The sequence below is a fragment of the Spermophilus citellus genome, assembly GCF_964194105.1.
Source record: "Spermophilus citellus genome assembly, chromosome: 17".
NCBI classification, from domain to species: Eukaryota; Metazoa; Chordata; class Mammalia; order Rodentia; family Sciuridae; genus Spermophilus; species Spermophilus citellus.
This window is the reverse complement of record NC_138199.1, coordinates 74,124,826-74,265,625: the sequence shown is the minus strand read 5'-3', so window position 1 is coordinate 74,265,625 and position 140,800 is coordinate 74,124,826. Positions and strand designations below refer to the sequence as shown.

At 56.6% G+C, this 140,800-nt stretch overlaps 2 protein-coding genes across 4 annotated transcripts; both read right to left on the bottom strand.

Annotated features, from left to right (window-relative positions):
- Nucleotides 1-4,883: 4,883 nt before the first annotated feature.
- LOC308636297 (F-box/WD repeat-containing protein 11-like) lies at nt 4,884-8,029 on the bottom strand. Its single transcript, XM_081271718.1, has one exon. The coding sequence runs from the start codon at nt 7,915-7,917 to the stop codon at nt 6,775-6,777; it is 1,143 nt and encodes a 380-aa protein (XP_081127844.1). The 5' UTR covers nt 7,918-8,029; the 3' UTR covers nt 4,884-6,774.
- A 35,773-nt stretch (nt 8,030-43,802) lies between these two features.
- On the bottom strand, nt 43,803-101,417 carry MGAT5B (alpha-1,6-mannosylglycoprotein 6-beta-N-acetylglucosaminyltransferase B). Of its 3 annotated transcripts, none has more exons than XM_081270317.1 (17): nt 100,814-101,417; nt 97,048-97,160; nt 88,993-89,140; nt 75,865-75,980; nt 75,258-75,331; nt 74,212-74,382; nt 73,395-73,559; nt 72,628-72,797; nt 60,190-60,321; nt 58,462-58,595; nt 54,297-54,427; nt 50,278-50,433; nt 49,434-49,580; nt 49,232-49,348; nt 46,177-46,251; nt 45,603-45,859; nt 43,803-45,279 (listed from the first exon to the last, which is right to left on the bottom strand). In XM_081270317.1, the coding sequence occupies exons 1-17, from the start codon at nt 100,879-100,881 to the stop codon at nt 45,081-45,083; spliced, it is 2,373 nt and encodes a 790-aa protein (XP_081126443.1). In that variant the 5' UTR covers nt 100,882-101,417; the 3' UTR covers nt 43,803-45,080. The 3 variants fall into 3 exon arrangements, with proteins under 3 accessions (XP_081126443.1, XP_081126444.1, XP_081126445.1); XM_081270318.1 differs by having other exon boundaries at nt 54,312-54,427; XM_081270319.1 differs by lacking the exons at nt 97,048-97,160; nt 100,814-101,417 and adding an exon at nt 90,225-90,742.
- Nucleotides 101,418-140,800: the final 39,383 nt, after the last annotated feature.

Sequence of the window (140,800 nt, the reverse complement as noted above, 5' to 3'; positions counted from 1 at the left end):
AAGGCTATTCCCCATTCCCTGTGACTAACATGACCAGAGCACTGACCTATGGTCCAAAGGGTGTAGTGGGGAGTGTGGCCTTCAAGATGTGTCCTTCGAGATGGGGACAGATTCTTCTTCACTTGCTCCATTCGGTGACCGGGGTTGGGGTGCGGGATCAGGCCATGGTGAACCAGGATGAGAGCAGCCCTCCAGGTGGTAAATGAACACGGACGGAGTGGACATCTTGGACAGCCCATGGGACACAAGTGTCAGCCCTGGGCCATCTCCAGAGACGCACGTGTGTGGAGAAAATGCACCATTTTGTTTAAATCACTATCAATTCACACTGATACCAATTAAATGCAGCCAAATATTTATCCTAAGTGACCGTAGTTGTTTATTGTGTCAGCTGGAAAGCCGGTAAAATACTGAATCAGATGATGGAGTTAGCTAATGGTCTTGTTCTTGACTCCCAAGGAAATGAAACCCATGTTGTATCATTAGGTAGTATGCTTTTTTGGGTAGGATTTAGATGTACGTTTCTTATTGGTTTAAGAAAATTCCTGTCTACTCTTGTTTGCTGCAAGAAAAACAATTTTAGTCATGGGTGGCTTCTGCATTTTATTAAACACCTCTTTCATCTATTAAGGTGGTCCTCAGGGCTTTCTGCCTTCATGTTTTAATGTGGTGAAATACATCAGTAGATATTTTAGTGATAAGGGTCTTTATTCTTGATTTGTCTTTGTATTCATTTAGATGGATTTCTATACAGGTTGTGGGACCTGGTCTGTAAATTTGACTTAGATACGCACATCTGTGCTCATTCTGCAGGAACTGTTTTTGCCTGCTTTGGACATCAAAGCAGGAGTAGGGGGCCTCCCCCTGTCCACTCCAGGAGACTTCTATGGAACAATTTTGGTCTGATGACGGTGACTTTTTCCTTGACATTTAAGACTTTCAATACTGTCTGACTTGGGGATTTTTTTCTCCCTTTATTTTTTTTCTTTTTTTCTCTTTTTTTGCAAGTAGATTTGTGACTACTGATTTAATGTTCTTAAAGTTGATAGGTTTTCTATTTTTTTTTTTTTGAAAGTTGGATAGTGTGTATTTTTACACATTTGTTTATTTCACCTGCCATGACCTATTTTTTACATCACGTTGCTCACGGGATCTTTACATTTTTCTCAGGGATCCTGCTGTGAATTTGTGCCTTCCTGAGAACATTCATGTGTTTTTACCTTCTTCATGATCTTTATTTCCAAGAGTCTATCGACTTGGCCTTCTCATTTGTCTTCACATTTGTTGGCTCTTTCCTTTGTGTATTTTCTGACCTTGAATTTCTGTCCTTGTCTTTATCATTTCTTTCCTTCCATTTCTCTGGGATTATTTTCTCATTTCTTATATTGAATTCTTACTTTATTAATGTCCACGGTGGCTTGCCAACTAACAAGTGTTTTAAATCATTCTGTTACTGCATTAGATACATCCCATGTTGGGATATATATTTTCGTTGCCTTTGAGTTCTAAATATTTGATATTTTTTTATGATTCATCTTTTGAATTACTTAGAAGTATGTTTTGAACCTCCAAAAATTTGGATTTTATATTTTATTATTTAGTGTCAGAGAGGAAGTGGTCTATATGATACCAGTTCTCTGATAGTCACTGAAACTTCCTTTGTAACCTAAAACCTGATTAAGTTTTAAGTGTCTGATGTCTGTTTGAAAACAGTACTTAGCTCCAGGGTATGTTTAGATCAAATTTGCTCATTGTGTGGTTCAAATCCTCTATGCTCTCACTAATTTAAGCTATGGCTTTCTCACGGAGATGTGTTAAAATTTTTCACCATTATGGTGGGATTTTACTTTCTCCATTGGTTTTCTTTTCTGCAGGCAAGAAAAAATAGATGTGCAGAGACTCAAGACTAGTGTATTTTCTAGAAAAATTCTTTCATAAAGGCTTGTTTTTGTCCCAGTGACTCCTTTGTCTAGTATTAACATTTCTATACCAGCTTTTTTTGGTATACATATTTTCCCAACCCTTATTTTCAAGCTTTATGTGTTGTTGGATTTAACTGTATCTTAACATTTTTGAATAGATGGACTTCTTCATCCAGTTAGTCTCTGTCAACTGACAGGCAAGTTTAACACATTTACTGTTATTGTAATTACCAATACACTTGGATCTAACAGTTGTAGTTGGACTTCTACCTATTATTTTACTGCTGAGACTTTAATTTCTTCCTCCCATCTTTCATGTTATTTCTGGTTAGTATTTTATTTTTAATCTTCCTGATTCATCATCATTATCATTATTAATATTAATATTATTTATATACTGCTAAGTAGTTTGACTGTCATAAAAATCTCTCCAGAAGTAATTTCTACTCCACTGAAGGAAACCTCTAAATAGTTTTCCTAGTGAGGATCCATGAAGGATAGCAAACTCTGTCTCTGAAAATATCTCCATTACAACCCTCACTTCTGGGTGATAGTTTAGCTAGGTATGTAATAGTACTTCAACAGATACGTTCCCTCAATACTTTCAGGATATATAGCATTGTCTTCCGGCATCCATTGGTGATGCTGAGAATTCTGTTAATCAGACAGTCATTTCTTTTCAGGTGGTTAGTCTCATTTCTTTGGTTGTTTTTAAGATCTGTGTCTTTGATGTTCTCTTGTTTCTCTACAGAATGTCAGATGTGTATTTATTTTTTAATCATCCTGTTTTCATTCTGATGACTCATTTCTTCACTTATGGAAAACCCTTGTTAAAACATGTTGAATTTCTTCTCCCTTGTTGTCTTTATTCTGTTCTAAATTGTAAAATGTGTCTTCAGCCTACTCATCCTACCTTCCAGATTTCTTTGCTATACATTTATATTTTCATGTTTTTTATTCTTTGTATCTCTGTGCTGCGTTTTGGATGATTCCTGCCGTTTCTCTAATTCTTTGGTGTTTTAGTTTCTGCTATTTATCTCAAAGTTAATCTACAATTCCAATAGAGATTTTTCACTTCTAAATCTCGTTGATAGTTTTTCAGGTCTGTTTTCCCTTGTTTCAGAATATCCTATTCTTACTTTATGGCTCCAATTCCTTCTTTAACTTCCACATAATTTTATGTAAACTTTAAAGTAAGTAAAGATGTTTTATTAATTTCAGTTTTAGGGAGCTGGCATCTTTGGTGATGTCTAGTGTCTCTCATGGTGGTTTATGTAGATGTTGTGTAACATTTTTGTTTGGAGCCTATACTCAGTGTTTGCCCTGGGTCCTGGGAGGGTCCAGCGCGTTCCTTTTCCTCTAGTCAGGTTTCATATTTGCTTCTGCCAACACTCAGGTGTACACATGGTCTGGATCGGTCCTTAGGGTCCTTCATGACTTGGGCTTCTCAGCCTCTCAAGCAGTGAGAAGTCACACTCTGCCTCTACTTTTTACATATCCCTGGGGTTTTCACTTCTGAAATGTAGTTCCTTTTTCCCTCCCTCCCTCCCTTCCTTCCTCTCTCTCTTTCTTTCTTTCCAAGTCCCTTTCTAGTCCCCTCTGTTCCACCTTCAGGGTAGCCCTTCACAGTTCCGGGTTAAGCTGGGACTCTTCTGGTCACTCACCTTGAATGAGCCCCAGATGTCCCCATCTGTCCCCTTTGGAGCCTCAGCCCCCACCTTGAAAGCTGAGGTCATCAGGTATCAGTCAGATATCTACCTCTGCCCTCCCACCGGACCCTTGACCCTGTTTCCCATCCTGAGGACCCCACCCCCTTTCTTTCTAGTGTGAATCTTTATTCTAGAAGCTGTTTGGTGGTGATGGCCTCTTTGTTCTTTTTTTTTTTTTTTTGACTGCAGAATACTCATACTCAATTTATTGACATTACTTAGCAATTTATTGGACAGAGGTCAAACTCTTTGTTTTTTATTAAGCACATTCCACAGTACAAAGCTGTCATGAATAATATCTGTACAATTTGTTTCAATAGCTGTTCAGACACAAATTTATTTCCAACAGATAATTGGCAAACATAATTAATTACAAGTTAGAATTAGACTATCCCAGTGCTTTAAAACATTAATATAGGGCTGAGGATGTGGCTCAAGCTGTAGCGCGCTCACCTGGCATGCAGTGCGGCCCAGGTTCGACCCTCAGCACCACATACAAACAAAGATGTTGTGTCCGCCGAGAACTAAAAAATAAATATTAAAAATTCTCTCTCTCTCTCTCTCTCTCTCTCTCTCCCCCTCTCTCACTCTCTCTTTAAAAATAAATAAATAAATAAAACATTAATATAGCAGTAATTTACAGTTGCTCAATTATGTTAGAAAATAAAGTCCAGAGTACGGCTGGGGTTACTGCAGTAACCCCAGAGCCAGGACTCCTTGGGTGCCAAAGTCCCCTGCTATAAGTTAGTAGGCACAGTTCAAAGGTTGTGTGCATATTCAAAGGCCATGATTTCCCAAGGAATGAGAGGGACTTCTATATTAAACATGCAAAAACAAAAACAAAAAAATATCCATTCATTCAGAAAATGTGCCTCCCCCTCCCGGGCTTCCCCAGCCAGTCAGACCGCACGGCTGGGAGGCGAGAGGGGCCCAGGGTGAACCTGCCCTCACTGCCAAGCTCACGGCACCCACCTCATGAAGGGAGGGTTCTTTTTCACACTTTCAGACTCAACTTCTCAAAAACAAATTAATTTAGTAAAATGTGGGAAGGATATATTAAAAATATAAAAAAGGAAAAAGCGGAACTAAAAGCAAATCCAACCTGATAAGCGAATCACAGACACATTGATCCCACACCGCTCTCCACGCAAGGCCAGAGCCCAGGGCCCTCCCTCGGGAGGAGGTGTGCTTCCCGGGAAGAGGCTGCACTCACAGAAGTGGCTTATTGGTCCTTTCACGTGGTATAGACATTCCTTGATCTTTGGAAATAAATGGCAAGGGGCAAATCAAGACCTACTATCGAGGAGGGAAGAGGGTACCGGGACGCCAATGTCCACTCCCTGTGCTCAGAGTGACAGTGCCGTTCTCTCAGTGGGCTCAGGGCCCTCACAGGCCTCAGGCTGCGTGTCGCTCTGGGGTGCCCTGCCCTCAAGGGGGGCCTCTGGACCAGCCTGCCTGCTCTGCAGGCTGCAGCGTGCCACAGGCCCTCGACTCCCTGGCGGGGCCAGGTGGCGTGAACTCTGGAGCCAGGAGACCCAGTCCACGGAGCATCTTGTTCTTTCCTTCTCAGGGTCGCTATCGCACAGAAGGACGGTGCTGACAGTGAAGCCAAATGAACACTATGGGACGTGACCACGAGGACTCAGGAGCACTCATAAGGAAAAGAACAACGATGACGACAAGTTGTAAGGTACCTCTCTATTGCATATACTGCACAACAAATAAAACATCTGTGTTCAACTTTAGAAGTTACATTTTAAAACAAGTTCCCATTAAAAACACACACCCCCCACACACCAGGACAGTGTCGGATGAGAACGGCGCATGAATACTGCAGGAAGGTCCGGGCACCCTCACAACCCTGGCCTCGGGCTCCCAAGCCAGCTGTACGCAGCGGGCACCCTGCTTAGTGTCCCGGTGCAGGGCCAGCTCCAGCGACCTCGAGGTGAAATTGTTATATACATCATATCTACATGCGGATACGGCATCTTAAATTAGGAGGCAAGCACATGGACGAAGGCGTCACTCTACCAGATATCAGGAGATGCTGGGGACAGAACAGTTAATCAAAGAAAAGAGCTATATTACCTGTGGCGAGATAATATAACTGGCTTAGCAGTTCTTTAAATTAAAAGAAACTGGTACAGAAAGGAAGTATAATCCAAAACACATGACCAAAACAATCCAGAGAGATTTTTCCGTTGTCCAACATTGTCCCTAATACAAGTCAGAATTCATGACTTGGCCAGTCACAAGGAGAACGCTAACTTCTGAAAAGGAAAGCCCTGGACCTCCTGGGTAGGTGTTTGGCACCCAAAACTTCACTGAAGAATGTTGTTTCTTAATATCAGACCAAAGTGCAAAGCATATAAATTAGAGCCAAGTCTTCTCTTGACGGTCGATTTACTTCTGGAAAACAGACTGCATGTTCCTCTTCTATGAACAATTTACATTTGAAGCAGTAGGTTTTTTTTCACTCGTGGGGGTAGGGAATGGGCTTCTGTTCTACTGGAAGTTGGTGAAGTGAAGGACTCCTTCTCAAAGCAGAGCCGGAACCAGAGGTGGGAAATGTCGGACTTGGAGAATGAGGCTGCTTTGCATCTACCCAGCGTCTAGAACCACTTCCAGCCTCGTGCCACTGTGAACGAACTCCCTTAGGCATCTGGTAGCCATGTAGCCAGTAGTTCAAGACTAGGAAACCCTGAAATGAGTAAAGGTGCAGACTGTTATCTGGAGATGTATGTGTAGGTTCTGGAGGGAGAATGGGTCTCATTCTGGGCACTGGGAGGCACGTTTAAGAAATCCCAAATCAAAATAGTGTCATCATGGGAGCTACTGATGATTTGAAACTCATCAAACTGTAGCCGAAACACACGTCCAGAATGTTCCACCAATGTGCGCAGACACAAGGTGCTTGCCGGGGCTCGAGGGTCAAGAGCAGCTTGCAAGTCCCAAACTTTAATTTTCCCATCGTAGGCGCCACTGTCAATCCTCTTGTTATCGAACCGAATACATCGCACCAGTTCTTCGTGCCCCTCCAGGACTCTCAAACAGGCGCCACATTCGATATCCCACAGCCTAATGGTGTTATCTGATGATCCACTGACAACCAGCCGATCCCTGTACTGCAGACAGGCGATGCCTCACTTGTGCCCATTCAGAGTCCGGACGAACTCACAGGTGCTCCAGACTTTGATGGTCCTGTCACCGGAGGCAGACACGATGTACTTATCATCAAAGTCTACCACATTAACTGCAGCACGGTGGCCAACCAAGACACAGCGTAAAGTGATATCGGTGGCAGAAGCCATGTCCCACACAGCAATAGAGCGGTCCTTGGAACACGTCACCATCAGACCGTTGCTGAAGCGTAAGTGCTGTACGGCTTCATTGTGATGGATCAATGTGTTAAGAACTTCCCCTGTGTTCACGTCCCAGACTCTCACTGTGGAATCCGAAGAGCCACTTACAATGACACGCTCGTCATACTGGAGACAGAGGACAGAGCCTGTGTGTCCTGTTAACACTTTCAAACATTCCAGGCTGGTTTTATCCCAAATCTTAATAGAATTATCTCGTAGGCCACTGATGATTTTCTCATCATCGTACTGTAAACAGTAGACACCTTTACTGTTTTCAGAGCAGCACTGAATCCTCTGCAAGTTGTGTCGTCCACACCGCCAGTTGGATTCTATAGTCTCTATATCCTGGATAATCTTTGGGTATAATGATCTGTAGAATGAATTAGGAGGGCCATCTGTGGGTCTGTTTTTAAACAGGTACTGATCCCACCCTCTTCTTTCTGAAAGTCCCTTCCACAGAGGGTCCGTGCGTACCATTCGCTCAATCAGCTTCTTCCAGAGCATTCCTTCTGAGATCACTCGCTGCCATTCTTTACAGACCAGCTCTGCTGCACACAGAGACCTGGCATCCAGGTAGGAAAGAATGTTTTCTGCTATGTGATCTAAGCCTTGCTCTGGCAACGCAGTAATGAAGTCCCGCTGCAACATGGGCTTCAGGTAGGAGTTAATATGTCCATGCTGATAGTGACACATTCGTGAAATCAGATGCTCCACGAACTCCACTTGATCCGACTCAGACCACTGGTCAAAATACTTAATACACAAGTCCTTTTCCTTTTGATAGTTTCCTTCCGATGGCCTCTTTCTGGAGACAATCTGCCAAAGAGTATTTTTCTTTGGGGACTCATCTTCATTTTGATCTTCCATAACTGAAGTGTTCATGAGCTCGATGGTCTTGTCCTCAATCACCGAGTCGGGCTCCATGGCGGCCCCAGCGGCCCCGCCTCGCTCTCCCCGCGCAGCAGCTAACGGTCAGGGCGGAGGAGGCGGCGGCGGAGGCAGCGATCGCACCCACTCTAGCTGCCAGCCCGCCCGGGCCACCCGGCCTCTTTGTTCTTGAAGAGAGGAGATCCCAGGTCCCCTTGTCTGCCACCCTACTGGGACCCTTTCCCCTTCCATCCACCTGGGCTCCCCTGTTTAACACAAAGGGCCCTTGTGGAGCGAGGCCAGGGAAGGGCCAGGGCAGGGGAGAGGCAGGCTGATAGTGATGGAGGGAAACGTGGTTGGGTGGCATTAGGGACCGTCTCTACAGGATGGGCCTGGGGGGATCTGCTCTGGGGTCACAGAAAACCTACTTAAATTGGCAACTAATTTCAGAGTGATTTAAGAGGCACCTTCAAAGAGCCGTCACCCCGTGGCCAACTAACTTCTCTCTCTGCAGCACGATTTCCTGGGAATCCAAACTGTGGTTGCTGTAGGCCAGGGGAGCCACCTGCCTCCAGCAGGGTCCAGCCTGCAGACGGCCTGGGCCCCAGGAGAGGGCACCCACAGCTCTGTGGGTCAGGATGAGGAGGACGCTCGCTCGGCGGGGAGGAGCTTCACAGAAGGCACCCGTCTCTAGTCAGATGAAGCCTGCCCCCTTCCCAGCTCCAGCCGACCAGAGGAGACCCAAGAGTCAGCTGTCACAGCTGTCACGGCTCCAGAATCTCTGCTGAGTAATGGCTCAGGACTTCAACTCAGAGACTGGGGGCTGTTCCGACCATATTTCATGTGAGAGATGTGCAGTCCTCATCCCGAGGAAGAAATACGGTTGTTAAAGAGGCGGCTAATGGCCTTATCTGATGGCAAATAAGGGAGGCTCATTAAGCTGACCAAGCAGGCAGCCCCCGAAGAGTAATGCAAAATTAGCCGCAGGGGGAAGAGGAAAGAAGGAAATGAGACCAAGGTGGGGTGTGGGAGCTGACAAATCGGAGGTTCTGAAACATCGAAGGGAGGGAACTAGGAGGTCTCCCCCACGGCACACCCCCCCAGGAACATGTGGACACCACAGCACGCGCTTCTGCAAGGGATCCCCCAAGTGTGCATCTGAGCAGCCCCCGGAGATAAGCAACTCCTGTTGCTCCATTCCCACCCTATGCCGCCCCCAAAGCTCAGAAAGCCACTCTGCAACACCCGCCTAATGGAGCCAACCTCTGGTGACCACAAACTTGAGAAGAGTCTTACCTCAGCAGGGAAAAATGGGAAGCCCCCGCCCTGGGAAATCGGCATGTAACGTAGGCAGACCTGCTGTCCCCTGGTGCCTCCTTGTTGGTCTCTAGCCAGTCCCAAGCCAAGACAGGGCTGGCAGCGACTGCAGACCAGAGCTGGGGAAGCAGGGATGGGTCACTCATGCTTGGGTCGGGCAGAGGGACAGGGTCAGGAGTCACGGCTGCTTCCCAAGTCATAAAGTCGAACGGTCTTTGCTTCGACCTAAGGATCACCAACCTATAGCTCCAAATTGTTATAGCTTCTTAAAATTGTTACTGATGGCGTACTTGGAAAAAAATCAGAGTACGCTGGTGGAGAGCCAAACCATTCAAGAATGTTAGAAAGCAGGTCTCTACGGCCTTGACACTGCTCAGCTCTGCGCCTCCTGTCACTAAGTTGACCTGGTCACTGTCCCCGCCTGCCTTACACACCGCGAGGTGCGCAGCCAGCCCCTTGTGGTGGGGCCTCACATTCAGCACCACACAGCGCAGGCTGCATGTGCAGGTGACCCCCAAGTCCCTGTGGCTCTCTGAACAAGGCTTATTTTTAGTTCATGCTGAATGGCCATTGTGGTCAGCCACGGCCCAGCCATGTGACAACGGAAAGTGTGGCCTGGCGACCCCTTGCTTCCCGCTGCTGGCCTCCAGAACCGCAGAGCGTGCATGTCCCTTGTCTTCAGCCACCCGAGTGTGGTACTCCGTCACGGCAGTCAGTCCTAGGAAACTGATACAGATTCTCCTTCCCTCCGGGACCCCAACCGACGGAGCAGCCTCTCCCTAGACCTGCAGGGCTCTTCCTGGCGGGGAAGACAGAGTATGAGCTGGCTTTGAGAGCTTCCCCAGGGAGGTGGCCCACACCACGCCGCTCGCCTTTCACTGAGCACCCCTGAGCTCAAAAACCAGGGAGACCCCATCCTCTATCACGGAGGACAGTGGATTTCTAGAAAGGGCTAGATAGCAAATATTTCAGATTTTGTGGGCTGCCTGTTCGGTCGCAGCTGCTCAACTCTCCCATTTTAATGAGAAAACAGCCATAGCTAATATGTAAATGGCATGTGTTCTAATAAAACTTTATTTGCAAAGCCATTCAGCAGACACACTCTGCAGCCCCCTGTGCTGCTGACAGGTGTGGTGGGCTCTGCTCCTTACCTCCTCTCCTAGTTACCTGTGGCTCACAGCAGATCACACCAGAGCTTAGTGGTCAAGACAATGGCCATACTCAGCATGGCCTCTGGCAGCCCTGGGCCGACTCTGCTCAGCCAGGAGGCTCTGAGGCTGCTGTGGGACGTGGCTGGGGGCACCTGAAGTCACTCAAGCCTGCTGCACACTGGCTTATGCCGAGATCACACATGCACACAGGGGGTGGGGCTGGGGCTCCGCAGTTCCCCATCCTGGTGCAGCCTGTCCACGCAGTGTCTGCTGTGCAGACCCTCACAGAACTGCTTATTTGTTGGCTCGTGGCTCCGCAGGTGAACGAACAGAGAAATGAATGGAGAGGGAGTGAGCGGGAGTCTTATGTGATCACAGTAGTCCCTCCTTAACCCGGGGACGTGTTCCCACACATCCTGCAGATGCCTAAAACTCGAGAGAGTACCGCTCTGTCATGGTTTGTATCTTTAATATCCCCCCAAAAGCTCATGGACCAGGCGATGCAGGGATGTTCAGAGGAGATGACCGGCCCACGAGGGTGCCAACCCCCTCCGGGGAGTGATCCATCTGATAGATTACCAATGTGAACTGCAGCAGGGGGACATGGCTGGAGGAAGCAGGTCTCTGGGGAGCACCCGTGGGCTCTGTCTCTGTCTCCTCCCTGGGTGCCCTGGGTTGGGCAGCTTTTCTCCACTGTACCCTTCTGCCATGATGTTCTGCCCCATCTGAGGCCCAAAGCAATGGAGCTGGCTGGCCACGGACTGAATCTCTGAAATGTGAGCCCCAAGTGAACTTTTCCTCCTCTAAGTTGTTTTTGTCAGGTGTTTTGGTCACAGCGATGAACAGCTGACCAACGCAGCCTTAGATTCACTGTTCTTTCCTAGCGTCCATACCCGTAACAAAGTTTATTAATCAGTCACAGTAAGAGAGTAACAGCAAAACTAGCAGTAGTAGATACAGAATGATCACAACTACGACATGAATTATTTAAAACTCATGAATTTCCTACTTCTGGAATTCTCCATTTAATAATTTGGAAGCACCCCTGACCACAGATGACCGAAACCGTGGAAAGAGAACCCACAGAGAAAGGGGGGACTGCTGCATTTCAGTTCTGTGAAAATTAATTAAAATTAAATGAAATTTAAAATTCAGTTGCTTAGTTTCTTGAGCCACATTTTGAGTGCTCAGTGGTGACATTCGGCATATGGCCACCATCTTGGAGAGAGAAAGGGGAGAGCGAAAGGGAGAGTGGGAGAGAAGGGGGGAGAGAGAGAGAGAGACAGAGAGAGGGAGAGAGTACCCCAGGAAGCCTGGAAGTCACATGTGGTCGTTTCTGTTGGTCGACAGTCACGACCCATTCAGGTTCAGGGGAGGGAAACAGAAGGCACCCTACTGGGAGGGCAAGATTCCGGATGGGAATGTGGAACCAGAAACATTACTGTGGCCACTGTTGGAAACTGGCCATAAAAGGCTGCCCCTCCTTTCATCTCCTGGCCCTGTGCTGCACCCTACACCCTCATTCCCACATTCCTCCCCCTGGAACGGATCTTCGGCTGGAAAATGTCCCCGTAGCCAGGGCCCCGTTGCTGGGCCTGGGGCTCAGGCCCAGTTTTGTTCTGACTCTTTGAGTTCTCCTTCCCCGCGGCAGGTGCCGCAGGTGTGGCTGGCACGGTGAGGGCCCGTCTGCTGTCCCCATCCTCATATGGAGACCTGGGCACCCTGTCCTCAGGGCTCTGATCATGGAAGCTCTCCTGCCTCTGGCTCCCAGCACACATGCCCAGGCACTGTCCCAAGTGCCCAGCCTGTCTGTGCGGGACTGTGGGGTCATCAGGCTGTACGTGCCAATGCAGAGTCCTGCTGGCTCAGCTGACTGCTCAGCTTTGGCTCCTGCTGCCAAGACATTGGAATCCAGGCCCTGGGCGTCACTGCAGCGGCAGGAGGCTGCAGTAAGCCTGCTCTGGGCCAACTCCTGGTTCTTGCCTCTCCAGAAACTGCAGTTTCCTTACCTGTAAGTGAAGCAGCAGAACCTACCACACAGTGTTAGGAAGGTCACACAAGGTCGAGAACATGGGGACTGATCGCCCTGCTTCGGCCAGATCCACACTCATGGGCAGCCAGAGGCCCCTCCTAACCCTGGGCCAGATCAGGCCCTCCAGGGGATTCTTCTTCACTTGAGGTCTTCACCAAGGTCCCTCGGGGTTTTTGAAACTGGCAAAACCTGCTCACATCCTGCCCTGCACCTGCCTCACCTCGCCCCAACTCTCTTCCCGCTCCTTGGCTCCAGCCGCTCTGGGCTCTGCTGGGTCCTAAGACAAGGGAACCCCCTCCCCTAGACCTCTGCACCTCTGTCCCCCCGCCTGGCGCCTCCTCCCAAAACAGTGCAGGCACACCCTCACCGACTTCAGATCGTGGCTCGGATGTCGGCCCTGATTACCCTGGTCACCACAGAGCCCTCCCCCAGCACTCCAGTGCCCCCTCTGGCTTGGTTTTTATTCCCAACCCTCATGCCACCTTTTTGAATATTATGATCTACTCACTGTATTTATTGTCCCTGAATATCAGCTTCCCAGTGGCAGCGACTTTTTAAAAATCTATTTGGGTCACTGCTCTGGGCCAAGAATAGGGTCAGCACATCTGAGGCATTGGGTCCATGTTTGTCGAAGGAGGGGACGGACCTGCACAGGGCGCCTGCCGCCCAGGGAACACTTCGGTGTCCTTGCGATGCGGTGGGCCCCTGGGTTCCCAGTGCCCTCATACCCAGCCAAGCTGGGGCACGCTTCAGGAGAGGGCTACGTCTTAGGTGCCCTGGGGACTAAAGAGCAGACACGGGGGGAGGATGCTGGTGCAGGGGGCAAGTGGCCCGAACGGACCTCTGGGGGGAAGGGAAGGCAGTGTGGGACCCCCTCCTGGTCACCTGGGTTGGTCCTCACGTGGGTTGGGCTGTGTGGGTCTGTGCCACAGAGGATGGCATGAAAGCCAGAGGGTGAACCTGGTGTGCCTCATGGGAGTGGGGAAGCACCCCTCCACCCACCCATGCCACCTTGCAGAGCAGGGCCTATCTGAGCACCACTGTATACCCTTCTGTATGGACCCACCCCACCTCTGAGAACCGATGCTGATCTTTGGTGGATGTGGTGTGTGGCCCAGTGGTCACCCCAGGAAGACCCAGAATGACCCTCCTTTTCCTCTGCCCTGGGAGAGGAGGTACGGCGGGGAGGCTGCCCCCTCCAGAGCCCTGCTCTCGACCCATTCTCCCATGGTTAGGTCTGGACTTACAGGAAGTGCTGCTGGGATCTGTATTGTCCTTAAAGAAGGGGGCAGTATAACTCCATGTCTCAAAACCTAGCCAGGTTAAGGGAACCCTGAGGGCAGGACTGGGCGGGAAAGTCCGGGGACACACATCCTGCAGGGCTTTCTCTTGTGCACAAGGAACCCCGGGAGTCAGGGGCATCTGCAGGAAGCTACTGTCTTGCCAGGCTCCTGGGGATGCGGGTCAGACAAGCGGACTGTGTAAGCTGATGCTGATGACGTCACGGCTTCTGCAGCCTGACATAAAACCCTCCCCGAGGGGGGAGAACTGCGGCACAGGGGGAGCAAATGTGTCACTCAGCCAGCGGCCACCACTGGACCAGACAGTGCGGCCATCTGTAGGCACTTTCTCTGGCCTTTCGGCGACCCACCCCCAGTACCCTGGCACAACTGGGCTGTGGACGTGCGGGATCACTGGTCCAGAGCGATAGGCTTCGTTTTCTGCACTGTTAGGAGTGGAACCCAGGTCTTGGGCACGCCAGGCCAGCACTCCACCTCGGAGCTGCTCCCTCAGCCCAGCTCCACGTTTAAAACTACACATTATGTAAGAGTCGGTGCAAAACTGCCACCTGGCCTGGGCGGGCAGCCACCCCCACTTCCCTGCCGGTAAAGCGGAGGGCATGGCGGCCTCTGCTGTGAGTTCCCGGCGCTGCACAGTCGGAGGGCACAGTTGCTGCCAGACCGCCCCTGCTTTAGACCCCCCCCCCACTGGAAGAGACCACCAAGAGACCGGCTCATGCAACAGCAAAAGGGGATTTATTGAGGATCCAATCCAGCGCACTGGGGCTCCAGGCTCACTCAAGAAGGGAGAGCGGCCAAGAGCCCCGAGCAGGGGTTGAGCAGTGCTTAAGTACACATTTTGGGGAGGGCGGGGGCTTTGCATACATCAGAGCAAATCATCATGAGGCGCGGGAAAATTGAACAACAACTCTCAAACACCATTAGTCCATTCATTGGCGGGAACAGGTCAGGCGGGGGTGGTAGGTCACTCCTAAAGAGGGGGATACATTCAAACTGATTGGCTTGGGCCCTGAATGCCTACGTGCCAAACTGCACAGGGTCCAGGTTATTTAATAACTAAATGGTCAGGGGGAATATCTACTGGGCAGTCCCGGGAATTGTCCTAACAGCTACAGGAATTTCAGGTTTTGGGTGTAGCTTAGAAACTTTACAATACCTGGTCCTTTACATTTTAACTCAGGCTTTGCAGCTTAGAAACTTTACCCTTTCACCACAAGTTTGAGGATCCAGCACTGTAGTGACCTCAGCTGGCTTTGGACTTGGGGTCCTTACATTTGAACCACACTCACATTTGATAATCCTCCCGAATAACTCAAGGACTCCAAAGGCTGTGCTCCAGTCACAGACACACGTCAGAGCTAGCCACAGGGTGAGTTCTGGGGGACCCAAACAGGGGACTTCTGGTCATCCTGGCCCCATGGAACCCGGGTGCCATTGCTTCCTCCTGGCCATGATGTGTGACAACACCCAGACCACTGCCACCCAGGGAAGGCTGCCCAGGCCTTGTGTCCAGAGTTTCTGCTGGGCTCCATCACAGGCTGCAGGGCATCTGACCTTGAGTGTCCAGGTCCTCTTCCATCAGAACTGACATGGTGTGCACCACAGTCCCATCGTAAACCGCACCGTTGGGCTGTCCAGGGACAAACCTCCTACACAAAGCAGGATATTGCAAAGACCAGGGGACCATGTCCCAGTGGCCAAGGGCAGGCCAGCTCCTCTTGGCTCAGGTGAATTCTCTATCCACATTGGCTCACAATGCAGTTCCGACCCAGTGACCCCACCGTAAAGCGAAGAGATCAGGAGTCAAAGTGCATTTAGTCCACCTGACCTACGGCGCTCCCCAGCTCTGCAGCACAGCACCCTGGGGTCTGGCCACCTCCCTCACGATCACATGGCTGAGTGGGGGTCGAGGTTGCTGTCAAGGTACAGCCTCATGAGAGTGTCAAACGGAGACTGTTAGCTCCAGAAGAGAGCAACCTTCAAATTCCCAAGGAGGGTTTCTACAGAACACTTCTGTCTTTCCTATCATTGTAAAGTTGAAGAATTATACTTGAAGTGTCTTCCACCGAGGACCATCTGTGCGGCACCTGATTCCCAGGACTGTGAGGTTCCCGGAGCTGTCCCCGTGAAGCGTTGGTCACAGTGCCCCACGGGGAGCATAATAAGTGCAGGCTGCCTTTACACCCCACCTTCATGTTGGAGAGGGTGCAGAAAGGCTCTTGGAACAGGGCCCCTCCTGCCTCGGGCTGGCGCAGGCCAGGGGCGTCATGCACGCCCCTCCCCCAGCACTCCCTGGGAGGAAGGAGGGCCTGACCTGGCTTCCCCACTACCCCCACCCCAAAACGTTAAAATGGAGGTGGGCAGGGGCACAAGGCAAGGGAAGGGCCAACGGAAGACACAGCACACCGTCACCCTGCTGGGAGCCCCAGGAGCCTGAGGGTGGAAGGGGACCTGGATCTTTCCAACCCCCCAAGCAGTGCCAAGAATTCTCACGACCCTAAGAGAACCCTGCACAGAATGGACTCCTGGTCTGTCCTGGAAGAGCCTGAGCAAATGTGTGTGGGGTCTGTCTCCCCCAGAGATGTCTCCCCCGGGGGGAATGGGCTGTGGCTGTTTGAGTGGTAGGTCAGGCCAGGACGTGGTGGGCAGCCTGCAGGCCCAGGCTTATCTGTCGTGTGCAGAGGTGGAGGGTTCCTCGGGAACCAGAGGGAACCCACAAGGGGCCACCTGGGAACCTGTCCAAGGGCCCAGGAGGGAGAGCCATGCCCAGGAGGATGCTGGGGGGCTCCTGCTGATGTCCAGCCAGACACAGAGCAGTGAGATCTCTGAGGTCTGAGGAGCGTCCCTGGGGACTGACCTTGGAGAAGCCCAGGGGAGCTGGGAGAGGAAGCCACCCAGACAGGCGAGAACCGTCCCTCTAGGCACCCCCACCCCCCCGTCCTGCCATGATTGGAGCAGGTCACCCACCCGCTCCCCCTGGACCACAGCAGCTGATCTGGGGAGGGAGAGGAACCCCCAGGGGCACTTGGAGGATGAGACTGAATATTATGAGTTTATGGGTAGGAACATCATATCCCTTCTCTCCTCAACCCTCATACATTCTCAGTGGGGACAGCCCCTGTGGCTAGGGACAGAGTAACAAAGGAAACAGAAGTTCATCAACCTGTATGTTTCCTGTGAACGCGGAGACGCCAGGAATCACAGTCCAGAGGTGGCTTCGGGTTCCGGCTTCTGCAGCATCTTCGACAAAGAGCTCTGGGTTTTCAGAGTTGGACAGAGGACAAGGACTTTGAGTCCCTCAGGGACGACTTGGGGAAGGCAGATTCCTGGGGGACAGAGGCTGGTGAGCGTGGCTTGAGCGCAGCGGGCCCAGCCTTCTCCTGGTGCAGCTTGAGGGGAGGGTGGGAGCATCTTGGTGGCCAGCCTTGGGCTCCCTGGTGGAGGGCAGGGCTTCTTCTGTCTTTGCAGATTTGTGTCCTGCCTTTAGGCCAACAGAGGGGGGCGGAGGAATTGCCTTCGGCTCAGCAAACCTTGTGCCAGAAGATGCCTATTTCAGGGTGGCACCTTCTGGCCTCCCTCAGACTGACTGACTGTGACCTAGAACAGGCTCCGTGCTCTTACCAGGAGGAGCCAGAAGCCAGGGCACTTGCCAGTGTCCTCACCCAGGGCTGAGGGAAGATGAACCTCCTCCCTCCACAGAGTGAAGAGGGGGGCTGGGGGGCCCAGTGTGCGAAGGCCTGGCCCAGGGCTGGGGAGGGGCACCTCCTGGGTGCTTTCAGTGTGTCCCCAAGAGCTTCGTGCATGGAACGCTTTGTGCCAGGATGGCGGTGTTGGGAGGCAAGGAGGAGCCTTTGAGAGGTGGGGCCTAAATGGAGGTCCTCAGGTCATCGAGGGTGCCACCTGGAAGGGTGCAGGGCTTTCTCCTGAGAGGGCTGTCATGACACCTGAGTCCAGACACACCCAGCCCCCGGCTGGCAGTCAGGAGATGCGATCCTTTCTCCCCCTGTGCACCTGCTATTGTACCTGCCACGGCGCCCCCATCAAAGCTGGCACCGTGCTGTCTGGACCTTCAGCCTCCAAAACCACGAGCTAAGTAAACCTCCTTTCTCTGTCAGGTTAGCCTGCCTCAGGTGTTCCATTGCAGTCACACAGAACTGACCAATGCAGCACCCAAGTGCTGATGGCTCTTTGAGGTGAGGATGGGATTATGATGGGCTTTGCCTGTTTCCTTTTATTTTTCTTTGTTTTCTGATTTTTTTCTACTGTAGATTCAAGTTACTTACATAATTGGAAAAAGTGCTTTTCTTTTTTTGGCATAAAAAGGGATGCATATAGAATAAGGAGCTTTCCTCTGCACCCCGGTTCGGGAATCTTGTTTTAGGTCGGGCAGAGCTGCTCTGCCATCCTCCTGCTTGGGGAAAGCCTCTCCATGAGCCCCTCAGGGCAGCCTCCAGTTTGGGGGCTCCTGGGTTTTCTGCTTTTGAGCTGATCTTGTCCCCCTGAATTCCGCCCAGAGATGGGGGTCGAGGAAGGGCCATTTGAGGTGGGAAGTCTGAGACGGTGGAGAATAGGAGACAGATGAACCTCGTTGTCGTTGGGATTTCTGGAAGCCCTGGGTTAACTGCAGTGTCCAGAGCTGTGTGGGGGATGGACGGCGCCCCTCGGCCAAGCGGGGTTGCCTCTGGAACACTCCTTAGTTAACAGCCGCCCTTTCTGCAGTGTCTTCGGGGTCTCTCCTCGGGCCTGTTCAGAGGTGCCGGGGCTTCCGGCAATTTCCTTCCTCGCTCTGCTTGTCTGGAGAGGAGTTCACTGGGAAGTGCGTCCACTGAATTCCATTTCCTGATGGCAGAAGCGCTGGGGGCGGTTGCCATGGCGACCAGGGGTGGGTCACACTATTAATTTGTACAGGAACAATGAGGGATGTCGTGACCCTCCTCAGGAAGCCTGAGGTTGGAATGACCATTGTCTCTCCCACTCCTCCCTGTGGTCATCTCCGAGTGGAGGACAGAGGACCCGAGCGGCCAGTGTGGGCTCGGAACAGGAAGGCTGCCGAGCTGGCGGGGGTCTTGGCAGTGCTCCCTGCTCCGGTTTCTTTCCAAACGCATTTCCAGGATGCACCCCTTCCCAGCTCTCCTGGGGGACGCACGGGCGGGGGGCTGCACATTTACACAACCTCCGACTCCCAGGAGCCTGCTCCCCACGGCACGGGCTGGGAGGGGCGCCAGGGGCCCGGGCACCCAGCTCCTGCCTTCCCAGGAGGAGGCAGGAAGGAGGTGGGGCAGAGCCCAGGAAGAGCCTCCCCCTGGGGTTGCTGCGAGAGCCAAGGGGAGCCTGGGAGACCCCTGCCCCCACCCCCCACCAGCCCCACCCCCAGCCTCCTGTAGACCTGCACGGGGCCCATCCTGGGTTCCACTCAGACTCCACAGCTGTCCCCCTGCAAAGCCAAGCCCACGAGACCACCCAAGGGGAAGGGGCACCACGTGGCTGGGGGGGGGCGCGGAGGCGGCAGGCAGGGGGTTCTGACTGGTTGTCTGTCTTTTTTTGGCTCTTTCCCAGGCCCACCGGAGCCGTGCATTCAGTCCATTCTCTTGTGGAGAAGTTGATCTTCAGCTAGAAAAACAGAAATAAAAGCAGCCGCTGGCAGGGCTCCATTTCACAGCAGCGTGTGGGCTGAGTACCGTGTGCTCGCTCCCAGGTGCAGGGACCAGGCTCGGAGGGGAATTAACCGCCCAGTGACGCAGCCAAGAAGTGGTAGAGCAGGGACCCAGACCCCTGTGTAGCCCACTGTGTCAACCTGCCTGATGCCCCCTGCTGGGTCCCTCGGGGGGGGGGGGGGTCTGGACGTCCCCCTTAACCGTGGCGTCTGTGGGACTTTGCTTTCTGATGCCCAGAATGGAAGGAGTTAGAATCCCAGGTATCACTGACGGTGTGATCTTGAACCTATTACTTCACTGTTCTGAGGGGTTTCTGAAATAGAGGTCAGGGTGGGCTGTTAGCTCATATGGTACCTGTGGGCAGATTTGAAGGAGGTGTCCTCTGTGGGAAGGCGCAGCATGTGCGTGGGCTCCCAGCCGGGTAAAGAGAGCCCAGGCTGAACATTATACCACTCACCATGTTGGCTTGGCTCTTGTTCAGCAAAAACCTGCACAACAGCCCTTGGCAGCCTTTGGAGGGGCTCGTGGTCTTGGATGCCACTGAAAGCATAAACTTTAAAATCAAGTCAAGGCCCACTCCTTGGCATATACCCAAAGACTTAAAATCAACAAACTACAGGGACACAGCCACATCAATGTTTATAGCAACTCAATTCACAGTGGCTAAGCTGTGGAACCAACAAATGAATGGATAAGGAACATGTGGTACATATACACAATGGAATATTACTCAGCCATAAAGAATGAAATTATGTTATTTGCCTATAAATAGATAGAACTGGAGACTATCATGCTAAGTGAAATAAAGTGATCCCAAAAAACCAAAGGCTGAATATTCTGATATGCGGATGCTAACACACAATGTGTGTGGCGAGGGCTGAGAATAGAAGTTCATTGGATCAGACAACAGGGAAGGAAGGGAAGGGAGGGGGGATGGATATAGAATGAAGGGGACGTCCCTTTCCCATGTTCAGGTATAAACACGACCCGTGAAACTCCACGTCATGTTCAACCACAGAGCGGGAGGTTCTACTCCATGTACGTAGGATATCTCAGAACTCATTCTACTGTCACGAGTAACTGTGAAGGGTCTGGATCCTGACTTGGTCATATGTACCAAACGCCTGTGCTTAAGGGGCACCCAGGAAAGGGTGCTGAGAACAGAGACCGGTCCCAGCAGGGGCAGCTTGGGGAGCTGGAGTTTCCTACGTTTCCTGTCTGTGTAGAGCCCGCGTCTGGGCAGGTGGAGAGCGGCCAGAGGAGACCTGGGGAAGGTGCGGAGCTCCGCTGACAGGTTCCCTTCCCAGCCTCAGTGCTGCCCTGACCCGCCATTCATGGCCAGCCCGCCCGCCTCTGCTGGTCCCCGGGCAGCAGGGTGGCCACAGACTGGCAAGCCCTCGGCTTCCTGCTTCATGGTATCTCGCTCACCCTGTGCCAGGTCTCAGGCCTGGGCTCAGTCGTCCAGCACGACCTGGACACGTGGCCATCCCGTCCTGGATGCTGGTCACAGGGTGAGGCTGGGGGAATAAAAGACGCCCAGGACCCGTGAAAACGTTGCCTTCCGTGGCAAGAGGACTGGGCGGAGGGCATGTCCTCCAGGCCTGTCCGGCATTATTCAGGTGTCCAAATCTAACCCCCAGGCTCCTAGACAGCGGGAGGGAGGTGGAAAAGTCAGCGACGTTCTGTTCCTGTCCACAGCCCTGTGCCGGGGGTGACTGACCCTGACAGGGAGGCAGCTTTGCATCTGGGTTCCCCCAGCAGCTGGTTCTCATCCGCATCCTCTGCCATATTAAACCGCAGCTTTAACCCCAGCACTTTCCTGACCTCGTGAGTCCTTCTGGTAAGTGACAGAAACTTAGTGGGTAGCTCCGAATTGGTAGCTAGTGGATCCGAAGGAAAGGAGGTCCAGCAACCCCCCACCTTGTGGCTGGTGTCTTAAGGAGAGCAGTCCTGTGTCCTCCGTCTGTGGGGCCCAGGGACAGTGTCCCTCTGTCTGTGTCAATGCAGGGGAAGAGCTGGTAGGAGCAAGATGGTGCAGGGGGCAGAGATTGGGCTGGACAGGGGAACTGAAGCTGAGAAAGAGCACCCCAAGGGTCTGCTGGCCTGGGGTGAGCTGGGGCCCCTGGACAGAGGTCCCTTCCATCAAGGAGCCTGTGTTTGCCCTGGACCTGAGGGCTCAGGGGGTCTCCAAGCCCTAACAGCTTTCCCTTGGTCAGTCAGAGTCCCTGACTGCCCTCCTGCCTGGATTACAGACAGACAGCACAGGCTTCCCAGCACAGAGAAAAGTGAAGAGTGGATTTACCGAAAAAGGAAAGAAGGCAAAGGGCTGATTTGCATTATAAGGAGTTTTTTTGGTGCCACACCTAAAGTCTCCTTTTTTAAATAGCAAGCGCCCCAGGGGCATTGGAAACAGAATTCAGCTTAGGAAATCCTGACGTACTCTCAGGTTTAGAGGGGCCTCAGCTGCACTGGGTGCTGATGCCCAAGACAATATTTCAGGGGTAGAGGTGGGAGGTGTTTGCACCTGCCCATCCACAGCCATCCTGAGGCGGCTCTTCCTGGGTTTTCTAAAACCCTGAACTTTCAGCTGGTAAACTGGCATATTAGTGGAGATATATGAGGTTTTACTCTTTTCCATAAAGCAGAGTTGTTCAATGTGGAGCAGAACTGGACTCGATGTTTGTGGCTCCTTAGGCGAGGCACAGAGACGGCGAGACGGTGGTAGCTATTGTGACCATGGGAGGAGCCGCTGGGAGGAGCCGCTGGGAGGAGCCGGGATGCTGAGCCCAGGTGGGTGGAGCTGGGATGAGGCGGCCACCCTGGGCAGGTCTGGCTCTTGTCATCTTTTTCACCTAAATGCCCTCTTGAGTTGATAGAGTCTGTGTCTGTATTTGGGGTTCATAAAATATAACGATTTTTTTGTCCAGTTATGAGTTTTGGCCCCTGCTTTTCCCAAGATGGGCTTGGCTTTACTGCTGCTGTAGCAGGAATCAAATGGTCACTCTAAAATTGGGGATACAAGTGCCACCGTCTCCCCCAAACACCCCTGAGGGCTGGGACACAGCCCTCAGCTGCTGGTCACTGCAGCCACCTCCCTTCCACGCAGCAGGCAGCGGCTGGCCTTTCTCCCTGGCTCCTGCAGCGCCCCTTTAACAAGAACCGCTGATGCACAGGCACAGGTGGACAGTCACTGTCCAAGGAGGCCCGGGCCCCAGCCACTATGGGTAAGATGGACAGACGTGGTCGAGGGCAGCGGGGTCCCTCCTGGCTTGCTCTAGCCTCCTGGCAGATGTGGGTGGGAGTCCGTCTCAGCCTTTCGAGACTTGGCCCTGCAGGGCTGGGTGTGAGCGTGGACATGACGTGGGGTGGACAACAGGGGCTGTGGCTATTCCAGACGGCACCTGAGGCTGGGGTGCCTGGGGTGTGCCCATGCGCCCACCCCTGCTGTGCCTCAACGCCTCGCAGACACACTGGCTTCCCTGCCCACGGGGGTGTGTGGAGCATGCCACACAATGTTCTGAGGTGACGGTGGCACCCGCCCACTGTGCGCTCTCGGGCAGTCCCTGTGTGTGCCACAGCCTGCGCCCACATCGCAGAGCAGCCTGCACCCACCTGTTCCTCCTGCAGGCCCCATGGGGTGGGGTAGGTGGCAGGGGCCTGAAGTCCTGGTTCCTGGGCAGGGGTGGGCCTGGCCTCAAGGCTCTGCCCCCTGTGTAGCAGCAGGGACAGGTCTGCCCCCTAGCCCAGAGGGGCGGTAAGGGACTCATGGGGGAGGGGGCAGGTGACACTTCCCCCAGAGATGCAGAGATTCTCAGCACCACATACAAATAAGTTAAAAAATTCATCAACAACTAATAAAAACATTTTTTTTAAAAAAGAAAGAAACTGATGATTCACTATTAGGCTAGCAAACCGGGCACAGTGCCTTAAACCTCTACTCCCAGTGACTTGGGAGGCTGAGGCAGGAGGATTGCAAGTTCAAAGCCAGCCTCAGCAACTTAGTGAGACCCTGTCTCAACATAAAAGATACAAACTCAGTGGTAGAATCCCCTGGGTTTAGACCCCAGGACCACTACCTAGCCCCTTAGCCCCTTCGCTTAAACGGAGAGCACCCGTCCAGCAGATCAACACCCAAGATCTGCCTTCTCGGAAACTGCCTGTAGCCCCTCCTGGCTGCCGTGTGAGACCCAGCCAGCCCGTCCAGCAGGGTCCTGGGCACACGGGGGGAGCATAAAGCTGGGTCAGGGGGCTCTCCTCTTTGATCATTAACTATTTAATGATTTTTTGTGGTGCTGGGGACGCTCTCCTCTTGGACAGAGAGTTAACCCCGTGGTAGGACCTCAGGAGAATGGGTCCTGAGATGGCAGGTAGACAAAGCGGCTCCAGGGGCAGAGCAGAAGGACAGATAACAGGCCACTCAGCCTGGACGACCACATCGAGGCTGGACGAGTAGGAGGCCGAGGAACGTCGTAGCTCTTTGCTCAGCTTCTTGAGCTGTTCCACACCCAGGACCTGCTGCCCGAGGAGCTGGTCTCCATAGCAGGGGCACACGGTGTCCATCCCGGTCTTTCCCCTGCCCTGTCCCCTACCTAGCAGATGGGGCCCATGGGGGCAGATACTTATTTTCCTGGCCCCTGGATGTACATTTAGACTATTTAGAGAAACTGGACATGGACTTGAACTTGGAGCAGCACCCACTTTCTCTTCATGGGGGCCTATGGCAGAAACTTCAAGTTCAAGGTCTCATAGCAGTCGTTGGCAGAACCTGCCCGGGATTGGCCTTTGCCTCCCTGCGGGTGGCTGTCCCCCTCTGTTTTAGTGTCCCCTGGAATGGAGACCAACTTCTCAAGGGGCAGAGATACTGGCATAAATGGGTTGACCAGATGTTTAAGTGGAAGTTCATGCCAGTGCCTCCAAGATACTAGAAAGCAGAGTGAAAGGAGAAGTTTGTGAGCTTGGAAAGCGTTGCCCACGTCCTCTGATTTCATGCCACCAGGTCCTCGTGTGACAAGACCCACATGTGGACGGAGTCTGTAAAGTTCCCTTCCCCTGCCCAGGCAGCTCCTGCCACATGTGTGGAGCCTAAACTCACACTCGCTGCACGGTCCAAGGAATCCTTCGCTGACAAACGTGTTTAATAAGATCCCGGGTGAAGTTACACGCAGGGATGCAATGGGGGAGACCCACCGTGGGGAAATCCACAGTGAATAAAATGACCCCCCAAAACCCAAGCCTGCTGCTTCAACAAGTCATATCTGAGCAGGGGGTGTAGACGAAAGGAGATCGAAGAGCGCAGATCAGCCAGCCATCGCGTGTGAACCTTACAAATAAGGTTCCTGATTTTAAAAATACTTAGAAAACGTTACCCCAAAGAGAAGACCTCAGAAGCAAAGTTTCTCTCTGATCTTTCCCTGCCCACCTATTCTGCACCTCTCATTTTTTAAGGCAAGTCCTAGAGACCAGAACACCTTTTCCCAAGGCCATCTTTGTCTGCTTCAAGAGGACCCAAAATATCATTGTAACAATTATTAACATTTTAGTTGTGATCATGATATTGTGTATAAAAGAATCTTTCTCTTTTAGTAACACATGCTAAAATATCTATTGATAAAATGAAAATATTTAAATGGTGATTCTGGTTGGTGACATTCACAGGTTCGGGGAAAAAAGCAAACAGTATGTTAAAACCCACAGAACACACAGGGAAAGATACTATAAAAAGTGTCAAAAGAAAAAACAAACTGGAGGATTAGGTCCCAAAAGACTTTAGGTGTTAGAATTATCAGATATCCCAAAAGAAATAAGAACATTGAAAAATAATAATTGGGAGGAATAAAAAAAAAAACCCACTGAATGGCTTAGATAGAAGATTAAATAAGTTGAAGAGAGAATTAGTGAACTGGAAAATAGATTCTAGGAAATTATCTGTAGTATAAAGGTCAAAGAGATGGAAGATGAGAGAAAGACATAGAGACACTGAGGATAAAATAAAAGGCAGACCTCTAACTACTGGCATTCCAAAACGAGGAAGCAGATTCAGTAGACAATGGAGAGAGGTAATATTTGAAGACAATTTTCCAGAATTATTGAAAACCATGAATCGGGTAGTTACAGAATTATAAATTCCAAAATGGATAAAGAAGAAGAAATCAGTGCCTAGAAACACTGTGATGGAGGATAGAACACAAAAGACCAAGGGAAGTTCTTAGAGGGAGTCAAGAGAAAGGACTGTGGATGGCAGCTGTCTCCTGAAAAGCATCCCCAGAAGCCAGACCGTGGAATGGTCTTTCTGAAGTGCCAAGAGAATATAACTAGGTGCCGTTTAGGAAGCAGCAATGGCAGGAGCACAGGAGGGACCTGTCTAATATTTGACTCTTCTCCTCCTTGGGGCAATGCAGGCTTGGCTCTTCAGCCCAGTGGAATAAGCACAGAGCATACGTCATGGGTAGAGGGAATTTTCATCCCCAGCCTTTGGCCTCTTGGTCAGTGTCCAGGGCTGCTATGGACAGAATTGTGTTTCAACCACATTCTTACCTAGAAACCCCAATGCTCCCACCAGTGGCTGTGTCTGGAAACTGGGTCTGGAGGACGTGGTTAAGGATAAAGGAGCACAGAAGGATGGGACCCAGATCCAATAGCACTGAGCCTCTAAGAGAGGGGGAAGGTAATTCTCCCTCTCTCCCTGCCCCTCTCCTGCCACGTGAGGTCCCTCACCATGAACCCCACCATGCCCACTCCCTGATCTTGGACACCGTCTCCAGAATTGCCGTCTGTACTATTTGCTTGTTGCTGTTGTTTTCCGTGCTGTTTTGGGGGTGCCGAGGATCGGACTCGGGGCCTTGTGCTCACCAGGCAAGCGCCTGCCAACTGAGCCGCGCCCCGCCCCAGCCCCAGCACTGTGAGCAGATACGTCCCACCAGGTCTGCACGGTACCTACTGCAGCCCCAGGAGACTGACAGGAGGACGTTGATGGACCCACTTGCTGGCAGACACTGGACGAAGACCACACTGTCCACAAGGCCCTCTGGTCCTCTCCCTGCGGCCTCCGGGCCACAAGACGGGTCAGCTGAACCCAGGCCTCTCGGGGCATCCGTCTTGCTCCTCCCTTCCATAAACCATGCCAAGGTGAGACACTGCAGGTTTCCCGACCAGGAGCCAGCCAGAGGGCGGTAAGACCCAAGACCTGTGCTTTTGTCTGGTTTGGTTTCTATTCCAAAGATAACACACACCCGTGATAAAAACCCAAAGGAAGACAGCTGTAATGACAGCCACGGTCTCCCGGCTCCTCCTTCCTTCCTCCTCGTCTTAACCCCCCACCCCGGGAGGTGTCCCATTTTACAACTTCTGATTTTTGACTTTCTCGTAGTTACCTTGGAAACTCTGGATCATGGCCTATATTGCTAGTTCTTGATTTCTCAATATGAGCCCAAAGCCATCGGCTTCCCATCGTGAAGCCCGAGAGTGAAGCTGGTTCCTGCTCTCCACCGTGCCCTCCCCCCTCCACGTTTGTTGTTATTTTGGTTCTGCTGGGTTCCTTTTAACTCGGAGGTATGAGAACCTTTATTTCATGTTGCATCAAATTCTGACAGTGACTCTTTGTGACGAGGCTATGTGCCCACTCACCCCTTTACCCAACACATTTTCCACTCGGACACTGTCAGAATTCCTCACGTTTATAATCTGCTCCTGAACTTCAACCCGTCCTCTGGTTTATCCACAGCTTGATTCTAAAACTTAAAAAGAATAAGTGACATTTATATTTTTACGCCCTTGCAAATATTTTTTTCCATAGGGCCAAGTAATGTGCTCAGAATATACACTTTGGGTTCACTGTCCAACAACCAGGGATCAATCATGGGTGACGATTTATAACATCAAGGGCAAACGCATTCTCTTTCCTTACTTGGAACCAATTGTTAGGCCACGATGCAAGAAAAGACCACTGACTCCAATTAAAATCAAATTAAAGCAAGCTTATTATTTCGACCGGCCGGGCTGCCTTGCCCCTCAAAATCGTGGGAGCCAAGGACAGCCCCGAGGCTTCTTTGTGGCCCAGTTTTATAGCCCAAAAAGTTACACAAAGGGGGGTTACAGATAACAACACTCTGAAGAGCATAACACAAGTTTACATTTTTGCTGGCCCCAGCATCAGAATTTATGGAGATCTTAGAGACTCAGAGAGGGTCGTTATCCGGCCAGGGAAGGCCAGAATTTATGAGGTGTCACTAAGGTTTAGGAAAGGGTTGTTATATGGTCAGGGAAAACCGGACCTGGGTGAGTTCAGGGCACGGGCAGGCATTTCAATCAGCTTTACAACATCAACTAATGGCCAGGCCATACAGACATCCTGATATTTTTACAGAAAACAGAAATGAATCCTTCATAACTTGTGACAAGCTGGCTTCTGATCTAAAGAGATAACTAGGCGAGGTATATCACCAATAGCTTCAAATCATGCCACATGTAATCTCTTTGGAGTTTGGGTGATAATTTTCTTATGTAATTGCTTGTTTTTCATGGATTGTCTTTTTTAAAATGTTTATTTTTTAGTTTATTTGGTGCTGAGGATTGAACCCAGTGCTAATGAATGCTAGATGAGCACTCTACCACTGAGCCACACCCTAGCCTCTGGATTGTCTTTTTTTTTTTTAATTATGTCCTTAAATTATATCTCCATCATATCATAAATTCTAAAGGATACCTGTTCCCCCTGGAATCCTCCCTCATACCGGTTAGTCTCTAGGCTCAGGATGCCAACCATCCTAGTTTTCCCAGGAAGGAACAAGACTTTCAGTTCTAAAAATGATGATCCCAGGTCAGCTGGTGAGTTGGTCCAGCTGTCCCCGGCCTGAGATCACCTGGGCTACTGGTGCTTCTTTTGACTCTCCTCTAGGTTGGGTTCAGTTTCCTGGATCTTTCTCTCTCACGTGTTCCCTGATTTCTTTGAGAACATCGTCTAGCGAATTTAAAAGAAAAACTGAGTTTGTATACACACGTCAAATCATCCCGTTGCATAAAACTCTTGTCAATAAAGCTAGGGGGGGAAATCAGAGTGGTGTGTTGCAGACAGACTTTGTCCTCGCGTGTTTGAAACACCGTGGCTCTGCCCTTGGACGTCCTGATGCATAGTTTAGCTGGGTATAGAATTCAAGGCGAAGCAGGACTCCTCCTGACAACACCCAGGCGGCTGCTCTCTCCCCTGGCGCCCAGTGGGGTAGGCTGCTCTGCTGTCTGCTCAGACCTGCTTCTCTTTTCTCCCATCTTCCTCCCTGTTCCTCTGACTCTTCATTTTGAGATCATTCATTTTCCAGTCCTTCTCCGGAACTTTTGATTTTAGCAAGCCTCTCTGTTAATCTCAAGTGCTCTCTGGTTGTTTTTGGATTTGTTTTTCCCAATAAAACTGAGTTGTATTTTGCTGGACTATCTTGTCCCATCTCTCTAAATATACTCACCAAAGCATTCAGACGCTACCTTTGCCCCATGAACCACTCCTGCTTCCTCTGGGCCGGCATCTTTGTGTCTTCCAGATGCTTACTCTTATTGCTAATGAGCCCACCCCCAACCTGGGATCCTTTAAGACTCATTCATGTGCAGGAGTGAAGGGCTGGGTGATGGGTGGTGTTTCCTCTGCCCTTGTGTAAACCGCCTCCCAATCTGCTCCTGTGTCAGTGGGGGTGGGCAGGCTTCCTGGCAGAGAGAGATACCAGGGCCCCGCCCACCCCTTGACGCTGGGCGGGGCTTTGCTCTGGGGCATCGCTGTCTTCCCAGGTGCCAGGCTGGGCTTTCTGACTGTTGTTCCTCAGCAAGGAGCCGTTGATGGGGTGGCCATGGTGGGAAGGGGAGCTGCTACGGATGCAGTTGTTAGATGAGCAGACCTGGCACAACTCCCTGCCCTGGGCAACTGGGCTCTTGGGCTCTGCAGTATCTGCTGTCCCTATGCCAGAGGCTCTGGGGCTTCTGGCTGGCTGGTCTCAGTCCCCCTCCCTGCAATCCCATCACAGCCTCTCCCTGGCTTGTGTAACCCAGCACACCCCCACCCACGGCCTCCCTTCCAGCATGGGTGAAGCCTCACCTCCCTAGCCCCATTTTTGTGTTGTGTGTTCCTTTTATGCTTGACCATTTAGGTTGTGGTGGGAACTTGGAAGACACTTGGTCTGCTTTCTGCCTCTGTAACAGGACACCACACACCGGGTGGATTACAAACTAGAGAAGTTTATTTAGCTCGTGGTTCTGGAGGCTGAAAAGCCCAAGGGAGAGGGGCTGCTTCCAGTTAGAGCCTCTTGCTGCATCACAACATGGTGGAAGGCACCCCATCGCGATGAGGGGAGGGTGGGAGCCGCGATGAGGGGAGGGTGGGAGCCGAATTTATCCTTCAATCAGGAGCCCACTCCCATGATAATCAACCTCCTCTTGTGACAACAGCGATAATCCTATCACTGCCTACAGGTCCCACTTCTCAACAGTTAGGATGACCACTGGACTCCAGTGTGAGTCTTGGGGGATGTTCAGAGCGTAGCCCACTCCGGGGCCCATCGCTGAGCGTGGAAACTTCACCCAAGAGGGAAGGGAGGCGTGGCAGGAACTAGGAACGCCCCTAACACAAATCAAAGAGACGTCCATGGCCCTGGCGACAGGCCAGCCTCTGAGACTCACAGCTTCACTGCATTTGTTTCTTGGTGGAATTACCCCCACTTTAAAATTCAGACGTGTCCCAACATTCAGGAACTTGCTCCAAATCACAGAGCTAGTGAAAAGTAACTGTGAAGGCCCAGGCAAGACCCTGCGACCTCCCAGAGGCCCTGCAGAACTGCCCTCTGCCCAGTGCTATAGCCCAGCCTTCAAGATCAGCAAGGTCCACACAAGCAGCAGGGAGCAGTTCCCTCAGGCCCCTGCCTGACTTCCTGGACTGACTTCCCAAAAATTGCAAACCCCAGGCATCCTCTAGGACCCTGCTGCCCCAGGGGGGCTGACCAGGACCTTCTGATGAGCCTGGGGCCGCTGCAGGGCTGTGACCTGCTCTTTTCTCTCCTCCATATTGTTAATGGACCTAAATTAGGGCCTCCTCCTGCTCTGACCACTGTGGGAGGAAGAAGCTGAGACCGGGCACCTGGGCCTGAGACAGAGCTGCTCCCTCCTGTTCCCTCACCTGGGCGGCAGGTAGCTCCACTGACAAGATCCCTCATTTTCCAAAAGTCCTTTCTAGTGGGAATTATCATCCCCAAATTATCATCACCAAAAAAACTGAGGCTCAGAAGTTAAGGAACCTGTTGGGAGCACACAGCCGCTCACGACGCGCGCCCTGTGCACAGTGACGAGCTCCCACCTCCAGCACAGCCGGGCGCCAAAGCTGAGCTCAGGCGCCAAAGCTGAGCTCAGGCGCAAGCAGCGTCACCTAGGAAAGCAGCCGCAGTTGACAGAATGTTCACCAGCTCTTCGTCCCTGTGACCAAAGCGCCCCAGAAGAACAGCTGAGACAGGGACAGTTTATATGGGCCACCGTTTCAGAGTTCAGTCCATGGTCAGCCAACTCCACCGCACTGGGCCTGAGAGGACGGGGAACGTGATGGCGGGAAGGTGTGGTGGAGGACACTGCCCAGCCCGAGGCAGCCAGGAGGCAGAGAGTGAGAGGAGCCAGGCGCGAAATACAGTCCAAGGGCACAGCCCCAGAGATCTGCTTCCTCCAGCCTCGCCCCACCTGCCCTCAAATTAACCACCCGTCCACTGGTGCCCGCAGCCACCCCGCCACCTAACCATGCCCGGCTTCTGAGCCTTGCTGTATGGGGGACCGTGCTTTCAAAACAGGAGATCTTCCAGGGACATTAAGGGCACAAACCATAGCAGCCAGGATTCTGGATTCATTTCTGTCACCTGCCTGGCCCCAGGGCACTGCCTGACCCCGTGCTGTGGTCCCCAGCCTCTCAGGTGGCTCCCGTGTGGCAGGCAGGGCTTGATTCAGCCTCTAACCACGTCCTCAGCTGACTGCAGAGCAGGCCCCGCGCCTGGGAGGAGCCGGAGCCCAAGGAAGGGAACGGGCAGGTGGGAAGGACAGGAGAGGGGTCATCACCCAGATGAGAGAAAACTTTTGCAAAAGCATCTAGCTCCACATCCCCCTCCCCTTCCCAGAGGAAGTTTGTGCCAGAGGCCCGAGGAGGGGCCACAGGAACAGTGGGTTTCCTGGACAGAAAGAGGACACAGAGGCCCTGGAACCAGAGAGGGACCCTGCGCAGACCAGACGCCCAGCACACGGAGCTTACTCAATGACCCTACGCCCCAGGATGGAGGGCTCGTGGGCTCCACTCTGTGGCTGAAGAGGGGCGTCTTGCTTCCAGAAAGTTCCTCCCCGGGAGGCCCGGAGTGTGGCTCGGTGATAGAGCACTTTCCTTGCCGGCCTGAGGCAGCAGTGCCCCCCCAAATAAAAAACAAATCCCCGTTCTCACCACCAAGGGGTGTCCTTGGGCTTTGAAGATAAATCCTACCCTGGGGACCTCTGTGGCTAGGACCCCTCTCCACCTGCCCACCCAGGAGGAGGAGGGCTGGGGGCTGCAGCGCGGAGGCCCCCCCCCCCCGCACCGTTCCTCAGGAATAAAACACGGGACCTTGGCTCTGCAGCTAATCAAAGCCTCCTGGGTGGAAAGAGTGCAAATGAGGGCCTCAGTCAAATCATTTCCCTTGCAAATGAAGCTGCAGCGGAGCTCGCTCTCCTCACGCCTCATCAACACGGCAGGGGGCCGAGCGGCTGTGGGCTCGCCCAGGCCGGGGCCTCAGTTTGGCACATTTCAATTAGCTTGACGGGTGTCTGGGATCCGCTGCGGGGCACCTCTGATCCCTGATTCCCCAGCCCTCCCAGGCCCAGGGGTGAGGCTCCCGGCCCCAGTGGTAATTAGTAGATCCTCCAGGCCCAGCTGGAGAGGTCAGCCCTGCAGGTGGGCGGTGACCTGCCTTCCGCCTCTCAGAAGTCAAGGGACCCACCTTGGAGCCAGTGGACTTAGGGAGGCCGGCGCCCGGGGAGTCCAGGTAAACACACAGCTGGTCTTAAGGAAGAGAGTCCTGGGTGGAGGCTCCTTGGCCTGCAGAGGTCAGCCCCCATGAGCCAGGAAATGAGGAAAAACTCACCTTCTCCTCGGGATGCCGAGGGTCTTATAGATAATGGTATCTACCTCGCGGGGCCATGGGAAGGAGGGAGGGGGTGATCCGGGTATGAACTCACCGTGGTGCCTGGCACTTAAAACTGCTTGATCAAAGCTCACCTCCATGTTCATGAATATCCTGTCAGTGCCTGCCCAGGAGAGACATCAGCAGCAACTTGGACAGTTCTCTCTGGGCTTTCCCAGCCGTCAGTAATGGACCTATTCTCTGAGGTCAGCGTAGGGGCTGACTGACAAAATAGCACTCTGGTCCTCTTAGGGGCAGATTCCTGCACCCAAACCCTGCCTGCCACACCTAGCTGGGTGGCTCTGGGAAAGCTGCTTCACCTCTCTGTGCTTCACGTGGTTCCTCTGAAGAGTGAGGAAGGCTCCCTTCCCATCACAAGGATTGAGAGGTTGCCTAAGGGTAACTTTTATAAAGGTCAAATCCTGGCTCAGCGAAATGTCTAGGAGCAGGTGTCAAGGTGTGTTTAGCCCCTGACTCTGGAGGGGACCAGCCAGGTGTATTGGGAGAGCGTAAGTAGGTGGGGGGTCAGGAAGGCCCAACAGAGGCAGAACTGGCCCCAGGACAAGAGCAGATGCCTCCCGTGGAGCAGAATCATGCATGCTGTTGTCAATTTCTACAACTGACAGCTGAGACAGCTCACAGAGGACCGGGTGCAGAGAGGACCCCAAGGCGTGTCGGAGGGGACGTGGGAAGATCTCCGTGAACGTCTTCCTCGGCACCAGGAAGTGCATCTACACTCAGGTCCTGGTCAGTGCGGACAGACGCGGACACTTTTGTGAAGACCAACGGGGAAACGTTGGGTAGGAGTTCAGGGACGCGAGGTGGCAGAGCAGGGGACAAGAAACATGCCACCCGAGGACTGAGGGGACGGGAGATGGGTCACCCTGTCCCTGTTCACCATGTCCTATCAGCATGACGGTTCCTGCCACTGAGACCTGTCGCCCACGACAACTCCCGCCACAAGTTCAGAAGTACCCAGTGGGAGCGAGCGGCCGAGCTCTCCAGTCCACCCGCACAGGGACGGGCCGGAGCCCCCCCTGCTCGGTGCACTGCACGCCCCCTGTGGTGGCTACTCTCTTCTTTCTTTTTTTCCCCCTGATACCAGGTATTGAGCCTGGGAGCCTCGTCCCCAGCCCTTTTTTATTTTTTAGTTTGAGAGACAGGGTCTTGCTAAGTTCCCGAGACAGCCTTGAACTTGCAATCCTCCTGCCTCAGCCTCCCTTTCCCCTTCACCTTCAGTAAGTCCGTACTATGCCCGCTACTTCTGTGTGTCTTGCTCAGTTCTTTGTTCAGGATGCCAAGGACCTGGACCCCAGCTGGACACCCCAGCGGTAACAGAATGGAGGTCGGTCGTGTTAGTCAGTCCGGGTTCCCATAGCAAAACCCACAGGCCGAGCGGCAGAAGCCAGAGGAATGTCTCTGTCACAGTCCTGGAGGCTGGAGTCCGAGGGGAGGAGCCAGCGTGGTGGGGTCAGGTGAGGCCCACTTGCCGGCTAGCAGATGGCCATGTTTTTGCGGCGCTCTGTCAAAAACGACATCTCAACAAATTTAGCTCAAAGACCCGTTTTGGGTTTCAGCTGCAGCTCGTGAGCCGGGCAGCGGCCTGTCCATGGCTTGAGCAGGACGCTCCACTGAGCTGGGCAGAGGAGGGGCTGCTCAGGAGACAGAGGCTGGAGAGCAGAGGCCAGGCCACGGCTGGTCACGCTGGTGACTTCAGTTACTTCCTTTACAGGGTTAGGACCCAGGGGACGTCCCTGCCCACTGGCCTGGCTGACCAGGCCCCTCTGGGTGGCTGCTGTGAAGCCCTTGCCCCTTTCAAAGCTCAGCTTGATTCTGTGCCCCGTGGCACGAGGGACCCCATTCTGGTTTGATCTGGCCTGTTGGGGTGCAGAACAGGGGTCAGTCCAAAACAGTGTCCGCCCCCTCCCTCTTCATCCCTGCAGGATCCCCCGGAGACCCCCACCATCCAAGATCCTGGATCCACCCAAAGCCCTTTCCGGACCAGGGCTCCTGGCCAGCGCTCCTGGATCACTGTGGCGTCCCTATGCCGGTCCTTCTGAAGGCCTGTCACCTGGTAGGGCGCTTCACAGGGTGGGGACACGGGTCTCGTCACCCTGAGACTCTGCCCCTCTTCCTTCTGGGGAAGTGACAGTTCTCCAAGCCCCCAAGCCGCCCCCCACCAGTGCCATCTTCTGCACCCAACATCCCCTTGTCCCTCTTAGCCCTTTAGGGAGGACAGACAAAAGGACCTTTCTACAGAGAGGACTCTCGCACGCTGCCACACTGGTGAGCTATCCTGCCCCGAATGGTCACCAGGACCGAAGGACGTTGCCTCTGTTCAAAGAGGGGTTTCTGAATCCAGCCGGGGGACGAGACCCTCGGAACCCCCCTCAGGGATGGGACGGGGGACGACCTGAGCTCAGGAGTCCAAGACCAGCCTGGGCTACCCCCTCCCACCCCTAGTATCTGGGCGACAGAGCGAGCCCCCTCCCACCTGTGTTGTGAAGAAGGGGGGGAGAAGGAGTCCGGCCGCGCTGCCTCCCCCTCTCCCAGCCTCCCCTGACTGCACACCACCGGCCAGCTCTGGTCCTGCAGGGGCGGGTGCCCACCTAGGGCCACAAGCTCCCTGAGGGCAGGCTGGGCCTTCTCCCCTCCCCGGCATCCAGCCAGGCACAGATGGAGTCCACCCACCCTCCCCATCAAACCCACAAGCCAACCCAGGTCCTGTGCTCCCAGGAGGCTCTTTCCCCTCAATCTCCTGGACCAGGGGCTGGGCTCTGGGCCTCGCTCCCTCTCGGGCCTCACCTTCTGCCTCCTCCTCCGCCTCCGCCACCCCCGCTTGTTAGAGGGGCTCCGGGGAGATGCCTCTCGCCTTCTCATTAATTTCTATTGAATAATTAAAGCCAGGAAATTAATACTTTCATCCTGAACCTGAACTGCAGAGCGGCTTTCTCCTAGCTGACGTCCCCCCGGGAATTAACTGGGGACAAGCTCCTCTCCGGGGCGGGAGGCGGAGGGCCAGGGCCCGGAGCCACCCAGCGCTGGCTCGGGAAATGGCCAGGATTGCTACGTGGTTGACGGACGGTGCGCGGTGCACCGTGCGTGGGTGGACAGAAACACGCCTCCAGCCGAGCCAGCCCACCCGGCCCCTTTCTGGATCCAACAGGAGCTGCAGCCACCAAGGAGCCAGGAGGGTGGCCCAAGGGCCGGCCCTCACTCTCTTTCCTCCAAGGGAAGCACGTCATGGGGGAGGGAAGGCACGAGCCTGTCCCTGCCAGGGCGTCCCCTGCCCCGGTGCACACAGTGGTCACGGCCTCTAGGCCCTCGGGTCCCTCCCAGCTGGTGGCCGTAGCTGGGCCAGCTCTCAGACTCGACTCAGAACCCCACTCTGCCGGCTCCTTCCCGTGATTTCTGGCTGGACGAGGCCCCCTCCTGCTGCCCCCAACGCCCCAGCCAGTGGGGCTCAGTGAGGCCCGGAGCCCGCCTGGACAGCAGAGCCAGCTCCCCATTCCAGATCCAAGTTCAAAGATGCCACATCCCATCCTGTCACGTCCAATCCTTCACGCAGTGTGCCCTGAGGCCCGCTGTGGTACACGGCTCTCAACAAACACAGTTTACTCATTAATTATCATTAATTTTCCTGAGCAGTGTGGGGGGAGGCAGGCCCCCCCAGCCAGCAGCTCTCATGCCACCGCGGAGCCCTTGGGGACGTGGATCCTGAGATGCTGGGCCGTGGGCTTCTATCACGCCCGGCCTGGCCTGGCTGCCTGAGGTGGGAGGGCCAGCACTGTGCTGGGTGGAGCCCCCTCCCCAGGGCACACCCCCCTGAGGAGTCCCCTTCACTTGGTGGTGGAGACTTTGTCTTCAAACACAGCGGGGAAGAGGAGAGAGTCACTGGGCACCGGCGGAGACTTTGCAGGGGTATTCTGCCAGACCTGCTTCCTGGAAACCCATAATTGTCCTTTTTGTTTCATTGTGGGTTCTCCTTTTCTTCTTTTTTATTTGATCAAACCCAGGGCCTTGTGCACAGAAGGCAAGCACTCGACCCCTGAGCGACGCCCAGCCACCATTTCATTTTTGACGTTTCTATAATACTCCATTGACTGGGCTCCGGGGGCCTCCATTTCTCCATCCCTGACTTCTGTGCTTTTGGACCTTTCCCAACACCCTCACTCGACTGTGAGGACCAGCCCGTTGCCCCTCCCCACATCCCTGCTTTCCCAGGATGCATTTCCAAAGGTGGACTCGCCTGCCTGTCTCCAAGGCTCTGGTTCACATGGGTCAGCTCCCTTCAGGACCAGGACTGACAGGCGCCCTGTGTCCCCTGGATGGCCGTGGAAGGGGCCGTGCGGGTCTTTACTCACAGCATCTGAACAGAGCAGAATGCGAACAGGACTAAGAAGACCTGCCGATTCCCAGGTGTCCCTTCGCCCACTGTGACCCGTCTGCAGATACTGGGTTATGAGATTCCTAAACACCTACCAACTGGCCCTGTAAGTCCCCGGGAACCAGCCCCAGCACCCCAGAATGTGGGATGGGGTTTAATATGTCCCTAAAAGGAGACTCGATGGGTCATTTTCTGTCAGTTTCATTGGACCCTGGGGTGTGTGGCTATTTGGCCAAACATGATCCTGGGTGTTTCTGGCTCAAATCAACATTTGAATCCGCAGACGGCCTTCCCTGTGGGTGAGCCTGACCTAATCAGTCAATGCCTGACAGCACAGAGAGGTCACCTTCCCTGTGAGTCGAGGGGAGCCCTCCTGCCTGACCACCCGGGGCTGGGACATGGGTCTCTTCCCGCCTGCAGACTAGAATTGAAACGCAGGCTCTTCTTATGTCTGGAAGCCGCTGGTTTGGCTGCAACTTTGCTATTGGTTCTCCTGGTCTTCGGAGTTAGACTGAGGCTGTATCCGGGGCCCTCCTGGACCCCCGGCCCTCCCCTGCAGATGGTGGGACTTTAGCCTCGAGAGGAGTCTCTCCGCGTTCATGTGTCCATCCTGTTGGTTGTTGCCCTGGGGAGCCCCGACTAACACAGAGCTGGTTCCCCCACCAGAGACATCCATGTCCGAGTTCCCCAAATCTGTGCATGTGCTGTGTGTCCACTCGGCTGGCCGTGCTGCCCCATCGGTGGTCAGTCTCTATTCTGGGTGTGTCGCGAGGGTGCTGGGGAGAGGCTGAGCAAAGCAGATTGCCCTGCAGGATGCGGAGCCCAAAGACACAAAGGACCGTCTTCTGAGCAAGAGAAAATCCTGCCAGCAGATGGCCCTCAGACTGGACGGGCCAGTCTGTGGAGTCGGATTTGCTGCCTCCAGAGCCACACAAGCGAGCTCTCTCTGTATAAATGGTGGTGCTGCTCCGAGGTGTCACACAGACCCACACGTACTTACATAAATACCTACGCACGCCTGACTTCCTGGGGACCCTGATTAAGGCACATGGGGGGAGAACTGCGTCTACTAATCAGCTGATCCTAAAATAGTGAGCTTATCCTGGATGATCCACGTGGCCCAGGGTGACCACAGGGTCCTTGAAGGAGAAAGAGGGAGACAGCAGTGGTTGAGCACAGGGAGCCCCTGACCAGCCTGCCGGCTGTGAAGATGGAGGAAGAGACAGAGGGACAAGGAGCACGCTGGCCTCCAGAAAGCGGGAGGGCTGGGAGGTGCATGGTGTCCTGGCTTCTCCTGAAAGGACACAGCCACGCTGCTGTCCCCGTGAGATCCACGTGGGACTCCTGGCCTCCAGAGCTGGAAGACAATAAAGTCGTGCTGTTTAATCTGCTCAGCTGTGGTGGCTCCCGCCAGTGTTGATGGGACCCTGGTGCGTCGTCCTCGTTACACTAGACGACAAAACAGGGTCTCAGGAAAGCCCACTGTGCAGGGTCACAGCTGGCGAAGAGTGTCAGACACGGGGGACCCCCGGGCTGTCCCACTCCCCGGCCTGGGGTCTTTGCTCTGTCCCTGGAGAGAAGCCGCTCTCTGGTGTCAGCGTCCCTGGGAGGGCAGCTACGCGGCTATTCCAGGCCAGGCGAGCGGAAACCTGCACTGACGAAACTCCCGAAAATAAGACGAGCCTCGGCCAACGACAGCCACAGCTCCCGCAGAGCCAAGCTGGCAGGAGGGAAGGGAAGGGAAGGCCCAGAGCCCCAAGAGGAGGGAGCCTGAGGATGAGCAGCTGACAGTGACCCGCGAGGGGACAGGCCACGCCAGACCTGGGCTCCAGGGCTCAGACTCTGACCCCTCCGGGGAGACAGGAAGCCTGTGTGGGGGGCAGAGCTGCAGCCAGCTGAAGCCAGGCCCCTGCAGGACGTGGCCTCCGTGAAAGGACAGAACAGGACACCCAGTGCCCAGCACAGACGGGGGGGCTGCCTCTGAGTCAGAGGCTGGACACCGGCCGCCACTGGTCAGGCAGTGTGGTCGTGGGGGCTTCCAGAGACAGAGCCGTTGGGGGCACAGAGAGCGAGCGGCTGGACATAGAACAGAGGTGGCTGTTAGGGGACCCGCTCCTGTCATCACGGGCTCACAAGTCCCACGGGACGTCTGCAGGCTGGAGACCCTGGGCTGCCGGCCGCGAGGCTCAATCCAAGCCAAAGGCCTCCGAACCAGGCGAGCCAACGGCGGGACTCAGGCCAGGCCCCGGGCCTGAGGACCTGAGGGCCGCTGGGGGCCTGGAGTCCGGAGCCGAGAGCCCGGGGTTCTGAGGTCCAAGGGCAGGAGAGGGGGAGCCGTCCCGGCCACCAGGCCACCCTGCAGGTTGGGTGGCGCCCACACCAAGGTGGACCTTCCCCACGCAGCCCACTGACCCAGGCTGCCCACTGACCCGCGCCCTGTCTCCTCCGCAAACGCCACGGTCCCAGGCAAACGCAGGGAAAGGCTCCGGCTGCTGCCTGGCGACCCATCACCGGCCAAGCAGGTCCTGCAACAGCCATCACCAGAGCCTCCCAGGACCGGAGAGCCGAGCGTCCTGAGTCAGGAGGGCCGTGGGTCTCAGGCCTGGACTCTGGCCCCAGGACAGTCACAGAGGCCCCCAGGCCCACGCCTGGCCCCCAGTTTGCTGAAGGAATGATGAGGGACAAGGGGACAGGCGGGAAGGGGAGGGCACCTGAGCAGCTGGGGCGTCCACAGCCTCCAGCCACCCTCCACCTACCTTCTAGGACCCCAGGGCGGGACCGGTGACGGGGGGGGGGGGGGGGGGGGTGTTCTGAGGGAGCAAGGCGTCCAGGGCAGGGGGTCAGCACGCAGGGCGTCCGTGTGGTCCCAGGAGCCTCGTCCGGCCTGGACCCCGACCTGAACCCCTCCCGGCACAGCAGAGCCACATCCCACCACGCCCCACCTGCCCTCCCCAAGGGCCTGGGAGGAAGGGGTGGCTGGGGCCCCCTGCCGCTGATGGCCAAGCGGGAGGAGAGTGCTCCACACCTGATGTCAGGGCAGCCAGCCGCCCCGTCCCCAGGGCTGCAGGTCTCCTGGGCCCAGTATTCAAATCCCTGCAGAAGCCGGGCCTGGACTATTTTTAGCCGTCGCGGAGGAAGCCATCTGAGGCTGCCTGGGAGGGGCGGGCTTTATCTGGCTTGGGGACCGGTGGGATCACAGGCAGCCGGGTCTCTGGGCCAGCTTTCTTTTCCCACGCGGCTTTTATTGAGTAGCCACCTTGCTTCTTTGAGGAAAGATAAACCCGGCTGCTTACTGGGGCCAATGTCCAGGCCGGAGGCCGCTGGACTCCTGTCCAGGATGCTCAGCCCCAGCCCAGGATGCTCAGCCCCAGCCCGGCCTTCAGGGCTGGCCGTTCCTCCCTCCTCCACTGCCCATGGCTGTGGTAACAGATGACCACAGGCCCTGGCTTCCAATAAGAGAGGGCTCTCATAGTCTCGGAGGCCAGAAGCCAGCGGCCAGGGCCGGTGGGCCACGTTCCCCTGATGGCTCTGGCTGCTGGTGGCCGCTGTTGGTCCTGGGTGTCCTGGTTTGCTGCTGTATCCCGCCCACCTGGGCCTCGGTGTCACACGGAGCTCTTCCTGCCTGTCTCTGTGTCTCTGTCCTCCTTAGGACCCGGTCGTGGGGTTGAGGCCCATATTCTACTCCAGTACGACTTCAGTGAAACTGGTGACTCCTGCAAACACCCTGCTTCAGATACAGTGGCCCTCGCAGGCACAGGGGTCAGGGCCTCCCTGCATTGGGGGACACCATCCCACGCGCAGGGCCAGCCGCCTCACTGGACGGGGGAGGGGACGTCGCAGGCCGGTGCCAGGCCAGCACCAGCCTGAGGTCTTCCTCCTCTTCCAGGGGCAGCTGGGCCTGGAGGCACGGCCAGCTTCGTCTCTGCAGGAAGGACTGGCAAGCTCCAGCTTCTCCGGCCGAACTGGCAGCTGGTCCTTCCTCTGGGCTCGAGTTCTTCTGGTGTCCAAGTTCTTGTTCTCCCACTACTGTCTGTCCTTGCGGCTCGACCACCCCGCTTCACCCCGTCACAGCTTAAGACGACGAAAGGAGCCTGCTACAGGGGCGGCGGCACACACCCTGGTCCCCGTTATCTGGGAGCCTGAGGCCAGCCTGAGCCCCTTGGTGACAACCTGTCTTTAAGAAAAGGCTGGGGATGTAGCTCGGCGACAGAGCCCAGCATGTGTGAGGCCCTGGGCCCCCCGCCCCCAAAAAAGTGGGCCATACTCTGGTTTCTCCTGAGGTTGTGTGATTATTTTGCCTTTAACTAAAAGCAAGTCAAACACCTGGACACCCCATCGAAGGAGATACACAGACAGGAATCCACGCTGCTCACCCCACTGTCAGGGAAACACAAACCACAAGGAGACGCCACCTTACAGCCACCAGAGTGGCCCAGATCACCACGTGACATGTGTGCAGCGGCAGGGACTCTCCTCCAGGCTGGTGAAGACGCACACAAGGCAGTCGCTTCAGAAGACAGCTTGGCACCGGAAGTTTCTTGCAAAACTAAACCTACGTTAACTGTGCGATCCAGAAATCCTGCTCCTTCATATTTATCCAAATTTCTGTCCACACGAAAATCTGCACAGGCTGTTTATAGCAGCTTTATTCATTGCCTCTGCCAAAGACAGGAGGCAACCCAGGTGCCTCTCGGTAGGTGGATGGATGAACTCACTGTGGCCCATACAGACTGTGGAATATTACTCACCACTAAAAAGAACTGAGCTATCAAACATGAAAAGACACAGAGGATCCTCAAATGCAAAGTCGCCAGACTGAAGAGGCCACCTGTGTGTGGCTCCAGCTTGGTGAGATTCTGGAAAAGGCAGAACTGGAGGGGAGGTGGGGGTGGATGGGCAGGGCTCAGGGTCTTGGGGCAGGGAAGCTGCTCTATGGTGCTCTAATGGTGACCACAGTCATTAAGCTCTCGTCCACACCCCTGGGATGCGCCACACCAGACTGACCCTGATGGAGACCTCGGGTGTCATGAGGTGGCAGTGGAGGTTCCTGGACTGTGATGAACGTGCCACTCTGGTGAGCGTTGACGGAGGGGAGGCTGTGGCGTGTGGGGAAGGGTGTATGGGAATTCGGTCCATCCACCCACTTCTGCTGTGAACTTCACATGGCTCCAAAGAACAAAGCCCATTTGTTTTTGTTTTTGTTTTTTTGGGGGGGGGACCAGGGATTGAACTCAGGGGCACTCGGCCCCTGAGCCCCATCCCCAGCCCTATTTTGTATTTTATTAGAGACAGGGTCTCACTGAATTGCTTAGCACCTCACTATGTTGCTGAGGCTGACTTTGAACTCGTGATCCTCCTACCTCAGCCTCCTGAGCTGCTGGGATTACAGGCGTGCGCCACCGTGCCCCGCCAAAGTCCATTTTAAAAACCAGGCTGGGTTCCCAAGAGACCTGGGCTAGATTTCAGAGCTCCACCCCACTCCTGCTGGACAGGACCCTGGCCAGTATTGGCTCAGCTTTTCTGTCCACAGGCTCCGCTGGGCAGAGCACAGCAGCGGGAGAGACAGATGGGGACGGAGGCCAGCTGTCCCCTGCCTGTGTGCTCCAGGTGAGGCCCCCGCCCCTCAGGCCTCCATCTGCACAACGAGGGGACAGGAGGATTTTGAAGCCCCGGGCAGCTGGCTTTGATCTCTGTGGGCAGAACTGGCCGTGTCAGATCTCCACCTGCATCACATCCTAAATAGAAAAGAATGGCCACAGTCACTGTGGCCTGGGAACTTAATTAAAATAGGCAATGACCAGTAACCCACTCGCTCCTGTTGGAAAACGGCTCCTGGCACCCGCTGGGCGGACGGTGTTCCCCAAGCGCCACCCCCGGCCCAACAGCAGCAGCAGCAGCAGACCTAGGAGTTTGTCAAAGATTCAAGGCCCCTCCCCGGCCCCCAGACCTGCTGAACCGGAGCGGGAGGCCCACAACAGGGTTCTAAGCCCAGAGCCAGGCGGCCCAGGCAGGCCCCGTCTGGAGAACTGCCGGCCTAGAGCCGCTCTGTTTAGCTGGGTGCTATTGACACTGTGGGCTGGTCAGCCTTTGCGGCTAGCCATCCTGGGCACTGTAGGCTGCTGACCAGCGTTCTGGACGCCACCCATTAGCTGCCAGTAGCACGCCATCCCCAAGTCATGACAATCAGAAGTGTCTCTAGGCAGTACTGCCCTCCAGGGCACAAAGTGGACCCCCACTGAGACTCCCTGGCCGGAAAGAGGCCCCGACATGGGCGTCTCAACAGAGGACCTCATGAAGCCCAGAGCCGGGCTGTGCCCTGGTGCCGTGTGGCACCGCTCCTGTGGCTCATGTGCTGCTCACAGCGACTGTGAAATGGTCCCCATTTCCTCCCTGCTTACAAGCTGTGTGACCTTGGGCAAGGTACTTAAACTCTCTGTGCCTCTGTTTTCTCGACGGTAAAATGGGGAAATGACCCCACAGGACAGTCAAGCACAAAAGTGACCACTCCTACGTCAAACTCCCGGTCCGGTGCCCTGAGTGACGAGAGCCTCCACAAACCACAGGTCCTCTGGGATCGCCTGACTTTTTTCAGTGCCCGGCCTGCTGGAGCCCGCGAGGCCGGCTCGAGGTGGGCATGACAGGGCACTACTCTGCCTGTCAAGCAGGTGCAGTGACGAGGAGGGTCCCTGTGGTCACCGCAGGGAGGGGTACACCGGTCCCTGGTGCCAGCTTTGTAACCCAGGGTCCCGTGTGCTCCAAGGGACATAAGGCAGAGCCCGGGGTCCCGAGCCCCACCCCCACCATGAGCAAGCCGTGGGGGTCCCCGTAAAGGACAAGGAGTGGCACAATTCCTCTTTTGCATCTCACATCCCAATAAAATATTTATTATTTCAAGAAATAAATCTTTAAAAAAAGAGAGAGAGAGAGAGAAAAGAGTGTCTCTATTGCTTTCCCCCCACAGGTCAGGTCCTGGGGACAGCGAGTTCTTCCCGCCGTGGTTTCTGTGGCCCCGGGGCCAGCCTGGCCAGGAGGGGCTCCCAGGACCGGTCACCTCCAGCCCTCCTCCAACTCTCAGGCCCCGGGGCTGCCTCCCTGGGCGGGCGGCCAGGTGGACAAGACCTCTCCCGGGCAAGGGGGTGGCAGTGATTCTGAAAGCCTGACCGTGGACTCAGACGGGGCTCTGGCTATGGGCGGAGGGACGGGCACCCTGGGGTGGGGCAGGCATGCCACACCGATGGGCACGTGGCTCCATCTTGGTTTGAGGCTAGACGAAGCTGAAGGGAGACACGGATGCAGCACGGACGGGGGGGGGGGGGGGGGGGGGGAGGCCGCCGGGAGCTGGGGGCTGGGGGTGCCCGGGGTGGTGGGCAACCCACCCCAAGCCCTGCCTGCAAAAGACGCTGAGGGTGCGGGAGCCAGCGTCTGGGGGCCTGGAGGACACTCCCGGGACACCCGGAGGGGCCCCTGCAGGCCGAGTGGAAGCCTGCCCCTGGCTGGGCGGGACGGAGGCTGTGGGGCAGATCCGCCCATCTGGGGCTGCAGGTCATGCCACTGGGTTCAGCCCACCGGGAGGTCTGGGACAAGCAGGACGGGGACAAGCTGGCCAGGGTCTAGGTGATCCTGCACCCAAGTGGAGAGGGAGGGGACTCAGGAAATGGAGAGGGAACAGGGTGGGTGAGGCCGAGCCGAGGAGGGCCCCCAGCCTACCTCCCACAACCCTCCCCTCGGTCCACCCCCAAACAACCCCAGAGGGACCTGGCTGGCCCTGCCTGCTCGGTGGCCCTCACAGGAAGAGGGTACACCTTGTAGGTCTCTCCCAGCACAGGCCGGGGCCAGGCTGCTGTCCACTCCTGGGCTCCCCCAGTGGACCCTGCTGCCCATGTCATAAATCAGGAGGCCCCACCCAGGGCCCAGGAATGGCCAGGCTCTTCCCCCTGGTCCAGACCTTACCTTGCACAAAGCCAGGGGCCTCGGACCACCTGCTCCCGGGCCTCTGGGTCCCTCCCACCAGCCCAATATCTACTTGGCCGTGAGTCCCAGGTGAGAGCGAGGACCCCCAGGTGAGTGCCCGGGGCTTGTCCTCCCCTGGACTGTGCTTGGCTCTCCCCGGCCACTTCCAGGCTGGGAAGGAAGCTCCAGCCGGGGAGCCACAGGCAGGCGAGTGGCTGGAGCTGGGGTCTGCTGGTGCTTTCTCTGTCGGGAGGCGCAGGGCAGGGCCTCGGCCACCTCACAGGCAGCCCCGGCACAGGGCCACCTGGCCCTTGCGGAAGTCGCGGCAGGGGCAGAGCCGCTGGTACTTGGTGCTGGAGCCGGCGCAGCTGAAGAGCAGCGGCTCCTTCTGCAGGTAGCACTCCTGGCCGGGCTGGGCGAGGGCGGGGTACAGGTGGTGCATCTCCCACTCCGTGCTGTCACAGGGCACCTGCAGCCTGCGCGGGCGCCACAGCACGGTCACCACGGGGACACTGCCCACCCTCTCCGCACCCCTGCCCCAGACTCGGGAAGAGGCAGCTTCAGCTCCTTAACGGCCTCTGGGAGCCTGGGGGACAGGGGCTGGGGTCCCAGCTGGAGGGACGCCATGGCCGCCCTGTGGAGAAGGTGCCCACCTCGTTGGGACGGGCCCCGGGGGCAGGGGGACACAGGGAGGCCTGGGAGGGAGTGTCCTGGTGGCGGCTGGGTCCACCAAGAGCAGAGCCGCAGATGCGGAAGCCCCTGGGCAGGCCCCCCGGGCGGGCGGGCAGCAGGCACTCACTGGAGGAAGGCCTCCTGGCTGTTCAAGAAGGGGAAGAAGGACGGCTCACAGACCAGCCCGTGGTCCAGGCAGGCGTCCGTGCAGGCCCTCCCGGGGGCGGCCAGCCAGGCCCGCAGCGAGTGGGGTGGGGGCCAGGCCCCGGGGACCTCGCTGGCGTTGTGGGCCCACTCCAGGTGGGTGGCGTTGGGGGCCAGGACAAAGGGGCTGTGCGAGGCGCGGGTCCCCGGCGGGGCAGGGCTGGGCGCTGCACAGAAGTCCTGCAGGAGGAGAGCCGCGTCAGGGAGGCGGAGTGGGCCGCAGATGGCCTGGCCACCCAGGACCCAGCCCTGCAGCTTCAGCAAGAGCCACGCTGGGCACTCCCTGGGTGCCCCGCCCGCCCGCACACGCCCAGGTCACCTGCTCCTCCAGTAGCCCCACCCCACACCCAGGAGCCCCCAGGGACTCTGCAGGAAGGCAAGGAGGTCGCGGTCAGGAACCTGCGTAGCTCCCACCTGCAGCGTCCATGTGTCCCACACAGCCCCCCTGCCCCGCCCTGATGGCCTTGGGACTGGGCAGGGAGCAGAGGGCCACCTACCTGGTGCTGGATGTAGGCCTGGATCCGCTCCAGCATGCCCTCACAGGTGTACTCATAGGGCAGGTAGGGCTCCACCTGTGGAGGGCGCACAGGGAGAGGCCTGTGGCTGGGCCCGGGTCTGGCACTGGGGGATCTGCTCTGCTCCACGGCCCAGGGAGCAACCATCCCGTCCACCTGGGCCCCTCCACTGCGGTCCCTGCTCCCTACACCCTCCAGGGGACCCTTCCTGTCTCCTGGCCACGTCCTTCCCCGCCCCTTCCCCCACCTGCCCACAGCCCCGCCCTCCACCCCTCCTGGGCTCTGTGCCCCCTCCCCAGCCTGGCCCTCTTAGATGCCACCCCCTCAGAGCACCCTGAGCCCACGTCCTCCTGGTACAGGGCCGTGTTCCCGGAGGTTCTCAGCACCCCAGACTCCTCCCCCCGCCAAGACCAGCCCCTGTGCCCCTGTGTCCCTGTGTCCTGCCCACGCCCCGTCTCTCTCAGGAGCCCAGGGCCCCTCCAGGGCGGGGACTAGGCTTGTTCCCCAGAGTCCCTGGTGCCTGGTACCATGCCTGGCACACAGTGGGACTCAGGTTGTGGGATCAAAAAGCTCCACCTGTATCCACCCCAGACTGGAACCTTCACCCAGGGCGCTCCCAGTGGGAGGGAACAGGTGACACCTATCAACCGCCCTGCCCAGGCCACATGTGGCTGCGAAGGAGGCGCTACACAAGAGGCCATGTGCTACCTAATGGTCTCAGGGTCCAGGGCAGCCTGCGCCGGGGCTCGCGGGCAGAGTGGCTGGAGCACAGGAGGCGAAGGAAACCAAGAGGCAGGTGGCACCTCCCCAACCCCCTCCTGTGCTTCACCGCAGGGTGAACAGAGAGCCGCCTGGGAGGGCCCGCGGGTGGAGAGGGCAGGGCGGCAGGACGTGGGGCTGACCAGCCTGACTCAAGAGGAGGTGGCTGCAGCCTTTGGCCTCCCCCAGCCCCGCACGATGGTACCTGGCCTGCCCCGCCCCGTCCCCAGTGACTCTCCCTGCTGCCACTCCAGGGACGAGACCCTTGGCCCCGGGGATGCCCCTCCCTCCTCACCGGGGACAGCAGGATGTCCAGTGGAGCTACGTGGGGCCCTGCTTCCCTCTGACCAAAGGGACACTCCCAACACTCAGGGCCCCAGGGAAATAGGCCCCACTGCTCCCCTTGAAGCTGGTCCCGGCCACCTTCTGACTCCAGGGACAAGAGGTCACCGGCCTGACCTTGTCCCAGTTCTGATTCACCAGGCTCTGTATCTACTCTCAACCCAGGGCTGCTCAGAGTCCCAGAGAGCACCAATGTCCCCCTCCAGCCACCCTGCACATCCCAGCCACCACCTCTGTCCCAGGTGCTGGGCGGGCCTGTCCCACCCTGCTCTCCTCCCCACCCCCCACAAGTGGCCACGAGGACCTGAGGCCCAGGGCAGAGTCCAGCCTCTGAGCGCTGCCCCTGCAGGCTGCCGGGCCCCTTGCAGGGACAAGTCCTCAAACCCAGGATGTAAAGAAAAGGCCCAGAGAAGAGCTTCTCCTCTCCAAGTGAGCTCCAGCTCTGGGTGACAGCAGATCCCGGAGTTAGCCCCGTGTCTGAAGCACTTGTCACGAGGGGATTCAAAGGCACTGCGTGCAGGGTGCGCTCCCGTCCTGCCTGCCATGAATCCCCGTCGGGCAGCAGCCTGCCTCCAAATCACCCCTGCTAGGTCTAGTGACAGGCGTGCAGGGCGTCAGTCTCCACAGGGTGACAGGTGCTGGGAGAGGCCGGGGCGGGCGATGGCCTCATCTGGGCTCTGGATGGAGATGCAGCTGCCACGGCCCAGGGCAGGGAAGGGCAGCCGGCCCGCCCTGGCCACGCGGGGTTGGGGGACGGGGGGCCTGGTGTCTGCAGGAGGAGCAGCTGGCTCCCCGAGGTGGCCCTTCGCCCCCCGCCAGCTGTTCCTCAGTGGACTTCCTGAAGCAGATTTGGCACCCCCAGGTGCGTGTTTAAAATGCCAGTTCTGAGGCCACCCCCGGTCCCGGAGTCAGGGGCTGGGTGGGCCGGGGACTGCAGGAAGCCTCCCTCCCCAGGTGATTCTTGGGAGTGTTGGAGCCCCCAGGGGTGAACTGCCAGGAAGGGGGGGGGGCTCGGGAGGAGGTTTCAGGCAGGTGGGCCTGGCCTGGGGTCCCCGTGAGGCCTGGGTCCCGGTGAGGCCTGGGGTCCCCGTGAGGCCTGGGTCCCCGTGAGGCCTGGACTGGCCAGATGTCAACACCTTGGCTCCTGGGTCCCTGGTCATGGCTCCCCTCCCTCCCTTCCCGGGGCCGGGGGTTAACCTAGGGCCTCCTGAAGGCAAGCGCTTGACCACTGAGCTCAGTCTGTGACCTTGAGGGACTTCCAGGGGAGAGGGAGGCGGTCTAAGCTGATTCCCAGGAGGGGACAGGGTCTCGCCGCTGCGACGGAGGGTCGGAGTGAGCTCCTTGGCGGGACCCCAGTCTTGTCTGTTTCAGCTAAAGACGTGTGCGCCAGGACCTGGCAAGCCCTGCTCGGCACTCACTCTAGAAACACTCATCTCCAGACAAGGATGGACGGACCTGGGTGCCCCATCAGGAGTGAAAACTGATCTTGTCCACCAGGTCCCCGGAAGAGCTATGTGCACATTGTCACTCGAGATGGGCTGCTTAAAGGATACAGACCCACACCTAAAGCAGGGTTTGAAGGAGCTCCACGCTTTCATCCTGAAGAATTTACTTAGCACCCAATTTGTGTTAGGAGTGCTCACAGGGCCTGGCCCTTCATTGTGCTCAATAAGTGACCCTGAAACAGTGGCTACCCTGTAAGGTTGTGCAGGTCGTTCACTGCACAAAGGTATGCTCTCTAAAACCTACGCACTGGGTTGGTGAGTGAGGGCCTCTGCTCACTCTCCAGTCCATATGGCTGGACTCAGAGGTAGGTTTGGGAGGGAGGTGGACTCCTTGGCAGAGTCTGAGCTTGGCCAGAGGGGCACGTCTCTCTGGTTATATAATGAGGGCCCCAAGTGTGAGCAGCGGCAGTCCGGCTGGGTCCGAGCCTCACCTGGGTTTTCATGATGGCCTGGATGGCTGCTTCGAACTCCTCGGAGTTGTTGTAGTCCACGGTCCACACGTAGGGCTTGCCGATGAAGTTCTCCGCGTAGGGGTGCTGGGAGAACACCTGGCGGGCAGACAGGCGGCCCTCTGTGTCCTGCCCCTTTGTCCCGTCGCCCCCCCCTCCCTGGAGCCCCCCACCACCCACTCACCTCCCTGGAGGTGGGCTTGCCCCGGAAGAACTCGTGGTTGAGGGAGCTGTGGGGCGGGCGGAAGCGGGACTGCAGGAAGACGCAGCCGTTGGCGATGGCCTCCAGCGGGGCCGGGCCCTCGTAGGGGAAGCCGAAGCCTATGAAGAGCTGAGCAGCCGGGCACAGGTCAGGGAGGGCGGGAGCCCGGAGCCAGGCAGGGAGGGGGCCGGGGCAGCCCTCCCCCTGGACAGGCCTGGTCTCCCCACGGTGAGGCTGGGGGGTGCTATGGTCTGTGACCCGGGATGGGAAGGACAGCAAGGATCCCCAGCCCAATAGGCTGCAGCCGACTTCCAAGGACCCCCACTCACTACTCCTAAACCCTGATCCTGTACCTAACGTGCACAGGGCTGGCTCCCGCAAGGGGCTTGATCAGTGGTACTGATCGGGGCTGCTGTGTGAGGTGGTTCAGGTCGTTCACTGCACAGAGAGATCCTTCCCTGTGGACTCACAGAAGCAGCCATCCAGCATGAACGGCCCCAAGGAACTGCAGCCAGGGCCTCTCCCAGCCTGCCCCCCACCCACTCAGAGGCTCCAAAACACCTGCCTGGCTCCTGTCACCCACAGCCAGGCTGTGGCCCTGCCCAGGCCCCTTTCCCTGTAGGCTCTCCCTGCCTGCTGGGCACCCATGTGTGCCCCGGGCTCTGGCCGCTCCCCCCGAGGACTGGACGCAGGGCTCAGGGCAGCAGAGCACACTGGGGTGTCCACATGTAGAAGGGGCCCCACGTGGAGGCCGCAGCCCTGGCAGGTGTGGCGGAGGTGACCGTGGCTCTGTGGCCAGGCGGGCGAGGACCGTGGGGGGACTCACTTTGGCCTTGCGCAGCAGCTGTTGGAACTCAGGCTGCGGCAGGAGGCCGTGGTTCTTCACGAAGGCGGGGACCTCGGGGGGCCGCTGGCTCTCGTAGTACACGGTGCCGTGGATCTCCATGTACTTGTGCAGGATGCCCAGGAACTTCTCCTTCCCCTGAGGAAGAGGAGGCGGAGGCCGGCCTCACCCCAGGCTCCAAAGCAGGCCCGGGCGGAGGGAGGCGCCTGGCCACAGCTGTGCAGCCCTGGGCCAGGCCCCACTCCTCTCTGGTCCTTGGTTTTCATCAGTGACTCCGCAGCTTGGACCAGGCCAGAGGGTTCCGGCCTCCTTCCAAAGGAGGCCGACACGGACCCATTGAGAGGGATCCAGGTGGGTCCCTTGGCCTCCTCTGTACCTCAAAGGACCCCCCGAGTACCTGGGAGGAACTGGGTGCTCTCACGAGCTCAGGTCACCCCCCACACCCACCCCTCATCCCTCCACCCACCACCCATCTGTCCATCTGTCCATCCATCCACCCTCCTCTCCTCAGGAATGATCTGGAAGGGAAGGTGGACCAGAGCTGGAGTCGCCCCTGCAGGCCACCCTGTTCTAGTTGCTGCCGTCCCTGTCATTGACTGAGGTGATCTGGGACTTCTAGGGCCACCAGCCACCAACCAAGAGTAAAGCAAAGCCCCTCCGGGAGGAAACAGCGTCACCTGTGACCTCAAGTCACCTCCACGGAGTTTCATGTCCCCTTCGGAACCCGAGAGCCAGGAACAAGCCGGACTCCAAAACTCATGGGAAACGCCAAGGACCTCGAGGACAAAGGTGAGCAGCCCTGTCACCTGAACCCAGAAGGATGGCTCTGGGCTTCTCGCCCAGGTCCCTCCCCAGAGCAGCAGACACCCACCAAGGAGCAGGGGGTGATGGAAGCCCCGAGGGAGGGGAGCCTGAGAGCCACCGAGGGGCCTCGCAGGAAGGAAAGGCCAGAGAGAAAGCCATGGCCTCTCTCACACGGTGTGAAAGGGCAGATTCAGAAGGGACTGCCCCCGGGGACCTGAAGAGAAGGCGGGAGGAAACCCTGGGGCTGTGGGGGCAGGGGAAGATTCCTGGCTACAGTACAAAGGCCCAATCCACAGGCCACACCTCGGCCTCAGTATGTTAAGAACCCTTGCTCCCTGAAGGATGCTGTTAAGAGAAACATGAGCCACGCACAGACCAGGAGAGAACATTTGCAAAGCATGCGCTCAACAGAGACCTTGGATCCAGAGACGTGGAGAACCACAACAGCTCAGCAGCAAGAAAATAAGCCAGACATGCACCACCACGCGACTCGGGAGGCTGAGGCAGGAGGATCGCGAATTCAAAGGCAGCCTCAGCAAAAGCGAGGCGCTAAACAACTCAGTGAGACCCTGTCTCTAAATAAAATTAAAAATACGCAATTGTTTCTGCATCAGGGATTAAACCCAGGGGCACTTAACCCCTTTTTATTTTGAGGCATAATCTCACCAAGTTGCTGAGGCTGGTTTTGAACTTATGATCCTCTGGCCTCAGCCTCCTGGTATTACAGCATGCCCAGCAACAGGCAAAATTTTTAAAGATGCATGAGTATAAAAGATACAAGGAAGATAAATACACAATATCTTCAACATTACCAGTCATTAGGGAAATGCAAATTAAAACAAAAAAAAGTGCCATTCCACACCTGTTAGAACGGCAGATGGCTAACATAAATTTGTAAAGAAAACTGAATGCTCACACATTGTCGAGAAGACTGTGACATGGTATGATTCCTTTTCTTTAGAAGTTTAACAGATTTCTACAATATGGCCCAATCATTCTGATCCTACGTATTTACCCAAAAGAAATGAAAGTATGTATCTGTACAAATTTTTTTAAATGAACGTTCATAGCAGCTTTCTTTATAATACCACATATCAGAAATAACCTGAATGTCCATTAACAACTGAAGGAACAGACAGACTGTGGTATATCCATACAACGGAATACTACTGGGCAGTAAAAAGGATGAACGGTTGGTACACGCCAAAACATGGATGAATCTCGTGATTCCTACTGAGAAGGTCCACACAAACCTGAGTACACACTGCATTATTCCACTTACATAGAACTTTAGAAAATGCAAACTAACCCATAGTGACAAAAAGAAAGCCCCTGGTTGCCTGAAGATGGGGGAGGACAGATAGAAGGAGGAGACTTTGGAGAGAATCCCTATCCTGACTGCAGTGGTGGTTTCACAGGTAAATGTCTATGTTCAAACTCATAAAATCGTGAACCTTAAACATATTTAGTTTACTGTATGTCGATTATCCTGCAAGAAGATGGCTAAAAATATTTTTAACTAAAAAAATTCAATACCGTGATTTTAAAACGCCATCCAGGGCTGGTGTCCAGCTCAGTGGCACGACACCCACCTTGCACGCGAAAGCCCTAGGTTAAGCCCCGGCAGCACCCAGGGAATAAAGCACATGAAGGGACCAGACTGTGGCTACAGACCAAGGGCCACTGGGCAATCTAGGTCTGGAGTCCCCGGATGGCACTGGTAAGAGTCGTCCCTATCACACAGAACGGAGGCCAAATGAGAGGACCCAAGAGCTGGCACCCAGGGAGCACCCAGGGGTCCAAGGTCTGTCACCTTGTTGCTGCACACCCTGCCCAGTGCCCCAGTCCTCAGAGCCCAGAATGAGGTGGGATGGGGCTGCTGGGGAAAAGCCACTTCTCAGTGTCCCGCCCAGGCATGGCTGTGGGACAGGGATCTGTCAGACAGGTGGGAAGAAGATGACCCTGAATGTTGCACCCTCTCCTTGCTCCTTCTCACTGGCTGGAACACAGCTGTCATGGCTGGAGTGTGTGCAGCCGTGTGGACCCACGTGGAAGAATGGGGTGAAGATGAAACCTGGGGGCCCACACAGGAAGGGGGGCCCAGGACTCTCTCCAGCCCAGCGTGACCACCTGCTGATTTTGTGACCAGGAAGGAAAGCCAGATTTCAGTCTTGTCTGAATCACTGTGGTTGAGGTTTTCCTGTGACAGTGGGACCAACCCTAACCAGTGCAACTGTGGGAATGACTAAGTAAGATGGTGCAGCTGCGATCTGTGTCTCCACCGTCGGCAAGTTTGCTATGAACCCCAGACCTCAGGTTTATCCCAACAACCCTGTCCCTCCCAACCCTAGTGACCATCCTGTGGCCAGCCAAGCCAGACTCTGACCAGCAGGGACCTGCTGTCCTCATTACCGTCCTCCCTACAGGAGCCACACCCTGAGTGCTGAGCCAGGGGACATCCCCAGGGGAGCCCGCCGGGAGCCCAGGGCATGCTGCAGACGTTCCATACCTGGAGCTGCCTCGTCGCCAAGGGAAGCACAGGGAACAGAGAGAGAGCAGTTAGCGACCCACCAGCAGTGTCACCCCAGGCCACAGCTCTTCTCCCCACCCCAGCCCTGAAGAGGTGGCTCTAAAGTTCAAGCCCTCCTGCTGCAGCTCATCCCAGAGTCCCAGCCTCAAGCCCCCCCCCAGGGGCACACACTGTCCACGGAGGAGGGGGCGGAGGATTTGGTTGCAATCCCCTATGCAGTCCTCCTCTGAGTTACTGCAAACGCTGGAGGCGGGGGCAGACAGAAGTCGTCAGCCTCGGGCGTCTTTAAGTGTCAGGGACTTTTATTCCTGAACCATCACTGGGAGACATTTTCCACCAACCCGCGCCGGTGGCGGTATACAGGAGCCGGCAGCAGGGAAGGAGCAAACCCTCCAGCTGGTCAGGTGCGGCCTGCACTAGAGGGGCGGGGCCTGTGTCGGCAGGGCGTGGCCGGCACTGCTGGGGGCGTGGCTGGTGCCCGGGTGAGCGTGATTGGCACCGCAGCGGGCGGGGCCCGCCTGCGTGGGCGTGGCCAGCAATGCTGGGGGCGTGGCTGTGCCCGGGTGAGCGTGATTGGCACCGCAGCAGGCGGGGCCTGAGTAACAGATTGGCCGGCACTGCTGGGGGCGTGGCCCGTCCGTGGGGGCGGGGCCGGTACTGCGCTCACCTTCCAGATACTCGCCTCCTTGCCGTACACCACGGCCATGTTGCTGGCCTTGCTGCCTTTGATGAGCTGCTTCTCCGTCTCGTTGAGCTCCTCGGACACGAAGCCCATGAAGGAGTTGTCCGGGGTGTGAGCTGCAGCCCGACCACGCGGAAGGGAAGGGGTTACCAAACAGCTGAGGGCGCACCCCGTCGTCTCCCTGTCCCGCAGGTCCCCGTTTGGCAGAGTGGGGACGGCGTGGGAGGTGAGGGTCAGATGGGAAGAGTGTCCCCCAGTGCTCAGGCCTGTCACAGCTCAGAGCAGGAAACCCAAACCGTCCAGCCCTGCACTGTTTTCAAGTGAGGAAACTGAGGCGCAGGGCCCACGTGCCCAGACTGTGTGCTGTCCTCTGAGTCCCTCGGCCCAGAGCTAAGGGTCCATCTCTCTTTGCACACCTCGTGTGTGATACCCCCTGCATCATCCCAGGTAGGACTGTGTCCATCTCCCCCATCCCTGCCACCTGGTCCAGGCCACCCGTGACTCTTGCCTGGAACTGACAGCTGTCTACAGGGTCTGCAGCTCTCTTGGCATGGGCTTTCCTCCAGGGGTCCTGGTTAGCTTCTATCATAAGACCCACAGGCCAAAGTCCTCCCAGCAGTCTCCAGGCTGGGGACACCTCTTGGTCCCTGCCCCCACACCGGGGGCACTCCCTCTCAGGACAGTGGGTTCTCCAGTGGCCTCACAGCCCATCCCCCACTGCTCTATGCCCTGTCACAACACTCCTCCACCAAAGTACTGCATCTTGATTACTGTCGGAATACAAGCCCCATGAGGGCTGCAGCTATTCACTCACCTCTGTGTCCCCAGCACCTGGCACAGGGCCTGGCTGGGTGAAGGACAGAGTGGAGGACACATCTGCACGTTCACACCCCCAGCATCTCCTCTGCTGTGCCCTCTGCCTGGACTGCCCGCCTCTCATTTCTTGAGAAATAAAATCCTATTCTGTATCAGGACCCCATTCACCTGTTACCTCCTCCCAGAAGCCCCTTTGGGGTCCATAGCCCTCCCATAGGGCCCACCCATGGGCCCTACGTGGCTGGGTCTCTGTTAAGGCACAGTCTACACTGGGACTTCCTCGCCAGTCCCAGGACCGCACGCCCCAGGGTCAGGAGAGCCATTTGCTCCCCTTCCACAGCCACACCAGAGTGCCATGCCTTCAGCTCTGTCTGTCCTGGAGGGATGAGGGTCATACACCTGCAAGGCTCAAGGCCCTTGAATGAATGCCTGCTGAATCCAATTAAGTGCACTCTGCCCCCTCAGGTGGAGGCTGCTCTGGTCAGGGGCAACTGCATATCCTCCATCTCCCAGAATGGCCTGGATCCCAAACACCCTATTTCTCCATTTAAGATGCACATTTTCCACATTTGAGCAGTTCTCAAATTGGGACGTCAGTGCTGATCAAACGTGCAGGCTGAGTGTGGCATTTCCATCTGCCCCCTCGAGGCCACAAAAAGCCGTGATCAATAACTGTGCATCTCAGGGACAGACGATGGTCTCTTGTGGAGGTGCTCCCAAAGCCCCCAGAGTCCTGCAAACCCCACACTCTACGGGTGGGCCTCCCAGCCCACCTCTCGTCCAGAGCTGCAGGAGCACAGCTCAGGCCCCAAGGCCTGGAGTTCTCCCTGTGAGTGGCCAGAGCAAGGACAGCTCTGCTGCCCGACCCAGGGAAGGGCCCAGGGGGCAGGCAGCCTCCTCCCCCCCCCAGCCTCCAGCTGGGGCTGCCCCCAGGCCACTCTCCCTCTGGCTCCCACCCCCCTTCTCCACATCTGAAAAAACCGTAGCCCTCCTTTCTACCAATTCCACCAGAAGGGACAGGTTCCAAATGCACCAGGGAAGCAGCAAGACCAATTAAAATAATAAGGACCGTGAAGCCGAGAGCCCCTGGGGCAGGGAGGGTGGGGGGGAGGCAGCCCCTCCCACAAGGTGTGCTTCCTGCCTTGTGAATCCTAACTGGCAAGCTTCTCTCCCTTTCCTGCCCCTTCTTTCTTCAATTTAATCTGCTGACATTCTCCGAGCACCTGCGTGGGCTCCGGAGATTAACATAAATCAGTTAGTGGCCCTTGTTCCGTGGTTTGATCTATGGGGAAATCAGTTCGTGATCTATGGTGTGCCCCATACAGACTTGCCCAGAGTGAAGATGGAGAGGCAGCGCTTTCTGCCTGGAACAGGAGAGCAGGGCGTAGGGAGGGTGGCGGTCTGGAGAAGAGACTGGGACTTGGGGTTTTGCAAGATGAGTAGGAGTTTGTCAGGTCTGAAACGCACACTCTGCAGGATCTACCTGGGACAAGTCTTAATTTCTCAGGGTAGGTCACCGCAGGGGACTCTTAACCCGCCTTCTGCTTCCCTGTCCTCTCCCACCGCTCCTTTTGCCAAATGCCAGGATAACTGCTTATATAAAATCTTTTCCCCTGACATGGCTCTAGCTCAGGAGCCTAGGGTGGTTCCCAAGTGCAAGCTGAAGGCCTTTCGCTAAAAGAAACTGCTCCTCTGTTCCCTGATCCCCTGGGTCATCTCTCCAGCCTCCTATCTGCTTCTTCCTTCCATGTGGGCTCTGACTCTGTAGCTCCTCCACATCCCCAGCTTGGGTCACCCCTTCCCTCCCCCACATTCTCCCTCCTTCCAGAAGTCTGTTCCCTGGGACCCATCCTACATAAATCACAGCAAGAAGCCTCCTGCAACCCGGAGACTGGCAGGGAGGAGAAGTCTGGCTCCCGGAGAGCTGTGTGATCTCATGTAGGCCATTAGACCTCTCTGGGCCTCAGTTCCCTCTCGGGGACTCCACAGGTTTCAGGCACATCCCATCCTCTCCCCTCCTGGGAAGCAGGCAAGCCATTCCTTGTTTATTCAGAAGTCATATCTTCTGGGATCCGGCCTAGAACATGGCAGAAAAGCTTCCAAGCACCAAGGAGACGCCAGGAACTTGACCGCTAAAGAGAGACCGTACACTTCAAGCCCCCGGGACTCTGCCGTTAATTTAGGCTCAGTCCTCCCAGGGTGCTTATCTGGCTTTCTGGCCCAGAGCTTTCAAAGAGCCACAAGTTAGACGTGCAAGATGCTGCTGGAGGACAGACCGAGGACAGTCACAGTTAACGGTGACAGTAGACAGACCCTCAACCAGGGGCTCCACACACCTCGGCGTCCCCCAAGGGCAGGCCGTGCACCAGGGGACAGAACCCACCCGAGTTGCCAAGGAAAGGTTCAGTTTCAGGATGCGGCATCCAACAGGGCAGTGGGTGTGTATATTCCAGAGTCTCATTAAAAACACAGGGTGCTCAGCCCTCGCCTGCCCCATGCCTGGCCGGCTCTGCAGGTGACCCCTCTAACAGCTAGCTCTAGGGGATCTGCCTCACCCATCTCGTCCCCTCTCAGGACCGCCCCACCCGGGTAAGAGAAGCTAAGGTGTTGTTGAGATTTGCAGGGACACTGCCTACCAGCTGCTGCAGTCCCCAGCCACTGCCCTGCACCTCTCAGGAACAGCGAGTGGGGCCTTGCAGCAGATCACCCATAATGTGACTGCCCCTGGAGCACTAAGGACCCTCCAGAGCCACCTCGAAGGACCGCGGAGAGATCAACAAGGCCACAGGTGAACCAAGACTGCTTAGTTACACTGTCTCCACACCTCGCCCCCTCCCTGCCTCCACTGAAACCCAGAGCCCTTGTCCCCAAGACAGGGCTGAGATGTGGGGCCTCAGGCTGCCCGCCCAGTATGGCCACACTGATTAAAGCTCCTCCTGCAACAGGACCTTTGGGGCTTCGCTGGGACCCCAGAGTCTTGGCTAACTTGGCCCAGGACTCGGGTACGGCCCTCTGCTTAGAAAAGCTGGCCTGCTCCCCCGCCACCCATCACCATTGTCCAGTCCACCCTGCAAGCGTCCCTGGAAGGACACCAAACCCCTGGCCCTGCACTGTGTGCGCAGTGCCCTCCTGGCCTTGGGTGGGTCACCCGCAGGCTGCTCCCTCCCTGATCCCTGCCCCCAGGGAGGCTCCTCTGCCTCACACACTGACAGGGAGCTGGGAGCACGTGTCACTCCCCCACTGCGCCTGCACCCCCCCACCCCACAGTGAGGAAGAGAGCCAGCCTCCTCCGCACCCCCCCAACCTTGAGCTCCGCCCGCCCCCCCCCACTCACGGAACATGGTCATGAACTGCTTGGGGTTGAGGTTCCAGTAGCCCCAGTTGGTGCGGTAGCCGTGCAGCGTGGCGTACTCCTCGTGGTTGTACGCGGGCTCTGTTCCAAAGGTGTCGATGACCCGGATTCGGCACCTGTCCCCCAGGGATCAGGAACAAGGGTCATGCTTCTCTGTGTGTCCCAAGCCCTATAACTGGCCAGTGGCTGGGTCAGGGTAGTGCCAGGAGTGGGAGAGCTTGGCCTCCCTGTGTGACCACAGCAAGTGCCCTAACCTCTCCGCGTCACCTCCCAGTCAAGTGGGATCACAACAGCCCAATCGTCCTGGCCCCCTGTTCCCTAGTTAGTGTCCAGAAACTGTTACCACTGCTGCCCAGGAGCAGCTACTTGGAGGGGGGTCCCTCCCTGCTCTCCCCAGGGGCCCACCTATAGCATTTGCACTTTTCTGGCTGGGGTCCTGTGGGGACTGTGTTGGGGGGTCAGTGCCCCAGAGCCTGACTACCTGGGCAGGGGCTGGGTGGTAGGACTGCCTGCCCTCCTCCCCTGCTGCCCTTGGGGGGAAGGCTCCGAGCCCAGGGGGCTTTGCCTCTGTGGAATCAGCCAGCCCCGGGCTCTGAGGCCGCAGAACATCCCTCTGTCCCCGGCCTACAAGTGGGCCCTGAGGTAAGGAAGGGCCTCTGCCTCCCAGGACGCTGTCCCGCCCCAGCGACCTTCCAGTAACCCGGAGTCAGGCGCCCAGTGCTGAGGCTGGCAGATCAGGGGCGGAGGAGGGCGGGAGGGGGGCGCTGCGTGCCTAGAGAACGCGCATTAATAATAAAAGCAATAACGCTGCCTGTCACTTTTTTTTCCTTAATAAAATCATGTGGGATAGGCAGTGGGACTGGAGCAAACGTAATAAATAGCAGGGCTCTCTGTGCTAAATTAAACCCGCATCCCGCTGGCTGCAGGAAGACAGGGAGCGATGGCTCGGGCCTTGCTCCCGACCCAGGGGGTGCAGAGAGAGGGGAGTGCAGAACGTGGCCCACCGGGTGCACAGCAGAGGCCACGCCCCCATCCTGCACAGCAGAGACCACGCCCCCAGTCTCACAGCAGAGGCCACGCCCCCACCCCTGCACAGCAGAGGCCATGCCCCCAACCCTGCACAGCAGAGGCCACGCCCCCAATCCTCCACAGCAGAGGCCACGCCCCCATCCCTGCACAGCGGAGACCACGCCCCCATCCCTGCACAGCGGAGGCCACGCCCCCAGTCCTCCACAGCAGAGGCCACGCCCCCATCCCTGCACAGCGGAGGCCACGCCCCCATCCCTGCACAGCAGAGGCCACGCCCCCAGTCCTCCACAGCAGAGGCCACGCCCCCATCCTCCACAGCAGAGGCCACGCCCCCATCCCTGCACAGCGGAGGCCACGCCCCCACCCCCTGCACAGCGGAGGCCACGCCTCCACTGGGGCATCCAGTTCCTTTCCACCACTCCCTGCCCCCTCCATCCAGGTGACCCCAGCCCCAGCCCCATGCAGCCCAGGGACCACAGAGGACTCTCCACTGTCCTTGGTTTGGTCATCCTCCTCCTCAAGGGGCAGAGCTCCTGTGAGACGGGAGCAGCAGGAAAGGGAAAGGCAGAGGCAGGCAGAACAGTGCCCTGGGCAGCTGGCTGTCCGGCAGGGTGTGGGGAGCAGCTTTCTCCTTGGGTCTACGACACCGGCGTCCCCACCGCCATCACCAGGCCCTCTTACCGGTACTTCCTGAAGGAGAGTCCCATGTGCTGCTTCATCTGCTGAAGGCCGTGGTAGTCGGTGTAGATGAGGTCGAAAGGCAGGGGCATGGTGAGCGGGCAGTTCCCCCGGCCTGGCGGTACCCCTAAGTTACTGAGAGAAGAGCCTTTGAGAGTCTGAGCTTCAAGAAACTCACCTTTTCAATCAGATCTGTGCCTGGAGGGGCCTCCAGCCCACCCAGTTCCTAGAGCCCAGGGTGAAAAAGGAGAGAGGTGTAAAAAGGCAATGAGGTTAGTGCACTCTTGGACAGGAATTGATGGATGGCTGTGAACAGTTGTGCAGGTATATCACTGCACAAGGGAGTCCAGCCAGGGGCAAGGGGCACTGAGATCTAGCCCAAGCTACCTTGCCAAACTATATACCTGGCCAGGGCTACCTGCTCCTCCTGCAGGGCTGTGACTGCCCAGAGAGGAAGACTAATTCACATAGTGCCAGAAGCACTGGCTACAGTCCCTAGCATGTTTGTAGTGTGTGTTTGGAGCCAAGGGTCCCAAACCTCCTGCTTCAGTACAGTCCTGCTCTGCTGACCGGGCTGCTGGCTCTCCAGGGCAGTTCCTGGCTCTCCTGGCCTCTAGGGACCCTCTGAGGCTGGGAGCTGCCTGTGGCCTGCCAAGCCACTCAGAGGCAGTCTTCATCTGGGACAGCACTACCTCTAGTGGCTGAGCAACTGGTGCTAGAGCCTTGGGGTCACCTCTCGACAGGGCTGTGACAGAAAGACCTGGGGGAGCTGGCCACCATGGAGATCCAGGCATTGGGGCCTGCGCCCTGCAGAGACGGGGTCGGGGCAAGACAGTGGGAGGCCCCCCTGGGCCCCCACCAGCCAGAGCACCCCACCTGGCCGAAGCACCCCCACCCGGACAGAAGCTTTGCTGCTAACGTGGACAGAGGACCGAGAAAGCCTACAGCCACTCCCCGTCCCTATCTGTGAACCTCAAAGGCCTGGTCCCTCCTCCCCCCTCCCCCCCTCTCTAACCCACCAGGAGCCTGGCCAGGGCTTCCAGGCCCGAAACACCGGGGAAGGGGCTCCCCACCCAGAGACCTGGTGAGATGTCTGGTGGCCCTTCAGTTCTCCCCCCCCCGCGGGGCTCTGGCTCCTTACGCCAAAAGTTCCCCCTGAACTCCAGCTGGTCACCGTGTGTCCTTGTCCCTCCTTCCTCACTCCCCCACCCACAGAGAGCCGCAGAGGAAGGGCCACGTGATTCACCGCCGTCCCTTACAGAAGCCAGGAAGGGCGCTCTGCTCCTGAGCCTCAGGACCCGAGTCCAGGGGGAAAGGCCACTGAGGGACGCTGCCTGCACCGGGACTCCATGGCCCTTCCCATGTTCCCAGTGGATTTCAGGCAATGTGTGTCCCTGTCCCAGGGCTTCCTTTTTTCGACACCCCCCCCCATGCCCCTGACCCCAGCCCTAGACCTCAGGCCCCCTGAGGACAGAGGGGTGGAAGCAAATCCCCTAAGACTCCGTGCTGCTGTCCATGCCTCCTGCCGTCGTCCCTGTCACCTTCCTGGCTGCATTCCCCATGCTTTCAATGCCATCCGTCGACTCATTTCATCTCAGCAGCTACTCTAGAGATCAGACCCTTCCACGTTCTATTCCCCTTTGCAGAGCAGGAAACAGAGAGGTTTAGCAATTTCCCCTGGAAGGAGTGGAGGTGGGGCGGGAGCCAGGCAGTCAGATTCCAGGGTCCACACTGCCACCCGCCGAGCTCCGCCAACCACAGGCCCCCTAGATGGCAGACTGCACAATGGAGGGTCAGCGGACCCCAGCGAGTCCCAGGCCACCAGCAGAGACGCGGCTCCAGTCCCAGTTTTGCCACTGCCCTGGGTGAGTCACAGGCCTCGAGGAGCCTCATTTTCTCACTGGCAAAAGACCGACAAAATGAGCCGAGATGAGCCCCTGGGTCGTGAGACAGTGAGTGACAGCTCCGCGGCCGTGAGCACTTGGAGGCGACGTCTCCTTGGAGAACACCAAGTCCAGCGAGTCTTCTCTGAGTGCGGCCCCCACACCTCATTCAGGCCTGGCCCTCTCTCCCCAGGCACCTGTGACGGTGTCCTCAGCCTGTCCCCCTCCGTAGCGGCCTTTCTGGAGCTCTCTCTGCAGTGGGAACCAGCACGTCTCCCCAGGGCTCTGGCCTTCCGGGGCTCCCACTGCTCCTGGGCCACACCCCAGCTTTCTCCCCACCCGGCCGGAGCTCCAGCCCTGTCCCCAAGGGCTGTGGTGGCCTCTGCTGGAGGCGCAGGACGCCCTGTGGGTGCACTGGAGTGGGCAGGGAGCCCTCCTCTGCAGGGCGCTGGAGCCAGAGCCCAGGGCCTCCCAGGTGCAGCTGCCCGGTGTGGAGAGGGTCCTGACAAAGCCAGAGACAGGGAGAGACGCCGGGCAAGACACCCACAGGGAGCTGTCACTTCCTGCTCCTGTTGCGCAGGAGACAGGCGCAGCAGGACCTCGGTCACTGTCACCCCGCTGGCCGCCCTCTGCTCCTGCAGTTCCCATGGGCCAGCGCCTCCCTGACAGAGACTTCCCTCAGCCTAGAAGCTTCTTCTCCCTCCTGCTCCTGATTCACACATGGCCTCCTCTTCCAGGAAGCCTTCCTGAGCCATAGGCACCCCACTTCTGCACCCTAGGCCTGGTCACACCTGGGGACTGTCCTGAGCCGCCGCCTTCCTGCTGAGGGCAGGACCAGGTCATCCTCAAATCCAGGGCTGGGGACGGGATCTGGCCCAGTAAATACCTTCTGTGTTCATGGGGAAGGAACTGTCCCAGAGGCCGGGGGAGGAGCCCAGGTGAGGCGTGACCCGGCATGACCCGGGGGCATCCTGTCACTCTGCATGTTCCACATTGGACTTGGGGCCTCCATGGCCCCAGAGCCTGTGGCAGCAGGAAGAAGAGACAACAGAGTCCCCTTCCCAGGTGTCCATGGAAGCCCGGGTCTCCTGGCCCTGGAGGACGAGGGCTTTCAATCTAAGGTGACTTCGCTGAAGAAGTGCCTGCAGAAACTCATTGCTCTTGTCACAAGGAATCTGAGCTTCGCCGTGGAGAGCCGAGAGGGTCAGAGCAGGCTGCGGGCTTATCAATTCACGTTCGCTTTGATGGCAATTTTACACTAAGTGCTTGGCTGGAGCAACGGCAGGAATTGAAAAGCACCGTCCCTGACAACCTCCAGCCCGGGGTCCTGGGGAGGCCCAGCCGGCCAGTGCTGCCTGCGGGACCCTGCCGGGCGCCTCTGCACTTCCAGGGCCATGTCCAGGGGAGGGCCTCTGAGCCCCCAAGGCCTGGGCAGCAGAGCAGGGCAGCATATCCCTAGGAAGAGGCTTTAACACACCCACTGCCACCAGGAGGCGCATTCCCCGGGGGCCAACGGGGGCGGGGGAGGGGGGTACAGGGGTCAGCACAAGGCGTCTCTCTGCGTCCCCAGGCTGGGCCTGGGGGGGGGCAGCCCCAGGAAATGGAGCCTTTTACAGCCACCTGGCTCTTGTCTGGCTCCTGTGCCCAAGGTCGGGGTGGGGGACAGGGCCAGGACATTTAATGGGTACCGAGTCTCCGTCTTGCCAGGAGAGATCTGGATGGTGTGACGGCCACGGGACACTGAATGTGCTTACAGCCACTGAGCCATGCACCAAAAAAAAATGGCTAAGATGGTGGATTTTACAGGACAAGTGCTTCACTATAATGAAGAGAGGCTGCCCCGCCCACGTCCCTGGCTCCTGTGCCCAGCACTCCATGTCCAGAGGTACTGAGGTCCCCCACCTGCCCGGGGTGCCCAGCTGGCCATGCATGACACAGGGCTTCAGCAAATACCCAGAGCAGGATTGACTGGGGAGCTTTCCGCTAAAGGATCAAACAGTTGGTTGGAAATGGGAGGAGGGGGGAGCAGAGAGCCTGTCGGGGTAGTGCCGGGGCCAGGAATCCACAGGCTGAGTTCTGATGCAGCAGGAAAGCCCCCGCTCGAGCTCCCCCATGGACCTGCTGGTGGCCTTGCCTGGACACCGAGTCCTCCGGTGTCCGCCTCCACTTCTATGACATATTGCTCAGACAAACCTCCCCGGTCTCTTCTAAGCTAGAAATTCTCTGGCTTTCTCTCTCTCTGTGCCTTTGGTCTAGGCTAGAAATAATCTCTCCAGGTAGCGCTCAAAGTCGGGAACAAAACATTCCCTCCCCCCCCCCCCCCCCCCCCCCCCCGTCTCTCTCTCTCTCTCTCTCTCTCTCTCTCTCCCTCTCTCTGTGTGGGAAGGACCTAATTAAAACGAATTCCTACAAAGCGCTCAGAGTTCTTTGGCTAAAGCGCACACAGGGATCCTCAGCTTCTCTGGACGCATCTGCTTTCTGGGAACGCACGGCAGGGACGGCCCGGGACGTTTCCGTCTCCCCAGGCACCTGCTGGCCCTCTGAGCCCGTCCAGTGCCCACCTCCCTCCTGAGCATCGTGGGCACTGCCTGCCTCGCGTGGCCCACTCTCCTTCCCGAGAGCACCAGGGGCAGGAGAAGGAGCCAGAGATTTACCTGGGCACCTAATGAGCTGCCTCAGGACGCAGAGGTTAGGACCGCTAATGAGGAAGGAATGATATTCTCCGACAGGTTTTCTTCTCCTGCTCAGGATGGGCTGACCCTCCCCCGCCCGACAGGAGCTTCCTGACGCCATCAAGATGGGCTCACCCTTGGCTCCTCTGCTCCTGTAAAGGCAGTGTCCTTGGACACCCCCACATGCCCCAGTGCCTCGGGGGTCCTGCCAAGGAGAGCGGCCAGGACCCCTGGAGCAAGGGGCTCAGAGCAGATGGGAGCCCATCCAACACCCCTTGGCCACAGTGACCACAGGACAGAGGGGAAAACCAAGGCAGGTGTCTCCCCACCCCTGCGGCCACGACAGGACCTTGCCCAAGGCCAGCGCGTTCTCCCCTCTCCCCGGTGTTTTTTCTAGTGAGCGAGCTCAGGGCTAAGAATAGGCTCAGCTCCCAGGAGAGCCAGCGAATCCGCAGACTCACGACTGGACTCCAGAGCGGCTGCTGCTGCGGAGGGCGGGGGGCCTGGCCCCCGCTGTTCCCGCACATCTTGCAGACTGGCCGGTTTATATAACAAACGCCTGTGGAGGCTGAACCCAGGCTCCCCGTCCACACCAGGCCTGCCACGCACCACCGCCCAGCGGCTAGCCCAGTCACCCAGGGCTGGACGGCTCCTGGCGCCAGGCTGGCCCCAGGCCATCTCCGGGCTCCCAGGGGGGGGCCTGATATCAAGTTTCCTTCAGTTCCTAGTGGAGCTCATTTCCTGGGGCTCTGATGAGTCCATCTAGTCCCCTGGAGGGCAGAGGACAGGCAGGACTCCACCCCCAGCCCCAGCAAAACCAACCTCGATGCGAAGCCTGGTGTCCCTGAGGGGATGGCGAGGGCTCTGAGTCCTTCCCAAAAAGGCCGAGGAGAGAGCAGTCTGGCCTTCAGGAGGCTGCCTCCCTTTTACCAAAGCCCCTTTGTGGTTTGAGGGTCAGTTCTGCCCAAGCAGCAGGGTGGGGCCCTTCCTGTGGGTGCTGCCCTCCAGGCCCACTCTGCCCAGCGTCCCCCTCACCAGCCTCCTCTGTCCCCATTTGACAAGACCCTCTCCAGGTGCACAGGGTTCACCTGCCTCCGAACTCCGACGCCTGCTCCGGGGAAGAACCCCAACCTCAGCCTCTTGGAAGCAGCGCCCTGTGGCACCCCATCTGGCCCCCAGGCCACCCCACCCGCCTGAGTGTGCAGACCCTGCCCACAGCCGGGGTTTCATTAACTGTGTCTTCCTTTGCAGCCACCTGCTCACCCAGGGGACCAGGGCAGGGCTGGGGAGGGAGGTGACAGCGGCCTCAGGACACAGGTTTGAGGGCAGATGGTGCGGCTTCTCCAGGGGCCTGACGGACATACAACCGACCCTCTCCAGGGCAGCAGGGCAGGGAGGCCGGGGACCCTGTGTCCTCCCCCCCCCGGACCCCAAGGGAGAATGAGGGGCTGGGACCAGGGCAGCCCCACCCCAGATTCCTGGGGAAACACTGAAGTCATCCGGCCCCTGGCAAAGGCCCCCTCCTGCGCCAGGTGCCCAGGCAGGGAGGCGGGTGGGGCCGTCAAGTGCCCCAGCTCCCTGGCCCCAGGTGCCTCCAAACAGTGGACCAGGCCCAATGCCCACCCCCGCCCTGGACAGCAGAACAAAAGTGGAGAGAGGACGGGGCTGGGATTCCCTGTCAGTCAGTCACTCGCCTGGCTGCCTGGCTCCTCCCATGGGGACGCCAGTCACAGGTGCTCTGCCCAGGAAGGAGCCGGGCTTCTCTCCCTCTTCCTGTCGCATGGACTTAAACATTCGAAAATATTCCCAGCATCCAGAAGATGAAGCAAAGACTAGAAGGAGCTGAGACACCACACTCCCCAGCCTCCGCCCGCTTGGCATCCCATCCCACTTGGTTGGGTTGTGTGGGTGTGTTTTGTTGTTTTAGGGTGACCCAGGACAAGCCCGGGCGCAGGCGGGTGTGTTTCAGAGCATGTCTCCTCCCCTCCTCGTCCCCCCATTTCCAGCAAATGCTCCCCTTCCCATCAGAATAGAAGGGAAACCATCAGAGCGAGCGCCCTGTCCCCGGCCCCCCACTCTGTGCCCACCAGCACCCACACCCCTGGTCTCCTCCCTCTCTCCTGGCCACCCCGGGAGGAGGCTGCCTCCTCAGCACCCAACTTCTCCCCACTTCTGCCTCCTTCACGCCCTCATTTAAACCTGCTGACAGCTCTCCCCCTTGAAAACTAGGCCAGCCTCGGTGGCGCCACGAGTCTCCCTAACGCTGCTGACGCCCTATCCCAGTACCCACGAACCTGGCCTCACACGGTAACAGGTGAGGTCCAGGTGAGGTCACCCGGGGACCCCTCGTCTCGTGTGACCATGTCCACACACAAAGAGGAAACTCGGACCCAGGACGCGCAGGGGCAAGAGAAGTGGAGACGCAGAAAGACAGCCATCTCCAAGCCTAGGAGGGCCACAGATGGGGATCGGGCCCTGCAGGGGACTCTGCCTCCTAGCCTCAGCAGGAGCCCAGCCTCCCCACGCCTGGACTCTGGCCTCCAGAGCTGTGAGCTGGTGGGCTCCTGCTGTGTAAGCCCCCACCTGGGGCACTGTGAGCCACAGCCCCGGGGAGACTCTTGCCCCTCCTGGGACTCCCCCCCCCCCCCCGTCCCCCAGGAAGCACCTGCTCTTACTAGCTGTTTCCCAGTGGCTGAGTCTATGACCTTTGCCCCCACAACTCAATCAATGGCTCTTTCTAGGGGTCGACAATGATTTCCTTGTGGCCAGATTTCTTGGACACTTCTGTCTCCTTGTTTGACTTTATTTTATTTTTATTTTTAATTTGGTACCAGAGATTTAACCCAGGGGTGCTCACCTACCCACTGAGCCACATCCCCAGCCCCTTCTAAAACCTATGTTATCTAGAGACAGGGTCTCACTGAGTTGCTCAGTACTTCACTAACTTGCTGAGGCTGGCCTTGAACCCGCGATCCTCCTGCTTCAGCCTCCCAAGCCACTGGATTACAGGTGTAGGCCACCGTGCCCAGCACCTTGCTGGACTTTATTTTTTTAATATATTTAGTTGTCGATGACCCTTTATGTAATTTATTTATTCATACACAGTGCTGAGAATCGAACCCACTACCTCACACATACCAGGCAAGTGCTGTGTCGCTGGGCCACAGCCCCAGCCCCTGGCTTGACTTTGAAGGAGTGAGGGGCATCTCTGGCCACCCTGTCCTTTCTGAAGCACCCTCTCTGGCCGCGGTGTCCCACTCCTCTGTTTTGCCCCTTGGCCTCTGCCTCTCGGCCTGGGAGTGCGGGTTTCTCCAGTCTCTGCTCTCTGGCCTCCCTGCCTCTCGGCCGTTCATCCACACTTGGGTTCAGCTTCCAAGGTTCCCTCTGCACTCCACACCTCCCAGCTGCTGCCACAGGCACTGCCAATCACATGCTTGAAGCTACTCAAGGTCTTTCCTACGGGCCCCCAAACTCAGTGCTTCTCTTCCGCCCCCATCCCTGTTGGTCCATTTTCTGTTGCTATAACTAAATACCACAGACTGGGTGATCATAGAAAGAAGAGAGGTTTATCTAACTCACAGTTCTGGAAATTGGAAGTTTAAGAGCTTGCGGATGGCATCTCCTGGGCACCCATGGGGGCCTGACATCACAGAGGAGGGCATCATGTGACAGGAGAAGGCAAATGTGCTAATGGGCCTCTCTTCCTCTGATAAAGCCATCCCCCTGGCCCCACCCTCAGGTTCTCACCTCTCCTAGTCACCTCCTGTTACAGTTCCTATTTGGAATGTCCCTGAAAAGCTCCCGTGTCTAAAGCAAGGCTCCCAGAGCAGCAAGTCCAGGGGTGGGAGGCGAGGCTCTGATGCCACCATGAGACAGGAGCCCTGACCTCCGCGCGGAGTCCTCAGTGTGGCGGATCACCCCACTGACAGCTGAATGCAGTGCTGGGAGGTGGGCCCTCGCTGGAGGAAGCCGGCACTGGGGACAGTCCAGGTCCCTTCCCCGCCCTGACCCTCCTTCGGGGACACTCCCCTCCACCACGCCCTTCCAGTTGGACGTCCCACGTCACCTCAGGCCCAGAGTGATGGCACCAGCTAACCATGGTGAAACCGGGAGCCAAAGTAGACCTCTGCTCCTTCAAGGAGTTCACGTCGGGTATTTGGCCACGGAGATGAAAGCCCACCAATACACTGCCCAGCGGTCCAGCTCCAATGCCGTCAGCACAGACCTCTGGAGACCAGGTCCCCAGCACATGAAGTCCAGGGACACCTGGACACCACAGCACCCCAGAGACAGGAGGCACGTCCCCGTGGCTGGCTGGAGCTGCCCGCTTGAGTCTGGTCCTGCTCAGCTCCAGCTGGGCCACTCTGCCCCGGCTCAGACGGGCTGGAGTCGGTCACAGCCAGGTCTGACCGGGTTCAAACCCCAAGCCTGCTGCCTCCGGCTAGTCCAGCGGTACTGCCCAGGGGAACAAGATGTGGTCCCCAATGCGGTCATCCCTGGGGACCCTGCCGGGTCTTCCCTTGAACAACGTCCCTGGCTGGGGACCAGCTCCCAGCCTGGCCCCACACTTGGCAGGCCAGGGTCCCCTCCTGGTCCTCTCAGGCTCCCATCATGGGCCGGTTTAGTCGACTAATTTTCCACTAAACCCAATTTCACTCATGGATGGAGGAAGAGCCGTCGTTTTTCCTCGTGCCATGTACGATTAATGGCGCTGGAAATCATGCAGATAAAACGGATGAGCACAGCTGATTCTCTGCAAGCGGGAAGGGAAGGCTGCCCAGGGACAGGGACATTTGCGACCACCACGGGCAGGCAACAGGTGGGCGGGGCCCTGGCCGGCACCTCCCTCAGGGGCGTGTCTGGCGTCCCTGTCCCGGCAGAGGGCATCTGCCTGCAAGCCACCGGGTCCCCGCGGCCCCCCGCAGCGAAGCCGCAGACTCACTGCAGTGAACCCGTTAATTAAAACACCAGGACAGGGCGACAGAGGACAGCCCGGTCCAGCACCTCACCCTAGTGCTCCCGGCTCCTGCCACCAAGGGTGTCCCCGGAGCCTCAGGGGTGCAGAGGCTGAGGGAGGAATCCTCATACCCTCCAAGTCTTCTAGACCTGAGCCCCACCGGGCTCTAGTGCCACCCTGCAGGTCTCACACCAGGGACACTAAGGACAGTCCTTTTGCGCCAGTCAGTGCAGACCCGTTGGTATTCCACAATGTGCCCAGCCCACAGCCACCGGGTGGTGTACTGGGGGAGACCACTGAGCTTTGGCCCTCCCCAACTCTTGGTGCTCACTGTAATCCCCTGGGTGGGGGGGGCAAATCTGTTAATGGAGGGGCCCGACCTGGAGGGGCCCGACCTGGCTGTGCCCGAGGCTCCCCGGCATCCGGCTGCAGCCAGGCTCAGAGCCCATGTGATGACCTCCTAGACCTACCTGGGGAATCCTCCTGGGGAAGGCGATTTGTTCTTATTTTTAACAGCTTTTAGTTGTTGTCAACCGTATCTGGTAATGGATTCAGGAGGCGCCTTCCTAAGGATATCCCCCGTGGGGGCTGAGCCGTTTACACCACTCGGTCCTGTCTGAGCAAGATGCTCTCTCCCATCCGTGGGGGACCTCAGGCCAGGGCATCGCACAACCTTGGGAGAGTCAGAGAGGGGCCCGCTCCCTGGAGACCCTGCCTCTGGGACTTGAGGTCAGCAGGAGCCTGTCAAGAAGTGAAGGCTTAGGGAAAGGACCCGGCTCTCTGTGGGCTGCGGGGAAGGGGGAGCATGTGCATGTGTGTGCATGTGTGTGCAGGGGGTGTGGAGAGGCCCACTGTGTGCGTATGAAGAGCAGGCATTTGCACAGGCACGCATGTGTGTGATGCCGAGGCGGCCTGAGCATGTGCCCTGTGTGGAGGGACATGTGCGTGGGCGTGCGTGTGTGCATACATGTGTACACGCATGTGCAACATGAGTCGTGACAGGGATGGCAGCAGGGGGCATCTCCCCATCCTGGCCTGTTCACCAAGGCCTCCCAGTGAAGCCACCCCATGGTCACTGCTCAGGCACTGGGATGGGCAATGTGGCCACTCCAGGCCCCAGGGAGCAGCCAGAGGGCTGGCAGAGCTCTGGGCAGGTGAGGGCTTGAGGGAGAAGCCCCCGCAGGCTGAGAGGAACCACTGGGGTAAATGTGTGCCTCTCGAGGACTCCTGAGGACTCCTGAGCTCGCTGCTTCTCTCCAGCTGGACAGTCCCCTGGACGTTGTGTGGGCTGCCAGGAGCAGGCAGGAGAAGCTCCCCGTCTCCTCCAGGGACCAGTAACCAAAGCACATTCCAGCCTCTGGGCCAGGCCCTGCCCAGTCAGACTTTGCTGGGCAGCACGTCCTTGAACCTGCGGACAGCGCGGGGCGGAGGCCTGACAGACCGATGCTCCCTACTCACCAGGACTTTGGTGTGGCTGAGCCTGGGACAAGGCGCTCCAGAGGCCCTCAGGAGTCCTGCTGCATCTCAGGTCTCTGAGGACCCAAGAGAGCTTTGCCTGCTGCTCTGCCTGAGGCAGGTCTGGCTCCCTTAGCCAAGGCCACGGCTCCCTGACGGGGGGGGGGGGGGGGGGGGGGGGGGAGGGGGCGGGGGGGGCCTTTCCTCTCCCTCCTCCTCCCCACCCTCCGACTCTCCTGCAGGAGCCTCCAGGCTGGGGAAAGGTCTCCTTTTCATTCTTTGCAGACGTGGACTACCTTGGCGGCCTCTGCTCCACGGACCGCCTGTGCACCCCCTGAGCTCTCTGCTTGGAGGGAGCAGGGGTGGGCAGAGTGCCCCTGCGGCAGCGGGCGCTGATGGGAGGCAGTCAGGCACACCTCTGCTCTGAAGTGGCCTGTGCCACATGAACTGCAGGACCCGTCAATAAGATGCCACGGGGGCGAGATCTTGAGGGGCACGCTGTTCACCTTGCCCAGAGCAGAAGCTTGCCTGTTTCAGCACCAGCACTCAGGACAGCTCCCCAGCTGGCTCCTCACCTAGGGGCTTGGTGACCTTCACCAGCAGAGGCTGCAGTGGGTGCCTCCTCCTCCAGAGCCTGCTGCCCGCTGCACCGTGATTCCCGTGGGCCTGCCCCACCCCCACTCACTTGTTCCTCTCTCCTGAGCCTCTTGGAGACGAGCACACTAACCTGAAAATAACTCTGGCGTGTGGCCTCAGGCCTCAGGGATAAGAACCTCCCGACCACTAGTTCATTGAGTGGCCTCCTCAAAACACCCCCCAGGCCCAGCCTCCTCTCCAAATTCAACGCCACTGCTCCATGGGAAGTCCACCTGGGTTCCTGGCAGAGCCCAGGGTGGGTACAAACTGCCAAGGTTGAACAGCTGCCCCCCACAGGAGCTCCCAGGGCCCTAGTGACCTGAGATCGCTGATGGCTTTGTCCCCATTCAAAGTCTCCTCTGTGCCACGGAGCATCAGCACTAGAGGCTTTTCAGAAGAAAATGACATCTAGAAACACACATCACCAAGATGGAAGGCAGACTCGGAGAGGAATCTCATTCCTGCTAGGAACCCCTGAGAATAAGTTAATGGGTTCACAGAGAAAACTGGATTCACGGGGCTGGGGATGTGGCTCAAGCGGTAGCGCGCTCGCCTGGCATGCGTGTGGCCCGGGTTCGATCCTCAGCACCACATACCAACAAAGATGTTGTGTCCGCCGAGAACTAAAAAATAAATATAAATATTAAAAAAAAAAAAAAGAAAAGAAAACTGGATTCACGCTCGAAGGACTCTGGGGCCTGCCTTCCTTAGGCCCTGGGGCAAAACCAAAGATCCCATCCAAAAGTCCACGAGAAGAGAAACCGTGGTGACGTGGACTATGTCACAGCTAAGCACTTCCTGGCCCCAGCCCAGGGCAGTGGCTGTCCCCAGCACTCACCTCTGCAGCTCCTTCAGGGAGACCGTGACCCGCAGGCTGTGGCCCAGGATGTAGAGAGCAGCCAGGATGTCCGCCCACTGCACCATCTCCCCCAGAGGCCCGCCTTTCAGCACCCGCGGGCTGAAGACGTCCCCAGACTCCTCGGTCAGGAAGCCAATGTGGACGAGAATCTGGGTCAGCGGGACGCAAGAGGTCAGTGGAAGGGCAGCAGACCTCTGCCCTCCCCACTTCCACCAACTGGGGGACCAGTGGCAGAGACACTGGGCACTTTGGGAGGCCAAGGTCACCATGCCAGGTACTGGGGATGCCAGGAGTTATGTTCCAGACAGACAACGGTAAAGACAGACAAGAGACAGTTCAGGCAATGAGAGGACTCAGACAAATAAACAGGGGAGACAGAATTCTCCAGTATATGCATGGATGGACAGACGGGTGGATGGACAGATGAACGGACGGGACCACAATCTCCCCCAGACTTTTATTCCAAAACTTCCAGGCAGAAGCCATGACTTTTCTGCCTGATCGGAACAAGTTGTCTGCAGAACTCAGGGTGCTCCTCAGGCCCTGTGCTGCCCAGCTCCGCAGAGGGCGAAGGGCCTCTCCTGCACCCATCCTGACCCCGGCCATCCCGGCCTCCCTCGCTATGGATCCTGGGCCACGAAGCCCCCTGTACTTCTCGGAGGGCCTGCCCTGTGCCTGCCCAGAGGCTGCGGGCCCTGAGCGTCACCTGAGCTCTGGAGGCCGTGTTGCCTGAGAGGATGACATACCTGCTTCTGGTCCCTCCAGACGTCCCCCAGCTTCTGTGCCAGGCGCTGGGCAGCGGTTGCCCACTGGGCCGTGAGCCGCTTGGTCCGCTTCTTCATGAAGATCAGGGACTCCTTCCCACTGCCCATCAGCTCCAGGAGGTGCGACAGGTTGCTCCGGAACACTGCCTAGAGGTGGGTCCCGACCTCAGCTCTCCCAGCCCCGACCTGCAGCCAGGCCCCCCGTCCCCGCCACACTGGGGACAGGGACTGTCACCTCTCGTGAGGCTAGGGACTGCTCCAGCTTCTCTTGTCCTTTCCAAGGAGCCCACCAGCCCCCAAAGCCAAGGAGCTGGCTCTCACCCCCCACACGGACCCCCAGCCAGGCTGTCCCGGCCCAGCTCCCAGCTGGGACCCTGCCTAGGGGGCCGCTGCGAGGAGGTGGTGAGGGCAGTGGCCAGAGTCGGGGCAGGGCTGCCCTTCACCAGGTGCATTAAAGCCCTTAACTTTAGGCCGAAGACTCGTCACCTGTTAGATGCAAGCGCAGAAGGACGGCCAGGAGATTTAGGTACAAGGGAAGTGTCTGCACCCAGAGGCCCTCAGCAAATGACAGCTTTATCACTCTTATCCCCGCCCCTTAAGGGGGCACCTGCAGGGACCCTGCCTGCCCCTGAAAGCAGCTTCGCTGAGCAGCACCCCAGGGTGTGGAGGGACACTGTCTGACTGACCTCCCACCTGTCCACCTCCTGACACAGCCCGATTCCACCTGGGCAGGGCTGAGGTCTCTCCCACTGCCCTGAGACTGTCCAGCCTGGGGGACGTCCCCCACCTCCAGGCCTACCTGGACTCTGGGAAGGGGCTTGGGGGCCGTCTGAGCTGCCGTCTGGTTCCTCCAGGGCAGAGGGGGACAGAACCACTCGACCTCACTGAGGTAGATGAGGAAGGAGCACTCGGTGCCGTCCACCCCGAAGAAGGCGTAGCAGGGGTCAGAGGTCCAGCGGGCACGCATCCACTGCGGAGGGGGCTGAGTCTGAGCAGGGGGCATCACCAGCCCCCGCCCCTGCAGGCTCCCCTTGCGTGCACACCCCCAGGGACCCCAGGTCTCCCAGGACGGGGCCCATGAAGTGTGTCCTGCCCTAGAGACACAGCAAGGAAGGGCAGAGACCTGGCCATGTGTCCTGGCCACCAAAGTCCCCAGAGGAGGCAGGGCCAGGACCCCCATCCCCAGGCCACAGCAGAGGAAGACCCTGGGGGAGCAGGTGGGTCAGGACACACAGGGACCAAGTCCTGGGGGAAAGCCAGGAGGGGCAGCAGCGCAGGCCAGGCCTGTCCTTCATGCCTCAGGGCAAGTGGCCTGGGCAAGATCCAGGGAAGGACGCCCCCAGTGGTCCTCCAGGAAGGGGTTTGCAACACCACACCCACCCTCCAAAGCAGCGAGGAGGCTTTACAGCCGTGACTGGCTCCCCGCAGGGACAAGCACATAGCCAGAGGTGGCCCTGAGGGGGCGGGAGGGACGCTAGCCCTGCCGTGGGCTGGCCAGGAGGGTGGGGACAGAGCGGCCAGTCCCACTGCTCCTCCCAGTTGTTAGGCATTGGGCTGACGATGGCCCACATTCAGTAGCTCCTTTACCAGGAGAAAGTCTGGAGCCTCTGGGGGACATCCTGGGGAGCCTGGGCTGGTGGCCATGCAGAGTCCAGCAGAGACACCGTTTCCCTGAGGTCAGCTTCAGCCAGCTGTGCCTGGGCCGGAGCCGCAGGCTGGGCAGAGAGGCCCTTGCTGGTGAATAGCCCCACCAGGTCAGACTGCCAGGGCTAGGCTGGGACAGCCCCGGGGCCACCCTCCAGCCGCGCTCCCACCCTCCCCCCCCACCTCAGCGCCAGGGCTCACCTCCACCTTTCCAGAGCAGTCAGGGAACTTGGGGTCACTGGGCGCCTCGCACTGGTCCCGCCGACCTTCAGACACTGTAGGGAGAGGTCAGCATGCTGAGGACAGGGGTCCAGGGAGGAGCCAAGGGGGAAACGGGGAGGGACAGGATGGTCTTTGATGGGACAGGGCAGCGGTGGCCCACCTCCACCACCCGCCTGAGTTTTCTCGCCTGAAAGGCCAGGAGCTAGTGGCCTGACCAGAGGTCCTCAGATCTGAACTGCCCTCCTCCACCCCACAGCCTGCTGGAAAGGCGGCCGGAGCCCACAAGGAGCCCGGAGCAGCAAGGCTTCAAGCGCCCACAGCGTGGCCCTGCCCTTTCTGAGGAGAGCAGGGATAGGCCTGCAGCCCTGTCGGTGGGAGTGGAGGGGCCTGGGACCCTCCCCATATGGCCCCTCTCTGGGAGCTGTCGAGCCCAGGGGCTGGACTCCAGGGACCTCCTCTGTCCTGGCGCCCTGCGGCAGGGTGGGGTGGCCTGAGTCACCTTGCTGAGAGCCCGGCAGGACCCAGGAGCCAGGTGCTCAGTGGCCCCACGTGCAGCCCCGGTACATGGTGAACACCCGACACCCACCCTTGCTGTGCAGGAGCAGGCTGTGGCGCAGGATCTGGTCCACCTTCACCGCGATGTCCGACACGTTCTGGGCGATGGCCTGGATCCGCTCCATGAGGCCGGCTCCAGAGGGCAGCCTGGGCAGGAGAGGCGGGGTGAGCCGCAGGACCGGCCTGGCCGGCCTCCCGGGGCCTGGGCCACTCAGCAAAGGCAGGAGCGTCGGCCCTCGGGGCGCCCAAGCCCTGCCTCAGCGGGGACCCAGGGCGGTGAGAGCCGAGGCCAGGTGGATGGGGAGGCCAGGTGGATGGGGCCGTGGCCACCCAGCGGCCACCGAGGCAATGCGAACAGCGCCATCACAGGAAAGCCACGCCCACAGGTGGCCGAGGGCGCTGCAGGTGTTCCAGGGGCCTGCCTGGGCCTGAGCAGAGAGGAGCCCCTGCCAAGAGCCTGAGCAGGAGCGCCCAACGCGCCCCAGGTGACACAGGCCCAGCCAGCTGTCCCAGCTCTGACCTCTCCCTGCGGCACGGCACCAAGATAAATTCCACCCGCGGCAGCCCAGGGCCTCCCGGCTGCTCGACTCCAGTGACCATCCCAGAGTGGACCCCGGCATCCTAAAGGGTTAAGAGCCCCCACCGCCATGCCCTCCGCCGCACCTCGATGTCCATAGCTTTTATTTCCAGAGTTCACCTCCTTGTCTTGGTGGCCGCTCACCTCGGAGCTCCTGGACATCCTGTGCTGGACTTGTCTATTGCAAACCCTTCCTGAGAGGAGCCCACGGGCCTTGTCTTCTCATGCGAGGACAGCCCTGGGGCTGTTCCCTTTCCACACAGCAGGTCTCTGTCACCCTCTGGCTCTGAGATGTCACCCCCTCCTGTCCCTAGCCAAGGTCCGGGGGCCTTCCTGGCCATATCTAGTGGGAACCGCAGGGAGGGTTTTTCCGACCTGGTCTCTGGGTCTACACAGCCTGTCTCCCCCCTCTTCTGAGCAGGGGGACCTGTCTGTCAGAGAAGGCACAGCAGTGACCCTCGGTGGCCAACTGCCCTCCTGGGTCATCTTCCCCTTACTTCTACCATCTGTGGCCCATCTTCCAAGGACAACTAGTGAGGGGGCTGGCGGGGACAGAGGCAGAGGAAGGGACAATGGGCAGATGACAGGAAAGGGAAGGAGCCCCCCAGACACACATGTGCACACACACACACGCACGCACACACACACACACACACACATGCACACACATGCACACACATGCACGCACGCACACATGCACACACACGCACGCACACGCACGCACACATGCACGCGCACGCGCACACGCACGCACGCACACACGCACGCACGCACACTCCGGCCCGCCCCTCACAGTTCAGTTTGGCACCCCAATGCCAGCTTCAGCAACCAACAAAAATCCTAAATGGCAAGTGGCACCACTCTGGGGCTGGGGGTGTAGCTCAGAGCTCAGCTTAGCACGGGTGGGGAGCTGTCGAGCCCAGGGGCTGGACTCCAGGGACCTCCTCTGTCCCCGTGTGGTCCACACGGGTGGGTTCCATCCTCAGCACCGCATAAAAATAAACAATTAAAATGAAGTGGTCGTGGCCATGAAAAGAATGGCACCGCTTTGGTTGGTTTCCTGAGGCTGCTGTGGCCAAGTCCCTCAGACACAGGGGCTTGGAACAACCCGGCACAAGACGGCTCTGAGGCCGGACGCCTGAAGGCAAAGCGCTGGCTGCTTCCCAGGCGGCGGGAGCAGCTTCTTGCCTCTCTCAGCTCCCTGGGGCCCCAGCACTCCCTGGGGCCCTTGGTTTGGGCTACGTCACCCCGTCTCTGTCCACATGTCCTCTTCTTCCAATCCAGCAATTGAACTAGGACCCGCCCTCATCCAGTAGGACCTCATCTTCATTTATGACATCGGCACAGACCCTATTTGCAAATAAAGTCAATTTGTAGTATCAGGACATCAGCAAATCCTGTTGGGGATTTGAGAAACATCTAGAAGATTATCAATGAAAATGAAAGACGAGAGATAGGTGTTTCCCATGTCAAAATGTCCAGAGGCAGGAGCAAGAGGAACTATTTCTCACTGATCTCCAAATCCTCAATGGATGCAGCTGGGAAGAGAACAGCCAGCTGGTCGTCAGTTTATAATACACAGGGAGATGGGATGAATTCAGCCTCTTGGGAGCTGTGTGACCCTAAGCCAGTCACTTAGCCTCTCTGTGCTCAGCACTTTTGTTTAAGATGGAGATGATACTGGTGGCGACCTCACAAGGCCACTGTGAGAACTGAATGAGGAAACTGGTGTAAGGCACACAGAACAGCAGCATCAGTGTGAAGTCCACAGGCATGTCAGTGATGTGACTGTCACTAGTGTGACTGAAGTATGGCAAGGGGATTTGGGTTAGAGAGGGGTGGCTCACACTTTTTTCATTATCACCTTCCCAAGGAGTTTTTTCGGACATTTTTTTTCTTCTCCTCACCAGTAACATTGGCCACGTGTGTTTGTACTGCAGCCCCACAGAGCCCACAGTCCACTGGGCTGCCCGGGACTGTTCTGCCCCTGTAGAGCCAATGTTCACCCTTTGGGGATGCTACCCTCCTGCCAAGGACGTACAGTCACTAGAGCAGGAACACACTGACTGGTGTCCATGGGGTTCTCAAATGAACTCCAAATAGTCTGTGGGACTCTGTCCACACTGACCCAGGGGACAGGAAGGTGTTCCTCCAAGCAGAATCAATATGAAGGGAGGTGGCCTCGGTGCAGGAGACTGGGAAGCTGTACAGCTTCAGGTCAGGCTTGCTGACCAAGAGGGGCAACCAAGGACAGGAAGTGCTCAGGCTGGAGAAAGGCCAGAGGCCCGTCCTAACTTCTAACCAGAGACCCCGGGGCACTAAGAGCCCATGCGGGGGCTCCTGTCAGGCCATCTGACACGTGGATCAGACCGCCCACCTCTCCCCCACCTTCCTGAAGCCCCTCTCCCTGGGGCTCCTCGCCCCCTGCAGGAGTCAAGGTCTTCGGGAGCTACAGGACGTGGCTGGGTGGCTGCTGAGCCCTAGAGGGGGCCCTGAGACCCCCAGGCAGGACTCGGCTTCGTGACAGTGAGCAGCTTGGCTCCGCCCAGTGTGGACCACGTGCCCAGGGTCCACCACTGTCGGCTGGCCAGCGTCCCCCCGGTCCACGCGCACCTGGAACTTCAGAATGGGACCTCGTTTGGAAATAGGGTTTCTGCAGATGCCATCAGGTCAGGCGAGGTCCTCGGCTCAGTGCCCACAGTCCTTAAAAGAAGCCCACGTGAGGACACAGGAGGCCAGGCCACCACACGGCCAGAGACTGCAGGCTGCCCGTGACCACCCACGGCCACACAGGGTGAGGCAGAACCCTCCCTCGAGCCGTGGGAGGAACACCTTGAATTCAGATGGCCAGACCCAGAGCCGGGAGAGGAGACGCTGGTGTTTTCAACGGCCGCCTCTGGGGTCACTTTTGATGGCGACCTTAGGCCACTAACACAATCGCCATCTGCAGAACGGAGCCAAAGCAGCTTTCAAACTGTCACAAAGGGAGCCCAGGCCTCCCGGTTGCCCCAGCTGAGCGCAGGGTCTTCTCCCCACCTGTGCCCTCTGCTAACGTCCAGGCTCCGCCTGCTGCTCTTGTGGGGGACAAAGAAATCAAAGGATGCCCTTGATTTTCAGGCCCCGGTCAGCAACACTCTGCATCATCAAGAAATTGACTGGAAAGAGCAGGAGCCAGGAGAACGGGTATGGGGCTGATATCAGGAGTGCAGCATACAGGAGGTGCTCATTAAGTGCTTGATACGCTTCTGCTCCCCATTTGCAGCCCTCACCCCATCCCCAAGAGGAAATACCAAAGACCCAACCACAGAGCACAGCACTTAACTCTTGGGGAGATTCAGCAGATTTCCTACAATAAGTGTTTTTTGCATAAAACATATCGCTAACACAGGCTTTAAATAATACAGGTGGCATCTGTCTGGTTTAGCGAGTCCAGCTGGCCCAGAACGGAGTGACTTGTGTCCCTATCAATGTAATGGACTTAGCATCTGCAAAGCACTTTTTTTTTTGGTACCAGGGATTGAACCCCAGGGGTGCTTGACCACTGAGCCACATCCCCAGCTTTCTCATTTTTTATTAAGCTGCTAAGGGCCTCTCTAAGGTGCTGAAGCTGGCCTTGAATTTGCGGTCCTCCTGCCTCAGCCTCCAGAACTGTTGGAATGATAGGCGTGTCCACCGCCTGTATTCTATTTTCAAATAATAAATAATTAGGCTCCTTGCCCTGAGAGACCTTTCTCCACACAATAAAAGGAGAGGTCTCAGGGCCCCAAAGCACAGTGGATCTTGGAGCTGGGGAGCCTCAATGGGAGGGAGGACAGGGGCTGCCTGGGAGACAGTGCAGCGTGACACTGGTGGCCCCAGCAAGCGTGCCCACCAGGGACAGCAGCCCCCGGGGGGCACCAGGCTGATCACTCCAGCATGGCCCCGGGCACAGTGCCAGGGATCACAGAGCTTTTGATGCCCATGAAAATGTTTGAAATTCTTTTAAAATCAGGGAGGGGAGAACCTTGTAGATCAAAGGAAATGTTTTCATGTGTAACGTGAATATCTTCGGCTTTAAACCCACATAGTCCAAAATACAGTTTTTGCTGCGGGTTGAATTGCAACCCCCTTCAGAATTCACAGGCTGCTGTCCTGACCCCAGAACCTCAGAATGAGACTTGACTTGGAAACAGGATTGTGGAGGTGTGATTTGAGGTCCTCCTGGAGTCGGTTGGCCCTGGTCAGTATGCCTGGGTCCTCGTGGGGGAAACTCTGGGCAGAGACAGGACACGGGGAAGGACCCGGGGAAGAAGGGCTTCTGCTGCCTCAGGCCAAGGAGAATGCAGGTGCCAGAGACGGGCAGGAGCTGAGGCCTCACCACGCAGAGGGAGCTCGGCCTGTCGCCCTGGACCTGTCCCTGACTCCAGACCCCAAGGCAACGAGTTTCTGCCACCTAAGTCCCCGGCTCTGCAGCCCCAGGAGACTCACAGGGTTCCCCGACTTATTGATGGAGGAAGACCCTGAAGCCACACTGCAGCGGGTGGACAGGGCTCTCCCTGCGAGGACAAGAGAAAGCGTCCGGCCAAGATGATGCCGATACAACACCAAACCCTCCCGTGGGTCGTCACCTTCAGTGCTGGTGACAGCCTCAGAACCCCCTAATGTCCCCGAGGACCCCGAGGTGGGGCAAGGTGACATCAGTGGCTCGGGGAGAATCAGGTTCTCACCAGGTGGCCGGGTCCCCAGCTGCCCAGCCAGCCCAATGCTGAGATGGACACTGTGGCTGCAGCGGGTGGAGGGGATCCTCCTGGGGAGGCCCGGGGCCAGGCCTCCCTTAAAGCCTGGACTCCGCACTCATCTACAAGCAGGAACGAGGGGCCTCCGGTCCCGGTCCTCAGGAAGGGAGGCAGCCGGAGTCGAGAGGAACATGAGGAAGTCCGTTCCTATCCCCCAACGGCGGCAGGAGGGGCAGGACGTGGGCTTGGGGACAGACAGGCAGGGAAACACCATCTCACGCAGGACGGGTGGACACTCAAGTGGGCGTGGGGACCAGACGTCAGCACCAGGACCTGGATGGAGCACCCAGCTGGGCTAGCGACCCCCACCCTCGGGTGGGACCATCCTCATGACAGGTGACCACGACGAAGGCTGACACGGTTCTGGCAGAAGGTGTCTCCTTGGCAGCAACCACCCTGTCCCGTTTCCAGGGCACAAATGCTGAAGGACTTGGGGACAGCGGCCTCGGCCTCACCCCCACTGTCAAACCACCCCAGTCTTCCTCCACCTGGTCCCCTGGTTGAGCCTGCAGTCCTACTGTGTGAGGAGTGTTTTCATTTCTCTCCTTTGTCTTCTGCTGTGAGTGCTGGGTGGAGGTCCTCCACCCCGCTGAGCCTGGACGGCCGGCTCCTGGCACAGCCGCGTGAGCAGAGGCCAGGCCAGGCGGGTGGGGAGGGGCCACCGCCCAGGGCCCTGCTTGCTAGTTAGGGCCCCACTCAGAACCACGGGCCCAGCTCTCAGCACCAGTGGGCAGCCCGGGAGTCGCAGGCCTGGCTCAGGCTCCGTGACCAGGTCTCCTCTCTGAACCGCAGCCCTGGACTGGCTCCTCCTCACTGGGCTGCTGGTGAGGACCGGGCAGAGCCCAGGGAGGTGGCTGAGCCATGGCCAGCGATCGTCATCGTTGGTTGGTATTTTTGTTACTTCAGCCGGCTCCGTAGCAAAGTCCACTGGAATCCAGAACGCGCCCCTGGGGGGGCCCACAGCTGCCCCGTGTGTGGCACAGGCTGGGGGAGCCCCGAGGCTGACAGGGACCCTCCGGGGAGGTCCACCTGCCCTGCCAGGTGGGGCCTCCCCTCCGAGCCCTCCAAGTCCTCACCGTGCCCTCTCATGGCACCTGTCCCCAGGAACCTGCCCAGGGCCCTGGGGCCCAGGATGGACCTCTGAGCCGGGCCAGCCGACCCCCACTTCACAGCTTGGCACTGACAGCGGCCCAGAGCTGATACTGGGGACAGCAGGGACAGCAGGGGACAGCAGGGACTCGGACGCTGGTGCCCTGGGTGAGCCCTGCCTCTTCCGGGGCACCTGAGCGTGGGACGGGGGAGCGTGTTTTCCGCACACCCACGAAGCTCCAGCATCAGCCACCATGATCCATCTCAGGAAGTAAAAGGGGGCCAAGCCAGGCCTCGGGTCACTGCCCCCCACTCCTGAGGTGACCCTGGTGCAGCTGGCTGCTAGGAACTGCCCAGGCACCGGACAGGACAGCCACCTGTGGGCCCCAGAGCTCCACTCCGCCTCCTCAGGCCACCGGCTCTGGTCCTCAACTCCCTCTGCCCAGCCCCACGAGTCCCCTTCACCAGTCTCTCTGCCCCTCCCCCATGAGTCCCCTTCACTGGTCTCTCTGCCCAGCCCCACACACGGTCGGTTGCCAATTCCAGGCCAGACCCTGGGCTCCAGGAGCAATCCGCACGCTTCCAAGGGAGGGTTAATTTCGCATCCCTCCAGTGATTTATGGGGTTGCTTTCAATTAACGGGGGTATTGATTTCCCCGCCGTTGGCTGGCGACTGCTGGGAGTTATTACCAAATGGATCACTTTCCTCCTAGGACACCAAGACCCACAGACACGAACCGCGGGAACAGCCCACGGAGGGAGGCGTGTTCTCTGCCTCTCTCACGCCCTACACGGGATGCCGGACACCTCAGCCCAAGTCAGCCTCGGGGCACCCTCCCTGCTCCACCCCTGCCTCAGCCCCCAGCCCCACCCAGAGCCTGTGGATGCACAGGGAGTGACCAGGGCTCTGAGCAGAAGGCGGGGCCTGCAGCCCTCCCCCCAGTGAGAGCAGGCTCCTTGCTTCTGCTCCAAAATAAATACATCAGCGTGCATCACTCACACTCACACACACACACACACACACACACACTCACTTACACACACACTCACACACACTCATACACTCATTGACACACTCACTGACACACACACTCACACACTCACACTCACACACACACTCACACACACACTCTTACACACACACACACTCATACACTCACTGACACACACTCACACTCTCACACACACACACACACTCACTTACACACACACACTCATACACTCATTGACACACTCACTGACACACACTCACACTCACACACACACACACACACACTCACACAACGAACAGGGATAGCTGGATGTGGTGGTGAACACCTGTAACCCCAGTAACTTGGGAGGCTGAGAGGCTGAGGTGGGAGGATCCCAAGTTAGAGGCCAGCCTCAGCAACTTAGCAAGGCTCTAACTTAGAGAGACCTTGTCACCAAATTGAAAAAAAAATTAATAAAAAAATGGGGGCGAGGGATGTGGCTCAGTGGTTAAGCACCCCTGGGTTCAGTCCTCAACCAACCAACCAAAAACAAACAGGGACAGAGGGGGAGCCTGGCTCTGTGTGGTGTCATTACTTGGGAACAGGATGGGTGACCTGCTGGCGCAGCAAAGCCAGGGTGTCGGGCCCCCTGAACCCACCGTCCACTCCATCCTGACTCCCCCAGGCCCCTATCTTCTGCAGACACCTGGGTGACCCTCCACCCGGGCGCCACTTACACCAGGAGCTCTGTGGTCACCGCGGGCAGAGGCGCCATCATTGCTCAGGACTCTGGGCCACCGTCCAGTCACCTCCCCCTGCCGCTCCTGCACAGCTGGAGGTGGCCCAGGAGGCCAAGAGCGGGGGCCTGGGGGGCCTGGCTACCCTGCCCCCAGTGTCCACCCTGGCCATGGCCTTGGTCGAGGCTCCCCAGGCTCCTCTCCTGGCCGCTGGACAAAGCTCCCTGTAGCACTGGGACCTGTCTCCCTCGCCGGGGCCTGCGGAGCCTTCCCCCGGTCCTCCCCCCCCCCCCGCCCAGGGCCACAGCTGCCCTGTGAACCCCTCTCCCCACGGCCTCCCCGTGGGCTGGCCACGCCCCAGGCCTGCAGCACCATGGGCTCCCGATGCCCTTCGACAGCCAGGGGCACATCCAGGAGCCAGACCAGCACCGGGGCTGAGAGAATCGAGACCTCTTGAAACTGAGTCCCATGCTGTCCAGACAGGGGAAGGTCCCTGTCCCCACGCGGGGACACACAGATCTCCAGGGAGGCTGGTCGCTCCGGCCAGGAAGCCCTGTCCACCCCATCTACCCAGATGGCCGCCACACACACACAGGGTCAAGAACTGGCGTTTTTAATTAACTGTGGTTTTTTTTTCCAATTTGGAAAGAGAACTGGACAGCCCCTGCCGGCCACCTCCTCTGCAGGTCGTTTGTACTGGACTCCACGCGCGGCGCCAGCCCACCTCGTGACAACCCACTTGTCCCCGTCGTCACAGTTAAGTCCCAGCCTTCCCCCGACCACAGGCATGTCACCGCCGCTCAGGCTCTTTGACACCCTGCCCAGGCACAGTGACCGTGATGTCCACGACGCCGTCTCCAGAGCTCCGATCCTCCCCAGGGTGAAGCCGGGCCTCTGCGCTCCTCTGCTGCCCAGCGGCCCCTGGGCCCCCCTGGGGCGGAGCTGCTCAACTGAGCTTGGCAACAGGGCGGGAAACCGAGGCCCAGCTGGCCACCCTGGCCCGGAGCACCCCTCCCTTCCATCTCCCCTTGGCCCGCCCTCCCTCCTGAGCTGGGAAAACAGAAGGGACAGGCCTGTCCTCACACAGCGGCGTTCCAGGGGGGACAGACAACACACAAGTAAACATGAAGACAGCGTGTGAGACGGTGACGGGGAGAGGAGGGGCACATTTTAAATAGGACCTGGTTGGGGAAGGCCTTAAGAACGGGAAGCTTAAGAATGCTTAAGAACGGGAAGAAGGAGACCCAGGAAAGAGCATTCCACACCGAGGGGCCAGCACAAAGGTCCTGTGGCCAGCAGGAGACCGTCATGCCCCAGGAAGAGCCAGAGAGACATGAGGCCAGGCATGCGCCCCTCCCTCCTCTGGCCACTGCTCCTGCAGCTTCTCCTCACACTCAGGTAAGAGCTGGGGTCCTTCTGGTGGCCCCAACTTGCCTGGCCATGACCTTCTAAAACGATCTCGCTGGCTGCTGAGGTGAGAGCAGCTGGGGGGGGGGGGAATGGGCACTCTGGGCTAGTCTGATGGACTGGATGAAGGTGTTCAGGAGGGGGTCAGGGATGAGTGCAAGGCTGGGGGTCTGAGCCGTGGGGACGAGGCAGCTGGCAGGGGCTGGGACAGGAGTGTGGGGAAGCCGGCTTGGGTGCATACAGAAGGTGCAGCATTGGAGCCCCCAGGACCTCCAGGTGAGTGGCAGGAGTTCAGGGCTTGGCCAGGCTGGAGACATAACCTGAGGAGTCCACAGCCTGGGGGGGTCACGGCCACCCCTGCCCCCACTCAGCAGCCCTCCAGCCACAGCACAGGGCCAGGCAGCCTCCTCCTGTCACCCAGGTGGAGTACTCCGTCCACCTGGTCACCTGTCCCCTCCTCCCAGGCTCACCCCAACTCCCCCTCCCCCCTGCGACTAAACCTCCCACGACACATGAGAGGCGCCGTCCCTCTGCGTGCCAGGCACCTGGCCAGATGGTCCCCTCCTGTTATCTCTGCCGCACCTGCGGAGCCTGAGGCCGAGGTGAGCAGCTGACAGACCCAGCGTGCCCCCACCCCAGGGCCCTAGGCCAGCCGGGCACAGGATGCGGGCACCTCCTTAAACAGACCCGTTTGTAACTGTCTTCTAGCCGGTTGACGCCCAGCTCTAATTCCAGCTCCCCTGGGTCCCCTCACCCTCCCGAGTCCCTGCCTGGACCCTGCACACGGTGGACGTTCAACAATCACAGATGACCTTGGGCGCAGCCAGCCTCCGAGCTCAGCGGGCAAGCCCTGCGCGGAAGCCCTTTGGAAAATTCAGAGACCATTACTTTGGGCTTTAGAAACACAATATGATGCTGATGCAGTAAACCCTAACCTGATCATGTCTTCCCTCCCCAGGACAGGCCAGCCACGGGGCGGGGGCAGCCCAGAGGTTCCCGGAGGGCAGAGGAGGACAGTGAAGTTCTTCGTGAGCCACAGTAATTCCCAGGCGGAGGGTCCGGGTGCGGGTGAGAGCCAGGAGCAGGGGGTGCTTCCACAGAATTCCACCTGGGGCTGACCTGGGGAGGGCTGGGGGCGGGCGTGTCTGTGCACAGGGAGAGGGACAGCAGCCTCCCGCAGGCCCTGACACACCCGTCCCCAGTCCTGAAGCCGCAGTGTCCCTGGATTCACAGCTCTGCCTGCGGGTTGATGGGCCCCCCTGGCCATGACGGATGGCCGCTCTTCCCCAGGACGGAGTGGGAGGTGGCGCGTTCCCGCAGCCTGGGGGCACCCTCCCTCCCTGGAGGAGACGAAGGGCAGCGCAGGGGACGGGGGACAGGCTGGGCCTGGAAGGAACCAGAGAGACAGCGAATGTGCCGGAGGTGGGCCTCCAGCCCCAGAGCAGGACCCTCAGCTCGGATGCCCACAGGGTGCCCAGCAGGGGCCAACCGGGGTACACACCTGTGGCCAGAGGCCATGGCACAGGGGGCAGGAGAGTGGAGAGATGAGGGGCCTAGGGCTGGGCAGGGAGAAGGGTGGAGCCGCAGGGCAGGGTGGGCAGCCAGGACGACCCTGACACTCCGCCCATCTCCCATCGCTCCCACAGGCCCCTCTGGCCACCTGGCCAATCCACATTTCACGCAGCAGTAATGTAATATCTTTTTAAAATATCCAGCAGCTCCCTACAGCTCTTGGGACCATGTCTTACAGCACACCCTGGCTCTGCGTCCCGTCCGTCCTCACAAGCTCTGCCACCTTGGCCTTCCCAGTGCTTCTTCCCCCAACAGGCTAAGCGGGCTCCCACCCCAGGGCCTTTGCACTTGCAGGCTCTCTGCTCCCATGCTCTCTCCTCCCTCCCACTAGAGACCAGCTCGACTGTCACCAACTGACCTGTCTGAGCCGCTTTCCTACCCATCATTCTCCACCGCTTTGGAGCACAGATCAGCAGCTGAAATGATCTCATTTCTTTCTTTCCTTGGTGAGTGCCCACTGCCCCCGAGGAGTGGGGACAGGGCTTTGCAGGGCCCGTCAGGCGTGAGGGGCCTCACCCGGCTGTCGCCCCACTCCTCGCTCCTCTGCTCTGTAGATGCCAGTTCTGGGAGGTGAAACAGCCTTACCGGGACCCGGCGCCCAGCTGCGCGGCCCAAGAGGCCCAGCCTGCTGTGGGTGAAGTCGGAGTGGACACCACGCGGGCCCTTCACTCTCCCCCGCTCCCAGGAAGGCAGGGTCAGCGCTGCATCCCTGAACCCCAAAACTCCAACGAGGGCTGGCTTCTGTCTGTGAAGTAGCCAGTGTGGAAAGGCTCAGAAGGGAGAAATCCGACCACGCTGACCGCACAGCACGAGAGGCTACCAGGCACCATAGGCAGAGGGTGGTGCGGAGCCGGGCGGCCCCTCGAGGCTGTGCACTTAGGCTGGGTTCCTGGCCCTCTCTCTCCCATCAGGTGGGTGCGGGATGGACGCGGTGGTGGGGGTGACAGGCACGAGGGAGGTAGGCGCTGTCACAGTAACTGTCACCTGTGACAAGGCCTGGGGTCGGGCAGGGTGTCCAGGGTACTGCTCAGTCGGCCAGGCTAGCCTAGGGTCGGCCCTGGGCCAGCAGCCCAGCACAGGCAGACCAAGTGGCCACAGTCCCTCCGAGGTGCCCTGTGTCCAGCCCGCCAGGCGGTCCCTCCAGCACACCCTCCCCGCAGGCCAGCCAGGGCCACACAACACCTTCTCTCTGCCCGAAGCCACACCTGAGGACGCTGGGCCCTGGCCCTGATGGCCTGGCGTCCACCCAGATGCGCCCCGTGCACTCCATGCCCCGGGGCTCCCAGGTGGCAGAGCGGCACACGTCCCTGGGCTCTGGCTCCTGGCCAAGGGAAGACCAGGGTGAGTGAGGCGGGGAATCCTACTCAGCAATGGCCCGAAGCCACCAGCCCTCACACAGGACCAGGTCGGACAGAGTCAAAACCGCCCCTCGGACAACAGGAGAAATGGGGGAGATCCCGCGAGGACCCGGCGACCTGAGGGGACCCAGAAAGCCTGAGGGGACCCGGGGAGCCTGAGGGGACCTGGCAGGCCTGAGGCCCTCAGGCCCAGCCCCACACTCCCTGTGACACGCCGTGTGGGTACAACTGGCCCAAAGAGTTCTGTGCGTTCACACGCCGGGTGTGCGGGTGGCCGGGTGTGCATGTGGTTGCATGTGCATGTGGCCGGGTGTGTGTATAACTGGTGTGCGTGTGGACGGGTGTGCGTATGACCAGGTGCGTGTGGCCGGGTGTGCGTGTGGCCGGGCCGAGTGGACAGGAAGGGCTCAGTGCCCGTCTCCAGGAGGAGTTAGCCCCTCCTGTCTCACCTGTGGTGTCCTATTTAACGGGCAGCAGACAGGACACTGATGCTGCTCCCCTCAGGTCCTGGGAGCCGTGACCTCCTCAGGTCGTGGAAGGGTTTGGTTTTTTTTCATTCTTTGTTTTCCCCAGATCAGCAAAAAGCGGGTGACCAGCAGGCCCGGCTCTGAGAGTGGCCTGAGGCTGGGCCTCCACCCAGCACAGCCAGGCACAGTGCCCCTGCGGCCCTCACCTGTGGGCAGCCGCGTGGGGGTCGCCAGCCTCCGGGTGCAGCCCGCTGCTGTTCTCCAGCCTGGCCAGCATGTCCATGCGCTTCACCATCAGCTCCAGCAGGTCGCTCATCTTGCGGAGGACGCCACGGGACTCAGGGCCACCCAGCACTGTGGGCAGAGGAGGGCACCGTCAGGGGCAGCCGGGCAGCACGGAGGCCACCGGTGCCACCTGATGTCTGAGATGGGGCAGCTCAGACCCCGGCCCCCTCCCACCTTCCTTGGCCACTGCAGGGGAGGGTCAGAGAGCAAGCCCGCCCCATCTGTCCCCCTCCCCGGCCTCCCGTAAGGCCCCTCACTGCATTGCCTGGGGAGGAAACCCCAGGACCCTGCTCCCACCAGCTGTGTGACCCTGGGAACTGTCTATGCCCTCTCTGGGCCTCAGTTTTGTCGACTATAAAATGGAGCTTTGGCTGTAATCTCCAAGGTGCCCTGCAATCCCCAGGGCTGTGAGAGGCCAGGGAAGGTTTCCGGTGGGACAGGAGCCCATGTCTCCTAACACCTGGTCCAGACAGAACCTCCCGGTTTCTAGAAGAGTGAGTCATGGTCCACTGGCACCTGACCATCCAGGCTGTTGGAATCCAGGTCCCGGGCCCACGCCTAGGCTTGCTGATTGACGTTCTAGGGCCCGGGAGTCCCCCAGGGGATTCTGATGCACGGGAGTGGGAGTCCATGTTCTGGGGTCCCGGGACTGCTGTTCACCTGCCCCCACTTCTGCCCAGCCTCTGAGCCCTGACCCATGCCGTCCCCATCCGCCTCCCCAGGACCCTCTGCAGGAAATCACAATGAACTTGTCCTGGATGTCACGCTGGCCTTTGGATTCCCAGAGACGGATTGGCAAGGGCAGCTGCCCGCCCCGCCCTCAGGAGGGACCTTGCAGAGAATGAAGTGGCAGCCCCTGCCCACAGCCCACATGGTGCCGGCTCCCGCCCCACCCCTGGGGTCCTGAGCCAGGTCCCAGGGGACAGGAGCCCTCCCCACCAGGCTGCCCGGCCAGGGGTAGGGCACATCCTGACTTGGGTTCCCTAAAGCAGGTCCTGGATGGGGCCAGGGGTGGGGAGCAATGAGGAGAGACAGTGAGTCCCCAACCCGAGGCCCCTGAGACCACAGCCCAGCCCTGCAGGCAAATGGAGGCCGCGGCAGTGGAGGGGTGCTGGCCTGCCTTCCTGGGTGCAGAGCAACGCCCGTCACCCACCTGCGGACGAGGGGCATTCTACCCCAGTCACTGGGTGAGGGCTGCTCCAGGGACAGTCACGTTCTGCACTCTCTGCCTGCCGCTGTGTGGCCAAGGGAAGTGCCCAGGCAGTAACACAGGTGCTGGCCGCTGGCAGTGCAGCCCACGCACACTGAGTCACCAGGGCCAGGGAGGGAGGCAGCGCGGCAGCGTCCCCTTCTCAGGAATGACAGAGCCGGACACCCCAGAGGCTCCCAGCTGGCTCTGGCCTGCCACTGCCACCAAAGCTGCAAGGCTAAGTCACCGTACCACCCTTGGCCTCCATGTCCCCAATGCAAAGCAAGAACACCAGGCCCTGCCTGCAGCCCACCCCTCCTGGCAGAGGACAGTGCTCAGCACACTGCCCCCTTCTCCTGGAGCCACATCCAACCACTGCCAGCCTCCCACAGGGACAGAAGACACCTCCCCTGGCAGCTGAGCCGCCTGGGTCTGAAGGGAGGCCCAGAGCCAGGGCAGAGGCCGGGGAAACGCCAGCCGGGCACCAGCCCCAGAGCAGGAGGAGCAGCAGCCGCTCCTTAAAGAGACAGGGCCCCTGGCTCCAAGGGAGGGAGCGAGGGGCCAGAGGAAGAGGAGGAGAAATGAAGTCCCCCAAAGTCCCCCAGGACCCAGGGTGGAGCTGGACGTTGCAGGAAATGGGCACATGGAGGAAGGAAGGGAAAACACGGCCCCGCCCAGCCCCAGAGAGGAAGCAGCCCATGGCCTCCCGCCCTCCCCTTTCAGAAAACTGAGCAGGTTTTTAAAGAATTGACTGGAAATTTTCACAACAGCCTTGAATAAAGCAAACTTGGGGTCTCCCCACCACTCTGGCCCTCCCGAGCCATCCACTCACTCAGCGGATCGATCAGTTAATCGATCACACGAGACAGTCACAGCTTCCCCTGCTCAACCTCACAGAGGTTCGCTCTCGGGGACCCCCTGCCCAGGCCTCCGCCAACATCAGCACCCAGTACCTGCAGCACAGAGGGAGGGAACGGGCAGGTGACCATCATTTGAGCTCAACACACACGAAGACTGGACACTGCCAGCAGTGCTCAGGGCCAGCTGCACTGAGGCCAGCTGAGGGGCATCGAGGAGCTGTGCAGGGGGCCTGCCTGGCCTCCCCTGTCCCCTGAGGGGCCACGGCTCACAGCCTGGGCTGAGGTTGCTCTCCCCGAAATGAGCAGGATGAAGAGAGGCAAGAGAGATCACAGCTGCGACACGCTGGAGAGGGCCTGCCCGCCTGCCCAGGCCAGAGCGCTCAGGGCACCCCAGAGGTGTGGAGCCCAGTCCTGGTTTCTAGGGTGCTGCTGTGCTCCCTGCAGTGCCTCCGGCCTGGCCCAGGCCTGCCTCTATGCTGGCCCCTCTCCCTGCCAGGCCCAAGCCCACTCAGGTCCTCTTCACTGCCTGCACCCCTGCTGGGACCTCAGCACCCCAGGCCCCACCCAAGCTCCCAGCCCCATTTCTCAGGGCTGAGGGGCCAGTAACTGCATGATCCGTCCTAGAGCTGTGGGGACCCAAGAACTGGCAGCAGAGCAGAGGTTGGGGTGGCAGCGTGGTGGCCTGAGTGGGAGTCAGAAAGCCCGACCCCCGACCTGCTCCGCACCGACTAGGTGGGGACAGGTCACTGTCCTCCTCCTGGCCTCAGTTTCCCCTCATGTAAAATGAAGGGGTTGGAGTCACTGAGCTCTGAGGTTCTAGCACCCCAACTTCCCCTGACTCTAGACACCAGGGTAACGGGAAAGGGAAGAATTGTCCCATGGAAGCTGGCAGCAGAGTCCTCCCAAGGAGAGTTCTGTTTTGTTTTGCTAAACCCTGGGGTGGGCCAAAGCAAGTCATGTGCCCAGAGCAGACAGAGAGCTAAATGACTCTGCATATTCCAGCAGAGACTGAGGCTTCCTGGCACGGCTGGGGAAGGGGAGAAAGAGGCGGCGGCGCAGGGGCCGGCAGAGCCAAGAAGGATGGGGATCCCCCTATGGGGGCCACAGCAGGGGTGGGGGGCTCTTCCTGGCGGAGATGCGGAGGGAGTTGGAATCTACTTGCTGTGCTGCACAGAGGTCTGAAGCCCCCACTGGTGATGCCCGCACCCCCCATGCAGGTGGCTATACTCAGACCCTTGGGCAAGGGTCTCAAAGGAAACGGGGTGCTCCTCCTACTGAGTTAGTGCAGGGGAGACAGAAGAGGCAGGAGGAGAGATGTTGAGATGGATAATTTATCAGAAGCCAGAACTGAGAGAGCAAGATGACCAGGGAAATATAGGCCACCCCTCCCCCCAAGAATCCTTGGCGATATCTGGGGTTGTGGACGGCCCTTCTGTGAGGATGCAGCCAGTTCTTTAAAAATGCCAACGAAGGCGTGAGCCCCAAAGGCTGGCAAATAACCCCTGCCGGGCTTCACCCAGGCCCTGATTAAGGAGATCGACTGTCTTGGACAGCTCTTTAAGGGCCCTCTTCCTTCTGGACCAAGACAGCAAATCCCTCCCCAGCAGAGGGCTGGGGGCAGCCTCCCATGTTCTCACAAGCTGAGGGGCTTGCGAAGTCCCTGAGACCCGGGGAGACAGCCCCCTACCTCCTGAGGAGCTCTGAGACACGTTGGCAAGCCTGCTTTCTGCCCAGGACACACTCAAGGTCACACCCAGGAGATGGGTACCCAGGAGAGAAGCAGGCGGCGGCCCTGCCTGAGTGACACCTCCCTGGCATGCCACCTCTGGGCCCCGACTATCAGCAGAGCAGGCTGACGTCCCCCAGGGTCACTTCCCCACTCCTGGCACGTCCCCCAGGGTCACTTCCCCACTCCTGGCACGGGCTGAATTGAAATGTATTTACTGCGAGGCCCCAGAGATCCATCTCAGCACTCACCCGGCCCCTCCATATTTCCATATAAATAAGGAAAGCTGGACGCTGAGAGATACAAATGGATCCTCACGTTTATAGACAGCGGTATAGACGTTTATAGACAGCCTGGCCTCCTCCCCAGACGCTCAATCTCCCCCTCCTCCTGTCTTGTCCCCACCCCTACCCTTCACTGAGGGTTCCTGGACCTGAACAAGCCCCCAGCTCGCCAGAGAGCCCGGCCTTCCTGGCCCTGGGGGGGGGGGGGCTGTGACTGTTTGCACAGCTGGAGAAAGGAGCACATTGGCTGGCGCACAGGGCCACCGCCAGAACCAGCTGGGGCCACAGAGCTCCTGGCCAGGCCCTGGGAGGCCGGATGAGGCTCTTCCTCGGCCCACTGGGCCCTGGTTCCCACCCATGCAGCTTCTGAGAGAAGGGCCCCAGAGCTGCCCACGGAGCTGGAAGCCTGCGAGGTTCAGCCCCTGCCCGGGGCCTGGGTGGTGTGGCAGGGCAAGGCACGAAGAGCCTCGGGCAGACCCAGCTGAGCGCTACTTCTTCAAGACCAAACAGGGCAGGAGGGAGCCCACAGGTCCCCTCAGATGCAACTAAGGCTTCCCTAGGACGCAGGGAGGAGGGAGAGGGGCGTGGGGAGGACGGAGAGGGGCGCGGGAGGAGGGAGAGGGGTGCAGGGAGGAGGGAGAGGGGCGCGGGGGGGGGAGAGGGGCGCGGGGGGGGGGAAGGAGAGGGGTGCAGGGAGGAGGGAGAGGGGCACAGGGGGGAAGGAGAGGGGTGCAGGAGGCAGAGTTGCCCAAATCAGCTCTCCGCCATACTAAGGCCCAAGCCAGACCCCCCCACCCGCCACAAGAGGGAATGGAGTTAGACCATCCCCTTCAGCCCTTCTTGCCTGAATCTCTGAAGATTTTGAGTGTGCAGAATGCAGAGTGAGATGTCCGTCACGTTTTTATCCCCACCATGAAGTGAACTGGCCTAGCGGGGAAGGCGCAGCCTCTGCAGGGACCACCTTGCTGGCCACCGCCAAGTGTTGGGCTCTCCCCTGCCACGGGGAAAGCCCTCCTCCTGCCCCTGCCCTGTGCTCCCGCTGCGGGGACCCTGCTTCCGTCCCTGGCCCGAAGGACAAGGACGGGCTGTTCTCCCCACTGGGCTCAGACTGCTGCGCTGACCAGTGATGAACTCATTTGTTTCCCTGAACAGCAGGGCCCTGGTGGGCTTCCTTCTGATTCTGGGGCTCCTGAACCCCACAGGATGGGCATTGCCCAACACCTGACCCTGGCCCAGCGCTGGGCTCCCTCCCAGCCCCCTCCCTCGCTGCCCCTCGGCGGCTCGGTGTGGGCACGCTGGCATCTGCTGGGGTTCCCAGGGGCTGCCGGGCGCAGGGCGGGTGTCACTGGGGCTTCTCTTCAGGACTCATATTTTCAACTCACAGGGGACACGGCTTTCTAGGCCTGTGTCCGTGTGTCCCTCCAATCAAATTGGCTGGATGCAAATGGGGGACAGTGGGAATGGGGACATAAACTGAATTAGGGTCCTTTCTCCTTGGCTCTGGGAGGCCACCCTCCTCCCCCTCCCAGTTCCGTATTCCAGGCCCTGGAGCCCCGGCCTGAGGGAAGTGGGAACTGTGGACAGGCTCTGAGCAGCACCATCCCCAAGGCCCAACAGGGACCAGCGCCCAGGCCCAGCCATGGTCAGAGGATGTTGGGGTGTGGAAGTGAGGGGTCCCCCAGAGCTCACGTGTGAGACAATGCAAGAAGGTAGAGGTGACATGACTGGGTGGTGTCTGGTGACCCAGTCAGTGGACTAATCCCCTGACAGGATTACCTGAGGGGTCATGAAGGCGGGTGAGGTGCGGCTGGGGAGGTGGCCATGAGGGGTGTGGTTTGGGGTACAGACTCCTATCTGGGGAGTGGAGTCTCTCTCTGCTGCCTGGTCACCATGGGAGACGCACCACCCTCCTTACCACCATGTCCGGCCTCACCTCCAGCCCCGGGAACGGAGCCTGCTGTCTACGGACTGAGACCCCGAAACCGCAAGCCCCCCATAGACTTTTCCTCCAGCGTTTTTCTCGCCAGGTTTTTGGTCACGGGGCAGTCACCCCTGGAGGCCGTGGAGTTCTGAGAACCAGGGAGGGTGACCACACAGGGAGGGCGAGGGTCCCGGGCAGTGCTGGCAGAGAGGCGGCCCACGGCACTGCCCTGCCCGTGACAGGCCACCCAGGCGAACCCCCTCTGTACCTCTAGAAGTCAAGGTCATGGCCAGCCTTGGCAAAGTGGTGACAGAGGTGACACCAGGCTTTCTCCCCTCTACAGAATAAAACCTGGGGCTTGAGCCAGACCCCCTCCCCGCTCCCCACCAGCCCCTGTGCTCTGGGCCCCTGGGTCCACCCTGCCATGGGGGCAGGGACCATGGGGTGGAATCGCTTTGGCTCCCAAGCCCCTGGGGGAGAGGGCAACAGAACCAGCCCCAAACCCCTCCCCCCAGCCCCTAGTCTCCTCCTGTCAGACTCCAGACCTTTCTGGAACTCAGGTTCCTGATGCCCTGTGTAGCAGGCCACCCAGACAGGAGCACCCGCCCAGGGGCAGCATCCAGGGAGCCTGCGCTGCTCTCCCCACACCCACGTCCCCGCCTCCCCGAGCCCACCTTCTACACACCTTCCCAGCGGCCCACCCGCTCTCCAACCCCAACCAGGCTTCTCCGTGTGCAGACCCAGCACCCCATCCCCCTCCCCAAAACGTCCTTTTCTGCAGCTCCCACATCTCAGACTTAACACAGCCCCCATGTGTGGAGCCCCCCCCCCCCCTGCCAGGTGCTGCTCGGGGACCCTCACACGAGGTACGGCTGGAGAACATGGAGGCTCCGCAGAGTCAGAGCGGATCAATGAGCTCACACTGGAGCCTGAATGACTAATAGGTGTGACATTCCTTCTGGGAGCTTTTGCAAGTTTAAAGAAGCACGAGTTAAACTGAAGGGATGAATCCAGTGACGAGCCACAGATGGCACCACAAGTGCCACTCAGAGCGCCCACTCCACGTGACAGCCAGCACGCTGACACCCGTCACTGGGACAGGGAAGCCAGCCGGCTGAGCACCGCGGGTCTGAGAAGGGGACTCCACAGAGAGCCCTCCCCAGAGGGGCAGGGGAATCTCACACAGCCAGCTGGTCCCTGCAACCCGCTGACCTCGGGCTCCCCCTGCCCACGCCCCTCCTCTCTGCCCTGATCTAAAGAACCCCTGTGGCAGACGGGGTAGGACTCTGCTGCTCTCCACCACCACCTCCCAGTGAGTAGGGGGAAGGGGAAGGACCCAGCTTCAGGACGAGGACTCCCAATCTGTCACACCCAGGCCACGTGACAACCAACCACATCAGGTAATTTCCATAGTAAGCCCATTCGGCCCAACCTCCAAAAAGTTCATTGTGACTTTTCTTCTGTGTCGGTGACTTAAGTGACTTGCAGGTGGCACACAGCTAGGAGGCAATGAATAGAGAAGCAAATCTGGGCCTGGCTGGTCCCTAAGGTCCGTGCTCTGAACCTCTACTCGTGCCTGGCAAGCATCGTGTGGGCAAGGAACAGTGAGGGACTGGGAAAGGTGGATGTCCCCAGAGTTCAGAGGAGACATGTGAGCTCATGGTCGGGCCTATCTCCCCCTGTGTCCACAGCCTGGGCCCCAGGCACAGAGGACACGTGTCTCAGAGGCAGGTATCATATTCAGACCCCCAACACTCCAACCAAAGAAGCCACACAGGAGACCCTGGCCTTCGAATCCAGGGGCACAGGCAGGACCAAAGTCAAAGCCTGGTGCCAGATGGCACGGCCCAAGCAGGCCCTCTCCCCTACCCCCTGCAAGCAGCCAGCAAGCCTGAGTCAGGGCTCCAGAAAGGCCCTGCAGTGCTGGGCCAAAGGGACCTGCCCTTCAACTCACAGACACCTGCACGTATCCTTGACCCCCCTGACCCCGAGATACCTTCCGTGCGGATGGTGAAGGGCGAGTCCCCCAGGCGCCGCGCTGAGAACTGGCCTCCCAGAGACGTCATCAGGAAGCAGACGGTGAAGAAGCCGATGCCCAGGACAAAAAGCCTGTGGGGAGGACAGAGCAGGTCAGCAGGGCAGGCCAGCGACAGTGCCCCCAGCCTCCACCGAGGAAGGCACAGAAACGCCAAGGTAATGAACAAGGAGGGAAGCCAGGGACAGAGGGAAGTGGGGGGCAGTGGGGCTGAGCCCGAGCCCAGAGGGCTCCTGCCCCCAAGGACAAAGAGAGTGGGCTACAAGAAGCTGGCCACAGCCCCCTGGCAAATCAGAGGGGGAAGGAGGCGCATTGAGATAGGAACCTGGGCAGGGCCTGGCCTAAGACAGACCCTGTTCATTAACAGCATTAGGCTGTCAAAGTGCGACTCCCAGACCGGCTGCTGCAGCAGCGTCACCTGAGAACTTTCAGAAACGCACCCTGGGGGGGGACAGGTGATCTCATCTCACACGCTCTCCCAGAGATCCTGATGCATGCTAAAGTTTGAGATCTACTGGAACAGATAGAGCAGCAAGGCATGACATCAGCCCGAGGGCAAGTAATTGGTCCAGCTGAGACCCACCTGGATCCCATCAGTCACCTGGGCCACCCTCAGCCCTGGTGTACACAGGCCTGGCCACCACCATCAGTCATGAGCTCACTGTAACCCTTCCTCACCTGTCTTCTCAGAGGTGGTGCCTGCACCCATCACTGCTTCTGGTGAGATCCCAAGGCAGGGCCACATGGCCCCCTGCTGTGCCCAGGCCTCCCCCACACACTGGCTCTCAGCCTGCACCATTGACTGGCCAGGGCATGCTCACACCTAGACATGGACGTCACACAGATGTGTGTACTGTCACCCCGGTGGGAGGGCTGGCTCAACGAGACACCATTCATCCCTTCAACCCATCGTTATTGATTATCCACCAGGTGTCAGGCACTGGGGTGATCCAGGAGGATAGTGGGGAACCAGGCACAGAACCCACCCCGGCACAGCCTTGGGGGAGGGCAGGTGTGGACAATGTCCAGGGACCTTGAGTCTATCAGAGGGCTTGAGGAACTGTCAGATCTGAGAGGAGACATCCCTTCACCTGGCCAGAGGGAGGAAACCCATCCAGTGTGGAGCCAGGCTGACCAAGGAGAACCCTACGCGTCAAGCAGAGACCTCCAGCTGCCCAGCCTCCACTTCCTATCCCCAGACCTGGTGCTTGTTTGTATCTTTATGCAAGACTTGCTTTATGCATTTTAATCTTCATTATTTGAAACTGGCAGAGCAGTATTTAATTAAAATTTGGTCCATTAAAGAAAACACATAATTGCAGAAGAAAATAAAATGCATAACAACATTCCCAGCCCACATTTAAAGAAAGCTGTTAGAGATTAACTCAGAGGGGGCAGGAACCGCACAGAGAGGACCCGGGATCTTTCCCCAGGAGAACTCTCTGGCAGAGCATCTCTGATGGGGAGGAGGGAGGAAGCAGCTCAGTGGGCAAGATGGCACAAGGGACACTTCCCTTCATCTCAGAGAGAAACGTCAGTGAATTCCCCTAGGCCTGAGGGTGGGGCTCAGACTCTGCTGTGCCCCAGATGAAACCAGAGGGGTCTCAGGGCAAGAGCACAGGAAGAGGTTGTCAGAGACCCGGGGGGGGGGGGGGGGAATCAGCTCTTTGCCCTCCCAGCCTGAGGACAAGGAAGAGCTTCCCTCAGCCCTGGTCCCCTTTCCCTCATCCTCCACCCTCTCTCTAGCCACAGAGTTGTATTTAGGGCTGGAGACCTGGGGGTGCCTGCCAGGGTCCACAAACATCCATGAGGAACATATCTACACCTTTGACCAGACCCTGAAGCCCTACAGACTTCACCTGCACCACACTCTGCCAGTCCCCAAGCTTTGGGTTCAGGTCCCCCAAAGCTCTGGGATCTATTTATAGTAAATTCAAGTTAAAGTGGCTTCATCCATCCGCATATGCACTCAGACAACCCTGCAGGAGCACCTGGGGAAGAACCCAGGGGAACAGCATTCCCAGGCCATCCTCGGGGATGAATCAATCGGAGTGATGTAATCAGAGCCCTGCTCTGATCCCGAGGGGACTTGAAGACTCCGTTGGTGGCTGTGGGTCTCTGGCAGCCTAGAGAGACCCATGCAACCGCACCCCACCCTCGCCTTCAGATAAGAGCCCCAAAGCTGTGGTGCAGGATGCACCCTGAAGTGGGCCAGGGGCAGGTACTGTCCGTGGTGCTGGAACCCGGGCAGCCTCCACGCGCCCCAGGAAATGTCCAGCAGAAACTGGGCTTCCCATGGCCTGCAGGGAGGGGACCACAGGGGGTGAGAAAGCTGGAGGGAACCTGAGAATCCTCTCAGAGTCCCGGGCAAGCCAAGGACTTGAGGGTTTCTGGAGGACCAAGGCCTTTCCAGAGAGAACGGCTTCCTGCCCTGCTTACCATGAGCACCTTAGGCTAGGGGTCTGACTTCCCCAAATAACCGCTTAAAACCCCACTCTCAGACCAGACTCCAAAGTCCCCCGCATCCTCCCTGACCAGCCTGATGGTTGCTGCCCCCAGGCTTCCTTCTCAGCCCTCACAACCAGCCTGACACCCGGGAGGCGGGAACCCAGGAGGGCCATCTTCTCCCCACCCCCAGCCCCTTCCGGGCCAGGGAGGGAGATTGGCGACGACTGGGGTGGGGAAGGAGCCAGGGCTCTGTCGGAGGCCTGGAGTGGAGGGGGTCAAGCCTCTTCCCTGCCGCAGCCCAAACCCTGGGCGCCTCTGACCGCCAGCGCCTGCCCTCAAGGTCTCTGTCCTGCGCCCGCGCCCCACCTGTGGCCTGTCCCGCCCGGCGCTGGCACCCGAACTCTCTCCGCGTCTTCTGCAGCCCAGCTACGGAACAGAGAGACACTCCAGCCCTGCTGGGCGCCCAGCGCCTCTTCCCCAGCCCGCGCAGCGGCTCCACTCCGACGGCCCTGGGAGGGAGAGAGCTACCCTGGCCCTGGCGGGCTCCAGGGGGCCCAGGAGTGGGAGTAGCAGAGCCGGGTGAGTCCCGCACAGCCTCAGCCCCCTGGACCAGGCCACCCAAGGTGTGTGTGGCCAGAGTGTCGTCTTCGCCTCTGTCCGCCCTCCACAGTCGGGCTGCACCTGCCCGGCCTGTTGACCCGTAGTTGAGGGTGAATGCCCAGCGGAGGAGTGTCCGTGGTCCAATCTCTGGAACCCTCGGGTCAGAGACTGGCCCGCGCCCTGTCAGAGGGGGAGGGCCGTGAAGGCGAGAGGAGGGGATGGATTAGGTAGAAGGGGTGGGCGGGCCGACCTAGGGACCACCGCTGGACAGGAGAAGGAGTCGCCCCGCCACCGCGCACTAACTTCGCTACCAGATGGGACTCGCCGCAGGTGGGGAGAGGCCCCAAGGGGCAGGGAAGGGGCGTTCTGGCTGGGGCCACTGCCCCGGCCCTGGGCCACAACCTCGATGCTTTTTGACCCCATTCTCACCTCCCCACCTCAAATCCTCACAACCTAGTCCAACTTGGGACAGGTGCAGAATTACATTACCCTCCCTACTCGCACCCCGAGCCCCAACTCCATCCGTTCCCGCAGCCCCAGTGGCCATCACCGAGGGTCCAAACGCGAACCTCCTTTGCCACTGGAACTTGCATCCTCGCAGGGACCGACCTCGCCTACCGCCACCATGCGCCCCCTCGGGGAAAAGACCCCCGCCACGCCAACCAGGGGAGAACTTTACCGGAAGGGTCTCAGAGTGACCAGGCATCTTCTGACCATTATCTTCCCATCTGGGTTGACAGTGATCATTGTTCAAACTTGTCAGGGCGAGAAGCCGCGGGAGAGGCCAGACGCACAGTCCTAGGCGCGGCTCTTCCCGCGTCCGGGCCACCAACTCGCTGAGGGCCGAAGCCCTTTCCGAGCGTGGAGGGGGCGCGGGGCTCGGTGGCCTCACTGCTCCGGCCACCGCCCGTGGAGTGGCGCGGCCTCAGCGCGCAGAGAGGGAGCGGCGCGGCAGCCGGAGGGCGGCAAGGGCGCCCGGCCCGGCGGTCTCTGCGTCTCCTCCTCCCCGCTTCACATTTTGGGGGCCGGAAGGCGGCGCGCCCCCAGACGGCCGGCCGCGCGTCTGCCTGCTCGGGCTCGCTCGCTGGGCGGGACGGCGCCGCGGCGCGCAGACGGGATCCCCGCGGCGAGCGCCCTCATCCCCGGCTCCGCGCCCTCAGTGCCGGCTAGCAGCGGCCCCGGGCCCGCGTCCCGCTCCCCCGCGCCTCTGGGTCGCGCCGAGCTCCGGCTCCTCGCGGCGCCGCGCCCATGGCTCTCGGGGAGGGCGCCCCGCGCCCACCCGCTTGCCGGCTCGTTCGGTCGACTGCCCGCGCTCGGGTGTCCGGCGTCCGGCCCGGCGCAGCGCTACGCCGGGAGGCACCGCATTGTTCCCTCGGAGGAGGTGGCCGCGGCGGCCCAGGAGCGGCCTCCACGCTTCCTCGGCGCGCAGGCGCCACCTCGCGGTCGCGGCCCAGCTGCACGCTCTCCCTGGGCTATATGGGAGGGGACGCGGCGGGGCGGGAGGCGAGCACTCCGCGGTACCCACGGGAGGGGCCCTGCGCCTCTCTCCCGGCCAGGCCACTTCTTAGGGCGCCACCAGTCCCAGGAGCCCAGGGCTACTTCAACTCCTGCAAAGCGCGGAGGAGGTGGGGAAGGAGAGATGAACCCTTCCCTTCCTCCGGCAGCAGAGCCCCCCTGGGTCACTGTCTTTGCCGCCCCCAGGATCTTCTGCACCTGCTGCTACACCCACTGATTTGCTGTGACAACACTCACCCATCTGCTCCCTGTCAATACTCCCGCGGCTCCCCTTGGCTTACGGGCCTGATAAGACGCTCAGCTGAGAGCCCTCAGGCCTGCACCATAGTGGGTCACCAGGAGTGGGCCTGAGCTCTGGCCTCGGAGCCTTCAGTAACCAATAGGTGATGAAGCCTGCAAGTCTGAGGAGTCACCACTAAAACAACCAGAATGAGCAGAAGCTAAGGCTCTTGGCAACTCCAGATACACTAGGCCTGAATCTCTCAGCCTCATCCTGCCCTCCCTGTCTCCTCCTTGACTTTGGAGATGTGTTTCCTGTTGCAGGCGGGAGGTTCCTGGGGGCCCACAGAGCCAGCACAGATCTGAAATTTCTTGGTCTGGAACAGTACTGCCCAAGACCAGACCTCTGCTAAAGGGCACAGATGACAACACACACACACACACCGATTCCTGTGCTGTGTACAAAGGTGACATGGGAGTCTCCGACGGTCTCCCAACTCAGTGATTCTGCAGCCTGGCTTATGGCGGAGAAAGCCCTTGTGATCCTTATCCCACCCAGGTTCCATCCAACCAGTCGGGCCCCCAGCCCCTTCTCCCGGCCACCCCCCCCCTCCGTCATTTCTCGCTAGCAGTGACTCATGCTCCTTCTTCATCAGAATTCACCTGTCCCATGTTCCATTATCTCATCGCCTCTCTCCCTGCCAATGTGAACACGGGTGATAAATCAGTGCTGGCGGATTAATGCGTTACTCCAGCTAGGTAACAAATTTGCATCGAACAAGGACATGCTGACCGTGCCTTGGTGCGGAAGAGTGACGGATGGTGGTGGGAAACTTGGCCATCACGGCAGACTGGCTAAGGAGATGTCTAAGGGCAGGGGTCTCTGCTGGGCCTCTAAATCACAACTCGCACCTGGGTGCCTCCATCTGCCGCAAACTGGGGTAATAATTTAATCACTGGCTGTCAAGGCCAAAGCCACATCTTGCTAAGGAATGAAATGGCCCTTCTGATTGTGCACCTCTGTCAGGAAAGCCTTTCGGGTTGTATTTACACCTGGTTGACATTTTCAGAACAAAGAGGAGGGTCTCTCCAGAGGGCATGGTCACACTCGGGGTGGACCATCCAGGGAGGCAGAGTTTAGAAGATGGGAGAGGGCACTGCTGGGCCTTGCTCTCTGGATCTGGGCTCCGAGGTAGGAGGGGGAAAGCCCCCTCTGCCATTTCCCAACCGGCTCTGGGCCAGGAGGAGAGGCAGAGGCAGAATAGTGAACGCCACTTTGTGAGCCAGCTTGTCCAGTCTCTGTTCTCTTCCAAGTCTTTTTGCCTTTTCTCAGCCTCTTCTCTGCAGTAAATTCCAATATAAATGGTCCTCCTTGCTCTCAGCTGTGCTGTGCATGTTAGGAGGAAAATCATGGATCTCCACATCATGAGATCTTGGATATGACCTCTCTGTGCCTCAGTTTCTCCAACTGTAAATCTGGCTACTTCTAGCACCTTCCCCAGAGGATTGTTATGAGAATGGAGCCTGTTGATTCCCATGCATAGCCCATTGCCTGGCTCCTGCGCAGAGCATGAGAAGGGACAGGGTGCGTGAGAGTCCTTGGCCTCTGTCTATACCAGATCCTGTTGGTGCCCCACCCATATTCTTCTGCATTCACCTCTACGTGCTCAAAGACAGGTAACTGAGCACACCTTCAACTCTCTGCCTGGCATGGCTATGGAAAATGCTAGAACTGACTGGAACAGGTCAGAAGTTCCAGAGACTCAATGCACCAGAAGCAGCTCTGGAGCAACAGATTCACACACACACACACACACACACACACACACACACACACCCCGGCCTCCCCTTCAGGTGGGAAGCCCGGAGTTCCCAGCAAGATTGAGTCCCATCTGCCCCCCATGGTCGCCTGCTCTGTGATGCCCCACACTGGCTGCCTCTTGCCCCTGCCTCGTCCCTCGCTCCCCTGCCAGGTTCCAGGGGTCGCCTCCCACACAGACCACCCGCACTTGAATCTGCTTCCAGGGAACCCAAACCAAGAGACCCTGCCTACAGACAGGGGAGTCTCAGAGTCACCTGCAGAGCTTAGCAGAAGCTTTACTCTGACCCGATCCCTGAGGTGGGGCCTGGGCACGTTTGCTTTTTCATGTCACAACCAGCCGGGGTGTAAGACCATGGTTCTAGACAAACACCTGTTGTTTTCTGATGAAGAAGGAGAATCGGGCACAGGAGCTGAGGCACCCCGGCTAGAGGGTGCTTCCAAGGACAGGGCTCTTTTGAGGTGTAAGTGGGCCTGTGCCCAGGGGGTGCAAGGCCAGCATCCACCCCCCTGCTCCCCATACAATACTTCCAGGCCCCCTTGGACCCTCCTCCTGCCAGTGCCGCTGGAGGGGTCAGGAGAAACCCAGAGCCGGCGGGGATGGCCCTGTGTCCAAGAAGGTAGAGCAGAACTCCCAAGGGATGCAGGCAGCAGGGGGTGTACCCCTCTCAAGGGACCCAAGATGCCTAGAGGAGGTGGGCCAGGCAGTGGGAAACCCCCTAAGGGTCCTTTCCTAGGTTGTCCTAACGAGTTACCACAAAGCCACAGAAATTTATTCTCTCGTGATTCTAGAGGCCAGAAATCTGAAATCCAAGTGTTGGCAGAGTTGGCTTTTCCTGGAGGCTCCAAGGGACACTTGGAGCTGCAGACACCTCCTGCCCCAGGCAGTGGCCAGCAATTCTTCTTCTTCTTTTTTTTTTTTTTTTTTTTTTTTTTGAGGCAGGGGTTGCTAAGGGTCAAACCCAGGCCTTGCTCACACTAGGCCAGTGCCCTGCCACCCAGCTGCGTCCCCAGCCCCACGGCCAGCGGCCCTGGATTTCCTTGGCACGCTGCTGCCTCGCTCCTCTCTGCTCTGCCCACACATGGCTTCTGTGCGTGTCTCACTGTGGCCATGTTTCCCACTCCGTACAAGGACACTGCGGCTGGGTGTGGGCCCACACTGATCCAGGATGGCTTCATCTTAACTCATTTCCTCTGCAGAGACCCTGTTTCCAAATAAGGCTGCATTTTGAAGTTCTGGGATGACATTTGACTCCTTCCTGTCGTTCAACCCACCACAGGGACCCAGTGGAAGGAGCTGGAGTGGTTAGAGCCTGTGAAGGACTGGCAGCCCCCAGGGTCTGCACATGCCCCCACTGAGGGCCCAGACTTCAAGAGAAGCCAGAAATCTGGGCTTCTCGTATGAAGTTGTATAATTTTAAAATGTAGGCTCAATATTTTTAGAACATTGTGCAAGACCAATACAATCCATTTGATGGCCTGCCATCTGGGCCCCCTGAGGATGTCTCTGGAGGGCAGAGCAGGGAGCCCGCCAGCCCCATCCACCAGCAAGGCCAGCTCTCCTGAGACCTACCCCTCACCACTGTCAACCCTCGAGCCCAGCTACAGACACCTCCCTGCCCCAGGGGAGGGAGGCGGACACTGGGTCAAGATCTGGGGACCTCCTGGGCAACTCAGGGTCCCCCTGGGGCCTCTCTGGGCATCAGAACCTTGACTGCTGCCCCCACCTTCTCAGAGCGCCAAGACTGCTTCTGGCACTCCCAGACGGGGCCTGGGGTGGCTGGGACGAAGCAAGCAGTTTACCGTATTTGAAATTCCCATTTAATGTGCTCCGGCTGCAGCCGCAGACAGCACATTATGAGGCAATAGGCCATTGTCCCTTGCTGGAGTGCAGAGCATTAATAATGTCATAACAGCATTTACTGACACTGTGCACAAATCTTCAACAGCCACGCCGGGGGAGAACAACCAGCCCCGCACAGCCACCGGGCGCCGGGAGCGTGCAGGGAGACTGGCAGTGGGGGGGTGGGGCTGGCCCTCCGCACATATTTCATGCTTTCTGTTTCACAACATTTAGGCTAATCCTGATTGAAAAGCAGTGTCTGGGGTTTATTTTTATTTATGCCAGAAGGCTATTCTGCTGCACAGCTTGTGGGGGCCGGGAGCAGAACTATTGTACTTTGGCTGTTCTGCAGGGAAGGTAACTACTGTGTGTGTGTGTGTGTGTGTGTGTGTGTGTGTGTGTGTGTGTCTCTGCCTGCCTGCCTGCCTGCCTGTCTGTCATCAGGGTGGCAGTGGACCAACAAGGCAGGCAGCCCTCCCAGGTAAGCCCCACCCCAGCACTAGGAACACAAGTGAATGCTTTACTTATCATGATCATGAGAGCATCTACTACATGCCAGGAAATTACCAGGGACTCTGAATTTATTATGATATTTATATCACTATTTTAGGTTAATTTGCAGGGGAACTTTGGTGGGGGGGACCCTTTGTTTCTGGTCATTTTCCCAATTGCATCTCAGGTCACTGTAGGAACATGGGGTCAGCTATCTGGGATGGGCAGATTCGCAGTCCCCAAAGAGGTCCATGTCCTGATCCCCAGAACCTGGGAACTTGTTACCATACAAAAAGAGAGCAGATCCGGGTTGTGGATGAAATTCTGTTGCTAATCAACCACGTTCAAAACACAGAGATCATCCCAGATCTCTGGGTGGGCCTAACCTAATCACCAGGGCCCTAGAGAAGAATGTGCGTCGTGCCACGCCCCAGAGGGAGGCTCAGCCCACCGTGGCGGGCTGTGAAGGTGGGGGAAGGGGCCACAAGCCAGGGGCCAGAGGCAGCCTCCAGAATCTGGAAGAAGTGAGGGGACAGTTTCTCCCGAAGACCTCCAGAAGGAACCGGCGCTCCCGACACCTTGATCTTAGCCCAAGAAGACCTGTTGGGGGCGTGTGACTTCCAGAACAGCAAGGTGAAGCCTCTGTGCTCTTCTGGGGCCTTCAGTGGGCAGTTCTCGGTGGCGACAACCACAGGAAACCGACACGCCACCTTTTGGAAGCTGGCCTTGCCAGGCACTGTGCTCCCCAGGTGTGGGTTCACATCCTCACTTCACAGATAAGGAAACCGAGGTTCACAGAGGCAACGTCCTGGGCATAAGGGCTCATGCAGAGTTAGACTCCACGCTGCAGCCTGGAGAACTCGGGGCTCACCTTCCACCCACTGTCACTCCTGAGGCTCAAAACCCTGGTCCAGGGTCCCGAGCGGCAGACATGAGCATGCTCTAGGGTGTGCAGCCCCAGGAGGGCGCTTCCCTCTGAGGGTTTCTTTCTAAGGGGAAGAGGTATCTTTTGGGGGTGATGGAAATGTTCTAAAATGAGGTAGATACGGTGCATACACCTTCACAAATATGCTAAAACCACGAAGCCACTAGCAGCCCTTGAAGAGGTCAGACACTCCAAAAGGGTGAGGTTTATGTGAATTTTATCTCATTTTCTAAAAACCTGAAGTGACTCACTCATGGCCACATGGTAAGTAGGGAGAGCTAGACCTGAAGCCAGACCTGCTCTGCGAGCCTGGCTCCCAGACTCCCTGGGCTCAGGTGGATTCACAGACGCAGCACAGAGGGAGCCTGAGGACCGGACTGAGAGGCTGAGGAGCAGGTGTGACCCTGCCCCGGGTCCCACAGTGACGACAGCCCTTCTTCCCGTCTGCCGCCCTCCCTCCCCAGCCCTCGGCCTGGGGTTTGGGGCCCTAACCACTCTCCTCCTGGAAGGTGGGTCCAAGCCCTGTTTCCCCCCATCTTCTCTTCTCCGGCTGATAAGAAGAATCTTAATTAAGTGCCCCTTGGCTGCTGGTTTAATTTGATAGATGTAAAACTGGAGCTTTCTAATAAAACCATCCATCATTCCGTATCTCAGCAGTTCTTGGAGCTGAAGGCTCTTTCCCCCCTAAATCAATGTTTAGGATGGTGATGAATTGGACGTTGCTCAGGAATATCAGAGGAAATGGTTCCTCCCTGAGATGACCCCAGGGAAGAGAGAAGCCTCCAGGAACACACCCTAAACTCTCCTTGGTTTTTTTTTTTTTTTAACTGCCTATTGTGAATTTGCACCCACATATCAGAGAAAACATTCAGCCTTTGGTTTTTTTGTGATCGGCTTGTTTCACTTAGCATGATAAGTCTCCAGCTCCATTCATTTACCAGCAAATGCCATAATTTCAGTCTTCTTTAAGGCTAAGTAATATTCCATTGTGTCTAGGTACCACATTTTCTTTATCCACTCATCTGTTGAAGGGCATCTAGGTTGGTTCCATAGTTTGACTATCGTGGATTGAGGTGTTTTAACATTGATGTGGCTGTGTCACTGTAGTATGCTGATTTTAATTCCTTTGGGTGTAAACTGAGGAGTAGGATAGCTGGGTCAAGTGGTGGTTCTATCCAAGTTTTCTGAGGACAACCTAAACTCTCACAGAACTGCAGAGTGCCCGCCCCCAGCCCCCTCCCCACCACCCCACCCTAGTCCATCCCCCACCTCCACACCCGTCCCCTCCCCTCCCCTCTGCTCCTTGGCTTGCTGCTGGGCCCAGGCCCTGACCTACTAGCCTCTCCCACTTCCTGGCCCTGCCCAGAACTGCATCCTCTCCTGGTGGGGTAGGAGGAGGTGTTTTGTGTAACCTCCGTGTAAAGGCATTGAGAAGGCTCAGGGATCCTGCCCTGCTTCGCGGTGCTCAGATGTGGCTGCTCCAGCCTCAGCCCTGCCTGGTGGAGCTCAATGGCCTTGGGCCATAAAATTTTCTTCCTCTGTCCTTGGTGGGTCTTGACCTGCTGGAAGATTGCCTTGGCATGGGTCGGAGCCACCGAGGCATGAAGGGACTATCCCCGAGGTCCCCTCCTGAGGTCCAGACTTCTGTCAGCCCCAAGGCTGCTGCTGTCCAGGGACTGCAATGGCGAGATTCATGCTCTTCCAACAGCCCCTTCCTGGGCTTCCTTCCGCATGTTTGAAAATCACTACTACTAGCATGTGGTTGGGAGAAGGGTCACGGCCCCACCCCAGATGGCCACAGAGTGGGCGGCCCCAGCAGTCGGAGCTGCTTCTCAGTTCTGGAGGCTGAAGTCCAAGGGCAAGGTGTCGGCAGGTCTGCAGTCTTGTGAGGGCCTCTTCCTGGGTTGCAGGTGGCAGAGAGCAGGACGCAGGGTCTCCCGTGTCTTCTAACATGGGGGGGGGGCGGGGTTAGGACTGTCACCTGTGATTTGGGCAGGGGGATGCGAACATTCCATCCATAGCATCGAGGTGACCCTAAACTCCCCAGCACAGAATCTTGTATGAAAGCGCAGAGTTTGGGTCAAACGGCTCTAGGTTCAAGTCCCGGCACTGCCACACCCAGGTCATGTGGCCCACAGCACATCTCCGGCCCTGCTAAGTTGGTCTCCTCAACCATTCATCGTGGCCTGCATGAGCTGTGCCTTATCTCCAAGGAGGGCCTCAAAGCTGTCATCTCTCAGGGAGCCCCAGCTCTGGTGTCCCCTCCCCAGGAGCAGCCAGAACAGAGGCCCCGGCCTCAGCACTTCCTGCCTTGGGTGCTGAGCCCCCGCTTCTAACGTGCTGATCCAGGTCCAGGGTGGTCCTCGAGCCACAGCATTCTTTCTTCTTGTCCCTTAGAGAAGGCAGGCAGGTGGCCAAGGGACCTGAGTAGATGGGCTTGCTGCTGGGTCTCCAGAGGACACTGACGGTCCTCAGCGTGATCCACCTGCAGGCCACTCGGCCTGGAGAGACTGTGGCCCAAGGTTCACGGCAGGGCCTGCTCCTGCTGTTCTGAAGTAGTCAAGGCCAAGCCTTGCTCAGAGTGCACCCGGCGCTGTTTTGGTTGAGGGCTGGTTAACTGGACATGGGACACGTCACTACACTTCACTTGCAGGGCAGTGTGTCCTGTGGAGGGACCCCATGGACTCTGGAATCCAGGGTTAGCCAGGGGTCCACTAGGCAGAGTGGAGACGTGGGGTAGCTGTGTGTACTCAGCTGGGACACCCGGAGCACCCGCCCCCCAGAGCCCACAAAGCCTGCGACAGGCGCTTGCTGCTGAGCCGCCCTGCCAGGAGTAGACTCACTTTAGTTCTTTAAAAATCAGAGTTTGAGTCAGATTCACATAACATAAAACTGATCATTTAAAAATATACACATCACAGGATTCCATGCCTTCACTTCCTCATGCAACTACCACCTCTACCTATTTTCAAAACTTTTGCATCTCCCCAGAAGAAAACCCGATACCCATAGCAGTCACTCCCCACTTCCCCTCCCTCAGCCCCGGGGAACTGCTAATCTGCATTCTGTCTCTTCTGGACATTTCATATAAATGCAATCATACTCTATGTGACCTTCTGTGTCTGGTTGCTTTCACTTAGTATGACTTTTCTGGGTTCATCATATCACAACCCGTGCCAGAACTTCACTCCTTTTTATGGGTGAATAATATTCTATCATATAGACATAGCGCACTTGTTCCATCTGCTCAACGGGTGATAAACCTTTGGGTTGATTCTACCTTTCGGCAACAGTGAATAGTCTCCTCCTCCCCTTCCTTCTCTTCCTCTCCCTCCCTTTCCTTCCCCTTCTCTTCTTCAATCTTATTTTAGTTGAAGTTTTATTTTAAGGGCTGGGGATGTGGCTCAAGCAGTAGCGCGCTCGCCTGGCATGCGTGCGGCCTGGGTTCGATCCTCAGCACCACATACAAACAGAGATGTTGTGTCCGCCGAAAACTAAAAAATAAATATTAAAAATTCTCTCTAAAAAAAATAAAGTTATACCCTTCTTGTTTGAGAGTCACCTTTAAAAAAAAAAGAAATTTTATTTTAAATAGTAACACATGCACATGGCACAAAACTTAAAAGATCTCAAAGGGCCTCTGGTGACTCGTCTCCCTTCCAGTCCTGCCGCCCAGCCCCCGGGTCCCCTCCGTGGAGATGACCTGTGGTACCAGTTCCTAGTGCAGTGATATAGATGAGTCCCAGGGGCACCCGCTGCCTGGGCCCTGAAGGTTGGGGGGTGTCACCAGGAAGAGGACCACAGTTAGAGGTGGCCACACTCTCCCAGGCCAGAACTGCTCTCAAGTGGGGCTGTGAGCCTCTGAGGCTGGGACCCCACCAAGGAGGTGTGCGGAGAAACGGCTGGTGGTCAGCGCGCTCGTGAAGACGCAGGCTGAGAGGCTGCAGTGACGTGGGGACAGCCACCCGTGGAGGGAGGGGCTCCCCAAAGCAGGCACAGAGACCCCGCTCAGCTGCCACGGAAGGTCCCCACTGCAAGGAGCCAGGAGACCAGGGTCAGCTGTCCAGCGGAGAGTGAGCGAGGAGAAGCCACCTGGGCTCTGATTCCCTGATACAGGGAAAGATCGGAACAGGGAAGCTTGGCAGGCCTGGACCTGCTCACAGCTGGCTTCCTGGACAGCCAGCGCCCCGTCCCCTAGCTGGCTAGGGCCTCCCTGTGCCGGGGCTGGCGGACACTGTGAGATCCCACCTCCCGTGGGAGTTCTGACAGCCGCTCCGCGGGAAGGCCTACGTGACCAGCCCCCACTAAATCCTGGGGTGCCGAGTCCCACATCACCACACTTCACTGCGGGGAAGGCGCGTGCTCTGTGCTCCCTCCTGCAGGAGGAGGAAGCGCCATACCTGGGCACCGACTTCTCCCACGCCAGAGTCCCCTTTCTCCTGTGACTCCTGTTAGTCACCCAACGCGTGGGCCATCTCAGGGCTCTCCAGCAAAAGCTGCCTCGGGGTCTGAGAACCACGGTGTGCTGAGTTGCCCCGGCTACGAGTGGTCCCCAAACTCCAGACCCCTCGGGGACTCACAGGACAGCCAGGAGGGACAGGAAGGTGCTGGCCGGGGGAAGGTCGCAGGAGGGTCACCACGGTGCTCAACCCTGCAGGTGACTGGCCTCGGTCCACCCGGCCACTCTCCACCATTGGACCAGGAGCCACCCCAGCTGGGGTCCTGGCCACTCCCAGCTTCTCCAGGCCTCCCCTGCGTATGCCATGACCTGTTTCCAAGGCCGCAGGTCCCAGCCTGTCTTCAGAGGGCTTCCTGGGGACTGTGCCCACATTCACCATGTGGCATTCAGTCCCCTTGACTCCTCCGAGGGTGACTTCCCGGGCCCCCCCTGCCCTCCTCTCTACCCACGTGCCTTCAGGACCTCACAGTTTGGGAGTGACCTTCAGAAGGACTCAGAGCCACAGGGAGAGCCACAGGGAGAGTGCCATGGGTGTGACCATGACTGTGGGGTGGCCAAGGGACTCAGAGTCCCAGAGAACCTGACAGCTGGGGGCTGGGCCACCCGTCAGCTCCACACCAGCTCTGCTTCTGCTGTTCCCACCACGGGGCACTCTGTCTGGGGTGGCCACCTCCTGCCCTGACCAGCAGCTCGCTTGCAGCTCCGTGGGTCGGGGCAGGGCTCTGAGCACCCCCTGCCCAGCCTAGCCACTGTCCTGTCTGAACCTGCAGAGACTCACAGACACACCGATGACTGGACACCCCCGCCCCCGCACACCTCCCACCTGCACATGTGGGCGGCCAGTGTGCCCACCTGGGTCCAGCCTCCAGAGCCCCCCACACTCCAGGACAAGGCCTCAGAGAAGCTCAGCTCCACCCCTTGGGCTGGCCTGTGGGCGGGCCTCCTGGAGGGCTTCATTTGCTAGGGCGACATAGCAGAGTGCCACCAACTGGGTGTTTTAATGACATGTACCTTTTCATAATTCTGAAGGCTGGAAGACTGATGTGGAGGTGTTGGCAGGGTCTCCAGAGGCCTCCCACTGGCCGGGGACCTCAGAGTCTTGGTGTCTGCATCCTGCTGGCCTCTTCTTAGGAGGCCAGCAGTCCCACTGGAGGAGGACCCCGCCCCGGGGACTTGGGGTCAACTTACTCACCTCTTTAAACACCTGTCTCCAAATGTGGTCTCATGCTGAATGACTGGGGGTAGGGCTTCAGGGTGTGAATTGGGAGGGGACCTAACAGGTGCCCACTCGGAAACCCGCCATCCAGCCACCAGGGGGTTAAAGTCAGAGCCAGTGGGTGGGATGGGGGTGTTTCTGCATTAAGTGGATTATGGGGAAGCTGCTGCTCAGAGCCTCAGCTATAATTAGGGAAATTACAGGCAGGGCTGGAAAGAGCAGGCTCCCCTGCCTGGTAATTAGGGTGGGACTGTGAGGTGCGGGGCTGGGTGTCGCTGGGATGCTGGGATCTTACTCAGAGGCAGCGGAGCCCGGAGCCCGCAGCTCCAGGCTGGCTCCCAGCAGACTGGGGGGGCTTCTGGTGGGTGGGGCCAGCTAGGTAAGGAGGCCCCCACTGCAGGGGCAGCCAGTGGGCTTGGGGACCCAGGATGACCAGCTCCTACCTTCCTCTACCCTTTGCCCCAAAGAAGCGGGGGAGGAAGAGGGAGCCGCATGGAGCTGTGAGCAGGAGGTGAGGCGAAGGCACAGCCCTCCCGCATGCGGGTGCCGCTCCTGCGTGCGCAGAGAGGAGGGAGGAGAAGGTGTGCGGGAGCAGAGGAGGCCCTTAGGCTGGGACAAGTCAATGTGCAGGGCCTTGCTCCCCAGGGGATGCAGGCCAGGCCTGAAGCATCAGGCTGTGCTAGGATTGGGGGACCAGGCCCCCTGGAGAGGAGACGCTTCACAGAGATGGGAAGGGAGGGTTCTGAGCAGCTGGGGTAAGAAACAAAGGAGCCCTGGAGAGGAGGGGGCAAGGCCAGAGTGGTGCAGGACCAGAGAGATGGGGTGGGAGGCCTGCAGGCCAGATCCTAGGGTGGCCGTGGCTGGCAGCTGCAACTTACTCTGTCACCGCTGGTAGCAGAAAGTGAGGCCTAGGACAAGACTTCTCTGCTGCTGGATGCAGGAGGGGTGCAGGTGAGGGGGGGAGCAGGAGCCCGGGGAGGGCCTGTGGTCCAGGACTGGGGGAGGCCGAGCCGTAGGCCAGTTGGGGTGCCGTCCTCTGAGACAGAGGATCTGGGGAGAAGTGGACCGAAGAGCCTCGGGGTGTTGGCTCCAGGGTGCCGGTTAGGCATCCAGCGGAGATCCAAGAAGGGCTCTGGAGCTGAGTCTCGGGGTTCAGGGCAGGGAGTAGCAACGCACACACAGCAGCAGGTGTCACACAGCGCCCCAAGGCTGGTGTGCCAGGTCCCAGGATGCTGTGTACAGCACGGTGGCTGGCAGCCTGAGTGCTCTGCATTTCAATTAATTGGAATGGAATGGAAAGGGAACCTTGCTCCTCCTTCCGGGCCCTCCCTGTGAGCACCGGGAGGGAGCTGCACATGGCTGTGGGGCTGGACCATGCAAGTAGAAAGACAAGATGGAGCCACCTCTTGCACACTCCTGTCCCCACTGGGCCCCGCTGGGCTGGAGCTGCCAGGACAAAATGCCACGCACCGGTGGCTTCAGTAGCAGCAGTTTATTATCTCACGGTTCTGGAAGCTGGAAGTACAGGTCCAGGTGGGGCAGGGTGGGCTTCCTCTGAGACCCCCTCCTGGGCTTGCAGGTGGCCCTCTTCTCGCTGTGTCCCCAAATGGCCAATCCTCTGCACCGGTCTTTCTTCAGGTGTCCAAATTTCCTCTTCTGACAAGGATACTGCTGGGATTGTGTCCTGACCACCTCTTCAAAGGCCTGTCTGCAAGGACAGTCGCTGCAGGAATACCAGGGCTAGAGTTTCCGCATTAGTTTTTACTGGGTGGACGTCACAAATCAGCCTGTGACACACAATCTACAGGTCCCAGCCCCAGACACTCTCAGCCCAGAGAGCAGATAAAGCCAGGGGAGCTGCCCTCCACCTCTCTGGGGATATAGGAGCTTGCCCTGCCTCTGTCTCAGGTCTAGATTTAAATCCTGCTCTAGAATATAAAACCGCACAGAAGGTATGATCCAGATATGGAAATTTGCATGGGGTAGAGCAACTATTCTAAAATATCGAAGTCACAGACTCAGGGATAGATTTTCTTTCACTTTCCAATTTCTTTCACAGTTAGTGCATTAGTTATTGTTCTCAATAAAGAAGTTTTTTATTTTTATTTTTGAAATCCCATTTAATGTAAAACCATGGACAAGTCACTTCTTGGAGACTCAGCCTCTCCATCTGTGAGGCTCCAACACAGCCTCACAAAAACAGGTGGAGCACTAAAAATCACACCAATGGTTCTCTAATTTCTCATCCCACAGTCCTTTTATTTTAAAAATTATTGATAAGTCCAAAGGTTTTTGTTTATATAAATATAAACATATATAAATATAAATATATATTTACTGAATTAGAAATTAAAATTGAGAAAGTTGACTTCTACTTATTAACTCAAAAATAGCAGCCCTGAGCAGGCGCGGTGGCACGCACTTGCCATCCCAGTGCTCAGGAGGCTGAGGCCGGAGGATCTTGAGTTCAAAGGCAGCCTCAGCAACATAATGAGGCCCTAAGTAACTTAGCAAAACCACCCTGTCTCGAAATAAAGTATAAAAAGGGCTGGGGATGAGGTCAGTGATTAAGTGCTCAATCCCTGTTACAAAAAAAAAAATAGCAACCATGGCCCACTCACTATAGGTTGACGTAAATCAGTTTTTATGAAGGGAAAAAAAAACCACTTTCGAAGTCATCCAAACATCAGTGAGAAGAAAGGCTCTGCTTCTCAGCACCGTGTGTCTCTTGAACATCTGGCTGAATAGAAGCCAGCTGGTGTTCTCTCTCTCTCTCTCTCTCTCTCTCTCTCTCTCTCTCTCTCTCTCTCGGTCCATTGCACTCTGCTGTGTTGATTGAGGTGTATAAATGAACTTGTTGAGCCTCGGGGGACCCACTTTGAGAACTGCTGACTTCATGACCCTCAGCACCTTCCCTGTGGGAGGGGTGGGCAGGTACCCCTGGCCTGGGTCCGAGTGCAACAGTCTGAACTCGGCTGGGCCCGACACAAACCCAGCAGCACGGGGCTGGCCTTGCACCCACGCCCAGAGGCGGCAGGTGGGAGGTGGCAGGGGAAGATAGACTCAACCCAGAAAGCAAATGTCTTGCCAAAAATATCCATGAGCCAGGGAGGCGGTCCCAGCAGCCCCTCCCCACTCAAACCCATGGAAAGCCAGATGTGAGGCTCCAAGCCAGGACGGAGGCCCAGGGAATAGACCATTAAAGACAAAGACGAGCTTCCAAGCTCTCAGACACACGTGTCCCAACCCCACGGAGAAAAGGTGCACTTTGTGGTACAATGAGAGCCCGTGGTGCTCCTGTCTCTGTCCCTCTTCTCCACCTGCCTAACAACAGGCGATAGACGCAAGTCCTGCAGGAGGCTGTAGGGCCAGGCAGCCCTGCAGCGTGGAGAGCATGGCGCCCAGAAGGACCCGCTGGGTCTGCCTGGGCCCGGGGTGCACGGGCCCCAAGACAGGAGCTGCAGCAGCGGGTGGCATCAGCCCTGAGCTGGGGTACAGAGGGGACCTGGAGGCAGCAACTGGAACCAGAGCTTGCAGAGGTGAAGGACAAGCACAGTCCTCCCAGGCTGGGGAGGACCCCTCCTCCCTGTCCTCCTGAGAGACGTCCCAGAGAGGTGGTCAGTGCGCAGGATTAGAACTGAGCAGCCATTCTAATCAGCCAGGCTGTCCTGGCCCAGAAGTTGCCCTCAGGCCGTGCCCTCCAATATCAACCTCAGGAGACCTCCTCTCCCTGCCGCTGTCCCCCCGTCACCTCTCCCCTACCGAATAAGCAAACTTTCCCAAAGAAGCCTGCATCCTTCAGTGTCCTGTGGGCCCCAGGCCCCCACAGAAGGGGTCGTGTCATCCTCTAGTGACGCTGGGTGGCAGCAGTCTCTTCCTGTAAGGACATCACTCTCACCTGGAGGGCCCCACCCCTATGACCTTTCTAACCCTAATTACCTCCCAATGGCACATCCTGGAATTCCCACATGTAAACCTTGGGGACACAGGGACATCCCATCTTTGGCACTCTCCAAGGCTCCTTCAAAACACACACACACACACACACACACACACTCCGGGCCAGGGAAACTGCTGGCTTTGCGCTTCCTGCCGAGGAATGGATTCGGGCTGTCAAGCAGGAGCTGGATCCCTGAGGCCGTCTGCCCTAGCTGGCTTCCACAGCATTGTCATTTGCAGGGAAACATTCCCAGAGAGAAATGTTTAGCAGAGCTATGCTCTGTCCCCTGCCTCTCCCAGAGCCCCTCCCAGCCCCTGCAAACACACACCCGTTCCCCTTCCTCACTTCCCACTCAAAAAGGCATGTCTCTGGGCAATAGGACCCACGTGCAAAGCCTGCATTCAATTAGAAGAACACTGGGCTTTGGCTTGGCTCTGCAGGTGGGGAGGGGGAGGCCTGACCTGTCATGTGGCTCTTCCTATGAGTTATTTCAACCTCACACAATCTCATGAAGTAGGACACACAATCCCTATTTTACAGAGAGGAAAACTGAGGTCTCACAGCTGGGAAGCCATAGGCCAGGATCCCAAAGGTTGTTCAGTCCCAGGGCCACGGGCCTTCTACCACATCGCACTCCCAAACCGGAGACCCCCAGGTGGAGTGGTGCCCCTCCTGAGGGCAGATTCCCAGGGGAAGGAAGGGCTAAGAAGCAGAAGTAATGATTGACCAATGGACCTGACCCAAAGTGACCACACTGGGGATGTTCCTTTTACTTAAGCGAAAGGGGGATGGCATGCCCAAAGCATGGGCTACCAGGTTGAGGGACAATACGAGCCGGCTCAGGAAAGCAGTGTCCTGACCCTGCTTGCCCTGCCCAGGGCTCTGACCCTGTGTGAAGGCCCTGGCCTGGCCTGCTCGGTGGGCTTGTTGCTGTAGCCACAGCTGAGGCTGGCCAAGTCATTTCCCCCACAGTGGACACAGAGAACATCGACGTCTCCAGGGCAAGCACAGCGTGAGGGCTCATTACTGCAGATCCGGCCCCCCGCTGCCCTGGAGGAAGAAGCTGCGCCCACCTTTCACGCAGATCCCCATCTGGAACCTACACCGGCTGGCAAGCCTCTCGGCATGCTGGCACTTGATAGCTGGTGTTTTCATATATAGGCTGCTGCCTGCTGTTACACATATCTGTAATTTGTGGATTTCAACAGGATGCTCTATCAGAGACAGAAGCAAGTTGTTGGCAAAATGTGTAAGTCAAATAAATTAATGGTCTATTAAATGAGGCTCTTCTTTCCAGATAGTCAGAAAGAAAATGTTCCCGATCTATAAATCTGCAGGTATTCACACCTCCTGCAAAACCAAAATTGCATATCCCCCGACACACACAGGCTTGCACAGACAGAGGAGAGCATGGTGGGCAGCCTCTAGGTGGGTCCCAATGACTCTTGCCTCCTGGGACCATGCTCTTGAGGAATCTCCCCCCTCAGCATGGGCTGGACCCCCAAACTTGCTCCTAACAAATAGGATGCACACAGGTGAAAAGATGTCATTTCCAAGATGAGGTCACTAAACCTCCAGCTTCTGTCTTACCGGCTCCCTCTTGATCTGTTACTCACTGGGAGGGACGCTGGCTACCAGGGACCTAGTCACTCTATGAGGAGGCTCACATGGCAGGAACTCTGGCCAATAGCCAGCAAGGAACTAAATTCTACCAACCATCTGTGAGTGAGCTTAGGAGCAGATTGCCCCTGAGTGGAGCCATCTATGAGAATAAAGCTCAGCCAACACCCTGGGGCACTCTAGACTCTTGAGGGATTTTGAGGCAGAGGTGCCCTACCAAGCTGTGCCCACACTCCATAGAAACTCTGAGACAGCACTTGTTGTTTTAGGCATCTGGATTTTGGAGTAATATGTTACGCAGCAGTAGCTGACTAATGTGCAGACACGGGGACTTGATACATGGACAAGTACTAAGTGTCCCAAGTGCCTTTATTCATACAGTCATAAATAAGATACGTGTCTAAAAAATGAGCAGATTTATTCAGGGTTGTTGTATTATTGTCATTTTAATATTCAAACCCAAATTCTTCCAAAGCCAGAGGAATCCACTGGGCCTAAGGCAGGAGGAAGAGAGAGAGGGGATTTCTGAAACCAAGAAGCTCGGCTTGTCTGACTTACCTCCAGTAAAATCCCCTTCCAGGCCTGGGAGAACTTCAAGTGTCAGCCAAAGAGGAATCCACCCTGCCTATTACAGAATATAATTTCTATTCCTAATTCCAGATTTTAAGAATCATTTTAATTTGGACGTCTTACACGCAGGAGAAGAAACTGTCCACAGTCTCCTGAATACAGTGACTAACTGAACGCAGATCCAAGCCATATTACCCAGCATGCTGCCTGCCTCCCCTGGGCCAGGGGCTGCAGGAAAACGGGGAGCTGGGCTTCTTTGCTCCTCCCCAGGCCCAAAGCCGTTACCCTGCACCAGCCTCACGGGCTCAAGGACCATCCCAAACCTCTGGTGTGACCTACTGACTTACCCTCTCATCGGTGGGATGCCGATGAGGACTGATTGCCTGAGAGTCATTTTTAAAAAAAAAAAAAAAAGGAAAAGCAGAAACAGCAGTAAGAGCTGCCTTCCCTAAAAAGAACGCCGGCACCCCCAGGAGAGCCTGGGAGGTCCACTCGGGCACAGGAACCGGTCCAGCGTGGCCTGGTGGGAGGCTCAGAGGCGGCAGGTGGGAAGGCGAGGAAGAAGACGGTGGGCCTGGGCAGGGCCCGGGAGGAGGGGCAGGGCCAGGCAGCTCAGAGAAGGGCCTGTGGGCTCAGAGCTTTGGCCACACTGAGGAGGTACAAGCAAGTGTCCTAAGGGCAAGAGCCACCGTGTGGGAGGGGCAGCAGAGCCACCTGGAGGACCAGCATGGAGACCGAGGTGCACCCTGAAGATGGTACCAGAGCCCTTGGCCCTTCCCACCGGGGCCTGGCACCAGGCCTGAGGGGGTGGTGGGCTAGGGCCTTCCTCAGGCCCATCATGGCAGTCGGGGGCTCCCCATGCACAGCACAGAGAGGCACCCACAAACACCCTAGGACACCCAGGGGCCCCGTGATAGCCCCAGACCTGCCATGACCTGGCCCAGACATGCCCCAGCCTCAAGCAGAGCAAGGCTCCCGGGACGGACCTCCCAGAGAACCTGAGCCTCCCCTCTGGAAAAGAAAAGAAAAGAAAATGAGGCCCCAGCTCCTCTGTGGGAAGAACCTTCTAAAGCCTGCCCCTGCTGACCTCCCCGTGAAGGGCATTTCCAAGCCCCGATGGCTTCCTGAAAGGCAGCGATTCAAAGCTCTGAAGACAACTGGTTTCCCTCCCCCACTCCCACCCATGGAGGGTGCCCCGCAGGCCCCTCCAAAGAGAGGCCCCGCACATCTGCAACCAGACACCTCGATGATTGTTTGGTCTCCTGGAAGCTGGTAAATAATTCAGGAGAAATGCTTTCCCCCGTTTTAATTAATCCACATAGAATTTCAGCGGCAGCAACATAGACTGGCTGCAGCCGGGCCCAGCAGGTACGGGCGCCTCATTAGCCCCAACTCCATCGCTAATGGAGATTTCACAGGAAGAAACTCGCACCCCACTGAAACGAGGAGGCCCCCACCTAGCGAGAAGTCCTGGGGCTCAGAAGATGCTCAAACCCGTTCCGGCCCCAGCTCATCATTCAAGCGGAGCATGGAGATAAGGTCAGGAAGCCAGCGCAGCCATGCCTGTGAGATGTACGTGCTCATGGGCACCCGACCCTGGACAGGGAGGAACAGAAACGGCCATCTGCACTCAGGGCTCCTCGCTGCTGACGCTCAGCCTTGTTCGACCGTCCTACAATCCCATGATGCCCTCTGGGATGCTGGGAGGCACACCAAGACCCAAAGAAGGGGGCCTGCGTCAAAGCCATCCCACAGCCCAGGTAGAATGGAGGCCCCACCCAGGACTCTCCCCACGTGCTCTAAACGGGGGGCTGTCCTGAGGCAGAAGATGAGGAGAGATGGCCCCTCTGCACAAAATATGGGGGGAAACAGGATGCTGAGACCAGAGAGCACACGGATGGCCAGGGACGCCCTCAGCAAGGCACGTGCCGTCTCAGGTGGCACAGAATGGAGGGGGAGCCCCGTGTGTGAGCCAAGGGGCAGGGGTTGCTTCTCTGGGGACTAAGGAGAGTGGACAGATGGAGCTCAAGGGGTGGAGGCCTAGAAGAAAAGTCTTTGGTTTGTTTTGGGGGCTTATGAGGTGAGGGAAGGTGCTAGAGGAGGAGATTGCAGACGTCAGGGAGTGAGGCCAAGGTGGTCCGTCAGCCCACCTTCTTGAGAGCCCAGGGAGCGAGGGCAGCTGGGAAACAGCTGGGCCACACCTGGCCGCACACTCGCTTTCCTCCGCAGCGGGCGGGCAGCGGCCCAGACAGCCCTGGCCACACTGGAGACCCATGAAGGAGACCTTATTTGGAAACAGTTCTTTGCACATGTAATTAAATTAAGGGCCTTGAGATAAAATCAGTGAGGATCATTCAGTTTGGCTAAAATCCAATGAAAACAGGGCCAGATCTCGGAGGGAGGGGAGGGTCACGTGAAGACAGAGGAAGAGATTGGCGTGATGTGGCCACGGCCAAGGAGCCACCGGCCGCTGGGAGAGAGGAGGGAGCCCCTCCTCTAGAGTGTCCAGAAGGAAAATGGCTCTCTCCAGCATCTCCTTTTTTTTTAAATTTAATATTTATTTTTTAGTTATCGGCGGACACAACATCTTTGTCTGTACGTGGTGCTGAGGATGGAACCTGGGCTGCACGCATGCCAGGTGAGCGCGCTACCGCTTGAGCCACATTCCCAGCCCTCTGGCATCTCCTTTTAAAGATGATTTTAGGGGCTGGGGTTGTGGCTCAGTGGTAGAGCGCCTGCCTGGCATGTGTGAGGCACTGGGTTCCATCCTCAGCACCACATAAACAGACTAAACAAAATAAAGGCATTGTGTCCATCTACAATGAAAAATATTTTTTAGTTGTAGATGGACACAATGCCTTTATTTATTTATTTATTTTTAACGTGGTGCTGGGGTGGAAGCCAGGGCCTCACACGTCCCAGTACTCCTCCACTGAGCTGCACCCCAGCCTGCTCTCCAGCATCTTGATTTTGAATGTCTGCCTTTCAGAACAGGAAGAGAATCAGAGTCCGCTGGTTTAGGCCACCAGTTCTCGGTCAGTTACAGCTGCCCAGGAAACTAACCTAAGGACTCATTCCACAGATGGAGCATCAAATAGCCAGGAAAAAGGGACCCTGCCCCACCCGGCCCGGGGCCAGAGAGAGGAGCTGAGGAGGGGCAAGCAGGTCACTGGGAGCAGGAGCTAGGGAAGCCGAGAGGCCGGCCCAGGCAGGGCAGGGGCCGCTCTGCGCAGGACACTCAGGTGGGGGCAGGGGTGTGCGAATGTGTGGGGCTGGCGGGTGGACACACAGCAGGGGCACAGCCAGGTGAGCAAATCCACTGTTTCAAGACTTGCCTCAGCTGGGCTTGGGGCCGGGCTTGTATGATGGTTGATTTTCTAGAGGAACTTCTGAAAATCAAGGTGGCTTGCTCATGGATGGTGACGTGTAACAGTAACCATATGACACACTCAATTATTTAACCCTGGAATTGACTCAGACCAGTGTCCCCAGATCCTCCACAGAGGATCTCCATACCCTGCCCAGGCTAAAAGGCATCCCCTCTAGATCTGTGCTGTTCCCTCCCCTCTCCTTGCCCTGATTGCCACTGGGGAAAACAGTGGCTGGAGTGTCAGAGTGTCCCAGGACGCCCATGGTGTGCCCCTGAGGGCCGCAACTCCCTTCCTAAAGACCCCCCCCTTTCTCCTTTTGCCTCAGCCTGATACCCAGGCCCACACCCAGGGGGACAGGATGCTGGGAACCAGCCTCTCCTCCTGAGCTTGCCTCCCTCAGAGAACAGCCCGCTGGGCAGCCTACCCCTGCCCGCCCGTCCATTTGCAGCTGCAGAAGGGAGGAGGTGGACAAGCCAATATCAAAACGTCCAGCATCTCCTCGCTGCTTGGGTGTCACTGTGGAAGTGCCTGGAGGATCGAGGGTGCTGAGGGCTGCTGTGACATCACACTGAGTGTGGCCATTGGCCCCCCCAGACAAGAAAATGACCACATACTAGCAGAGGAAGAGCTCTCCTGCAGTCTGCCTGCTGGGTGCCGAGCTGTGGGGCAGATGCTGTACCCCAGGCTGGCCCCCCTCAATGCTCCAGTCCAGACCCCACCAGGGGACACAAGGGCAAAACCCACCGCTGAAAAGAGAAAGATCAGGAGCACTTTCCCCTGGGTGGTCGCCGGTCAGCCTGCGTCCCTCCCAGGAGAGTGGAGGTTTATACTCAGTGAGTTCCTGGAGGGTCTTTTCTATGCAAAGTGGTCTCCCCTTTCATTTGCACCCCACCGAAGGACTTTGAGCACCTCCTAAATGAGGGACACAAGAACCCTGTCACCCAGCCACTTCTCCTGTGTCACAGATGAAACCGAGGCCCAGAATAAACTCTCCATCCCCAATGACATCTAAGAAGTGGTGGGTTGTAACTTGAACCCAGATTTGTCTGTCCCCCTCCCGCACCGCAGTGGCCCAGAGAGAGGTCATCATGTCAGCCAGGCAGAGCCCTCCCCATGCTCCTGGACAAGGGGCCCTACCCTGCTGGCCCTCAGCAGGACACCTGTTCCCAGTAGCTCCCAGTTGCCCTGGGAACTGGCCAGTGTTTGGGCAGGGCTCCCCAGGGTTCAGAGTGAAAGGGTTTCTGCTCAAGAGGCCGCCATGGGGTGTGGGTGAGTGATCCTGAGTGTGAGGGCCCGGGCTCGCCGCCTCCTGCTGAGCTCCAGTGACCCTCCACGCCAAGAACCTGCCCTTTCCACCGGCATAAAGCCAAAGCCCAGGTCCACAGCTAGAAAATAGAAAGAGGGACCGACCACGGGGAGCTCACCTTAGATGATCATTAGAAGCACTGGAGCTGATTCCCCAGCGGACCCCACCTCTGGCCAACCAAAGGACAGATATCTGGTATAGTTAAGGGGGTGAGTGGCTCAGGTGACCACCTCTCCTGCCTGGCACTCGTGTCTTCCCACTGTGGGAAGCCAGATGGCAGATGGCGGCAAGGCTACTGCCCACCTGCAGGCCTCCCTGCTGAGGCTGGCCAGGGCCTGGCAGTAGTTCTTTCTTGTAGGCCTGCGGTTTTCTGCTCAGAGGGCAGCTGGGCACACAAGGGACCTGGTCCACTCAGAGCTCAGTTCAGGTCTCAGGGGCCAGGAGACACCAGGGCCCTCTGGGATACCCCCACTCTTTTTCCTTCCCACCAGGGGCCCTGCCCCTGGACCCCTTCCAGCGCTGACTGTGCCGTCGGCCCTCAGGCATGAGCTGCCCACCCCAGGGAGGTGAGAGAAGGCCAGAAAGGGAGTCAGGGAGGAGGAGAGTCCTGGGCAGGAAGTCCACCACGGCCAAGGGAAAGGGGCTCGGAGACACAGGGAAAGCACAAGTCCCATACAACTGTTCAACAAAGGGGAAACTGGGAGACTGCTACTGAATGCCCTGGACAGAACTCTAAGGCCGTGGAGAGTGTCGCCAGCGGTAGGGGTACCAGAATGAATGACCACAACAGAGTCTTCTGGGTGCTGGAGGCCGCAAGTGCAAATCAAGGAGCCGGAAGGGGCTGTTCCTTCTGAGGCTCGGAGGGAGGCTCCACCCAGCCATGCCTCCTCCCGGGTTCTGGGGGCATCAGCATCCTGGGCATCCCTCTCTCCGCGTGTGGACACCTCCGTCACATGCGTCTCTGGACCTCGGACTCCATCTCCCCCTCACCTCTCCTCCGTGGCTCCAGTCAACTCCATAAGGACATCAGTGGTTGGGATTCAGCCCCTACCTGAACCTCTTAACTCAAAGACATCTGCAAGGACTCTCCCAGGGAGGGCACCTGGCAGGGACCAAGGGTTAGGACTTGGGCATTCCTTTCTCAGGGCACAGGTCAGCTCACTACAGAAGACAACGAGCTCACCCTGCAAAGAGAACCCGGAAACACGGAAGGCCCCATCGGGGCAGCTAAGTTGGACGGCAGCTGCGTCTTTCCATGGCAAGTGTTGGAGCTGCTCCGTGTGAATCCAGGGGGCAAATCTATCTGCTGGGGGCAGGTGAGCGTGCGGGGACCCCTGGAGCCGTCTGGGCATCTCCATCTGCATTTAAGTAGAAAAGCAAATGGACGTGCAGGGATCATGGAGGGAAAAACACCCCGAGTCTCTGCTAGAAGCCCAGCTCCTCAGTAGCACAGGCCTCCTCACACCCAGCCCCCCATTCTCCAGCTTCCTAACCAGCCGCAGCCATAGTAAGTGGTTTCAGGTAAAGTCTATGTCTACATACACCTGTCCTACTGTACCACCTAGGAATTCTAGTCCTGTTAAAGCTGGGGCCTTCTGGGAAACTGAGGCAGAATGAAGTTCCCCCCCTTCAAGCCCTGATTCTTGCTTTAAGCAAAAAAAAAAAAAAAAAAAAAAAAAAAATTTGAGACATGTCACTCAGAGTAACAGGCTTGAGTTTACCGAAGAGATAGTGCTGAAGAGATAGTGCTGTCGACCGGTGATGAGTCCTTGCTTCCCCAATATTGAAGTATAACACCAGAGAAGCACACCGAGAGGCAAGGTCAGAGTGGAAAATAGAAGTTTATTAAAGGACAGCAGAAAAGACTTCTCCCGGAGGTAGAAGGGGACCCAAGTGATGGAATCCGCGGAAGTGCGGTTGTCTCCCCTTTTTATAGTTCTTTCAGTGATGGAAGTAGGTGGAAGGCCCGAGGGGTGGGGCACAGGTGGGCCAAAGCAGTAGTCTTCCTTAACACTTCTTTGGGATGGGCTCTGGGATGGGCTTTTCCCGGAATTTATTAACATTCCAAGAGCTGTTCTGCTTTTCCCGGAATTCATTCTCCACATGGCCTCCGTTTTGGATCTTACTCAATATTAGACCCAATTTACCTAACTACACTGACTACCTCACCTTAAATCTGGCTTCAATAGGAAGGGAAAGGGGACACTCTCAAGGGAGAAGGGGGGTCCTCTCAAGGAAGAGGGGGACACCATGCCTCTCCTGCACTCTGGTTTTGTTGAGGATCCCAGAGAAGTTTTCAGAGAGTCCCACCCAACTCCACCTCTAGACATTTGACTGACAACAGAATGACATCAGACTTTCAAGTCCCCACTATTCCAGGTCACCTTGGCCCATGCTGACCGGTTCTAATGTAAGGGTCCGGCGAAACGTCGGAGAAAGAGACCACGAGACTAGCTTCATGCAATTGCAAGGGGGATTTATTGGATCCGTTCCAGCGCGCTGGGACTCTGTGCTCACTCAAGAAGGGAGAGCAGCCCAGAGCCCAGAGCAGAGGTCAAGCAGAGCTTAAGTACACTTTTTGGAGAGGGTGGGGGGCTTTGCATACATCAGAACAAATCATCATGAGGCGCGGGAAAATTGAACAACAACTCTGATACATGATTAGTCCATTCATTGGCGGGAACAGGCTGGGCAGGGGTGATTGGTCACTTCTAAACTGGGTACACATTCAAACTGATTGGTTCGGGCCCTGTGACGAACTGCACAGGGCCCTAGGCTGAATGGCCAGTAGGGCGTTGTCTTAACTATCTCAGGAATCTGGGTGTAACAGAGGAACTTAATAGTACCTAATCTTTTACATTTCAATTCAAGGTTTCCAGCTTAGAAACTTTACCCTTTCACTAATTGGATTTTTTTTAAAAGAAATTTATATATATATTTAATTTTTTTTTTTTAGAGAGAGAGAGGGAGAATTTTTTTTTTTTAAGAGAGAGTGAGAGAGGAGAGAGAATTTTTAATATTTATTTTTTAGTTCTCGGCGGACACAACATCTTTGTTGGTATGTGGTGCTGAGGATCGAACCTGGGCCGCACGCATGCCAGGGGAGTGCGCTACCGATTGAGCCACATCCCCAGCCCGAGAGGGAGAATTTTAATATTTATTTTTTAGTTTTCGGCAGACACTGAAAGGGTAAAGTTTCTAAGCTGGAAAGCTGGAATTAAAATGTAAAAGATTAGGTATTATTAAGTTCCTCTGTTACACCCAGATTCCTGAGATAGTTAAGACAACGCCCTACTGGCCATTCAGCCTAGGGCCCTGTGCAGCTTTGTCACAGGGCCCGAACCAATCAGTTTGAATGTGTACCCAGTTTAGAAGTAACCAATCACCCCTGCCCAGCCTGTTCCCGCCAATGAATGGACCAATCATGTATCAGAGTTGTTGTTCAATTTTCCCGCGCCTCATGATGATTTGTTCTGATGTATACAAAGCCCCCCACCCTCTCCAAAAAGTGTACTTAAGCTCTGCTTGACCTATGCTCTGGGCTCGGGGCTGCTCTCCCTTCTTGAGTGAGCACGGAGCCCCAGCGCGCTGGAACGGATCCCTAATAAATCCCCCTTGCCATTGCATGGAGCTAGTCTCGTGTGGTCTCTCCTTCTCCGACGCTTCGCCGGACCCTTACAACACAACATCTTTGTTGGTATGTGGTGCTGAGGATGGAACCCGGGCCACATGCATGCCAGGCCAGCGCGCTACCTCTTGAGCCACATCCCCAGCCCTCTAATTGGATTTTTAACCATAAATTCTTACAGATTTTATGGTCAGGAGGAATTATGCTTATCTCCCAGGCTTTCAGAATCTGGTCTATGTGAGCTTTCAGAGTAACTTGGTTCCTCATATCCACATTATTTCGGGCTTGCAATTCTCCTGCAGATAACAGGTCCTGTGAAAGGAATTCGGCGTATCCTGTCTTAGGCCAGACAGGGAGCTACAGGTAAATGGCTTCTTGGAAAAGAAAGCATGTGGGCTCATTTTATAGAATTGCTCCCTTGACCTCCTGTGCCCACCACTCACACCTGTCTGACCCTGTCAGTCCTAGGAGGGAAAGGCCTTGCTTCCAAATGCATCCACATATTTGTTTCAACTGTTATCTTCCTGTTGTGCATGTTCTTCTTGGGTCAAGGACAAGAAGAGATAAATGGATCACGCTTGAGCTTACAGGTGTTAGGCCTTTAGGCAAAACTACTTCACAAGAGCACTATCTGGAGAGGTCATCAGTTTCCCATTAATCGAGTTCTCAGTGTCTCCCAAAAAGAAAATGGACCATAAGGACAGTCTATGAGTTCAGGGATTTTCATCAGGACATCAGAATTCAGGCCACCTGGGAGAATTGAGAATGGGGACCACCAGGAAGGGCCAAGCAGAAGCCTCCTGTGAGTGGCTGAGATGACTTTTAACTCACATTTTTATTTACTGTGCTAGTTCAATTCCTCTTCCATACCAGGCCCTGGGGGTAAGCCAGGAGAAAAGGAGACCACTCCAAACCGGCCAAAGCCGATCACAAGGGCAGGTTGCCCTCTGCAGGGCATGGAGGGACATGCACCCGGGTCTCTGCAGCCTCTAGGTTATTTTACGGGTTTGGTTTTTGTTTTATGCAAGGCTCCAAAATCAGCAAAGCAATTTCTTCACACTCCGTGGCTGTAAGAGACCCCTCCACCTGGAACTTGTTCAGTTCATGAGCAATGCAGGATTCAAGGACTCAAGGCCATGGCTGAAATATTTGCCCAGGCATTTGGAATTAATCTGAGCCACCAGCTAAGGGTGGGTGGTGTCGGGGTGGCCAGGAATATGGAAACAAACTGTGGTGGAGTGGGGACTGAAACGTTCCTCACCTGCATAGGAGAGATTTTACTGGCTAGAAATAATAGAAGCCATCACTTCCATGAGATCATATTTTAAAGAGTGTGACATGCCTACACATGCTGGGCTGGGACCGGAATCCGGGTTTCTCAGTTGCAGGGCTTTCCCCATCTGCGCTCCAGGGCAGGCCACATCAGGAAGAAACCTGGGGAGAGAAGGCTGCCACGGCCTGGCCTCTGGAGCTGTGCCTGGCCCTGTCTGACACGAGATTTGGCTCAGGTCTGCTCTCCTAAGAGGGAGCCTGTCCGCCAGTGCAAGGAACTACTTGTGGTCTACAGTCTGCATCCAAAGTAAAACTTCAGAGGGGCTTACAGGTGTTCGGCCTTTAGGCAAAACTACTTCACAAGAGCACTATCTGGAGAGGTCATCAGTTTTCCATTAATAGAGGGGATGTGGCTCAGTGGCACATCCCGTCCCCCCCCCCCCCCCCGCGCCCCCTTAGCATGCTCAAGGCCCTGGGCTCAATCCCCAGCACCACCGCTCTCCCAAAAAAAGTTAAAACCTCAGTGTGAGGCTGTAATATCGAGTGCATGTCATTTGTCAAAACACATAGAATGTACACACTGAGCGTGGATTCTAAAGTAAACTGTGGGCTTTGGGTGACAATGTACCAAGGTCGGTTCAATTATAACTAATATGTATTCCCCCTCCCCCTCGGGGGGATGTTGGTAACGGGGAGGCAACTTTCTACTTGCTGCTCAAACTTGCAGTGACCCTAAAACATCTAAAACTGATGTCTAATTTAATGACTTATCAACAGTGAGACCTTGGACAACCCAACTCTCATGGTAAATGGGGAGCCCCAGGCTGTACAGTCTGCCTGGCCCCCAGAGTCAGCTCCCAAGCAGAAAAGTTCAGGTTAGGCTTTGAGAGAGACGCCGGCTCGGGTGCACGTGGCCAGCAGCCCCAGAGGAAGACCAGGCGCAGATGGGGCCACCACTCTGCAGCTTGTTGTCATCTGATCAGAGCTCCTGACCCATTAGAGGCGCCCTCAGGAATTCAGGCCCATCAGCTTTAGGGGGTCACTGTGCTTCAGGGTGCAAAAGACAGGCCACTCCTCAGACAGGGTCACTCTGCCTGACATAGGCAGTGTCTTCCAAACACTGAGAAGCTGTGGAGCCAGCTAAGGAAAAACCATGGGTAACAGCTGTGTGAGTTCTGCTGTAACAAATTACCACAAACTCATCTCATGGCTTAAAACAACTTACTCTCTGATAGCTCTGGGGTTCAAAAGTCCAGAATGAGAGCTGAGTGAGGCTCCGTGGTAGAGAGCTTGCCTGGCACGCATGAGGCCCTGGGTTCCAAAGTCCAACGTGGGTCCCACTGGGCTAAAATCAGGGGAGCTGCACAGCCTGTGTTCCTCAGCAGGCTCTGGGAGGGCCTGTTTCCGGATGCCTTCTCCAGCTCCTGGAGGCTGCCTGCACATCTTGGCTTGTGGTGCCTTCCTGCATCTTCAAAGTCAACCCCTGTCTCTGCCTCTGTCCCCATCCCTTCTGACTTCACATCTCCTTCTCTGACTCTGGCCCTCCTTCCTCCCTGTTATAAAGACCCTGAGATCACGTTGCCGCCTCCACCGGAACCCAGGATAATCTCCCGCCTCAGGATGCTAAACTTAATCACTGCTACAGAATCCCTTCTGCTTACACAGGAACTTTTCACAGGTGCTGGGGATCAGCACGTGGACCCCTTATTCAGCACGTGGGTGCCCATTATTCTAACACATCCACGTAAGTGGTAAATTATATGGGAACAGCTTTACTCAAAGAGAGACATTTTATCTTTCCGAATGACTGAGGCCTCTTTCCAACGCTGAAGTCCCTCTGAAGCCTTCAGACTTGGCTCATCCTGGCCACCTCCTAGGGCAGTGGTTCTCAAGGGGATAGGGATGGTTTTGCTCCCCAGGAAACACGACACTCTCGGGAGACATTTTGGTTGTGCCCACGGGGGAGGATGCTCCTGGCATCTAATGGACAGAAGCCAGTCAGTGTCCTGCAATGCTCACGAGAGCCTCCTCTGCCCTCACCCACCACAGAGAATGACCTGGCTCCAAATGGCCGTTTCACAAGGGCAGACTGAGAAGCCCTGCTCTAGAATCCCAGAGAGGAACACGCAAACGAGCCATGCTCATGGCCACAGGAGAGGGAAACTGGAAGCCCCACTGCTCTCGGGGGTCAAAAGAGGTGTGACCCAGATCCCTCAGTAGCCTGAAAGGCCCCAAGAACAAGGTCAGCACAGGTGTCCAGTGACTCCTGGAGACACACGGAATCTCTGCAACTCCCATTTCCACTTCTTAATCAGCTAGTGATGCCCAGGCATCCAGGTCCCCGGGGGCGGTCTACACCCTGCCCCAGCCCCTGCTGCTGTCTCTCCAGCCCCTCCCTGCTAGTTTATTTGCCTGGTGCAAACATTTAGAGGTTCTTTTTTGACTTTATATATATATATATATATTTTTTTTTTTTTTTCCCCTTGTACTACTGATTGAACTCAGGGGTACGTGACCACTGAGCCACATCCCCATCCCTATTTGGTATTTTATTTAGAGACAGGGTCTCACTGAGTTGCTTAGCACCTCCCCATGCTAAGGCTGGCTTTGAACTTGTGATCCTCCTGCCTCAGCCTCCAGAGCCACTGGGATGACAGGCAAGAGCCACTACGCCTGGCGCCTTGCAGTATTTTAAATCTCCTTTTCCTTTGCATGAAGTGAAACCCACTCTGCGGCTCCCCAAGGCCATTTTTCCTCTCTCCAGTCTGGGTGACAGGGTGGAGTGCACAGAGACCTTTCTGAGGCAGGCGCTGTCGTTCTCCCCATCTTTGGGCCGAGGTGTTAACACTGGCAAGCTGACTGGGTTTGGGTTGGCTTCGCCGTGGAAGCCCTGCAGTGTCCAATATCACACAGACAGAGTAGTGAGCAATCTGCACAGAAAAGCCTGAGCTGGGAGCCTGGCAGGTGAGGTCACGTTGGCCAAGGCCCGGAGCGGCAGGCTCGGCAGCTACTTAGCATCTCAGCCCGCTGCGTGAATTTCAGGTGCACCGAGGAGTTTAAACAGCAGGTCCCTCCTCAGGCCTTCAAAATCAACCTAACCTACTCTCCTCCCTGGATAATATTAACCCTAAGCTCTCCCAGACCTTTGAGGACACCGTGCCCCAACATGGGACACATACCCGTCAGCCCGCTAAGGCAAGCTCCTTCCTGGGTGTCAGTAACTAGATTTTCTTGGACTGGATCCAAGAAAAAATACTGTATGTTGAATTCAACCTCTAAAATCCTTAAGAAGGTGTAAAGGTAAAATTTCTAAGCTGCAAAAGTCTGAGTTAAAGTGTAAAAGACCGGGCATTGTAAAGTCTCTAAATGGCGAGGCCTGGGCTAAAAAGTAAAAGTCAAGGCATTGTTACAACTCCTCTGCTACTCCCGGAACCTGTAATCTCTGTAGCTGTTAGGACAATACCTGAACTGCCCAGTAAATATTTCTTCTGGTCCCCTGGTTGTTCAATAGCTAAGGGCTCCAAGTAGCCTAGTAAGCATCTAGGCTCCAAAACCAATCAGTTTAAATGTGTACCCCGCTTAGGAATGACCAATCACCCCTGCCCAGACTGTTCCCGCCAATGAATGGACTAATCATGTCTCAGATTATTGTTCAATTTTCCCGCGCCTCATGATGATTTGTTCTGATGCATGCAAAGCCCCCGCCCTCTCCAAAAAGTGTACTTAAGCTCTGCTTGACCTCTGCTCTGGGCTCTGGGCTGCTCTATCTTCCTGAGTGGGCCTGGAACCTCAGCATGCTGAATTAATAAATCCCCTTTTGCCAATTGCATGGAGCCAGTCTCTTGTGTGGTCTCTTTCTCCGACACTCCGCCGGACCCTTACAAAGGAAAAAAAGGCTGGAGGTTTGAATAAAAAACAAAAATAGACTAGACTAGAATCCTAGTCAACCCAACAATTTGGTGAGCCCTAGTCAAAAGCTCCCATCTGGAGCTGGTCCCCACCTCCCTGAGCTCCCATCCAGAGCCAAAACGTGAAGGCGCTAATCTGTTCCCAGCATCTGTGCTGCCTCACTGGGAGGCCCCAAGAAGAAGGACCGGAAAGGGCTCTGAAAAGTCAGGTTAGATGAAGTCAAGCCTTCCTCTACAGGGAAATGGCAGAAGTATTTTTTCTCAAAAGCACAGGCAATAGAAATGGTCCTAGGGCTTGGGCAGTCCTAGGGCGTCTGTGTTCTCACTGAGGTTTTGTTGATTGGCTCTATTTTTTTTTTTTAATTAAAAAATCTCGGGCTGGGGATGTGGCTCAAGCGGTAGGGCGCTCGCCTGGCATGCGTGCGTCCTGGGTTCGATCCTCAGCACCACATACCAACAAAGATGTTGTGTCCACTGAGAACTGAAAAATAAATATTAAAATTCTCTCTTAAAAAAAAAAAAAAACCACAACTCTTCTTCTTGTATCACTGAGATTAACAGCCAGCAAATTCTTTTTTTTTTTTTTAAAGTGCTGGGGATCAAACCCAAGGCCTTGTGCATGCAAGGCAAGCTCTCTACAGCCGGACTATAACCCCAGTCCTAAAATTTGTTCTTTTTAGATATACATGACAGTAGGGGTATTGGACACATCTCACATACATGGAGTAGAGCTTCCCATTCTTGTGGCTGTACATGACGCGGGTATATTCATACATGAACATGGGAAAGTGACGTCTGATTCCTTCCCCTGACCCACTCCCATCCCCCTCCCTTCCCTTCATTCCCTGGGTCTAATCCACTGAACTTCTATCCCCCTCCCCATCCCCTATTGTGAGCTAGCATCTGCATGTCAGAGAGAACATTTGGCCTTGGGTGTTTTGAGACTGGCTTATTTCACTTGGCACGTGTTCTACCACAGAGCTTCACCCCAGTCCCTGGTCTTTTTTTTACATCTATTTTTTAGTCGTAGGTGGACATGATATCTTTATCTCATTTTTTATTTGGTGCTGAGAGTCAAACCCAGTGCCTCACGTGTGCTAGGTGAGCTCTCTACCACTGAGCCACAACCCCAGCCCCCTCCCCCTTTTCTTTTTTAAATGTTCAGAAATTCTCCTGAGGGGCTGGGGATGTGGCTCAAGCGCTAGCGCGCTCGCCTGGCATGCGTGCGGCCCGGGTTCGATCCTCAGCACCACATACAAAGATGTTGTGTCCGCCGAGAACTAAAAAATAAATATTAAAATTCTCTCTCTCTCAAAAAAAAAAAGGTGTCTTTAAAAAAAAAAAAAAAGAAAGAAAGAAATTCTCCTGAGTGTGCGTCAGTGTCTCGTTGTGGTTTTAATTTACACTTAACCTAATGACGAGTGACGCTGAGCATCTTTTCATGTCCTCTTGTTATGGGGCTGACCGTTCGGAGAACATACCAAGTCCATTTTGTTTGAATTGGAGTCTTTATTTAGCCAGGCGGCCCACATCCGGGTGGAGTTGGTGGCAAGCAAGCAGGGGCACAGAGCTGAACTGAGCAGTTAGCGAAGCAGTGCAGTGGGTACATGGGGATCTCCCCGGGGATTTTCCAGGTTGGCATAGCAGCAAGCAAGCAGAAGGGAAGTGGGTCAAAATGACCCTAGTTAGTACAAGTTAGAGAATGGTTACTAACATCTAAACGATCAATCGCTGACAGAGTACACTGCCCAAGAAAAATGGGAACCAAAGAGAACAATTTTACATTGCATAAGAATTACCATTTTGTGTTGCCAAACATGCTATGCTAAGCAACTATTGATAGGCACAGAGGGGGAGTGTCCCCATGGGAGAAGCATTTCTTATATGAGTCTGTTTGGCAACTGTTTGGCTATATGTCATTGCCCATATAGCCTGGTCCGTAACACTCTTAGCCATTCATATATCTTCTTTGGGGAAATCAGAATTTTTGCCTATTTTAAAATTGGATTTTCTTCTTATAAGTTTTTTTCTAATAATTTAGGGGCACTTATAATAACTCGGGGGGCACTCGACCACTGAGGCACATCCCCAGCCCTATTTTTTAAATTTTACTTAGAGACAGGGTCTCACTGAGTCACTTAGCGCCTCACTTTTGCTGAGGCTGGCTTTGAACTTGCAATTCTCCTGCCTCAGCCTCCAGAGCCACTGGGATTACAGGTATGAGCCACTGCACCCACCTGGGTTTTCTTACTATTAATCAGTTATAAGAGTTCTCTATATATTTTGGATACAAATTTTGCCTTTCGTCAGGCAAACTGCAATATTTTCTTTTTTTTTTTTTAAGAGAGAGAGAGATAGAGAGAATTTTAATATTTTTTTTTTTTAAGTTTTTGGCGGACACAACATCTTTGTTTGTATGTGGTGCTGAGGATCGAACCCGGGCCGCACGCATGCCAGGCAAGCGCCCTAACGCTTGAGCCACATCCCCAGCCCAATATTTTCTAATCTAATCTAATCTGTGGCTTGTGTTTACATTTATCTGAATTCTGGCTCTTGAAATAAAAGTTTTTAATTTTGATGAGATCCAATTCATCCATTTTTTTTTAAAGCATCATGCCTTTGGTGTCATACCTAAAACTCTACCCAACCAGGGTGAAAGATGTTCTTCCATTGTCTCACATAGTGGCTTTATGGTTTTAGCTTTTACCATGATGTCTATGACCTACTTTGCTTTGGTATTTATGTACGGTGTAAGGTAAGGGTCTAGGTTTATTCTTTTGCATGTAAATATTCAATTTCTTTTTTTTTGTGGCAGAGCGGGTACCAGGGATTGAACACAGAGGCACTCAACCACTGAGCCACATCCTCAGCCCTATTTTGTATTTTATTTAGAGACAGGGTCTCACTGAGTTGCTTAGCGTCTCACTATTGCTGAAATTGGCTTTGAACTCAAGATCCTCCTATCTCAGCCTCTAGAGCCACTGGGATTATAGGCATGCGCCACAACGCCCATTGACTATTCAATTTCTTGAAAAGATTATCCTTTCCCCATTGAATTATCTTGCTATGTTTGTCAGAAATCAATTGACAAGGGGCTGAGGATGTTTGCTTGCCTAGCATGTGCAAGGCCCTGGGATCAAACCTGGCAATGCAAAAAATAAAACAACAAAACAAAAAATATTACAGACCTTAAAAAAAAAAAAAAAGCTGGGTGCAGTGGTGCATGCCTGCAATCCCATCAACTATCAAGTCTGAGAAAGGATTGCAAATCAGAGGCCAGCATCAACAATTTAGCAAGATCCTATCTCAAATTAAAAATGAAAAAAAAAACTATGGGAATGTAGCTCAATGGTAGAGTGCCCCCAGGTTCAATCAGTACCGGGAAAAAATAAATAAGAAATCAGTTGGGGGCTGGGAATGTGGCTCAAGCGGTAGCGCACTCCCCTGGCGTGCATGCGGCCCGGGTTCGATCCTCAGCACCACATACAAAGATGTAGTGTCCGCCGAGAACTAAGAAAAAATAAATAAATGTTAAAATTCTCTCTCTCTCTCTCTCTGTGCCCCCCCCCTCTCTCACTCTTTAAAAAAAAAAGAAATCAGTTGGCCAGAAATATAAGAATTTCTGTATCCTCAATTCTTTTTTTTAATTGATCTGTCCTTGTGTCAATACTGTCTTATATTAATTATTGCATCTTCATAGTAAGTTTTAGAATTTAAAAATGATACTCTACCAATCTTGCTCTTTTTTTTTTTTTAAAGAGAGAGGGGGGGAGAGAGAGAGAGAGAGAGAGAGAGAGAGAAAGAGAGAATTTATTCATTTATTTTTTATTCTAGTTCTCGGCGGACACAACATCTTTGTATGTGGTGCTGAGGATGGAACCCGGGCCGCACGCACGCCAGGCGAGCGCGCTACCGCTTGAGCCACATCCCCAGCCCCAGTCTTGCTCTTTTTCAAAATTGTTTTGCTTATTCCAAGTCATTTGTATTTTCTTGTAAACCTTGGAGTCAACTTGTCAATTTTCCCCCAAAGAAATCCTATGGGATCTTGATAAGAGTTTGCTTGAGACTATGAATTCTTGTGGTAAAAATTATCTTCTTTATTTTTCCCCCCTCTTCAGTACTAAGAATTAAACCTGAGGCATTCTTCCACCAAGCACATCCCCAGCCCCTTTTTGTTTTGAGAGTGAGTCTTGCTAAAGGTTGGCCTCGAACATGTTTCCTCCTGCCTCAGCCTCCTGGGATTATAGGTGTCACTACCATGCCTGCAAAAATCACCATTTTGACAATACTGAGTCTTGGAATCCATCAACATGGAACTTTCCTCCACTTATGTAGGTCATCCTTATTTCTGTTGCCAATGTTTTATGTAAGTTTTCAGCATACAGAAATTGTACTTTGGGGCTGGGGATGTGGCTCAAGCGGTAGCGCGCTCACCTGGCATGCGTGCGGCCCGGGTTCGATCCTCAGCACCACATACAAAGAAAGATGTTGTGTCCGCCAATAACTAAAAAAATAAATATTAAAAATTCTCTCTCTCTCTCTCTCTTTAAAAAAAAAAAGAATTGTACTTACATTTATTATTGTTTTGTTTTACTGTGAATGTAATGTTAATTTCATTTTCAAATTGTTCTGTGGTTGATTTCTGTCTATTGCTCTTGTATCCTTTCCACCTTGCTAAACTTTTTAGCTCTGGTATTTATTTGGTGGATTCCTGGGAGCATTTGCATGAGATTATGTCATCTGTGATGAACAGCAGTAGTTCTTCTACAATATAGATGCTGCTAGAGGTGACAGTGTACCTTGCCTTTATCCTAATCTTCAGGAAAGAGTGCTTTGTCTTTCTTCTCTAGGTGTGAAGGTGGCTGTGGGTTTTCCATGATCCACTGCTGAGGGCCATTACCAAGTAGAAATGACGCATCAAAATTTCCTTGCTAGCGTACCCCATGTTAATGATTTCGCTGTTGACATTGCATGTAAGGTGACCTTGCTCAAAGACCAAGGCGGATCCGGGTTTAGAGCTGATCAGGTTTGAGGAAGTATCCCCGTCCTTGGGTTAAGGGCGTTCCCAGTTTAAGACCTTGGATTTTAGGGAAGTTCGATGTTGAGGATTATTGCTGCTGGAATTAGGGCGTTCCTGCTGCCTGAGCTCCCATTGAGTTCTCGTGAGATTCAGAGAGTATTTTGGGAAGAAAAGCCTCATGGAGTAGGTGAATTGGGTGGCAGCAGAACTGGGATTGCCCCAGAACGTGTGTGGAGGCCGGTGTGAGTTCGGGAATAAAGAATTGCTGTTTGAATCTACAAAGCTGTGTGGTGGCTCGTGATTCTGTGCCCAGCCAAGACTGCGGCAATCCACCAATTAAGTTGAAGGCATTCTCTATTCCCACTGTGGGCAGCTCCTCATTTTTTCTGAGTTCTTCTTCATGAATGTGTGTTGGATTTTGTCAAGTGCTTTTTCTGTATCTAGTGAGACAATCATGGAGTTTGTTTTTCATTTGATTGATATGGTATACCACTGTAGCATAATGAACACACACACACATATATATATATGGTCAAATATATATATATGGTCAAATATATATAAAAAGGGAGGGAGGGAGGGAGGGAGAGAGAGAGAGAGAGAGAGAGAGAGAGAGAGAGAGAGAGAGAGAGTGTGTGTGTGTGTGTGTGTTTTGGTCTTTGTCCCAAGTTCCTGGCACAAAGTTCCTAAAACCTCAGGAATTTCCTGATGTCAGGAGTATCTTTTGTTATTCATAGTGACCACAGGTGAGTTCAATGTTCCCAAATTAGGATTTCAATTTAGGATTTTCTACATTCACAATGGTAAAAAAAAAAAAAAAAAAAAAAAAAAAAAAAAAAAAAAGCCAGGTACACTCAATAGAAAACTCAATAGAAATACTTTGAATTTTGAGCTTTGCTCTTTTCCAGGCTAATGACACAAGGTATGATCTTTTCTTGCAAAGCTTGCTGGGCAGGAGGGCAGAGCCACAAAAGGCAGCCCTACAGCCTCAGGGTAAACACAGATAACTCTACAGACTTCTGTTGTGGTGATGCTTGGTAAATTCCGAGTTTTAAATACATTTCAACTTACAACATTTTCAACTTACAACAGGTTTATCAGAACATACCCCTCACCGCAAGCCCAGGAGCACCTCTACCTGTTAATGAGGTGACTTAAGTTGCTTCTAGACAGGGGCTGTTTGCCTGGGAAACCAGCTACACAGTATCATATGTTGGAGCTTCTCATCTTTTCCTCTGGGGTGGGTGCACGCTGGGACTCAGTTACCAGGGGCTAATGATTCAAACAAGCACACCTACGGGGGCGTCCGGATTGTTGAACACTTCTGTGTCTTGGCAGCACAGTGTACCAGAGGCCATTGAAACTCAAGTTCCAATCCCCAAACCAGCTTGCCCCCATGCTTGGCTTCCATCTGGCTGTTCCTGCGTTGTATTCTTTATGAACACAAAGCCATGTCAGTAAGTTAGCACTTGGCTGAGTTCTGTTAGTTGTACTGGCAAATATCAAACATGCCCTTCTTGTATCTGAAGTGGGGGAGTCTTATGGATTGAGCCTTTAACTTGTGGGGTCTGTGCTAGGGCTGAATAGTTAGCATCAGAAAAGAACACCCAGTTGGTGTTGGAAAATGACTCTTTTTTATCAATTGATTTTGAGATGTTTAACCAATCCTGCTTTCCTGGGACAAATCCCACTTGGTCACGATGTAGGACCCTTTTTATGTATTTGTTTTATATGAATTAGGTTTGGTAATATCTTGGCCTCTATGTTCATGACAGATACTTGTCTGTGGTTTTCTTGTCGTGTCTGGCTTTGGAACCAGGTCACACCAGCCTTATGGTGGAGTTGCAAAGTGGTCTGCTCCTCTGCCATTTTCTGAAATAAATGTGTGAAGGGTAAGTATTAGTCCTTCTCTAAGTCCTTGATAAAACTCACCATGCAGCCATCTGGGCCTAGGGTTTTCTCTGTGGGTGTATTTTTAGTGACTATTAAGTTTCTTTACTGGTCATAAGCTATTCAGAGTTCCTATTTCCTCTTGAGTCACTTTGAGTATCTTTCTAAGATTTCCTCCATTTCACCTGAATGGTCTAATTCTCCTTCTCCTTTGGAGGTGAACTTTCATTAATATTGAAGGCATTTAACCCATTAAGTTCCATCATCCCAGATGTGGGACACATACAGAAACTTAAATTGAACAACGGAATACACCATTTGTAACTTTTGGAATGAATATTGTGTTAGGGTTCTATTCTTTTGAGAAAATTAACATGACTGGTGCATTTGAAAGAATAATTATATTTCCATATACATATGAGAAAATATATATAGGCTATAAATTATTTCCAACCTATTTTATGGTACCTGTGTCAATTTTGCCAAAACATTTAAAGAACTAAAAACTTGGGACTTAATGAATTAATTTTGGAAGTTGCCATATTTAATTACAACCTAAAATACCAACAGAGACAGGCTCTTCAGAGAGAGGAAGTTATTTGTTAATAAATGACAGGAGATGGCCATCATGGAATACATGCGCTATGATGCGCGCCAGTGGCCATGGGCATAACCCAGAGGCAAAGCAAGACAAGTGATTTTGAAGGTGAAAGGAGGAAGGTCACATAAATTGTGAATCAATAATTCTTGGCTGCACGGGTCAGTAACAGGAGAGGCAGCTGTCCAGGATAAAGCAGGCTGCTGCTGGGCGGGCCTGCTCCCAGGTGCTCTAAGTGTAGGCTTGGTGCTGGGAGCCCTTCCCAGGGTTCCAACGGAGCATGCCCGGGAGGCCCTGTCTGGACTTCCCGGCACCAGCTGATGAGGCTCTGGCACCACTGACTCCACTTGGATCTGACAGCATTCACATTTCTTATTTTTGCTCGCGCCTAAATTTAAATCCACAACCCTCCCTAGTGTTTGCAGAGCTGCCACCACACCCATGGATCGTCATGAGCTCAAGATGGTGAACTTTCATTAATATTGAAGCCATTTAACCCATTAAGTCCCATCATCCAGATGTGGGACACATACAGAAACTTAAATGGAGGAAGATGTGGTTTTTGTTTGTTCGTTTGTATTTAGGGGATTTTTTTGGTGGTGGTGAATGAACCCAGGTTTCGTGCATGCTAAGGAGACACTCTATGCTGGACTATATTCCCTGGCCTGGCAACCCACCTGAGGTTATTTCACTGCAGCCATCAGTTCTGCAGCAGCAAGAAAAGCATCAAGGCAACTAGACATTACAATCATCGTTCTGCAGCCAGAAAAAAAAAAAATTACACACCACGAAGGGACTTTGCCAAACAGGTTATTACTTGTGTCATGTTCTTTCTTAAAAAATGATTAATAGCAGCAACATTCCGTGAGTGGGCTCTCGCCCACGGATGAGTGGCCCCTCCCACCCAGAGACCAGGGTATGAGAAGGCTGTTTAGGGGAGGGAGTCTCATGGGTGACCGCTCAGGGCAGTTCTTCCTTTTCTGTGCCACAGTGTTTTCTTATGGCACATGGAAGCCATCCCTTGGACCCTCTGCATCTGTTCAGGATAGCCCTTC

Excerpts from the sequence above, each read along its gene's own strand:
- MGAT5B (XM_081270317.1), bottom strand. The coding sequence starts at position 100,881 with ATGATCACTGTCAACCCAGATGGGAAGATAATGGTCAGAAGATGCCTG. Across the intron at positions 72,798-73,394 it reads TCTGGAGGGACCAGAAGCAG|ATTCTCGTCCACATTGGCTT; the intron begins GTATGTCATCCT and ends CCGCTGACCCAG. Across the intron at positions 45,280-45,602 it reads AGCCAGGAGGCCTTCCTCCA|GCTGCAGGTGCCCTGTGACA; the intron begins GTGAGTGCCTGC and ends GCGCCCGCGCAG.
- LOC308636297 (XM_081271718.1), bottom strand. The coding sequence starts at position 7,917 with ATGGAGCCCGACTCGGTGATTGAGGACAAGACCATCGAGCTCATGAAC.